The sequence below is a fragment of the Amphiprion ocellaris genome, chromosome 17, assembly GCF_022539595.1.
Source record: "Amphiprion ocellaris isolate individual 3 ecotype Okinawa chromosome 17, ASM2253959v1, whole genome shotgun sequence".
Taxonomy (NCBI): Eukaryota; Metazoa; Chordata; class Actinopteri; family Pomacentridae; genus Amphiprion; species Amphiprion ocellaris.
In genome coordinates, this window is record NC_072782.1 from 23,954,430 (window position 1) to 24,098,608 (window position 144,179).

At 39.0% G+C, this 144,179-nt stretch overlaps 4 protein-coding genes and 1 long non-coding RNA gene across 19 annotated transcripts in view; 1 reads left to right on the top strand and 4 right to left on the bottom strand.

The window, feature by feature from the left end:
* LOC111577880 (carnitine O-acetyltransferase-like) overlaps positions 1-7,676 on the bottom strand; it is a 22,440-nt gene extending 14,764 nt beyond the window's left edge. For 2 of the 4 annotated variants that reach the window (XM_023284366.3, XM_035954668.2), the window contains exons 1-7: positions 7,513-7,675; positions 7,311-7,381; positions 7,054-7,156; positions 6,456-6,752; positions 4,975-5,093; positions 3,879-3,932; positions 17-182 (exon numbers count right to left, since the gene is read on the bottom strand). In XM_023284366.3, the coding sequence (XP_023140134.2) occupies positions 17-182; positions 3,879-3,932; positions 4,975-5,093; positions 6,456-6,752; positions 7,054-7,080 (663 nt within the window). In that variant the 5' untranslated portion in view covers positions 7,081-7,156; positions 7,311-7,381; positions 7,513-7,675. Of the gene's footprint in view, positions 1-16; positions 183-3,878; positions 3,933-4,974; positions 5,094-6,455; positions 6,753-7,053; positions 7,157-7,310; positions 7,382-7,512 lie in introns of all 4 variants that reach the window. The other 2 variants (XM_055019282.1, XM_035954669.2) reach the window with 2 other exon arrangements.
* Positions 7,677-26,265: 18,589 nt separating this feature from the next.
* Positions 26,266-57,227, top strand: LOC111577881 (carnitine O-acetyltransferase-like). 11 transcript variants are annotated; one of them, XM_055019287.1, is made up of 18 exons: positions 26,266-26,522; positions 26,654-26,724; positions 26,879-26,981; positions 27,283-27,579; positions 28,730-28,833; positions 33,642-33,695; positions 37,103-37,268; positions 37,645-37,819; positions 38,329-38,507; positions 40,089-40,189; positions 40,610-40,735; positions 41,572-41,694; positions 44,063-44,198; positions 44,544-44,606; positions 46,311-46,448; positions 48,610-49,433; positions 50,064-50,222; positions 51,172-51,377. In XM_055019287.1, the coding sequence occupies exons 3-16, from the start codon at positions 26,955-26,957 to the stop codon at positions 48,820-48,822; spliced, it is 1,902 nt and encodes a 633-aa protein (XP_054875262.1). In that variant the 5' UTR covers positions 26,266-26,522; positions 26,654-26,724; positions 26,879-26,954; the 3' UTR covers positions 48,823-49,433; positions 50,064-50,222; positions 51,172-51,377. The 11 variants fall into 11 exon arrangements, with proteins under 11 accessions (XP_054875262.1, XP_054875258.1, XP_054875260.1 ...); XM_055019283.1 differs by having other exon boundaries at positions 26,267-26,522; positions 28,730-28,848; XM_055019286.1 differs by having other exon boundaries at positions 26,269-26,522; positions 28,730-28,848; positions 40,616-40,735.
* Positions 57,228-62,160: 4,933 nt separating this feature from the next.
* On the bottom strand, positions 62,161-82,939 carry mapkap1 (MAPK associated protein 1). Its single transcript, XM_023284363.3, has 12 exons — positions 82,799-82,939; positions 79,055-79,547; positions 75,142-75,231; positions 71,244-71,392; positions 69,567-69,739; positions 69,286-69,462; positions 68,173-68,282; positions 67,302-67,409; positions 66,147-66,287; positions 64,681-64,818; positions 63,842-63,939; positions 62,161-63,271 (listed from the first exon to the last, which is right to left on the bottom strand). The coding sequence occupies exons 2-12, from the start codon at positions 79,335-79,337 to the stop codon at positions 63,149-63,151; spliced, it is 1,590 nt and encodes a 529-aa protein (XP_023140131.1). The 5' UTR covers positions 79,338-79,547; positions 82,799-82,939; the 3' UTR covers positions 62,161-63,148.
* Positions 82,940-84,051: 1,112 nt separating this feature from the next.
* On the bottom strand, positions 84,052-90,118 carry LOC129351009 (uncharacterized). The gene is made up of 3 exons (XR_008604626.1): positions 89,988-90,118; positions 89,199-89,357; positions 84,052-86,711 (listed from the first exon to the last, which is right to left on the bottom strand). It is a non-coding gene; the product is annotated as an uncharacterized LOC129351009 (long non-coding RNA).
* A 5,528-nt stretch (positions 90,119-95,646) lies between these two features.
* Positions 95,647-144,179, bottom strand: part of megf10 (multiple EGF-like-domains 10) — a 61,873-nt gene continuing 13,340 nt past the window's right edge. Inside the window, exons 3-25 of one of the 2 annotated variants that reach the window (XM_023281951.3) lie at positions 141,206-141,307; positions 140,425-140,525; positions 137,611-137,703; positions 118,869-119,115; positions 118,102-118,222; positions 117,290-117,426; positions 112,115-112,327; positions 110,262-110,436; positions 109,705-109,825; positions 108,753-108,916; positions 107,478-107,580; positions 106,793-106,939; positions 106,120-106,254; positions 105,489-105,617; positions 105,172-105,300; positions 103,996-104,124; positions 102,080-102,208; positions 100,524-100,751; positions 99,238-99,353; positions 99,008-99,122; positions 98,330-98,374; positions 98,034-98,243; positions 95,647-97,684 (exon numbers count right to left, since the gene is read on the bottom strand). In XM_023281951.3, coding sequence (XP_023137719.2) covers positions 97,518-97,684; positions 98,034-98,243; positions 98,330-98,374; positions 99,008-99,122; positions 99,238-99,353; positions 100,524-100,751; positions 102,080-102,208; positions 103,996-104,124; positions 105,172-105,300; positions 105,489-105,617; positions 106,120-106,254; positions 106,793-106,939; positions 107,478-107,580; positions 108,753-108,916; positions 109,705-109,825; positions 110,262-110,436; positions 112,115-112,327; positions 117,290-117,426; positions 118,102-118,222; positions 118,869-119,115; positions 137,611-137,703; positions 140,425-140,525; positions 141,206-141,307 — 3,256 coding nt within the window. In that variant the 3' untranslated portion in view covers positions 95,647-97,517. The remainder of the gene's footprint in view (positions 97,685-98,033; positions 98,244-98,329; positions 98,375-99,007; positions 99,123-99,237; positions 99,354-100,523; positions 100,752-102,079; positions 102,209-103,995; positions 104,125-105,171; positions 105,301-105,488; positions 105,618-106,119; positions 106,255-106,792; positions 106,940-107,477; positions 107,581-108,752; positions 108,917-109,704; positions 109,826-110,261; positions 110,437-112,114; positions 112,328-117,289; positions 117,427-118,101; positions 118,223-118,868; positions 119,116-137,610; positions 137,704-140,424; positions 140,526-141,205; positions 141,308-144,179) is intronic. The other variant, XM_035953712.2, reaches the window with a different exon arrangement.

Genomic DNA, 144,179 nt, shown 5'->3' on the forward strand with positions numbered 1-144,179 from the left:
TAGCCAGGCTTCTTACCTGAGAGTTATGTACCACTGTGATGTGTTTGGGGGGATTGGAACTCTTGCCATGGAACACCAGAGAGTCTTTCTCCAGACCAGGGATACGACAGGATGATAGCATCTGGGAGTACTGCTTCATACACATGGGCTTCCCTCCCATATACTCAACTGGTAGTGTCTCACTGTAAAACATACAGGATCTGTCATTAAACACAAACCTAGCCATAAAAAACATTATTTTATCATTTATATCTGAAGCTATTACTGAATATGAACTTGAAGGGACTTTGACTGTGTCAACAATGCACAAACAAAATAGATTTGTACAAAGTTATTTTTTGCATAGTCTTAATAGCAGCTAAAGACCTAAAAAACGTTTCTGAAGTAGGTGTTTTGTTTGCTGAAAACTAATGATTGGCTTGAGCACGAGTGCCATCAGTGTCAGCTGGTGTTCTTGAGAGACATCTCATAAAAAATTTACAAAAAGTATTAAGCAGCATGACTGTATGACACCTGACCCAAGTTTGTCAAACTACCTTTGGTTGTCTAAAATTGCTATTCAAATAAAATTATAATTGCGGTCAGATGGAAACAGGCTAAAGTAAAGATATGTCAGAGTTAATATGCTAAATTTTTCTGTGGTACAACTTTACAATTTCATTGAGCAGACGCTTTTCTCCAAAGCGATGGACATCTGAGATAGATACAACATAAGCAAGGGTCTAGTCAGGAGAAACAACTTGGATAAGTGCCATAAAACAACTTCAAGTGTCATAATAGGACCGTGGTGTCTATAGGCAGTGCAGGAGGTCATAGGATGTTTCTTGTTTTCTTTTTGCAGTCTATCAAGTGTAAAGGTGTTGTGTGAAGAGGGTTTTTGGTCTTTTCATAAAGACTGAGAGAGGCTCTGCAGATCGAACAGAGTTTGGTAACTCGTTTCACCACCAGGGAACCACAAAGGAGAAGCGTCTGGTAATCGACCAGCCCTGTTGTGGTGGTTGTATCAGGAACCTTTTGTTGGCCAACTGTAGTGAGTGGGAAGGAGTGTAGACCTGAATGAGAGAGTTCAGGTAGGAGGGAGCTGTTTTCATTGCAGTTTTGTATGCAAGTGTCAGAGTTTTGAATTTTATGTGGGCAGCAACTGGAAGCCAGTGAAGCCATCTGAACGTGACGTGCTGTTTTTGGCTGCTTGAAAACCAGACGTGCTGCTGCATTCTGGATCATCTCCAGAGGTTTGATGGGTTGCATACAGGGTGACCTGCCAGAAAGGAGTTGTAGAAGTTGATGCATTATATTACGAGAGCATGTACCAGGAGTTGTGCTGCATGTTTCGACAGGCAGGATCTGATCTTCCTGATGTTGTACATGGCAAATCAACACAACCAAGCAACAGAGGCCACATGAGCCTTGAAGGTTAGCTGGTCATCCATCATGACACCAAAGTTTCTGGCAGACTTAGTGAATTTGAGTTGAGGCTGCTCAGTTGACGGATCATTTCTGACGGATGAAATCTTCAATAAAAAATTACCTTGCGCTGAGCACAGGCATGTGTTATGCATGTGCACGTTATTTATGAATACTGAATTGCATGTAAATTACTCTTATAAAGGTCTGTTGATTAGTTCATCACTTTTGGCAAGCCTTTGCTAGTGTTAAAATAACCATTCCCTCCATGCTTTTATTTTGAAGGCATATTTTTAATGTTACAGGCTTAAATTACGTCACCATGCCAGCGGCACAGGAAGTGTTTATCTAAGAAGCGGTTTCTTGACGAAGAAGCTGCCGAAAAGTCCGAAAATTCACATAAAGATGAAAGAAAATGGTTCCACGCTGTTGCTGTCTAGCAAAGGATGTGTATAAACTTAGAAGCACCTAGCTGCAATGGGGACAAGCTCTTACAGTGTTTTCTGAAGAAAGGAGTGAATGACAGAAAGGAGAATTTGTCTTCAAAATAAGGCTGACGGCTGAACTTAACGTGTCTGGCTGGGTTTGCTACATTATGTAACCTAAATATGTAGTGGGCGGCTGGAATTGATGGGACTCAGAAACCCCTCACAGTTCAATCATTTGTTCCTTGTATGATTTCCAACTGATAAATCACAGTCAATTTGTAGTAGGATCCCAATCATGTGATCGTCAGCAGGTAACTGACACAGTGTTCACGTCATGGTTACAGCGACGCCGTGTCGGTAGCTATATCTGGCAATGGGAAATCCCTTAACAAAGCCGTAGATCCAGACTATAAGCCGCATCAGTGCCAAAATCTAATCACTTGGCCCTTGTGTCATTTATGACCTTCTCTGAAAATTTCATCCAAATCCTTTGTCCGTTTTTGAGTAATGTTTCACACAGAGAGACAGACAGACAGATTCACATAACTCTGCCGTTCCTTGGCAGAGTAAAAATAGACTATGCAAAGTATACATTCTATATGTATGAAAATAAATAGATAAAATAACATATAAATAAATAAATATTGCACAAACCCACCCAGAACTGCGTGGCCCATGCTAAATGTACAGGTTCAAGAGTTATTGCACTTGCATTTATCGCACAGGTTCAGCTGCTTTATGGCACAGGGGTAAAAACTATTTAACAGTCTGGAGGTGGGGGTCTTGATGGACCTGTAGCGCCTCCCTGAGGGCAGCAGAGTAAACAGGTGGCTGCCTGGGTGGGAAGAGTCCCGGGTTTTGTTTGTGGCCTGGCGCAGGCAGCGGGCATTGTGTATGTCAGTGAGCGATGGTAGCTGTGTATTGATGATTTTATGTGCTGTTTTGATGACTGTGTGTAATGCTTTCTTGTCTGCCTGTGTGCAGCCTGTGAACCACACCAGAATGTCATGGCAGAGGATACTCTCCACAGAGCACCTGTAGAAGGTCAGCAGCAGCTGCTGGGACACATTTGCCCTCTTCAATGTTCTTAAAACATCGTCTTTGCCTTTTTCACAAGAGAGGTAGTATTAACTGTCCATGTGAGGTGCTGTGAGATGTGTGTGCCCAGGAATTTGAAGCTGCTCACTCTTTCTACCTTGTCTCCATTGATGTCGTGAGGAGCAGGCTCCACTCTCTTCCTCCTGAAATCCACAATTAGTTATTTTGTTTTGGTGGAGTTTAGTGCCAGGTTGTTGAGGGTTATTTATTTGTTGAGGAAATAATTGTAAAGATAATGATGAACTACTGAGTGACCGCTTCACTTTTTTGAGGGGACATGAAAAGAGTAACTAATGTTAGCATAGTTACCTTTCTGTGCCACTCAGTGTTTGACTCTGAGTTAATCAGGAATGACTCTAAAATAAAGTTAATTTTTATGCATAATTATGAACTGATCATTACCAAATAATTCACTAATATAGTATCTTACAGCTCCCCGGTTCTTTTGTCAATAATCATTATGGACTATATAGTTCTGGTTTAAAATGAAATGAAAGATAAATCAACTATCAGGTTATTCCTGTTTCTTCCTTACTTTACTACTGTAAAGTGATATCATGGGCTTGGTGAAAACACTGTTTACAGTCTGCATGTACATTAAATATCATTTTTATTTGTTTTGTGCACAAAGAGTGTCGTCATGAAAACAGAAAGCTAATGTCTTGATTAAACAACGGTATTTGGGAATAAAGCCAAATGATTTCATGTCCTTTTGTTAAAAAACAGAAAATCAGCCTTTCATTATTTTGACACAATGGGTTTTGATAATAATAACTAGAATTTGATAATTTGTCTGTTTCTTCTTGCATCTAGTGTTGGTGAATGAAGTGAACCAATACATATAGGAAGGCCAAATTCAAGAGATTTGGTGGACAGCAAAGTTTTGTTATGTAAGCTTTAAGATGATAAAGATGAAGGAAAGAGGAATATTTCCACCTCAGGACTTACTTGTCTATCATGGTCTTGAAGTCCAAAACAGCCGCTATCATTCTGGCAGCACACCTAAGTAGAGAAAATGGAGTTATTAATTTAAATGAAATTCATGTGACATAACATTACAAAAAGTTAGGAATTAGAGAAACAAATTCACTTTAAAAAGAGAAGATAGTAGCAATGTGGGGCTAGCAGGTCTTAGCTGTTGATAGCAAGAGAGCAAACTGTCTCAACTCAAAGCAAGCAGAGATGTTTTGACCCCCATACATTATTCATAAAGACACAGATTAGGATACAGAGCAACGTCTGCCTCCTCAGCTAGTTCACAGCCTGTTAGGCTGGTGGAATTGAAGTAATGAACTATTTTACTGATGCTCATGCAGATTTTGCAGCAATAAAATGACAACACTAACATCAGCAGTCCTTAATGATCTGCGATTTCACTAATTTTATTTCTGATACTAAAGGCAGTATCTCTGATTCTAATACCAATGCTGGTATTTGTTCTGTACAAAATTGTTAATGTTTTCAGAAAAGGGAAATTAAAAGCAGGTTGTATTAATATACACTATACAACTGGAGTGGGTACACCCCTGGGCAAAATCCATTAATGTCAAATTTTTCAAACTTAAACATGCCCCAAAGTAGAAACTGGCCCAGCACCAAGACAGACTGATTATATGTTATTTCCCTCCGTAATGTACGGTATGATTTACCGGTATTCCGACCCTTAGTATGGCTGCGCCAACAACCAAACACCTGTGCCAAAGTCACTGGTGCAAATCACTGAGCTATCCAGCTGCTGTTTACATTCATTTTGTAGGAATTCAGAAATGCGTCATTGAAAATTGTGTCAACTGTGTTACATAAAAACAGCAACATAGAGTGCATTGCTACAGCAAAAAAGCACATACTTTAAATTCCTGCATCTTCATAGTTATATTTCTGGACAAGGAAGTCAAAAGACTGACTGTGGTCTGCAAAGTCACTGCTGAAAGCACTGAAAGCATTATATATGTTTTAAAGCCTTTAGCAGCTTCTGTTTTTCAGAATTTAACTCTCTGATTCATTTTTTTTTTAAAGTTGAGTAAATGTTTGTTTGTGTGTTCACCTTGTTTGTCCGTCCTTATCTTTGAAGTCCATTTGAGGAAAGACCGCCCCAACATTTGAATGAACCACCAGAGGGACTCGGTTGCTGTCGTACAAAATGTGCTGCATGTAGCCTGTTGACTACAAACAATGACAAACAAGCTTCATTTACACTGCTGAGATTAATCTGTCCTACAAAAATGACCTATGCTGTTGTGACTAACTATACCTGTGCAATGGTATGTCTGCATTACTCTGCAATTACACTGCCAGAATAAGCAGGGGTGTTTCAATGCTACTGTATTCAATTTCTTTTTTGTACTTCAAACAATGGCAGCTGAAATGAAGTGGTTTGTGTTGACATGGAGCTAACAAATGTTGAACAACAACTGCCATATCAAACTTTTTGCAAAGCAGAAAAGAAAGTAGATATCAGAACCAACTACAGAGTCTCTACATGAATTTGTAAAGCTATGAAAAAAGGAAAGAGCATATGGCCAAACTGGCAGAATACTAGCTCTTGAGTTTGTATTAAAAGCAAGTCAGACACAATTACAGCCTCTCACACATTACAAGTTCTGTCACAAAAGCAAAATCTTTGCACACAACAATATGACATGTTTACACTGGAAGTGAAGTACTGCAAAGTGGACAAACCACAGTGGTAGTGATCTGCATTACAGTGTCAGGGACATGCATATAAGGTTATAGTATAAGTATATGGCTGCATCGTACCTATGGTGTAGATTCAATGTAAAAGTATAAATCAAACCAGTAACAGAAAATTCACAGATGAAGACAGTAATTAAAGTTCATTAGCATATAATAGGTCACTAAGTCATTTGAGTGTGTACAGCACTGTAGCTGTTTCATGCTGCCTTTAACTCCCATAATCTAAACTGTCTTCTCTTAAAATGAAACTTGGTCACCAACCAGGGGAAATTTGGTTCCAATTTACATGAAGCAAAATCATTAATATCCACTGAGTTTAGCTTTCAGGTTTGGCTTGCAGAAATTTGACCTGCAAAGCTGATATGCCAGAAAAAAGTCTTTGCAGTAAAATCTAATAATTATTGCAAAACCAGTTACTCATAACATACAATTTAGAACTGAATGAATTTTGCAGGAGGATTTTGACAAGACAATTACACAAGACACCTACAAGAAACAAATGTTTGGAATTACCCCTCACTTTGTCTCTGTCATAATGCTTCTTATAATTTCTAACAGATATCTCATCTGAATTTCACCTATGAGCTCTCCCTTACTGGCAGTAAATCTGGTGAAAACCACCTGATATCATATAAAGCCATTTCTTTCACATGCCAGGTCACTTGGTCTTCCCTTACCCTAATCTTAATCATCTCACGTTATTTTAATGTCATAAAATGACACACAGAAAAATGAAAAAGTGCAGAAATGACATGAGAAATCTTCCAGATGTGCCATAATGTTACGGAGGCCCAAACTGTCTACAGCTATTGATTTAGTTGTTGAGCTCACCCAGTTGTCAGTGTTGCGTGCTTTCATCTCCAGGCTCCTCTGCAGTCTCTCTCCTACACCTCCTGCTTTCTGAAACTCTTCTACTAGCTCCTTTGTGCGTTTCAGCTCTTCCATCTCTACGATGGGCTCCAGGAGGCTGAGGTAATACTCACAGGTCTGCTGCAGTGGGGGAACAGGCAGACTGGGCAATCCTGTCTGGTGGGTGAAGTATCTGCCAGTAACCAGAGATGCTGATACAGACTTCACCAAGTGACAGGATTTCACCAAGCCATAGGGATATAGCATCCCAACATTTACCTGGCAGATACAAGAATGTCATAATTACTGCATCAATTCTGTGAGAGAAGGAATTACAAAGAGAACCAAAAGAAACACATAAAAGAGGACAAAAACAAGAAAATAATAAAGTTTAAGAAGTGAGAAAGGTTTAGGTTGTTAACAGCCAATATTACAATATGTCAACAAAAGGTAAATCCAACCTAGTTATTAACACTACCTTTGTGCAAGCATACAGATATTGGTACCCATATAATGTTTTCTAGCTGATGTAGCTTCAGTGTGCTACATTATAAAGAGGTACACTTAAGTCGTTACTTACCATAGTTCTGGTGCAAATTCTCAACATTGTTTCCTAAGAGAAATGTCTATAGAGTGAGGGTTGACAGTATTTCACCTGCTCAAATGGCTCTGCAAAAGAAGAACTTCGAGCAAATAAGAGAAGATGGTAAATACTCTGTTCCTAACGCTCACACAAATAATTATAATAAATAAACAGGATTAAATGCTGTCAGTTGAAGTGTTTTGCATACTTCTTTGCTGCAGAACATACACTAACAGTCAAAAGTTTGGCTGCACCTTCTCATTAAATGGTTTTTCTTGATGTTCATGACTATTTACTTTGTAGATTCTCACTGAAGGCATCAAAACTATGAATGAACACATATGGAATTATGTAGAAAACAAAAAAAAGTGAAATAAGTCAAAACATGTTTTATATTTTAGATTCTTCAAAATAGCCCACACTCTAAATAAATAGGTAAGTAAGAAGTAAACTAACTTTAGAAAATGTTGCATTTGTCGGAGGAGATATTTTCTCCAAGAGTCTCATGGGTATGTGTCACAGCTGCTGTATCTAACTCCATGTAGCGGCAGTTTCTCTCTCTCTCTCTTTCTGTCTCTCTCCAGGTGGCATGAGTTGGTGTGTGTCGCTGCAAGCAGGTGCTGCCTACTGATAATCAGCAGAGCCGTAGCTTGCCATTAGGCAAGGCAGGCAATTGCTTGGGCCCCCTAGCTAGGAAGGGCCCCAAGTGGGCCAACAGAATTGACACAAACAGCGACAGAATACATTCACTAGACAGCTGCAGTTACAAGGTGCAATGACAACCGCCCGTCGCAGAACCCCTGAAGGGGTTGTGGTGTTTATAGTTTTTTTTTATAGTTTTTCTTTTCTAAAAGCATTTTGAAAACTGTGACACTTTACAAACAAACATATATTTATTTATCTTGTTCTTATTCTTGTTGAATTTGCCAGGGTACTAGATTTTCAATGTCATTGTCTTAATCACTTAATGTTTACACTCAATGTTTACATTTTTTGAGTACATGCTAAAATAAAAACTACATGCATATAACAACTTCTTTGACCTGTGGCAATTCCTTATAATGGCAAAGTATAATTTATTACACCCCATATTTCCATCAGTACTTCAGAGGGTCACCTGTTACTTTTTGCTTGGGGCCCCAGGGAACCCTTGCTACCACTGAAAAGCCCAGCCCACCACGCCCCTAACGGTTGTTTTTACCGGAAGTCCCTCCCTCTTTAACCGACAGAACCTTATCTCAACGGCGCAGACGTGCCCCTCCTACCCCAGCCCTTTCGTCCTATGACATAGCGTTTTAAACGGTCTTTGAGAGAAACCCACATGTCCCCACCCCTCCCTTTCGTCCTATGACAGAGCATTTTAACGGTCTTTGAGACATGCGGGAAATTTGAAGTATAAAAGTAGTGTTTAGCATTATCTGCAGCTTTTTCTCTTGCTTTTTCTCCTTTCTCTCCCCATTTGCATCCTCTGAACCAAAATGCTACTGTCCAGTATTTCTCCCCACACCTCTCACCGGTACCAGAGGCGTCCGTTTGAACACAAGAACCCTCTCCTCCCACCAGAAGTCCCTCCCTCTTTAACTGACAGAGACTTTATCTAAGCAGAACCAGAGGTGTCCATGTAAACAAAATGATGCTGTCCAGCTTTCCTCCCCTCCCTGCATCCAAAGACAGAGGTTTATCAGTCTAGACGGGAGAGGTGTCTGTCTGAACAAAAATGCTACTGTCTAGAGTGTCTCTCCCCCCATCCCCACACCTCTCATCAGTGCACCCAGGAAATTTGAACAAAAGGTACATTGGACAGCTTTTCTGTTGAGGGACAATATCTAACTGTGGCTGAAACTCTGAGGTGCTTTACAGGCCCTGAAGTAGGCCTCTTGTTTGTTTTTTTTTATAGCAACTTTATAATTCCTTGGGTGAGGCCCAACTTCAAGTACTCTGCTTCTCTTAAAACCAGTGTGACAGAGCAGCTTCAATAAGGACATTTCACTGACTACAAACTCATGTTTTATTACCAGACGTATGTCTCAGTAACGGAAACAGACAATAATGTGATGTTTGGTCTCATCTGACAATTTTCATGAGGAAGATAAGAAGTATGCAAGAATCAGCGAAAATATCCAAGAATTAACTAATGACAAATCTGAGGACAGGACTCAAAATAAAACAAAGCAAAAAAAAATGTAAAAAATAAAACAAACAGCACCGGTCTCTTGCTTTAGGATAAAAAACAGTGACTTGAATGCCTCTTGACTCATTATTCTCTAAAACTGGTCACAAATGATTCAATATGCAAGGCTTGAGCTAAACAACACGTTGGAGGAACGACAGAAAATACATGTAGCATCACATCATTGCTAGAAACTGCTGCAGTGGTTTTATATTAGTACATGGCACTTGGCACTGCCACGTATGGAGGGAAACAATGACACGAGGATACTGACAGCAAAGTAGTTTTTTTTTACTATACACAATAAATATTAAAATAAAGAATGCATACAAACTTTTTGAAAAATTCTGTAATAATTAAATGAGGAAGGAAAAGAAGGTTGTTGGATGGTACTGAATGATAAGAGTCTCCCCTTTGATGGCATAGAATGACATGAGCTTCCTCTTAGATAGCATGGAGTGATGTTCACACTCCTGCATGTAAGGACAGAAGAGAATATACGACTGATCAGTGATTCAACTAAAAGATGTTTCACCATCATATTCAATGGAATAAGCCGGGACATTTCGAGATCCTAAGAGCGCTCGTGTTTTTTAACCTTTCTTTTAGTTTGAACTTTTTAATGAACTTGTAAATGCAAGTTGGCTGATCGACTTAAGTCTCAGGTGTTTTTGAGGCAGATCAAAAATGTAAACTTCAACACACTTTTAGATGAGATGGTATATTTGCTTTAGAATCAGTATCTTCAAACATAACTGGATTTCATGTTTTTGTACTAATATACTAAGTTTCAACTTCAGTGCATATTCCAACCATTTTCAAACTTTTATATCTGATTAAACGCTATTTAGGAGCAAATGGAATAAATATTTTCTGAGGAAAAATGCAATAAAAAAAGCACAAAAAAGCATTACATTTTGCTAATGTTTTGTATTCTACCCAGCTCTGCTTATAATAGCAATAATTATCACATAACACCTGCCTAAAATCACAAATATAAAACTGTAAAAAACAAACACACTACAGGATGTTCAGTGAACTCAAGTCAATGCTTATTTAAAGTGAAGCTGAGTCCACATACACTCCTAAACTGAAGGTTTGTCACTGCTTTTGCTGCACTCCTGACAACAGTAATGTTGTTTTTTTCTACATAATAAACCATCAAGACAGTTCATCACATAAAAACACTCGTAAGGTCGCTAAAAGAGTTGAGAGATGTAAGTATTTTTCACAATCTGGTTTGCCAGGGATCTTCATTTCCTTGAGGTATCTCTTAAAATGACAATCAGTGATGACCCTTTCTTTCTTGGGGCAGAACCTTTTGGGTTTCCCTACAAAAAATGAATTAAGATTTTACTCAACTGAAAACACATTTTGTTATGAGACCACAATCGTTTCTTAAAAATAAATGTCGCAATGTTCCATGTCGTTAATATTTTTGTACTGTAAATATACGTTTTGGATTGAATGGCAATTTCTTGGTGTCTTCAATTTCAACTTCAACTCTTGAAAGAGTAGCCCTTTCTTCAGAATCCTCTGTGTCCAAGTTTTTTGAAACCGCTTGTGTAGAAACAAACAAAAAAAAGCACTTATTTAAAGCAACTGAATGAATGAAAGCCACAGATATTTTTTTTTTCTATTAAAATACTGCATGAAAAACTTACCATCCTCGTCTATGGAGGCAGCCTGGTCTTTAGACTGAATATCTTCTGTTTCTGAATCAGGGAAACCTGTGGTTCTATTTAATGAAATACAGAAAAAAGAGCAAGACAATGAGTGCTAAAAAATATCTCGCAACATTTTTATTGTAGTTTCTGCACATAGTTATAATGATTATTTACTAGCCCTGGCCAAAAAAAAACAAAAAAACAAAAAAGAATCCATAATTACCATTTCAATGACAGATATATCATCTTCAGTGTGAGAAGATGATTTTTCCCAGACTCCCTGGCTGATCACTGTCAGCACTGTGTTGATCTTTTTAAAAATAGTTTTTGTGTAGAATAGTTTTTATAAAATGTTTTCTATAAAAATGTTTTTTTTTTTTTTTTTTACAAAATGTTGTTTTCTAAAAAAATGTTTTTGTGTAGAATAGGTTTTTTAAAATTTTGTTTGATTAGGTTTTACCGCTTGTTGTTTTCAAAAAATTTTAAAATATTTTTGTGTAGAATAGTTTGTATAAAATGTTGTTTTCAAAAAAATTGTTTCTGTGTAGAAAAGTTTTTATAAAATGTTGTTAGTACTTGTTATCTAAAAAGAAATTAAAAATAAAAAAATGTTTTATTTTAAAACAAATAAATAAAATGTTTTTAGTACTTTTTCTTTACTTTAAGGATTTTCTTTAAACATGCAGCTGCATGTATTGTACAACATTCAGCGTACGACAAAACAGGTCATGCACATAAAGATGAGCAGGATGAAAAGTATCAAACGTCTCCCACTGATCTTTCAGAAAAAGCCACGACTGATCATTTTTACACAATCACACAGCCCATGGAGGAGACGAACGCACCCGATGCTACATTACACACTCGGTGTACAATTTATGTACAATTTACATTCACACTCTGGACATGTGCACTCGCGACATCATGTCCGAGTAAACACCACTGTGCCCTTTAACAATTTCACTTGAATAAAAACAAATTCTACTTTGTAAAGAGCTACTAACTTGTGGTGAGAAAAGGCAGAAAGAAGGGCTACTGAACAGAACCTGTGCTGAGTTCACAGCAGGGATTGTTTGGGCAGAGCAGGATTCAACAGGCCAGTTTACACATGGGGAGGGAGGACAACTCTTTGGAGTCACACTACACAACACACACCGAACACTGACATAAAAAAAGAAGAAAAGAAAGAAAAAATAGGGGAAGGTTGGGTGTCGTCATGTTTTTGTATCTGCAGAGCTTTGAGGTCTGATTGTCTCTTTCCATCTAAGCATTTTAAGGGTGACAGCATAGGAGACGTCGTAGGGAGGAACTAGTGCGGAGAGGAATCATAAGATAATCAACCATGACATAAAATGCACTTTCAAACAAGAACTGAAAAGAAAAGTTCAACAATGTATGCCACATTGTCACAGAGATTCAAATGAACTCTCGAGGGTTTGGGTGCTGACCAAAAACAGGCAATAGAGTGTTTTTCGCTTTACCTCCAGTGATTAGGCCTGTAAATTTGCCAACACAACATCTACACTTTTGCCTGCTGTGTCTCACCATCAAATAAATTAAGCTGAAACAACAGAGGAGGAAAATGTCGAGTTTGCCTTGAGAGTCCAGCCTGCAATTGGGCAACAACACATTCATAGAGTTACCATTCATGAAACACGATACCTTAAACTGTGATTCAAACAAAATGTTTAATAATTTTTTGAAAACAAGTAGTAAAATATTTTATAAACAAGTACTAAAAACTATTCTGCACCATACGTTTTATTTATTTACTTTTTAAAAATAAAACAAGTACTAAAAACATTTTTTATTTATTTTTTAAGAAAACGTACTAAAAACTATTCAGTGCAAAACATTTTTAAATTTTTTTGGAAAAAGTACTAAAAACATTTTATTTATTTGTTTTAAAATAAAACATTTTTTATTTTTAATTTCTTTTTAGATAACAAGTACTAACAACATTTTATAAAAACTTTTCTACACAGAAACAATTTTTTTGAAAACAAAATTTTATAAAAACTATTCTACACAAAAATATTTTATAATTTTTGAAAACAACAAGCGGTAAAACCTAATCAAACAAAATTTTAAAAAACCTATTCTACACAAAAACATTTTTTTTAGAAAACAACATTTCGTTAAAAAAAAAACATTTTTATAGAAAACATTTTATAAAAACTATTCTACACAAAAACTATTTTTAAAAAGATCAACACAGTGCTGACAGTGATCAGCCAGGGAGTCTGGGAAAAATCATCTTCTCACACTGAAGATGATATATCTGTCATTGAAATGGTAATTATGGATTCTTTTTTGTTTTTTTGTTTTTTTTTGGCCAGGGCTAGTAAATAATCATTATAACTATGTGCAGAAACTACAATAAAAATGTTGCGAGATATTTTTTAGCACTCATTGTCTTGCTCTTTTTTCTGTATTTCATTAAATAGAACCACAGGTTTCCCTGATTCAGAAACAGAAGATATTCAGTCTAAAGACCAGGCTGCCTCCATAGACGAGGATGGTAAGTTTTTCATGCAGTATTTTAATAGAAAAAAAAAATATCTGTGGCTTTCATTCATTCAGTTGCTTTAAATAAGTGCTTTTTTTTGTTTGTTTCTACACAAGCGGTTTCAAAAAACTTGGACACAGAGGATTCTGAAGAAAGGGCTACTCTTTCAAGAGTTGAAGTTGAAATTGAAGACACCAAGAAATTGCCATTCAATCCAAAACGTATATTTACAGTACAAAAATATTAACGACATGGAACATTGCGACATTTATTTTTAAGAAACGATTGTGGTCTCATAACAAAATGTGTTTTCAGTTGAGTAAAATCTTAATTCATTTTTTGTAGGGAAACCCAAAAGGTTCTGCCCCAAGAAAGAAAGGGTCATCACTGATTGTCATTTTAAGAGATACCTCAAGGAAATGAAGATCCCTGGCAAACCAGATTGTGAAAAATACTTACATCTCTCAACTCTTTTAGCGACCTTACCAGTGTTTTTATGTGATGAACTGTCTTGATGGTTTATTATGTAGAAAAAAACAACATTACTGTTGTCAGGAGTGCAGCAAAAGCAGTGACAAACCTTCAGTTTAGGAGTGTATGTGGACTCAGCTTCACTTTAAATAAGCATTGACTTGAGTTCACTGAACATCCTGTAGTGTGTTTGTTTTTTACAGTTTTATATTTGTGATTTTAGGCAGGTGTTATGTGATAATTATTGCTATTATAAGCAGAGCTGGGTAGAATACAAAACATTAGCAAAATGTAATGCTTTTTTGTGCTTTTTTTATTGCATTTTTCCTCAGAAAATATTTATTCCATTTGCTCCTAAATAGCGTTTAATCAGATATAAAAGTTTGAAAATGGTTGGAATATGCACTGAAGTTGAACCTTAGTATATTAGTACAAAAACATGAAATCCAGTTATGTTTGAAGATACTGATTCTAAAGCAAATATACCATCTCATCTAAAAGTGTGTTGAAGTTTACATTTTTGATCTGCCTCAAAAACACCTGAGACTTAAGTCGATCAGCCAACTTGCATTTACAAGTTCATTAAAAAGTTCAAACTAAAAGAAAGGTTAAAAAACACGAGCGCTCTTAGGATCTCGAAATGTCCCGGCTTATTCCATTGAATATGATGGTGAAACATCTTTTAGTTGAATCACTGATCAGTCGTATATTCTCTTCTGTCCTTACATGCAGGAGTGTGAACATCACTCCATGCTATCTATAAGAGGAAGCTCATGTCATTCTATGCCATCAAAGGGGAGACTCTTATCATTCAGTACCATCCAACAACCTTCTTTTCCTTCCTCATTTAATTATTACAGAATTTTTCAAAAAGTTTGTATGCATTCTTTATTTTAATATTTATTGTGTATAGTAAAAAAAAACTACTTTGCTGTCAGTATCCTCGTGTCATTGTTTCCCTCCATACGTGGCAGTGCCAAGTGCCATGTACTAATATAAAACCACTGCAGCAGTTTCTAGCAATGATGTGATGCTACATGTATTTTCTGTCGTTCCTCCAACGTGTTGTTTAGCTCAAGCCTTGCATATTGAATCATTTGTGACCAGTTTTAGAGAATAATGAGTCAAGAGGCATTCAAGTCACTGTTTTTTATCCTAAAGCAAGAGACCGGTGCTGTTTGTTTTATTTTTTACATTTTTTTTTTGCTTTGTTTTATTTTGAGTCCTGTCCTCAGATTTGTCATTAGTTAATTCTTGGATATTTTCGCTGATTCTTGCATACTTCTTATCTTCCTCATGAAAATTGTCAGATGAGACCAAACATCACATTATTGTCTGTTTCCGTTACTGAGACATACGTCTGGTAATAAAACATGAGTTTGTAGTCAGTGAAATGTCCTTATTGAAGCTGCTCTGTCACACTGGTTTTAAGAGAAGCAGAGTACTTGAAGTTGGGCCTCACCCAAGGAATTATAAAGTTGCTATAAAAAAAAACAAACAAGAGGCCTACTTCAGGGCCTGTAAAGCACCTCAGAGTTTCAGCCACAGTTAGATATTGTCCCTCAACAGAAAAGCTGTCCAATGTACCTTTTGTTCAAATTTCCTGGGTGCACTGATGAGAGGTGTGGGGATGGGGGGAGAGACACTCTAGACAGTAGCATTTTTGTTCAGACAGACACCTCTCCCATCTAGACTGATAAACCTCTGTCTTTGGATGCAGGGAGGGGAGGAAAGCTGGACAGCATCATTTTGTTTACATGGACATCTCTGGTTCTGCTTAGATAAAGTCTCTGTCAGTTAAAGAGGGAGGGACTTCCGGTGGGAGGAGAGGGTTCTTGTGTTCAAACGGACGCCTCTGGTACCGGTGAGAGGTGTGGGGAGAAATACTGGACAGTAGCATTTTGGTTCAGAGGATGCAAATGGGGAGAGAAAGGAGAAAAAGCAAGAGAAAAAGCTGCAGATAATGCTAAACACTACTTTTATACTTCAAATTTCCCGCATGTCTCAAAGACCGTTAAAATGCTCTGTCATAGGACGAAAGGGAGGGGTGGGGACATGTGGGTTTCTCTCAAAGACCGTTTAAAACGCTATGTCATAGGAGGAAAGGGCGGGGTAGGAGGGGCACGTCTGCGCCGTTGAGATAAGGTTCTGTCGGTTAAAGAGGGAAGGACTTCTGGTAAAAACAACCGTTGGGGGCGTGGAAAGGCGGGACTTCCGGTTAAAAACAGCCAATGGGGAGCGAGGGAAGGCGGGACTTTGTTTCTGCAGTTGGATGATTAGAAAAGTTTCCGTTATACATCTTTTCATAGAAGCACCAATGGAATCATGTAATTTAATAATTTAATGTAAGTTGCTGTATTAATAAACTTAAATATGTTGTGTTTGTTTTGTTCCACTTAACAAAACACATGAGAAACACACAAAATCCTATATCTATCATGTTAAGCTAAATGGCTGCTGATTTAATATTTAATGTCTAAATGTGTGGTTAGTATTGATGTTCTGATAGAACTCACGGCAAGAAGAAACTGATAAGTTTTGCTGCACTATTATAAAAATGCAAAGACTGTAATTCTTCTGCCTCACAATTAGTGTTACACCTTTTATCTAAATATTTAGAATGACAAGGTTTCAAAGTATTGTTGACAGTGTAACTGCTGAGCTATTTTCTGTTGGGTGTGCCTGGTATGCAGCAACACATGAGCACTTACTAAACTTATACTATTAATTTATTCTTATTTATTATCTGTTAATCAGGTTATGGAGTGAATTTTGCTTGAAGATAAAAATAAACTTGAAGGATGGTAGGGTAAATGTTCTTCTTGCACAGTATCTCTTCAATATACTTACAACTATTATGTCTTTATATATTGATAGGAAGATTCATAAATAAAATAAATATTCAGGTAGGTAAATCTCCAATGAAGGAAAAAATCGTGGAAATGCTAATCGGTGCAGCCAGACCAGACGTAGACACGCGAAGAGTTACACTTCAGTGGATGTGACTTGGACTAGCAATACAAGGACTTGGCTGAAGAAGAATCTACATACATACACACACACACACACACACACACACACACACACACACACACACACACACACACACGTTCAATTCATCTAGCAAATTTACAAAGACTGAAGAACATACAAACAGAGCTGTGATAGAAAGGAATCTGTTTAAAGAAGTTCTTGTCCAACAAGTATTGATCCGTTTTGTTTTTTGCAAAGAAATGTCCTGCTCTGCATTTCTGCAGCAAGTAGGAATAAAACTTAAAACAAACAAACAAAAAAACCCACCCACACTTAATTTGTGAAGTAAAGAAAGATGGGACCGTCTGAAGAGAATTTTTGTTGTATCTTGTAAAGGGATTTACCTAAAATAGGTGAAAAGTTTAACCTGAGGCTTACAGTAAGTCATCACTCAGCAATTGACTCTAAAGTAAGGGCCAACACAACTCTATCATCAATAGAGGTAAATATATTATGGCACATCATGTTTAATGGTTTTCTACATATTCATACATTTGCTGCTCCTTCATTTTTATAAGGGTAAATGGAGAAAATACTTGAAGTTATAAATTCAGGGGTGAGGGAGGGACTTCCGGTAAAAAACAACCGTTGGGGGCGTGGAAAGGCGGGACTTCCGGTTAAAAACAGCCAATGGGGAGCGAGGGAAGGCGGGACTTCCGGTTAAAAACGGCCATTGGGGCATGGTGGGCGGGGCTTTGTGACGTGGCAGCTTCTGATTGGGACCTGTCAAAATTTGACAAAAGGTGGTTTATAGTACTCTCTCACTGATAATCAGGCAGGTGGGAACAATCACAATCATCTACCTCACTTCTCCATATAAGCGGGGCTCTGTCATGCTCATCGCTGGATTGTTGAATGACTCAGTCAGTGCTTCATTCCTTGCTCTAAGTCTAACTACTCTGTCTGTTCATGACATTAACTCGCATTTGTTTCTGCAGTTGGATCCCGCCTGCCTGATGTTCCATTCAAACTCCTTGCTGCCTCCCGTTCTGAATCAAACCTGAAAACACCAAATCCTCCAATGGTTCCCCTGCTTCTGCTCACCCCGCCGCAGCATAGCGTCTCTGCCACAGGGTCTACCACTACACATTGCCTCCGCCACCTGGGTTCCCTTTCCTTCCGGCTCTGTTCACATACAGTCAGTTCTCTGCTCTGCTCCGGTACCCAGTCTTGGTTGTATTCGCAGCATAGCCTTTAGGCTTGCATTGTGTGTTCTGATCACCTTCTAGATTTTTTTCTATGTCCTGTTGAGCTTCTCACCAGAAAGGTTTATTGAGTGTTCTGCACTGTAGTCAAACTTTCAGATACTGGTTTCAAGTCTCAATTCTGAGTGACTGTTGTAGTTGAGATTCTAGTTTGATCATTTTGTTGTTTTGGTTTAGTCTGTTAAACCTGCGTGTTTTTCTTTTACCTCTCCTGCCACGCTGGTGCTGTGTCCGGGTTAGGATTTTGTATTCCCTTAGTTTTCTTATTTAGTTGTGAATCTTGATATTAACTTCCAGCCCATTAGTGGTCCTCTTTTAGTTCAGTTTTTTTTAGTGTCAATTCCCTCTTGGTTTCTAGTCTTAGTTCTAGTAGTTGTTTTCCTCAAGCCCTTAAGGAGTCCCTCTCAAATTTAATGGTTTTCAGTTTTGTCAGTTCTGTTTCTATTTAAATCCCTATTACTGTAATAAGTATCTAGTATTTAAATTCTGTCATCGAGTCTTCATTTAATGCACCCGAGTCTCTGCATCAAGGAATGTCACAGGTATGAACATAACACAAGAAAAGTAATAGGCTGTATAACTGAAATGCTGATTGCCCTGTGTTTATAGTAATGGTATGATGGAAAATTGTAGTCTCGGCAACATGAATGCCATTCTGCAATATTCATAAATATTAACATCTGTCAAACTGCAAGAGAAAAAAAAAACTAATAGAGAAATAATTAGCTACACAGAAACACAGCCAATGATATGAAAATATGTGTTTCTTCATCAGTGACCAGTTCTGCCAATTGTCCTCCAGCTGGCTGAAACGGAACCGGTCTCACAATCCACTGTGTAGTTCCAGCTGTGGAACTACAGTGTTCTAACTTTGATTACTGCTTTGCACACTCTTGGCATTCTCTCCATGAACTTCATGAGGTAGTCACCTGAAATGGTTTTCCAACCGTCTTGAAGGAGTCCCCAGAGATGCTGAGCACTTGTTGGGCCTTTTGCCTTCACTCTATTCAATTCAGTTTTATTAAAATAATGCCAATTACTGGTCAAATTGTCTCAAGACACTTTAAAGAACCCATATGCCTGAACCCTTCGAGCAAGCTCTAAGATGATTGCGGCAAGAAAAACACACTTAACGGGGCAGAACCCGGCTCTTTATGTGGGGGAACCCATCTGCCTGCTGGTCGGTGGGTTGAGAAGAACAGAAGAGGTAGATAGGTGGAGAGGGATGGAAGGAGGGGGACAAGGAACATATAACATACAGTTGGATACATGTACGATAAGCTAGATGATACGTACACAGTACAAGCTAACACTGAAATTGATTCATAGTTTACTGTTATGATGGACGGCGGTGGCATTAAATATACTACATATATAGCTGGTCATAAAATTCAAACAGTATGTAGATGAAAATATCAAATATAGTGAGGGCGATGCAGAGTAGACTGGTAGAAATGGGCAGCTGGAACCAGCGGGCTGGAGGAAGGTCAGCAGCAGCAGCATCCCACAGTGGACATGATGGAGACTAAGCCAGTTGGTGGGACAACAACCACAGATCTGAAGCATCCAGCTCTGGGACCAGGGACACTCGGAGAAAGGACACAGGGAGAAACAGAGTGAGTGCAATGCAACAATGGTATATATACTAAATATAAAGGTAAATAGAGAAGGGCTCAGTGCATCCAGAGAGGTCCCCCAGCAGCCTAGGCCTATAGCAGCATAACTTGGAGCAGAACTAAGGGATGTCGAAAGGGGAAGTGGTGCAAATGAAGACTCAGCTGACCCCCTCAGTGTCACCCAAGTCAGCCCTAACTATAAGATTTGTCAAAAAGGAAGGTTTTAAGCCTGGTCTTAAAAATAGAGAGGGTGTCCGCCTCCCGAACCCAAACTGGGAGCTGGTTCCACAGGAGAGGTGCCTGATAACTGAAGGCTCTGCCTCCCATTCTACTTTTAGAGATTCTAGGAACAACAAGTAAGCCTGCAGTCTGAGAGCGAAGAGTTCTGCTAGGATAATATGGTACTATCAGGTCTTTAAGATATGATGGAGATCGGTTGTTAACAGCTTTATATGTCAGAAGAAGAATTTTGAATTCTATTCTAGATTTAACAGGAAGCCAGTGAAGAGAAACCAGTATAGGAGAAATATGATCTCTCTTGCTAACTCCCGTCAGTACTCTGGCTGCAGCATTTTGGATCAGCTGTAGATGTTTCAGAGAGCTTTTGGGACAACCTGATAATAAGGAATTACAGTAGTCAAGCCTAGAAGTAACAAATGCATGGACTAGTTTTTCTGCATCACTCTGAGACAGGATGTTCCTGATTTTTACAATATTTCTCAGGTGGAAAAGGAAGTCCTACAAATTTGTTTTATGTGTGACTTAAAGGACATGTCCTGGTCAAAGATAACTCCTAGGTTCCTCACAGTAGTACTGGAAGCAAATGTAATGCCATCCAGAGTAACTATATGCTTTGAAAGTGAGTTTCTAAGATGTTTGGGGCCAAATACAATGACTTAAGTCTTGTCTGAATTTAGTAGTAGGAAATTACGGGTCATCCAGGTCTTTATGTCCTTAAGACAATCTTGCAGTCTGGCTGGCTGATTAGTTTCATCTGACTTCATAGATAAATGCAACTGAGTGTCATCAGCGTAACAATGGAAATTAATACAGTGCTTCCTAATAATATTGCCTAAAGGAAGCATGTATAATCTGAACGGTATTGGTCCTAAGGCAGAACCCTGAGGAACTCCATGATTAACCTTAGTATGCTCAGAAGAGTCATTGTCCATGTAGCAGGATAGTCCTGTCCAAAGCCAGTTTGTGACCTCCCAGGCAGTACTGCGCTATAAGCCAATCGGGGCACGCCCACCAGCTATAAAAGCTGGGCTACCTTACTCTCTCTTTCTCTCGCCAAGGCTAAAGCCACGCCCCTTCCAGTCACTCCCCCCGGTATGTCGCCGGTATCAAACATTTTGTGTGTCGTGAGTGTTGGCAGCTGCGTTTTGGTAGGTGTCATTCATTTGTTATGGTGTATCCTGGCCAGGGGCCGCATGCATTCATGCTCAACGCTAATTGTATTTGTAGGTAGCTGCAACTGCTAGGGCCTCCTGACCTGCTGTCCCTTTCCAGTGTGTGTGTGTCGCGCAGCCGCCACTAGTTACGTGTTGCTCTTTTGTGAGCATAATAAATTGCCACACTGTTAACACAGCCTTCTGCTTTCTCCCGTGCCGTTTAGTGGCGGCGCCAAGGACCCGCTGCTGTTTTGCCTTACCACGTGCTTCGTTTCGCGGGGCCGTGTATCTGTGACAAGCTCTGCTCTACGGCTAGCCGCGGCTAGCCTCCGCTTCCTCTCTGCCTCATCTGCTCGGTCCGCTTCCTCCCAGCGTTAGCCGGGTTAGACCAAGCAGCTTGGGAACTGGGTTTCTTTTTGATGGTGTGTTTATCTTGTTTTTAACATTAATTTGCTCTGTGCTCTTATCTGTGTCCACAGTGGGGACACAGCTTTATTTGTGGAATATTATTTGGGTTTTGTTTCTTTTGTTCGGCCCTGTGGCCTGTATTGGGTCATTGCTTAGTTAATGTTGATTTCTTATGTTTTGTTATTTTATTAGCTGTGTTTTAAGGATTTTTTTTCGTAATATAATTTTGAACTTTAATGTCCTTGGTTTTTGGTATTTTGTATTCTGGGTTTAAATGTTCCTTTTCTGATGTTTAGTTCATAGGATTTTGTTCTTGTTTATAGTTTAATTTCTTGTTTATTTAGTTTATTTTTCATTTTGTGTTCCCACTAATCCCCCTTTTGTTTCAGAAGCTGAGCACCTGGTGGACGTGGTGTCGTCGTGAATAAATCCCCAACAGTGTCACCAGCAAAGCACCCCCTCACCATCACACCTTCTCCATGCTTCATGGTGGGAACCATGGATGTAGAGACCATCCGTTCACCTTTTCTGTGTCGCACCAAGACATGGCAGGTGGAACTAAAGATCTCAAATTTGGACTCATCAGACCAAAGCACAGATTTCCACTGGTGTAATGTCCATTCTTTGTGTTTCTTGGACCAAACAAATCTCTTCTGCTTGTTGCTTTTCCTTAGTAGTGGTTTCTCAGCAGCTATTTGACCATAAAGGCCTGATTGGTTCAGTCTCCTCTGAACAGTTGATGTAGAGATGTGTCTGCTACTAGAACTCTGTGTGGCATTTATCTGGGCTCTAAACTGAGGTGCTGTTAACTTGCAATTTCTGAGGCTGGTGACTCAGATGACCTTTTCCTCAGCAGCAGAGATGACTCTTGGTCTTCCTTTCCTGGAGCGGTCCTTGTGAGCCAGTTTGGTCGTAACGCTTGATGATTTTTGCGACTGCACTTGGAGATGCATTAAAATTTTTTGCAATTTTTCGGACTGACTGACTTTTAGTTTTTAAAGTAATAATGGACTGTCGTTTCTCTTTACTTAACTGATTGGTTCTTGCCATAATGTGGATTCTAACAGTTGTAAAATAGGGCCGTCAACTGTGTACCAACCTGACTTTTGCACCACACAACTGATGGTCCCAACCCCATTAGGAAGGCAAGAAATTCCACAAATAAACCTTGACAAGGCACACCTGTGAAGTGAAACCATTTCAGATGACTACCTCATGAAGCTCATTGAGAGAAAGCCAAGGATTTGTAAAGCTGTCACCGAAGCAGAGTGGCTAGTTTGAAGAATCTAAAATATAAAACATATTTAGAGTTATTTCTCAATGGTTTGTTTGCTACATAATGCCATATATCTTGCCTCATAGTTTTGATGTCTTCAATACGTATCTACAATGCAGGAAGTAGCAAAAATAAAAAAAACATTGAATGAGAAGGTGTGTCCAAACTTTTGACTGGTAGTGTATACTAAGCAGTCATACAATTGTCAGACCTGCTGCTGCAGACTCTGGATAGGGCTCCTCCTTATCCTGCCTTTCCTGTTTCTTTCTAGGTGTGCTGGGCACAGAGGCTGTGGCGGCAGGTGATCTCAATCAGCAATCATCATCAGCAGAAGCACGAGCCGGGGGACCAGAGCCAGTCAAGATTCTCCCTTGCTACAATAAAACCAGACGCTACTCATCACTCTCTGCCAGACCGTGAATGATAACTAGTCAGTCTACGAACCATTCTCTCAAGCCTCTGTTTCCTGAAGAATCCTTGTAACCTCTATTTCTGTTTCTCCCTAATCTGGACTGCCACCCGCTCGTGCACAATCTGCTCCTGTTTCCGGGACTCACCTGGCTTCCTGGTCTTCACAACTCGTCAGTCAACCACCATCGCCTCCCAGCCCAGTTTACCCCTGGATACTGACCTGGTTCGTCTACCTCTCTCCGCCATCATATCTGACGATTCCCCCCTCCCTCACGCCTGTTGTCGCAGTCTCCGAACACCAGCTGCACACCGAGCCCTTCACAGCCACTCCACTCTTGACGGTCCCCCCTGGCCACCTGTTCTGTTCAGCTAAGTCTCAGTCTGTGCTTTCCAGACTAGCCTGAGTTTTTGTTCTGTAGTATGTAGATTAGTACAGCTCGAGTATCTTTTGTGAGTGTATCACTCTTTTGTCTTTTGCCTGGTACGCCAGCTTAGGTCTTAAAACTTTGTCTTCTAGTACAGGTTAGTCTTGTTGTCCTTGTATTCTGCAGGTAGTATATCTGAGTAATCCCAGTGAGTGTCGCCAGTCTTTCGTTGTGCCTGGCACAGTATAGATCTAGTTGTTCCAGTTGTAGTTATCCGTAAATTGTACTCCGAATTTCCTGTGTTTAGTTTCACTTTCCTGCTTAGGTGTTACCTGCAGTGGGTTAGTTTCCTGTATATATATTCTAGTATATGTAGTTCCACCTTCCTGCCAAGGTTTTACCTGCAGAGGGTTAGTTAGTAATAAACCTCTTTTACTAATTTTGAATCTGCTTGTGTTTAATGTCTGCACCTGAGTTTCCTGTGAAACCATGACAATAAGGTCACAAGATGACTATCAGACACACCAGACAATCTAGAAGACATTTTTAGAAGTACAGTATATAATCTTTGCTTACAATGCTCATACAAAAATCATTTGGTAAGTTGACAGTTGAGTTTCATACAGTTGCCCCAAAATGTCAGTAAGATTTGGAGATTTCTTGGTGCACATTTGCCCCATTTCATTATTTTAATATGATGATTTAATTCTTGCATCAAGACTCAATATCAGCTCTGCAAGATGTACCACTGATGTTGTCAATGGCAATATCCAGTAAGAGTGTTTCTGTCATTCAGAGATCTTTAGTTAATTACATGTCAGTTATGACTATATTTACAGTACCTGTTCTTCTGGATAATGACTTTCAGTGGCCACAGGGCTGCTGGAGCCCTCTTCCCCAGCAGCGTTCTTAAACAAATTGATTGTCAGATATGGTGTTCCAAAGAGTAACATAATTCCTCCAGGTATTTAAGAATGCAAATATAGAGCTTGCATACCCAAATTAGACCTGCTCAATATTAACATAACATTAAGTTTCGATTATACACAACACAGCGACCTGCAAAGTTAAATGCACTTGATTGGAACTGTATATGGACCAGTGCAATGCACAGAAGTAAAATTATTTCTTACTTTCTTTTCAAATGGCTTTACTCTTCATCCAGACAGACAGAAGTTCAGAACATCCATTCTGATCTTGAATTACTTAATTTTCTATCACATAATGTACACATCCAATATTATTGTACTTGAGTGTTACATGGTATGTGGTCTATTTAAATATCATTAACATGTTATGCTTTAATTCATTGAACAAACAGGAAATAATAAATATGTAATAATAATAAATATGGCAAGGAATGGATATTAGACCAGTGGACATCTGTGCTTTGGTCTGATGAGTCCAAATTTGAGATCTTTAGTTTCACCTGCTGTGTCTTTGTCCGATGCAGAAAAGGTGAATGGATGGTCTCTACATGTGTGGTTCCCACCATGAAGCATGGAGGAGGAGGTGTGATGGTGTGGGGGTGCTTTGCTGGTGACACTGTTGGGGACTTATTCAAAATTGAAGGCTCACTGAACCAGCATGACTACCACAGCATCCTGCAGCGACATGCCATCCCATCCGGTTTGTGTTTAGTTGGACCATCATTTGTTTTTCAACAGGACAATGACCCCAAACACACCTCCAGGCTAAAGGCTATTTGACCAAGAAGGAGAGTGATGGAGTGGTGTGTCAGATGACCTGGTCTCTACAGTCACCTGACCTAAACCCAATCCAGATGTTTGGAATGAGATGGACCACAGAGTGAAGGCAAAAGGGCCAACAAGTTCTCAGCATCTCTGGGAACTCCTTGAAGATGGTCGGAAAACCATTTCAGGTGACTACCTCATGAAGTTCATGGAGAGAATGCCAAGAGTGTGCAAAGCAGCAATCAAAGTTAGAACACTGCGTAGTTCCACAGTTGGAACTACGCAGTGGACTGGGCGACCGGTTCCACTTCAGCCAGCTGGAGGACAATTGGCAGAACTGGTCACTGATGAAGAAACACAGGAAAATGTTTAAAAATGAAATATTTTCATACCATTGGCTGTGTTTCTGTACAGCTAATTGTTTCTCTTAGTTTTTTTTTCTCTTGCAGTTTGACAGATGTTGTCCATATTTATAAATATTGCAGATTGGTCTTCATGCTGCCAAGACTACAATTTTCCATCATACCATTACTAAAAACACTGGGCAATCAGCATTTCAAATATACAGCCTATTACTTTTCTTGTGTTATATTCATACCCTTAAGACTCCTGGAGAAAATATCTCCTCCGAGAAATGCAAAATTTTCTAAAGTTAGTTTACTTCCTATTTACCTATTTATTTAGAGTGAAGCTCTCTTATGATGAAAAACTATAAAAAAAAAACTATAAACACCACAACAATAAAAGGAAACCACATAAATAAAATAAAAAAATGTTTTTATTTACTGAAGAGCACGCTGCACACGCTGTCGGCACCTCTCTCTCCCCCTCTCCCTCTGTCTGACAGAGAGAAGGAGGTGAGGGAGGGGCGAGTTTGACTCACGGCAGAGGGGGCCCCTTCAGGGGTTCTGCGATGGGCGGTTGTCATTGCACCTTGTAACTGCAGCTGTCTAGTGAATGTATTCTGTCGCTGTTTGTGTCAATTCTGTTGGCCCACTTGGGGCCCTTCCTAGCTAGGGGGCCCAAGCAATTGCCTGCCTTGCCTAATGGCAAGCTACGGCTCTGCTGATTATCAGTAGGCAGCACCTGCTTGCAGCGACACACACCAACTCACGCCACCTGGAGAGAGACAGAAAGAGAGAGAGAGAGAAACTGCCGCTACATGGAGTTAGATACAGCAGCTGTGACACATACCCATGAGACTCTTGGAGAAAATATCTCCTCCGACAAATGCAACATTTTCTAAAGTTAGTTTACTTCTTACTTACCTATTTATTTAGAGTGTGGGCTATTTTGAAGAATCTAAAATATAAAACATGTTTTGACTTATTTCACTTTTTTTTGTTTTCTACATAATTCCATATGTGTTCATTCATAGTTTTGATGCCTTCAGTGAGAATCTACAAAGTAAATAGTCATGAACATCAAGAAAAACCATTTAATGAGAAGGTGCAGCCAAACTTTTGACTGTTAGTGTATGTTCTGCAGCAAAGAAGTATGCAAAACACTTCAACTGACAGCATTTAATCCTGTTTATTTATTATAATTATTTGTGTGAGCGTTAGGAACAGAGTATTTACCATCTTCTCTTATTTGCTCGAAGTTCTTCTTTTGCAGAGCCATTTGAGCAGGTGAAATACTGTCAACCCTCACTCTATAGACATTTCTCTTAGGAAACAATGTTGAGAATTTGCACCAGAACTATGGTAAGTAACGACTTAAGTGTACCTCTTTATAATGTAGCACACTGAAGCTACATCAGCTAGAAAACATTATATGGGTACCAATATCTGTATGCTTGCACAAAGGTAGTGTTAATAACTAGGTTGGATTTACCTTTTGTTGACATATTGTAATATTGGCTGTTAACAACCTAAACCTTTCTCACTTCTTAAACTTTATTATTTTCTTGTTTTTGTCCTCTTTTATGTGTTTCTTTTGGTTCTCTTTGTAATTCCTTCTCTCACAGAATTGATGCAGTAACTATGACATTCTTGTATCTGCCAGGTAAATGTTGGGATGCTATATCCCTATGGCTTGGTGAAATCCTGTCACTTGGTGAAGTCTGTATCAGCATCTCTGGTTACTGGCAGATACTTCACCCACCAGACAGGATTGCCCAGTCTGCCTGTTCCCCCACTGCAGCAGACCTGTGAGTATTACCTCAGCCTCCTGGAGCCCATCGTAGAGATGGAAGAGCTGAAACGCACAAAGGAGCTAGTAGAAGAGTTTCAGAAAGCAGGAGGTGTAGGAGAGAGACTGCAGAGGAGCCTGGAGATGAAAGCACGCAACACTGACAACTGGGTGAGCTCAACAACTAAATCAATAGCTGTAGACAGTTTGGGCCTCCGTAACATTATGGCACATCTGGAAGATTTCTCATGTCATTTCTGCACTTTTTCAGTTTTCTGTGTGTCATTTTATGGCATTAAAATACCATGTGAGATGATTAAGATTAGGGTAAGGAAAGACCAAGTGACCTGGCAAAATTCCTTCAGTTCCAAATTGTATGTTATGAGTAACTGGTTTTGCAATAATTATTATTTTTTTTACTACAAAGACTTTTTCCTGGCACATCAACCTTGCAGGTCAAATTTCTGCATGTCATACCTGAAAGCCAAACTCAGTGGATTTTAATGATTTTGCTGCATGTAAATTGGAACCAAATTTCCCCTGGTTGGTGACCAAGTTTCATTTTAAGAGAAGACAGTTTAGATTATGGGAGTTAAAGGCAGCATGAAACAGCTACAGTGCTGTACACACTCAAATGACTTAGTGACCTATTATATGCTAATGAACTTTAATTACTGTCTTCATCTGTGAATTTTCTGTGTTACTTTTACATTGAATCTACACCATAGGTACGATGCAGCCATATACTTATACTATAACCTTATATGCATGTCCCTGACACTGTAATGCAGATCACTACCACTGTGGTTTGTCCACTTTGCAGTACTTCACTTCCAGTGTAAACATGTCATATTGTTGTGTGCAAAGATTTTGCTTTTGTGACAGAACTTGTAATATGTGAGAGGCTGTAATTGTGTCTGACTTGCTTTTAATGCAAACTCAAGAGCTCGTATTCTGCCAGTTTGGCCATATGCTGTTTCCTATTTTCATAGCTTTACAAATTCATGTAGAGACTCTGTAGTTGGTTCTGATATCTTCTTTCTTTTCTGCATTGCAAAAAGTTTGATAAGGCAGCTGTTGTTCAACATTTGTTAGCTCCATGTCAACACAAACCACTTCATTTCAGCTGCCATTGCTCGAAGTACAAAAAGAAACTGAATACAGTAGCATTGAAACACCCCTGCTTATTCTGGCAGTGTAATTGCAGAGTAATGCAGACATACCATTGCACAGGTATAGTTAGTCACAACAGCATAGGTCATTTTTGTAGGACAGATTAATCTCAGCAGTGTAAATGAAGCTTGTTTGTCATTGTTTGTAGTCAACAGGCTACGCACTGCACTATGACTATGATAGCAACCGAGTCCCTCTGGTGGTTCATTCAAATGTTGGGGCGGTCTTTCCTCAAATGGACTTCAAAGATAAGGACGGACAAACAAGGTGAACACACAAACAAACATTTACTCAACTTTAAAAAAAAAATGAATCAGAGAGTTAAATTCTGAAAAACAGAAGCTGCTAAAGGCTTTAAAACATATAATGCTTTCAGTGCTTTCAGCAGCAGCTTTGCTGACCACAGTCAGACAGGAGGACAGAGTCCAGTCTTTTAACTCCCTTGTTTAGAAACTAGGGCTGGCTGGGACTTTAACGGGTTAATTTCGATTAATTAATTACAGCGAAAATAACGCGTTAAGAATAATAATGCAATTAATTCCACCTTCCTCAGTTCCCTTACTTCTAGCACACCGGTAACGCTGATGAAGACTCCAGCCCAGTAGGTGGCGGTAATGAATGTAAAGTCTGTTTGTAGCCATGAAGAAGAAGCACAGGAAGTACTGAGTGAAGTCAGGCACTGGTGAACAGTGAAGGAAGACGAGATTGAGCTTGTTGGGCAGAAATTTTCCTTTTAAAAATCTTCCCGATGGCAGCTTGGATAAAAGCCTGGTTGTGTGCAAATTGTACAACAAAGAGTTTTCTGATCACTGCGTCACTTCAAGCCGACGGCTTCACCTCAATGTAAAACATGTTGCTGTTAGCACCAGAGCTAACGTTAGCTACGAGTCATGCTAACGGCTAACGGTGTAGCCATCCCATAACGGACCACTTTTCTAGACAGTGCTTCAGTTTACAGAAAGTCTTAAAATGTTGAATAAAATCGCTATAATTGCACTTAGATTTGCAGTAATCTGTGAATGTAGCAGACAGATGAAAAATGCAGATAAATAGAAATGAAACATTTTTGTGGTTTAAGTTTTTACTCCGTTGAGGCTCTGCCTCCTTGGAGGAGGAATAACCTAAACAACAAAAATATCTCTTTTAATAACTTAATTATAAACTTTTTGTTTATAAAAAAGTTACATAAATAAAAATTGATGTTCCTATAAAAAGAACCATCAAAATTACACCATTTATCAGACCCAGAAAAGATGAAAAGAAAATGAATCTCTGGATTTTCAACTTTCTGAACCTCCTTGAACTACTTATGCTGATTTTATGTGCCATACAGTGGAAAATACAACTAAATTCAGGCTTTAAGTCATCAAAATCACTTTTTTCTATATGTCCCATTTTCCTTTTTTAAAATAAATTTTAAATTATAAACACGTATGTATTCAGTGATTCAACTGTCAACCACAATTTTATTTGAATTGAAAAACTTCACTTATTGTGTCAAATATTGCTGTTTGACAAAACTGCAATTATTGCGATTAATTAATTACAACGCATGTAATTAATTAGATTAAATTTTTTAATCGCGTCCCACCACTATTAGAAACATAATTATCAACATGCAGAAGTTTAACATATGTACTTTGTTGCTGTTTTTTTTACATGGTTTGCACAATTTTCAGTGATGAATTTATGAATTGCTACAAAATGAGTGTAAATAGTGAAGTGTAAACTAAGTCACAAATCAAGGCCAGAGCCTATGACTTGACTGTGTTCAAATATCTAAAAAGCTTCTTTAAAGATCTTCAGAAAATCACCACAAGAAGCCAGCATTTGGAGGGCAGCAGGATTTATTTGTCGACAAAAAAAAATCCAGGAGCCGTTAATAGCAGTGATAACACCCCCAAGAAAAACTGAAGATACTGAACTGTGCACCATCTTTTATGCTGCGAGAGTTGGTCATTTTTCCACACCTATAGGGTGTATAGTGGAAGCGACAGTTCTGACACCATTATACTTTTCTCAATCTATTGGTCAGATTATGATGTCAGGTCATCATATTTCACCCCGAGATCACTTTACAGAAAACATGCGCATTAAGTTATCATTAGGTCGTTTTTTTGTTTTTTTTTTACAGAGAACATGCCCAGACAAGTTCAAACTTTTTGCTCCACATCTTACCCTTATTATTTTGTGATAGATTTCATGCATATTATGCCATTAGGTATTGTTATGTTTCTAATATATTTTAAAACTCATAATACCATAAGTTTCCACCATTGTGTTTTAAGTACACCATATATAATTTTCTAATAAGCATGCATCTTCACACCAAAGTTAACATACCATACTTTGTGATCTTCCAGCTGTGTGTGTGTGTGTGTGTGTGTGTGTGTGTGTGTGTGTGTGTGTGTGTGTGTGTGTGTGTCACCATGTCATCAAACATCAGCCATTACTAGAATATTCATCACTATGTATTTTATACATATGTTTTAACTGTGGCCTTAATATCATTTACCATAATTATATCATCTTTTCTTTTAGCATGTCGTACCCAAAAGTATTACACTACAATAGCAGCTGGATAGCTCAGTGATTTGCACCAGTGACTTTGGCACAGGTGTTTGGTGTTTCAAATCCCGGTCAGGGTGCAGTTGTCCAGTGAGGATCCTTAGGCAAGGTCCGTAGTGCTGCCCCACCCACCTACCTCGTGTTGTATCTACTTGCAGATGTATGTCACTTTGGATAAAAATGTCCGCTAAATAAAATTGGAAATATTTTCTGGTTGGGCAGAACTATGTATTTGAGGTTTTTCTCTGAAGGCACTTTACATCAGTTCAGCAAAAATATTTCTGAGTCATACTATTATTTATCTACTCTCTAACTAGCTGGTATATCCTGTAAAAAGCACAAATTCACAGGCTCAGAAATATCCATGGGAACCCTGTGTGTTTTTCTTTGTTTGCTATGAAAGGCAATGGGACTGTCGGTGCAGCAGACCAACGTGTACTAAGTGTGGTATGAATGGAACCATGTGAGGGTCAGCTTTTAAATTCTGCATTGGCCACACAAAAACCATGAAGTAAATGGTCAGCGCTTCATAGCACCTTTTTAACCTTAGCTAGGGTCTACAAAGCTCGTTACAGTGTGTTTTGCTATTCATCCATTTACACACACTGATAGTGGCAGAGCTACGTGGTCACAGGCCTTTGGGAGCAGCTCGGGGTGCAATGTCTTGTGCAAAGACACTTCAGGCCAGAAAGATTCAGAATGAAGTAATGACCACAGTCATCCGTTTCCTAAGGGAGATTAAATTGTATTTAGTAAGTATGGTGGAATTATCCCTGATCAATGAAACAACTGGAGCTTTGAGGCCGTAGATCAGGGGTACTCAACTTTAGAAGCCAGGAGGGCCACATTTAAATCACAGCAGGTGCAACTGACCACAAATTATTGTTAACATATATTTGTACCATTTTCTTCACTGTATTTACCACCGCTGTTTAATATGCTGCTGTCTTGCTAGTCATTTTTAATGCATTCCAAAGCATCATGGAATATTTAACGAATTCTCAGTTTCAGTAACAAATGTATTGTAGTGACTGCTGGTCAAGTGTCAGTCAAGCTGACGTTTTATTTGCACTATTCGTGTCACATTCAAGTCTATTGTCACTTTGAGCTCTCTGCCTCTATGTTTGCTGCTCTTTATGCAAAATGCAGTGATATGACAAGAAGTCCAATATTTCAGGATTGTTTCTGAGCAAAGCAATTAATCCTCTCCCTTTTTCTAGCATGGACAGAGCTCCATCAATAGTCAAAGAAACCAGGTTCTTTAAGTTCATGTTTTTACCTGGTCTGTGAGAGACCAGGCAGAATGAATGTCCTGTCCTTGTGTTTGCCTGATTCATAGTAGCAAAGTCAGCATTTCCTCAACAAATTTGTCCCGTTTGAGAAAGCACACCCAGACTTTAAGCTGTGATGTCTGTGCAGTCAGTGGATTCATTCTATGCTAGACTAAAGTACTCAGCTCTTTCAATGTCTTTTAGCAACTAGACAAGAAATCATCTGAAATCACCTCTGCTTTCCTGGTCGTTGAATAAGACAACTGCAGCTTTGAGATCTGTCTGATGATGTCGTCCTTGTTCTTAAATTCTGAAAATACTGATTCCACAAAGTCCACAAATGTATTTTTGAGAATTCTTGTCTTTCACAATATTCCAGGTGATTTTGATGGAGGCCTCTGTGACGTTGTCACTGCTTTTAACAACACCGCGGAACATGAATTGCTGGGCTTGAAACCCACCTAGCAAAGCTTGGTTTTTACACAGCCATAGTTTTTGACAGATGAGACACACTGGTTTCCCTTGTATCTCCACAAAAACAAATTCAATTTCCCATGCAGGGTTGAAAACCCTGTTTTCATGATCCACTTTCCTTTTGTGTTTCGGTCATTTCATCATTAATTAAGGTGCAAAATATTGTTCAGCCTTGACATTTGATCTCTCTAGGTTTTGTTTTCAGAGTAATGTGTTGGACAGTGCTATTGTGTGTTGTGCATCTCTTGTTTTTTCTCCATCTGATAGCTTTTGCAATACTAATTATTCATAACCAGGCGTGTCAGGGGCCACAAAGTCAGTACCGCTGGGCACAGCTAGTTCAGTAACTGTGCCATAGATGGACTATCAAAATGTTTTCTGAATGTTGGTTTTAAATACAGAGGCTTTGAGACAAAGAATGTTGAAGCAATGAAAATAAAACTCCCGACTGAGTGCAAGAAGCTCTACATTAGCACCTACTGCATTCAAAGGACTGTATATCAGCATGTACTTTCAAAAGATGCCATTTTTTTTTGTCATTCCCAGATTTTTACTGCTGAAGCTATAACAAAAATAACACAAATGGAGCATTTTGCCAATGTAAGCACATGCTGGTGATCTGTAAAGTTACATTAAGAGAACATTACCTACTTGGTGTGGCATTTTTCCTTATTATTGTTATTCAAGTAATATTTTAGTTGAATGAATGAATTTCATATAAATTAATACCCCATTTTCTCTGCTTAGGTGTGCTGCCAGAATGATAGCGGCTGTTTTGGACTTCAAGACCATGATAGACAAGTAAGTCCTGAGGTGGAAATATTCCTCTTTCCTTCATCTTTATCATCTTAAAACTTACATAACTTGTGCAGGACCCTCAATAGTTACTGTGCTATAACATTTCAGAGTAAATATTATTTCTTTAAATGAGTCATCCTATCCACCAAATCTCTTGAATTATGCCTTCCTATATGTATTGGTTCACTTCATTCACCAACACTAGATGCAAGAGGAATACCCGTTGTGTCAAAGTAATGAAATGTAGATTTTCTGTTTTTTAACAAGAGGACAGGAAATCATTTGGCTTCATTCTCAAATACTGTCGTTTAATCAAGATATTTGCTTTTTGTTTTCATGACAACACTCTTTGTGCACAACATGAAAATTATATTTAATGTACGTGCAGACTGCAAACAGTGTTTTCACCAAGCCCATGACATCGTTTTACAATATGGTACACTAAAATGTGCATAATAAATGAAGAAGAAAGTAAGGAAGAAACAGGAATGACCTGAGAGTTGATTTTCTTTCATAAGTGCTTCCTAATATCTTCTAAACCAGAACTATATTGTCCATAATAATTATTGACAAAAGAACCGGGGAGCTGTGAGATACTATATTAGTGGATTATTAGGTAATGATGAGTTCATAATTATGCATAAAAATTACCTTTATTTTAGAGTCATTCCTGACTAACTCAACACTGAGTGGCACAGAAAGATAACTATGCCAACATTAGTTACGGTTTTCATGTCCCCTCAAAAAAGTGAAGCATCATACTGAGCAGTCACTCAGTTGTTCATCATTATCTTTACTATTATTTCCTCAACAAATCAGTCTGTGAATCTCAACAAGCACTATACTAATTATATTCAAATCACATATACAGTAATATTCACATTCGTGTTGTTTTCTGTAACATTACAGATGAAGACGCCTTAAAATGTAATGACCAATTTGTATTGTAGTTTTGATTCAAGAGTTCCAGATTTCTGGAAATTTTTCCAGTAATTTTCCAGATTTCTGGAAACTCTGCAGTTGAATAGAATGTAAGGGAACTTCAGTGTTCTAATTTAAACTTTATTACAGGAAAAGAAAACTTAACTGCTTTCATTTCGCAGTTACACCTTGTTGTATTGACTCGCCTCATTCTACATGGACAATGTCTGTGCAATCAGTAATCAGTTCTCTGAGCGTGACCAACTCACCTTCCAACCACCAGCTAACCAAGCCACACTCTCCTCATTCTGCCCTCTGACTGAGGAGGAAGTCTCCAAACTGTTGCTGGAATCTCGTCCCACTACCTGTCTGCTGGACCCGATATCATCCAACCCCATACAAAGCATTTCCCCAGCACTTAACCCTGCAGTAACACACATCATCAACTCCTCACTTGCTACAGGTGTATTCCCCGCTACATTTTAGCAAAGGTTAGGCTCGAATCACTCCAATACTCAAACAACCTATACTTGACCCAGCCCAGGTTGAAAACTATAGACCAGTTTTGCTCTTGCCCTTCCAATATAAAATACTTGAAGAGAGCAAACTGTCTTCAATCAAGTCTCTGCTTTCCTCTTGAACAACAACCTGTATGACCCCAATCAGTCTGTTTTTAAACAGGGTCCCTCCACCAAGACTGTCCTCCTATCAGTAACAGAATCACTGCATTCTGCTGGAGATACTGGACAGTTTTCAACTCCATTGCTGTTAGATCTGTCAGCTGCTCTTGACACGGTTAACCACCAAATCCTCCTCTCCACACTCACTGAGCTTGGCATCTCAAGATCAGCTCTCCACTGGTTCATGTCCTACCTCAGAGTATCCTTCAGAGATACTTCAGAGTATGTTAGAGGGGAGAAGCGTCTGAACTGCACAGTCTATCCACAGGTGTTCCTCAAGGGTTAGTGCTTGGTCCCCTCCTCTTTTATATACACACAACCTCACTTAGCACAATAATCCTCTCCAATGGTTTCTCATACCATTGCTATGTTGATGATACCCAGCTCTTCCTGTCGTTCTGTTATCCTGATGACCACACTGTCTCTGCCTGGATCTCATTATGTCTTGCAAATTTCTCGGCATGGATGAAAACACGGCACCTTCAGCTCAATCCAAGACTGAGCTCCTTGTCATCCCAGCCAGTCCCTCTATACAACAAGAAATCAACATCCAGCTTGAATCAACTCAGCTTAAACCCACAAAGTCTGCCAGAAACTTTGGTGTCATGATGGATGACCAACTAACCTTCAAGGCTCATGTGGCCTCTGTTGCTTGGTCGTGTTGATTTGCCATGTACAACATCAGGAAGATCAGATCCTGCCTGTCTGAATATGCAGCACAACTCCTGGTACAGGCTCTTGGAATATCATGCATCAGCTTCTGCAACTCCTTACTGGCAGGTCGCCCTGTATGCAACCCGTCAAACCTCTGCAGATGATCCAGAATGCAGCAGCATGTCTGGTTTTCAAGCAGCCAAAAACAGCGCACGTCACGTTCAGATGGCTTCACTGGCTTCCAGTTGTTGCCCACATAAAATTCAAAACTTTGACACTTGCATACAAAACTGCAATGAAAACAGCTCCCCCCTACCTGAACTCTCTCATTCAGGTCTACACTCCTTCCCACTCACTACAGTTGGCCAACAAAAGGTTCCTGATACAACCACCACAACAGGGCTGGTCGATTACCAGACTCTTCTCCTCTGTGGTTCCCTGGTGGTAGAATGAGTTACCAAACTCTGTTCGATCTGCAGAGCCTCTCTCAGTCTTTTTGAAAAGACTAAAAATCCAGCTCTTCGCTAAACGCCTTTGCACTTGACAAACTGCAAATAAGAAAATAAAGAAAACAAGAAACATCCTATGACCTCCTGCACTGCCTATAGACACCACGGTCCTGTTATCACACTTGAACTTGTTTTATGGCACTTATCCAGGTTGATTCTTCTGACTAGACCCTTGCTTATGTTGTATCTACTCTCAGATGTACATTGCTTTAGTTTAAAGTCTCTGCTAAGTGAAATTGTAGAATTGTACAACAGAATAATTTAGCATATTAACTCTGACATACCCTTGCTTCAGCCTGTTTCCATCTGACCGCAATCATAATTTTATTTGAACAGCAATTTTAGACAACAAAAAGTAATTTGGCAAACTTGGGTCAGATGTCATACAGTCATGCTGCTTAATACTTTAGGTAATTTTTTTACTAGATGTCTCTCATATAAACATCAGCTGACACTGATGGCACTCGTGCTCAAGCCAATCATTAGTTTTCAGCAAACAAAACACCCAAATCTATTTTGTTTGTGCACTGTTGACACAGCCAAAGTCCCTTCAAGTTCATATTCAGTAATAGCTTCAGATATAAATGATAAAATAATGTTTTATGGCTCGGTTTGTGTTTAATGACAGATCCTGTATGTTTTATAGTGAGACACTACCAGTTGAGTATATGGGAGGGAAGCCCATGTGTATGAAGCAGTACTCCCAGATGCTATCATCCTGTCGTATCCCTGGTCTGGAGAAAGACTCTCTGGTGTTCCATGGCAAGAGTTCCAATCCCCCCAAACACATCACAGTGGTACATAACTCTCAGGTAAGAAGCCTGGCTAAAACTGAAGTGGAAGACATATTTGTCCAGTGACCTACTCCAACTTACAAGGAAAAGGCTACATAAAAGATTTGCTCTCTTGTGATTACATGATTTATTCCACTTATGATCAGAGAATACATCCGCCTATATTCTTTGAAATAATCGTTATCTTTTCTCAATGTTGTATTATTTTTGTACAAATACATTTTAGAAATTATTAACAATTAGACATGAAATAGATACGAAAATATTAAATGGTTTCATTATATTGTTTGATGTCTTTGCAGTCCACTAAGCTACTGGACTAGGGAACTCAGTTGACTCCTCAAAACATTCATGTTGAACCAAAATATTAACGTTTCCCCCCTCTTTGGATCAGTTCTTTGTGCTGGATGTCTACAACAGTGATGGGACTCCACTGACAGTTGATCAGCTTTACGTTCAGCTAGAGAGAATCTGCAACTCCTCACCAGAAATCAACGCGGAGCCTGTTGGCATCCTTACCACCCTGGACCGTAACTCCTGGAGCAAAGCTTACATCAGCTTGATCAAGGGTGAGCGCAACACTGCTGTCAAGCAGGTGAAACTGAAGAACATAACAACTAATGAAAAAGTCAAATCAAGCAACCTATAGTATAGATCGTTAGCTATAGGAAGACAGTATTAACAGAAGGGTAAACTGCTCTACCTACTGATGAAGTGTTGCCTTCTGAAGGTGACATTATTTTCATCTGCACTCTTTTTGAAAACCAGGAACCAAGTCAGAAATCTTGGTGTAATCTTGGACTCTAATAGTTTAATAGGACCTTAATAGCCACACCAGATCTGCTATAAAGTCTGTGTTTTAGCGTTTCAAAATCACAGCAGCAATGAGAGGATTCAAGTTCAGGCAGGATTTAGAGGAATGAATCTAGAATAAAACATGAAAGGATTCCCTGCTGAGTTCACATAAAGCAGAATAGATGAAAAAATGTCAGCCTGGCCTGCTAATTTGTCTTAGTCTAGTTACATAACATCATGCATATGTGTACTTTATGTGTTTGTACTTATGTAATGTGTTCAGATAAGATCAACAAAGACTCACTATCAACCATCGAAAGGAGCATCTGCACAGTGTGTTTGGACGGACCCATACCTCAAGCATCTGATGAAATGTACAACACATATGCTGGACTCCAGATAATGCATGGAGGTGGAAGCCAGTGGAACAGCGCCAACCGCTGGTTTGACAAAACCCTGCAGGTGATATAATGAATGAATGAGTATAGCAACAAGACAGGTGAAATGGAGTATCAATAGTGTCATGAAACAACAAACAATAACAATGTTAAAAAAAAAAAAAAGATTTGCATTTCATTTATTTGCAGAAAGAAATTTCAATGTCTCTTTTCGTCCAAACATCAAGTTGGGATTATCTTCTCCTTCTACTACTTGGTACTGGGATGATGACAGATCAAGTACTATTGGTATCAACAGATATCATCAGATGAACCTGATTTGAAAGATAGTGGATTTACCACTGACAAGAATGAAGAGGAGCACAAAGTCAGGGTGAAGTTTAAGAACTGAAAGAGGTACAGTTGCATCGTTCAAGTGATCTCCATCTGAGAATATCTTTTTGGCTCCAATAGTCTGTGTTCTGTCACCATTCCATCTCCAAGTACAATGAGGAGGGGAAGACGGTACAAACAGGTTTAACACAAACAATATTCCCAGTAAGGACCTATTTGTTGGCTTTCTTTTTTGCTAGAGTGGGCACAGATCATAACTCAGGCTCAACTTAGGCTATCCTGCTTTGCTCAGAAAAATGTATGATAATGGTCAGTGAATGTTTGAGCTGTGCAGTTACCAAAACCTATGCATCGCATAACTTGTGTTTTAAGACTAAACTCAACCACATGGTTTCCTGGAGACACCTGAGCCAATAGCACTGGCACCAGCAGATCTGTTCCTGGTCAGGCATGCTGCCATCAAGCTTGTTCTCCAAACAAAGTTCTACCACAGTCCAATTCATTAAAAATGTGTCCTCTACTAGAGCCGTTCAATCATTTGAAACTGCTGGAAACAAATTTGCCTATGTCCTTACCAAATTTCATGACTGAAGTAGTTTTATTTTCGGACATACTGAACCTTGAAAATGACTTCCGAGGTGAGATATTTTTGAGGGTAAAAGTACAAAATTTCCGAAGTATGAAAACACTGGGAATTTGCAAAATTAGGCCACTATTGTTTCACAGAACTTATAAGCAAGTGAGTAAATTCTGAATAAAATGTGAGACACTCCAGCTACATATTCTCTGAAATCTATCTGAATTTACATGGAAGAGTCTGCAAGTGTAACCAGCAAAATTTGGGGTTCTATTTATTTCTTGGGAATGCAGTTCAGCTCTTGGGATCTTTAAACATTTAACCTGTTGGAATTTATCTAGTAATTATTCCCACTTTTAACCAGTTTCTTTTCTCATATGTGTCTCATATGTTTTGTTGTTTACATTTTAACTGTGTTTTATATCAACTGGTCAGTCACTTCACTACTTACATGTACGACACTTGCTGTATTAATAAAGTATGATTGATTTTGAAGTTTTAGACACAGACAAACATCTTACAGGTGGTTTATTCATTGTGTGAGTTAGTTATTTAGCTAATTTATTCTTCAGAGGTATTTCAAGCATCCACCACTATTAATGACATTTGCTGTAAGATTTGCGAAGAAAGGCTCAATATAAGCTGAGCAATATAATCACACAGCGAGTAACAAACAGACTGATAAAGGTTTGGGATGTGATGCTAACACCTTTGCTGTGTTTCTGTTTCTTTTAGTTAATTATTGGAGAAGAAGGAGCACAAGGTTTTAACATGTCACATTCTGCCGCTGATGGTACAGTTTTTATGGTCTTAGCTGACTACGTTATAGCATCCATGTAAGTAGATCAAAAACAAATAAGGTTCTCTTGCTGTAGCCATTTGAAATTTGTTGTTGTCACATTGCAGGAAGTTCAGTGATGAGGCAAAATGGACACATAAGTAAAAATGACAACAGACTGCTCAGGCAAAGACAAGATGTTTGTCTTTCTTCAGTTACATGAATAGTTAGAAAACAGAGTTACTGAAAGCAGTTTTGTGAAGTTTTGTTGTAAACAAAATGTACACATAAAGTTACTCACCAAATCTGTTATTTAAGCCCAGACCCATTTAATCTTCTGATGGGTCTGGGTATCTAAGCTGTCACACATGTTGGCATTATCTCTGTGTATTTTTATTTTTTTTATTAAGCACACTTAATGGTGATGCTTTTGTTTGTTTTTTCACTTGTTTTGATTTTTCTTTGTTCTTTTGTGGAGAAACAGGAAGAAGCCTGAGAAGATACTGTCTCCTGTGGTGCCTTTGCCAAAGCCCCAGAAACTACACTTCAACATCACACCTGATATCAAGAAATACATTGAAGAGGCAAAGCAGAGCATGGACATGTGAGACTCTGTAGAAGTTGTAATAAAGTGTTTGATAATCTTTGAATTCCACCCAGACTCATTGTCCAGAAAAACTAATTAAAAGAAAAACCCAGATGAAAATAAAATCATTGCCATTTCCATTTGCTGCTATTGAAACAGCTGCAGTACATTTACCAGCAACACTGTTTTCACACTTTTACTGTTTAGACTATTAGGTTTCAAATGACACTTAAATTAACATATGGTAATTCTATCATTAGATAAGAATATTCATATTTTGTCCTATTTGTAAAGAGGAAATGTAAAAATGATCATTTGCATGTTGTACACAACCCCTCTGGTCTTGTTTTCCCATCACATGAGTCTAAAATATAATAGTATCCTTTAATTCCCTCCCATCTTTACTATTTATATCCAGTAATTGCACTGATGCCCAGTTTGTTGCACACTTTAAATCGCTGCAGTCTAATGGTAGGCTTGGTCAATTGCCCTCTTTTTGTCATAGTTTTATGCAAAACTTTTTGTCTAATATTTGAGCTACTAGCCTATTGCACTGTTTATTTGGGTATGTATATGTAGTAAAATAGATTGTAAATCATATCATCCCTCCATCCAATTGTCATCATTACATTTGTATTAAAACAGAGTGATACGCTACTAATACATCTGTAAACATCGAAAAAGCAGTTTAGGCAAATAATACAGAAATTGTGTAATGGAAATTTATAGGACAGGCATCGAAAATGAACATTATACATAATACATTTATACTTGTAATAAACCAAAGATATGTCACGATGTGCAAACATCTGTAAAGCTACTCAAGAAAATTTCTCCTCTCCCCACCCTCACAGAATTGCTCAAAACCTGGATCTGAGGGTCATGGTATTCAGCCACTATGGGAAAAAAGTTCTAAAGGATCACAAGATAAGCCCTGATGCTTTCATACAGATGGCAATACAATTGGCCTACTACAGGTAAGATGATGAAAACTTGTGGAGATGACTTGTCTTTGTATGCAGACTTTTCACTCACTGGAGCCAAGCTAACTAACTACAAAGCTTTCATGTAGAGAGAAAAACATGATCACACAGTTAAGCTACAACAGCAACAACAACAAAAATATGTACCTATTAACATTAACAAGTCTTGGTTGTTTTGTCAAAATGGCTACATTAAGAAATTACAGTAGTTCAGCCTAGAAGTAATCGTGAATACATTGAGTCAATGCTCATCATTATAAGTTGCATTGTAAATGTAAAATAAAGAAGCCCCAACTTTAAGTAAACCATTGAAAAAGAAGCCTGTGAAAGAAAGTCATTTAAAACCCATAAAAAAGCAAAACTTAAGTTCCCCATTCCAGTGACTTTCTTTGTAGAAAGAAAGTTCTTTGGAGCCAAATTCAAATCAGCACCTAACTAATCACGGATGTGATCTTCTTAAGTGGTGGTCCTGATACTTCTTGAAATACCTTTAATACAAAAGGGCCAACAAGTGCTCAGCATCTCTGGGAACACCTTCAAGACTGTTGGAAGACCATTTCAGGTGACTACCTCATGAAGTTCATGGACAGAATTCCAAGAGTATGTAAAGCAGTAATCAAAGCAAAGGGTGGCTATTTTGAAGAATCTAAAATAATTTTAAAAAACATGTTTTGACTTATTTCACACTTGTTTACTACATAATTCCATATGTGTTCATAATTTCGATGCATTCAATGAGAGTCTACACTGTAAATAGACATGGAAAGAAAAAAAGCCATTAAATGAAAAGGTGTGTCCCAACTTTTGACTGGTAATGTATATTAAACCCAATTGTTAAATATCCACTATTATAACACATCTGACATTCGACTGAACAGGTGATTAAAATGACATCAAACATAATATGTTTACCTCATGCGGTTCCTGAAATTGTAAAAAAAGATAAACATACAAACAAACTGTGGAATTTCAGGATACATGAAAGTAAACTTGTAAATATAGCTAAGAATACAAGCAAATACATTCAGCAATAAGACTTAAGAGTTGTATGTGCTTAGGATAAAGGTCTCTCTGTCTTTATGGCTGTGGCAGAGAGATGAGGGGTGTTTGTTTCTCATATGTGTGCATCCTCTTCAAATGTGAGATGCTCTTCTTCAGTACTGACCCTTATGACCTGGTATTGCAGACTTAGTGCAGATGCTGGGATCATAACTCCAGTGATGCTGAATTTCCTTAATTTTAGGATTTAAAACCGGTCAGTTAATTCTTGTATAGAAAGGTCAGGTAGTCACAGTAAAGTGCAATCTCCTCTTCTCCAGAGGTGTGGTTAACTTCCAGATTGACACTTTGTGGCTCAAACAGTCTGCTGCCAAATTTACAGCTGTGAGAAAAGGTCTCTGTATTTTCTGTGTGTGTTGCTTTGGAATATGCCTGGCAATAAACTATTTTTCTGCTCCTCAGTACGCTATACTATTATTCATATTTCTCCCATATTAGCTTCTCTTCATTAGCTTCGATATAGAATTTAATGTCCTTGTTGTTGTCATTGTTCAAAACTGGGACCTAACAGTACAGTGCAAAAACAAACTTGTGAAACCAAACACAATCTTTACTCAAAGTTAAACAATTTCTAACAATGTTATTAAACCAGGCAGGCAAACAAAACAAGAGGGAGCAGACAGAGGCAAAGTCCAGTTTTTCAGGAGAAGTTAAAACAACTAGAACAGAGACAGACAAACAGAAAACAATCTGGAAACTTAGATAAATACTGCATAAATACCGTAGAGGCTGCTGAGGGAAGAATATTCAATTCAGTTTTATTTATATAGCAACAATTTACAACATATGTTATCTCAAGGCACTTCACATAGTTAAAGACCTTACAATATTTATACAGAGAAACCCAACAGATCTTAAGTTTCCTTTGGAGTTCTCTTTAATAGCAGGGAAACCTCCACCAGAACTAGGCTCAGGCAGTTTGACCATTTGCCGCGACTAGTTGGGTGAGGATAAGGATGAGAGAGAACAGGATAGCACATAGAGAGCAGACAAACAATGTATAAGAGAACAATAAAAACATGAGTAAGGAGAAGTGACAGGGCAGATGACTCTGTTGGTAGAGGACGCAGGCACATGGGAATGAGAAGGTTCAAAATCCCAGAAGAAAAAGTCGATGAAAAGAAAACATCCAGAATGAATGAATGCAAGCCAAAATTGTAACATTCCAAAAAATTCAACTTCACAGTTTTAATGATACTGTTTTTTGCAGAGTTAAAGAATTTGTGTTCAGTCAGCAAGTTTCAGGACTTTCTAGTTGGAACAGGGAGTTTGTTGAAAATATTTCTGTGCCTTCACTTGGCAGGATGTATCAGAGATGCTGTCCATCATATGAAGCTGCTTCCCTACGTACGTTCAGAGATGGACGTGTAGCTGCAATCTACTCAACCACCAGTGCCTCAGCTGCATTTGTCAAGGCCTTTGATGATCCCAAGAAAAAGGTCTGAAAAGAGACAAATTCCAAATGTAACTTCTATATAAATAATTGTAAAGGCAGCTTTCCCCCCTTTTCAAAGTACCGAAAGTTCCTTTGAGATAGCATGTAACAGTGTTTAACTTACAGCTGATGATAATTCTACTTGCTCTCAGCTCAGTATTTGACAGAGTTGATCAGGCGAATTAGTGGAACCTGCTGACTCAGATGCTGCTGTAGATGCTTTAGATCCTCATATCAGGATCGCTGCTGCACAGCAGCACACTAACACTGATGCTAATATGCACAAATGTGTTACAAATTGATGACTTGTAACATTCTTGTCTGCTTTTCTTCTGTCTGTTTCACACAGAATACAGAGAAAGTTGATTTATTAGAGAAGGCTATGAAAGTACACAGATGGAACACTGGCATGGTGAGTATCATTCATAGAACCAATCAGGGCTTTAGTCTGGTGGAGGTATAGTACATCGTCAGTTTAAAGATGGAGCCTACTTTCACAAAGTGTAAAACAAAATATGGCAAGAGTGTATGAATACACAAACTGGCAAATCATAAGACTAGATATTATCTAAATATTTAGCATTCTATATAAGGCAGTATCGTTTGATGCCAAATGAGCTGCAGGGTGCGCATCACAAGGAACACAAAATTTGAATAATTCCTGAAAAAAGATTCTGGTCTGTGTTTCTGTGACCCAATATTAGCTACAACAGGAATAATATACATCAATCCCCACACCACAGACCTCTGATGGTGTCCTATATGGGGTCACACACCAAGACATGAGTAGCACACTCTTTAAGTCCTTTAAGTTGTGAGGTGGAGCCTCCACAGAACAGACTTGTTTTTTCCAGCATGCCCCACAGACTCTCAATCAGACTGAGATCTGCTGAGGACATTGGAGGCCAAGTCAAACCAGCAGTTTGTTTCAGTATGGCAGGGCACAGGACCTTATTCTGCTGAAAGAGAACACTGCCATCAAGGAATAGGATTGTCATGAATGAGTGTATCGAGCCTGCAACTATGTTTAGGTGCCCCAGAAACGCCATTAACTGCATTGCCCATCTCAAGGAGATGACTCCAATCAGAGCTCCTCTCTCCATTCTCCTTCTCTTCACTCAAACGAAGCCAAACCAATCAAACGGATAGTCCATGCCCATCATGAACTTCAGACTAGATTCCCACCTAAGCACACCATATACAAGTCAGCAAAATCTCAGGATGCTTTGCCTTCTGACCCTCAGTTTGCCACAGAGACCAGTCAAGTCACAATCTGATCCTGATTCTTCTTCTGCTTCGAGCAAGTCCTGACTGCATATTTACTACTATTACTATTTACTTACTGAATATTTGTATGATCTCTGGCCACTCCTTCCGTATTTATGCAGCTTCCAGCCGAGGGGTTCTGGGCCACATAATGAAGACCATGGGCCTCAAGTGTATCCATTTTTCATCCACTCAAACCCTCAAGATGTATGTTACGTCCACTATTCGTTTCTTTCTTATGGGATGCTTTCAGGGGTCCGCCAGGCCAGGAGAAGCTGCTGATCTCTGATTAAGCTTTTCCACACTGCATTAGTTCATCTCAGTCATCACCAACATAATAATCCTTTGCATCCAATAAACAATCAAGCTTCAAATCAATGGTGTGGTCCTTGCTAGTGAACATCCATTGCTCTGTGGTCCAGTTCTGATTCTCATGTGCCTATGGTAGGTGCTTTGAGCGGTGGACAGATATCAGCATGGACGATCTGACAAAGTAGCTATACGGATTATCCAACCAAATGCAGCAAGCTGCAATGTGCTGGGTGTGCTGACACCTTTCTATCAGTAATAGCAGAATTATGTGTTTCAGCAATTTAGGCTAGAGTATTTCCTGTCAAACTGGACCACACAGTCCAATCAAAGTCCCTCAGACCCTCAGAGTGACTCTGCGGTTTCTCTTTGTGGCATATTAATGAATTTCTGAGGAAATTTACAGCTTTTGTTAAAACTCAAGTATACAATGTACACTAGATGTGAGCAGGAAATTTGTGTTCAAGTCAAGCCAGGGTCCCTTTAATACTGCTTGTAGTTATTTATATGGAAAACAAATGTAATATTCTCAATCTATCAGGCAATAAGTGGACAGGAAGTGGAAGGACACCTCATTGGTCTGAGTATGCTCGCTGCTGAAGAAGAAATCTCCATGCCAGATGTTTTCACAGACATCTCGTTTCATAAATTTTTGGATTACAGACTTTCTACCAGTCAGGTAAGGAACAGCTGAAAAACTATACATTTTATTAGTCATATTTCAAATGACATGTATAATGCAATTAAACATAGTCAAATCTATTTCATAGTTAACAGTGTAAATCTTATCATACTCACGTCACTATTTGTGTTTGCTCCTCAATAATGCACTCTCATATTGTTGGATTTATATTTTCTTTGCTAGGTTCATGCAGTCACACCAAAGAGAGACTTTTTACATGCTCATCTACAGTGTTGAGGACTGTACTATGAAGAATTTGATGTTAGTGAGGTAACTTAAGGTTTAACTCAAGGTTTTCAGGACTATAACTTATGATGAACTCTGGAGCAGGTTATATTCTAGATAACAGATCAATGTACATTAAAGTGCCACCTACTGACCAATCAATTCTCTTGGATAATATTATCACCATTCCTTCAAGATCCAGTGGAACTCAGAGTGCAGATATTGAGAGAGGAATATAAGAATTTAGAACTTTTAGCTGCAAGGGATTTGAAGCCTTTTTAAAATGTGCCTACACTGATGTAATCATAAAACAGAAACAGATTGAAAACCAACGCCTTGCAGTCTGCATTTCCCCAATAAGATTTGCAGTAAATATTTGAGTTTGAATGACATTTTAATACTTGTTCTTTACTTGCTCCCATAACCGTTTAACACTGTCAGGTTGCAGCTGCAAGAAAAAGACTAAAACAGTCTGACACGCCATGAGAATGAGACTGAAAGTGAGATTGCTGAATTTATCCAGCACATGAAAATAGTTCTTGGAAAAATAAGTAGCCTTCTATGCCATATGAGAAGTTGGTCTTCTTACAGTTTTTGTATAATTTATTTACTTGGTCACAAGACTGTTTGATGCCACCAGGGTTTCTACTGAAAGAATAAGACTGTCTTACACATCAGAATAATACATTACATATATAATACATACAAGCTGTACATTCATTTAACAGAATATATATTTCTTTGCGTAGCACTTAAGTGAGTGTTGCCTCACTTTCAGATTTTCCAATTCATGTGAACATAGTGGGGCTGCACAGTGGCTTGGTGGTTATCACTGTCGCCTTGCAGCTAGAAGATCCCTGGGTCTTTCTGCATGGAGTTTGCATGTTCTCCGTGTGCCCCGTGGGTTTTCTCCAAGTACTCCAGCTTCCTCCCACAGTTCAAAAACATGCTGAGGTTAATTGGTGATTCTAAATTGTCCATAGGTGTGAATGTGAGTGTGCTTGGTTGTCTCTCTGTGTAGCCCTGTGATAGACTGTAGACCTGACCAAGGTGTCCCCTGTCTTCCCCCGAAGTGAGCTTTTTGGGTGATATACATAAGAATGGATCAGAGCTTCGATGGGGTTCAGTTGGAGTCCTTTTGTTTTGTTCCCAAATCCCATTTAACAACTAACATATAACGTATACACCGATCAGCCACAGCATTATGACCACAGGTGATTATGACAGGTAAAGTGAATGACATCGACCATCTTCGGCTAGGAAACCTTGAGTCATGACATTAATGTGGATGCTTGACACGTACCACCCACCTTAACATTGCAGGTCAAACAGACCCTCAACTCCCCACCCCCCATTGGCAACAGCAGTCCTTCATGCCCGGTTCCACCCTCAGCAGGACAATGCACTCCGACACACCGCAAAAACTGCTCAGGAGTGGCCTGGGGAACACAACAGAGCTAAGGTGTTCACCTGGGTTCCACATTCCCCCGATCCAAATTTTACTGAGCATCTGTGGGATGTGCCAGAATAAACCTGATCTATGTAGGTCCCACCCTGCAACCCACAGGACCCACAGAATTCACTGCCACCATCCTGGTGCCACAGGACATCCCCAGAGGTCCTGTGTCCATGAACCACTGGATCAGAGGAGTTTTAGCAGCATAAAGGGAACCAACACAATCTTAGGCAGGTGGTCATAATGTTTTGCCTGATCAGTGTATATATATTTTTATAATATCAAAATGTAATAGTAATTTACGAAATTAGAAATGTTTCACATCATAATGAAAATAATTTAGCATGGTGAAGGTTACATGCTGCTGAAAATGTTTGCCTTTTTCAAGATAAAGATTTACTCCCTCTTATAGCAACACACATCATCAGTATACAACAGTAACTAACCACTACATTCTCTTCTGTTCTTCTTCACAAGGTAACATCAAAGTCTGGCTGTCTGCCATGTGCTGGTCCTGCTCTATTGGAATCATATGATATGTGCTACAGTCTTACAAATGTTGACATCACCTTTGTAGTGACAGCCTACCACACCTGCAAAGAAAATAACGCAGCACAACTGATTCAAGTCTTAGAAAATGCACTGTTGGACATGAGGGCTCTGCTGGCCCAAAGTCCAAGAACCAACTGAAGCAAATACATATTAAAGCAAAACATTGAGAAAAATGCATTGTTTTATTCCATTTCTTGCTGATTCTGCATTAGCATTTTTAATTTATGTGACTGAAGAATATTTGTTGTCTCAACCACTGTTCCCTCTAAACTGCGCGTGTGCGCAATTGCGCACTGCTGACAGTCTCCGCGCACAGAAAATCTGCACTGCGCACAAAAAAAAAATCCAACCTAAATTGTAAATAAAATAAACACGTAACAATTCACTCTGTGCTATTTTTCAGTGTGAGTCAGTGAGTGACCGGTGACTGGCTGCTGCAGCCAATGATGCGATTCACATACGTATTTACCATAGACTGTATATAATGGTATTTACGCAGCTAATCAACGTCAGGCGTCCTTATGTACAGCCACCGTTGTTCTCATAGATATGAATGAGTAGATAGGACACGCCCCTTTGAGCTGCGTGCTACAGCGAGGCTAAGCTAGTGGGGGAGAAGTTTCAGTGCATTCCGTTGATGTAGACGGCGTGAAAACGGAAACAAGAAGTATGCCGTCTCACTGTACTGCATACAGTTACACACTACGTCGTACGATTGAGACAAGGAAACTTGGAATGACTTTTCATAGGTAAGAATAGTTTTTGGCTCTTTTTTCATTATGAAATCTTGTTGAGAGCTTCCAGTCTATGAGAGCTAACTAGTTAGCCACTAGCAAAATGGTAAGGCGAGCTAGCAGCTTGACAACCAAATACCAGACGATTAATAGTAGCTGTAGTATAGTTGTACAAGCAGTAGTAGTAATACTAAAAGTACAAGCAGCAGTAGTAGTATAAACAACTGTTAGAGTCGTAGAAGTAGTATCAGCATTTGTAATAATATTACAAGTTGTAGTAGCAGTGCCAGTATCAGCAGCAGTAGTGAGTGCAATACCACTACTACTAGTAGTAGTCACATTGCTATTACTACCACCAATACTACCAATAGTAGTTATAAAGCCTAACTCATGTATATCCAGATTACCATCTATGTTCTTCCTCCAAACCCATTTTATGATTGGGATTACAGGCAGTTCTTTACGACTGCTCTCAAATAATTGAAATGTTACTAAACAAGGTTATACTTATCAAATTAAATAGCTCTGGTCTCCAGTATATTGGCGAATTCGGTTCTTTGTACTTAATTTATTAGCATGATTTCTTTTTAATATGTTGTGTACAGACTTAATTACTTCTCTGTCTACTTTTCTTACTACATGTAGGTTTCCCAGAGACTATGGGTTGAGGAGGAATTGGAAGTTTGTCGGCTTAGACCTGGTGTCATTCCATCAGTGTTTAACTTCCCGGCTCATCTTGGAAGAGTACGTGCCAGAAAGACCACGACCAAGCAGCCTTGAGATCTTAGGCAGCGTCTCCCTCAGGTGGGTGTCAACGGTGTTCACGGTCAGGTCTGTGGTAATCCTGTCAAAAAACAAAACAGAAAAAAAATCTAGATTATAAATCAACATGTAACCAAAGCACTCTGTGTATAACGCCATAGTATAGGATGTAGTTCAGAAAATGTCAAAGTATAGTATACTTTACTCAAGAATAACATAGTATGGCCTGTAGTTCATAGTACAGCATGTTGGCAAGAAAAAAAAAAACAAAACATAGATTATTATGTGGTTCAAAAAGCACAAAATGATAGGATGTTGCCTAAAATTGTCATGTATGATATGTGGTTCAAAAAATGTCATAGTGCAGTATATTGTCAAAATAGTGTGTTATTCAAGAAAACATCAGAGTATAATATGTCATCTAAAAAATGCCATAGAATAATAATTTCATTGCACAAGTAAAAGTATAGTAACTTTTAAAACTGTTCAAATTCTTATATGTTGCTAAAAAAAACCAACAAAAAAAACAAAAACAAAAAAAAAAGGTCACAGTAATATGTCAATTAAAAAAGCCTATAGTATAGCGTGTCGCCCAACAAACATCATAGTATAGCATGTCGCTCTAAAAACGTCACAGTATAGCCTTTAGTCCACAGCTGTCAGTAGGTGAGGAGCAACACAAAAACAGTCCAAACGCTGGTTTCCAGAGGGTTAGACAAGAATTTATTTGAAAGAGTAAGTTTAAAACAACACAACATGTGAGGGGGTTAAAAACAAATGGGTATTAGTAAAATAAAAATAAATAAACGGAACTAAAAGTGAACTTCACGTTGACATTGATGGGCATTCCAACCAGGAACAAAGTAAAACATAATCAATACGAAAAAAAACTCTTTATGTTCACCTCTTAAAACCCAAAAACACACCGCAGTAGCAGCCTAAACTAAAACTACCAATGGGTTCCCTGTTTTCCTTTCTGAACAATTCAAAGGTCCCTCTCTGTCTCCCCACACATCCACCAACCACTGGAACACATCTCCAAAGTTCTGCAGGGCCAGCTCAGCTTCCCCTCAGAAGAAGTGCTGCCACCTGCCAGATGAAGGAGCCTTTTGAGAGGCAGCTGGCATCGTGATTGGACTGTACTTTGGTCTGTTCCAATCCAGCTTCAGCTCCAGAGACGGCAGGCGGGACGAGTCAACGGAGGCCGGGTGGACGAAGGCATGCAGCTGAGTACAATCCAGAAAACAACAGAGGAGGAGTGAAGCGGCCCAGAGCCAGAACAAGCAGAGTAGCATCGTATGTCTCTTAGATAACATCATAGTATAGCCTTTGGTATGAAAAACACCATCATATACATCGTATAGTGTACAAATAACAAGTCAAAGGAAAGAGACATACATTGTAGAATTGTAGTAATTGTGGGCTGACTGATTTACTGATTATCAGTATTTTATTTTTTACTAATTTATGGTAATAAATACGTTTAAAATGGTGCTACTTTGGCTCTGAACCTTTATCTACCTGTGGTCGCTCTGTCTTCTGGAGTGATTTGATTGGTTATACGTCACGAATAAAACTCCTTTAACTTAACATCTGTAAACAAAACAAAAACGTATCAACAAAGTTTTCTGTAAGAGTTTGTGTTCTTCTAAGTTTAACTCCAAGATTTTAAATACTTTCATTTACTGCAAATGAATATCTACTCCAAATGTCTCACTAAATCATTATCAGCCTTAAAAACCCACAAAACACCCCTCTATACTCGACCACACTTAGTACAGTCTGGTTCCCCCTTCTATAAATCTGCTTGGAATCTTCCACTTCCTGTTTGTCAAAGTGGCCTTCTACCTGGACAGGTTTTGTTGGAGCTCATGCAACAAACATTTCGGATAACTGCACTTTAATATGGATGGATGACACTGAATTAGAGTCTGTTTTAATGAGACTGAGTTAAGATGTGTAGCTCTGTCATTAAATAGGAAATTATTTCTCAGAATTCACAGAGAAAAGTCTGAAATGTTTGCTAGGTTAGCGTCCCACATGTTCTTTGGGTCAGCTAAAGCTAACTCTCTCCAACTTCTGGATCTCTTGAGTTGCTTGTTGTTAAAATATCTTGCTAGAGGTGCTGAAGCTCAGAAAGTCTGAGATGTTTGTTCAAAATAAGCTCATTCTCAAGTCTTCTCTGAACTGTCCTCTTTTGTTTTAACTTTCCCTAAACTTAGGAGTTAATGAAAGAGCAGCACATCCAGACTCAGTCTCATTTGTGTAGAGATTAAACTTCAGTGTCATTCATTGATGTTAAAGTGCAGTTTTTCAAATGTTTGTTGCACATGCTCCTGACCAAACCAGTCCAGGTGGAAGACGATGTGAAGAGAAAGCTCCAGAGGATGAATATCACACATTTACATTGGAAATAAATGTCCTTTAATGAGACATTGTCATGCAAAAGTTGGATTTCCCTTTAATGATGTTCAAATCTTTGAATGTTTTGCTGATGTTGGTTTCTAAATGTTTTCTGACACTCGGCCCCAAAGATTAAAACCTTCTACGGCTCACGGCTAATGGACAAAGAAAATGTGTTTTCCAACATATATGGCTGAATTACTCCATTACAAGATACATACAATTTTAATTCAATTTTATTTATATAATGCCAATTACAGGTCAAATTGTCTCAAGATGCTTTATTTTTATATTTTTTTCGTCATATTTAAAATATGACAAAGTAAGAAATTTAAACCTCTTGACTAATCCAATTTATTTAGTTTTTAAGAGACTAAATGACAATTAAAACTTTCTCCACTAAAACTAATAAACATGAGGTCAAATAGAAGGAAGAGTTTTAAACACTGCAGTGCTACGACGACAAGAATAAAGTTTCTCAACAAAAACTAAATCTGCTGGTGGATTCCATGAAAGTCCTAATTAAGGATAATAAAGTGTGATACTAAAGGTTTGTGGTGCTAAAAATGTCAAAGTAAAGATATCAAGTTGAACATCTGGATGGAGGTTGATAAAAGTTGACCTCCCTTCATTTCTCTGGAGCAACTCCATGGATTTTATGGATGGTGGTTAAAGACCTGCTCTTCTTGTGGTCTTCCTTCTAGTTGCTGTAAAAAGTCAGTCCATCCTGGCCGACATCAACACCTCTTCATGACAACTTGTTCTGCCTCCGACCTCGTGGAAACTCCAGAAACTCGGGAAAACCTGTGGAGACTCGAAGAACTCGTGGAGACTCGAAGAACTCGTCGGGTGGGGGAAGGTGTGGTGGGGAGGTGGGGGAGTAGAGGGGTGAGGCCGCCACCCACCTCCCCGCCTACTCTCCGCCCTGACTCCACCCAGGCTCCGCCTCAGCTCCACCCATGTGGTCACTTGGAAACTACGATGCCAAAGGGACGACGAATTTATTTCTTTTTATCTGATCTGTAGCTCAGTGAGTTAAGGATTTGCCTATGGAGCTGCAGGTCGCTGGTTCAAGACCAGACACTTCTTAAATTTTCTCAAAATCCTGACAAAGACAAACAAAGAAAAAGGCCGGTGGCGGGTCTTGAACCTGCGACCTTCCACTTGGTAGTCCTCTTCTTATCCCCCTGAGCTACTCGCTCAGATACTAAAACTTCTTTTTTTTGCGCATTTATCATCTATTTTTTGTCATTTTCGAGTTTTTTTTTAACTCGAGTCTCGTCTCGACCGTTTTTCTCAGGAGGTTGGACTTCAGCCTTTGTGCTGGAGGGTGGAACCCTCAGTTCCAAGACTTTCCAAAGCCTCCAGACCTCCCGAGTCCTCAGGACCTGAGCTTTCAGACAGTCTGAGGGCTGAAATTTTCTAAGTCCCACAGTAGTTCTCTGTTAGTTTGAACCTTCAGACAGTCTGAGGACTGAATTCTTAAAAGTTCTTGAGTAGTTCTCTGTTAGTTTGAACCTTCAGACAGTCTGAGGACTGAAATCTTAAAAGTTTCTCAGTACTTCTCTGTTAGTTTGAACTTTCTGGTTAACAGAAGCCTTAAAACTTGTGACCATGAGTCTTGATTTCACATTTAGACCATCCATCTGAGTTCTTCTCAGACCTTCACCTGTGGGTTTTTTAGAAATCCTGAACAAACTTTGATTCTCTTCACTGAACAGTAAAGTTTGTGGAGATCAGAAGGTAACGTTAGTTTGATCAATGCCTTCAACTACTAGTAGACTTTATCTGGAAATCAGTTTTCTGAAATGAGTTCTTAGTAAATCTGTCCACAATCAAACCAAGAACATAGAAAGAGGAAATGTTTGAAGAAACAACTTGATGTTTTCATTTCAGACTAGAAAACACTATCTGTTTTTGCTCTTTTTGATCCTTTTATTGTCTCTTCTGTTTAATTTGATCTTCTAAAGTTTAACTGGTGTCTTTTCAAAGGTTTTGTCTTTAGTTTGATTCTTCTTAAATGTTTAGTTTTGCTCTTTTCTTACCTTGTATTCTGTTCTAATGTCTGATCTGATTTCGAAATGTTTTGTCTTTTTAATGTTTAATTGTTGTATTTTCAAATGTTTTATCGGCTTGTTTGAAAAATTTCCTTTTCTTTCCCAATGTTTAATTTTTCGATTAAATCTTTAAGGTTTTTCTTTTTAAATGTTTTACCACCTTTTAATGTTTAATTTTCTTTTTTAATGCTTCATTGTATTTTCTGTTTAATTCCTATTTAAAGTTTTATTGTCTTTAAGATTTAATTTTCTAATTAAACATTTAATTTTTTAATTAAATGTTTTGACTTTTAAAGGTTTAATAATCTAATTAAATGTTTTGTATTTTTCTAAATGTGTAATATTCTTCTTGTTTAATTGTATTTTTGAAATGTTTAATTATCAAAAATATTTCATCTTTAATGTTTAATATTTTTGTTTAAAAATTTTTGTTTAATTTCATAATTACATGCTTTGTATCTTCCGTTTAATTATCTAATTAAATATTTTGTCTAATATAATTTAATTGTATTTAATGTTTAATTTTCTTTTTAAAAGTTTTATTAAATTAAATGTTTTTTTCCTTTGATTTAATTGCTTTTTTACTGTAGCTTATTTCTATAATCTTTTTTTTCTGTCAAGATTTTAACCCCAACCTTAAAAATGAAACAAACCCTTAAATCACAATTAAAATACTTCTGTTGTCACAATCATGAGTTAGTCAATTATTCAGTTTATCAATTCAACTTTATTTGTTTAGCACCTTTTACACAGACGACAAAACTAAACAAGCAAAGAGAAAAAACTATGCTAAAACTATGATTAAAACTCAAAAACAAAAAAAGATTTAACATGGTAATAAAATATGTGTCCAGGGGATGGAGGGAGTTTATTGAAGTCTTCTTGGGCTCACATGGGAAATCATTTAAAATATAAACTTGATATTCAGTCTAAGGAAACTGCAGAGAGACAGAAGAAGCAACAATATCTCCTGTTTTCTCCTTTAATGAGTCGACTTCTTGTGCTTTCAGACCAAAGAACTACAGATTCTTCACAACCTGCTCAAACTCTTGGTACAGGACCTCACCACACGGGTCAAGAAGGTTTCCATCTCATTTCTACTCTGAAGATCACCTTCTCCTGCTCAAACTGCTGACAAATGTCTCTGCTGCTCTAAAGTCTGGTCTCCAGAACTTCCTAAAAACTCTCAAAGTCTCTTCTGTTGCAGGTTGCTTTGGAGAACTGTTCCAGAAAACCTCACTAAAGCACATGGAGGAGCCTCAAGATAGTCATCCAAATGAAACCGTACAAAAACCAAACTAGCACAACCCAAACGCTAAAGTCTCCTGCAGCCTACCAGAGAACCTCTGAGAACAGAGAATCAGGACAGGAACTCTTACCTTCTGGACAACCAACGTTGTTTCACAAACAAGAATACAGAATGTGTCTGACCAAAAACCTCTGAAGACTCACTACAGCCAAGATAAAGACACAACTCAGCTGCACCAAATCCACTAATTACTGCACACATTAGCACCATGTGCTAACTGTGGCTAAAGAACCACATTTACCAAGACAGCTATCCAGTACAAAGCCCTAAAACACACCAAGAAACACATTAAAGACGATTTTACTGCTGGAAGCTGCAAGCCAACGCCTAAAGAACAAACTAAAGCAATGGAGCCTAACCCTGTTCAGTGGTGAAGAGAAGCAGAGGAAATGTTTGTCTGCAGCTAAATAAAGCAGGAAGACACTGAGCTGCTCAGGTGTTCCTGATAACACCAAGCAGCCACCTGGACAGCCAATAGGAACACAGCTTACTGGAAGTCCAGAGGGCTGGGTTAGTGAAGGAAATTTAGTTTAAAGTTGAAGCAGAAAGTTAACAAAGAAAGTTGAAAACCACCTTCTGATACCTGAAATCTCTGAGTTTTCACACAAAGAACACCTGAACATGTCAAACTGGTTCCATAGTAGAACCATCATTGTAAAAACGTCATAGTATGGTGTGTTGCTCAAAAAACATTAGGACCCGGCTGTCAGGGGACAAACATGTAAGAAACATGAGAACAGAGAGAACCCAACCAGTAGGTCACAGTTTATCATCATCTAATCATCTCCTGAAGTCCATATGGTGAGAGACATCAGTATCTGGTTGTTCATTTACCAGAGGATGCTTATAATCATGCTGATGTGGTGTGTACTCTACAATATTTTAGTGACTCAATAAATGCCTAAGTTGTTTTTTTAAAATGCTTTTTAGTTTTTAATAAACATTTAACAGCCTATATGTAATCAATAAATGGCCTTTGCCTATCTTAAGAAAAATTCACTCAGAACTCTGATATGTTAACAGTACTAAATAAATCAATAAATACATGCATACACACATAAATAAGTTAATACATTAACTGTGTTAAGATAAGATTTAGATTTTAAAAAAGTTGTTTATGTTTTTGCAGAATCCAGTATTGCTCACTGGTTGGTCATTACATTTTATTAGTTTGATTTCACTGTTTAAAATGATGCCACCTCTTTTCAGACAGAACTTGTGATAATAAAACAATACAAAATTTTTAGTTCCGTGTTAATAAAGCACTTAAAGCTTTAAGTATGGCTAAATGCTTTTTTCAAAATTAAATATATCACTCCTTAGGTGGTAGTGGCCCCAAGTTCAGTAAAGTTGGAAAGATATTCACAGATTCGGACTTCCAGCATCAATAACTCATTAGATATAGGTTGTCAAAACATAAACGGTGCCTCTTTCCCATTGTTGCAAGGCAGACAATGTGCTACAAGCCCAGTTTTATCAAAAGTAGCTGTCTTTCAAGCTACAGGAATAACATTGGTGTCTATGGAGTGAACAGGGTCCGTCTGCAATTTGCAAAACCACTGCAACAGTAAAGAGAGACAAATATTCAATAACTTCACTCTTATACATTGTAGTGTCACTAAAATCACTGCAGCCTTCAACTGGCTCCTGTTGACAAAGTGTTTTAACAGAAATGTAAATGCTGTAATTTGATTCTTTTAATGAACCATGTAACTTGAATGGATGTGATGCTGGTGTGACCACAGTGCACACGTCTGATGTTGCTCACAGTGGTCCAAGGGACGCTCAGGGAGTTTGTGTGTTTGCTCACACTCATGAAAAATTACAGGGAACATTGCTAACAACACATTTAAAGGTTGTGTATTGAAGGCTGTACTCAGGACAGTCCATGTGAAGGAGACTCACATTAGTTCTGGAGCATCCCAGGTTCAGAGCCACTTTCAAAACTCTAATGTGTTATTCTCATGATAAATAATCGGAAAGAAAATATTTATACTATAAATTCTAAAAATCACAGAAATACTACTGTACAGGACAAAAATGTTTCAGTACTGCTGCACATTAACACCTTCCTATGAAGTTCTTGAGGCAAACCCCAAGAAGAGTTTGCTTTTAATCTGCTGAGCACATTTCTGCTCCGAAGATATTTAACTCTTTCCTCTAGCACCACACTCATGACAAAGTTTAGCACCACCTCTCTAATTGCACATTGACATGTATAAGATAGACTGTAACTACAAGTTGAAGGATGAAAAAATACTTCATGAAAAACATCTTACCATAAAGTGTCAACAATAATAATTAAATGCATACCTAAGGTTATTAGCGGCCCTAGTGCTATACTACACATTGTGTAGTACAATTAATTTCACTGTGCCAAGGCTGTTTCACTAGTCACACTACAGAGATCTTTTAAACTCTTTATTAATCTTCTGACTTCAGTGCTATTTCCACATACTCTGAACTACAAATATCATTCAAACAACAAGACTTTGAGCTCTTTAAAGATATTTTTGCTTGTATTCAACTTGTAATTACTTTTATACTTCTTACTTTAATTACTTTTTTAAATTACATTTTTATAACTGGAGTGAATTGATGGAATGTTTAAATCCTCTTTGACTTTCAACTAATTCTGCATAGTTTCAGCTACAGCTATTAAACTTGTATTCAGCTACTTGAATTCTTTTACGGTTTTTGAATAATTACAGGTTTCGGCAAGGCAAGTTTATTTGTATAGCACCCTACATGTCCAAGACAATTCAACATGCTTTACATAAAAGAATAGGAGCATTACAGTGAGGTGCAGATAGTTAAACGATATTGTGCAGATTTCATGCATAGGTGCATGAGAAAAGAAATGTTTTCAACCTGGATTTAAAAGTGTGGCAGTTTGTTTCACTTGTTTGCAGCGTAACAGCTAAATGCTGCTTCTCCATGTTTAGTCCGGACTCTGGCCTGGACTATCTGACTGGAATCCTTGGATGTAAGAGCCCTGCTAGGTGTGTAATCTCTGAACATATCTCAGATGTATTCTGAGCCAAAACCGTTCTGGGATTTGTAAACGATCACTAAGGTTTTTAAAATCTATTCTGTGACTGACTGGAAGCCAGTGTAGAGATTTTAGAAGTGGTGTGATGTGTTCAGATCTCTTAGTCCTGGTTAAAACTCCAGCAGCAGCATTCTGGATGAGCTGAAGCTGTTTAATGCTCTTTTTGGGATGTTTTATGCCTCATTGTCAAGCTTGTTGCTGAGTATCATTTTGGGTGTGTTCAGCTGGTCTAATTTTATTTTTTTCCTCCCTTCAACTCTTGTCACTCCTACAACTTTTGGTCCTCAAACTCAATTTATACATCAAAACGTAGGCAAATTTGTACTTGTTATGCTTCTGCCTCCCATTCTACTTCTGGAAACTCTGGGAACCCCAAGTAAACATGCAGTCTGAGAGCAAAGTGTGCTGTTTAGATGGTGTTGTAGCATTTTGAGATTGAACAAACATTAAAGCTAGGAAAATAGGATTATTAAATCAGATTGAAGTACAAACAATGAAAAACATGACTTATAAACTGAATTCATGTATACACTGAACAATCCTGTGTAAACTGCAACCCGATGGAAACCCATATGAGATGACAGAGCCGGAAGTACAAGCCCTTTCTCTCCCATGGATATTTGTGGAAAGAGAGAAGGGAGAGGTTTTTCAGAAAGCGAGGTGGTACAGCTTTGATACAATTACATCATACACACCCTGAATAAATTCAAACATAATGATGATAGAAATATCCCGATTAGTTTTTTTTAAGATGGACGGGTTGTGGTTTTCCAGATCAGAAGAGGAATGTTTGGAAGCAGCTTGGATAAGAACATAAGACGATGTAACACTTTATCAGTTAAAATCTGGAGATTTTGCTCATGTTTGTTCTTACAGCCTCTGGATTGAATAAACATTATTTGCATCAGACTCTGACGAATGGTTGAAGACTCCTTCTTGAAAATGTTGATAAAGCTGCTTGATCATCGCTATCCTTTAGCAGCCAGGCTGAATCACAACAATAATATGGTTCAACAAGATCTTTAAGATGAGATGGAGCCTGGTCATTAGGAGTTTTGTATGTAGGGAGAGAGATTTTAAATTCTGTCCTGGATTTTTATTGGAATCCAATGAAAATAATCAAATATAGGACAAGTATGATCTTTCCTATTGCTTCCTATCAGATCTCTGGCAGCATTCTGAAACAACCTCAGGTTTTTAAAAGTGATTGACACATCCTGACAGTAAGGATTTACAATAGTGCAGTCTAGAAGTGAGGCTGTCACTTTGAATGACAATGGGACAGTCTTGAACCCCAGTGACTTTAACATCTCCCATCCATCCGCTCAACGGAGTCTTCAAGAGATAGAACCCTCACAAAGCAGTTGGCCGGATTTAGTCTTTTCAAGAACTTCAAGTGTGTTCACAGCAAATCCAGCTGTTCTAAATCCTACTACATACAACATCATCCACTGCTGCATTTTTCTGCAACACAGAAAAGGCCGTTACTCGTCTTTGTATTGCTAACAAGGAGAAATATGGCAGGTGTGGTCATGATCTTTTGCCATTGCACTTGTAGGCAATTCTGCTTCTCTAAAAAGTTGGTCCAGTCAATTTTATTGAACAGTCACCTACGTTAATAGCTAGCATTCCGTTAGGAGCAGAACTTGTCAACAGCACCATATGCAACGATATAGGAATGTACATTCTGCATCATTATTTAAAAAGATGTCAGAGTTTTAACCTTATAACCTTTCTGGTGGGTGGTGGGGACATCTGATTGTGACTGTATAGATGTTCTCGATTTGGACAGAAAATATGTAGTAGGAGTAACATTTTCCAAAGTATTAATACCTCCTTAAAATTATTTCACTATATATTACACTAATGAGCTAAATTTATCTTTATCTGAGGCTGTGGGCTGCAGATTAATTCACAAATCGGCCTGTCCTGCTAACATTACAATTTGAACACGTTTTACTTTACTTTTACTGACTAAAATAAGTCATAATTTGGCATAATAATGTATTGGCTATGAAGACATTAGGGGTGGGGAGCATCTGCATTACGCAAAGACAGACAAACTTTGGACATTGCAAACAGCCAATATGATGAGGCAAAGAGGAGACCGTCAAATAATTGTATCTAATTATTATGTGTATACCAAATAACAAAATCTGGAAAACTGCCAACCACATTTAAACAATACTGACTACATCACCTACCTCAGAGTCACAGAGGAGCCCATGTGGCCACCATCAAGAAGAGACAACAGGCAGCCATGATGCCACATGTGCTTTAAATACCCTCAATCACCTAAAGCTATGGTGCTGTGCTCAACACCTATCAGGAAATGTTGAATCCACCGGAGTATAAATATTTCGACTACAATCCCACCCCGTTTTTAAAATCATAGTCCTGATGATTATTTACTTAATGCCAATGATAGCAGCCATTCCCTTAGCTACAGGTACATTTGAATTCATAGCCCTAATCACCTTGATCATCGCTGGAAACCTGCCCGATGCATTCAATGACGGAAGCTGAGAAACGCTTCTTCCATTTCTCTCTGTTCTAACTTTTAATAGGCTAGTGGGACTTGTGAGAATACTTCGCTATGGAAACAAGCACTTTGTTGTGTGTCAGTACTGTGGTACTGTCAGAAAATGACTGGCCAATCAGAGCTGAATACACAAACTGTTTAAGCATGCAAAGGCACTTACCAATATCAGGGTGAGGAGTAACCTCCATATATTCCTCTGTAAGAGGTGCATTGAAAGTATTTTCCTCATAAAAATCTTTTCTTTTTTTTAAATTTCCAAACCTGCCCCTTGGTGGAGCAGTGTTGCATTTCTTAACCACCAGTTGATTACAAGAATAGCCTAAGCAGTGCTGTCTGTTGTGCCACCTCTGACATTCCAACTTCTTGGTAAAATAAATGTCACAGGTTACCATTAAGGCTTCATAAGACTTTTGTTTGAGGTTTTGAATGGCTGGTGGGTGGTGTTTCCACACGAGTGACCTCGGCTCCCATGCCTTATGTGGATTTTCTACCTTCACAGTAACAGCAAGATGTCATCCCAGGTTCAGAGCCTCAACTCACATTACAGCCATGTTTTCTACAGTCACTGTCAGCTCTGAGCAGGATTAAAGAAGAAAGACAACTTACATCCAAAGCTCTACTGTGCAATGGGTAATGATTTATCCACAAAAACACATTTTTATCATTTCTCTATACTCCTGCTGTCTCTTCAGTGCTTTCAAATGAAGCATATTTTTGCCTAAAATCCTAAAACAGTCTCATAATTCTGGAAAACTACTTAAAACAAAAACAATACATTAATACACAGGTGATTAGATACATGATGCTTAAACTCTCTGCTGACTTAAGCAACTTGATTCATTCCTGCAATGAGATTGCTTTATAACAGTTGCTTTAGATTGTTGAAGTTGACAAATTATACAGCTTTAGCAGAAGGACCTCCTGTCGTGATTCTCATCTTTAATCCCACTGTGTCTGATATGGTTCTGCTATACTGCACTCATTTAGGACATGCATATCTAATAGATTAACACCTGTGTATATAATTCGAGGCCAATGTATTTTTAGACTAACATAATTTTATTTGCTGAATATAAAATGAATATCCACAGTCTAAATATTAAAATGGTTAAAAAGATGTATAACAAGATTTTTGTTTTCAGATCATGTTAAATGTATTACATAGAGGAGGACAGAGGCAAAGAATTATTATGCAGCTTTTTGTTGGGTGTACATCACCAACTTGCTGAAGCTGTACAAATCCATCCAGAAGGATAGAGCTTAAATTCAGAGCCAGTGAATGAACAGAAAATTGACAGCTACACAACAGCTAAAACTCTTTTTCATTTGTAGAAAAAGAATGTGTTTACTTTTGCTTGAGAAATATTTTCTCTTGTGAAGCTTCAGAGACAGAGGCTGCCCTGCCAGCTGAAACAGAGACATGTCTTCCTTGTCCATTTTCTGCCTGTAACTCTCTTTCTCTGATCTTCTCTGATGGGACATTTCTGTCAGTCTCCACTTCTAGGAGTTTGAGTCCTAGCTTGGGTACAAGCTTGTTAGGCCTTGTACATGTGTCGCTGTGCAAGCATACAGAAACAGACAACTGGTGGAGCTGTTCTAGTCTGTCTATTGGCCAGTCTTCTTCTCCTTTTGGAAACTAAAGCTGGTCCGTCGGCTCAGTTTCCGTTGCTTCTGGGCAAAGTAATCGGCACGAGAGGTGCTGGCCCGGGACTCCAGGATGTAGTTTACCTGAAAATAAACAGAAAGGAAATGCCTGTTTAGTACATGACATGCATTCATTGGTTGCATTCACCTCTATCAGATATCCACAGGAAGATACAAAAACAAAACGTAATTAAATGGTAAACCACACTATCACACTGTGCAGTTCTAAGCAGATACAGGGACCTTTAAAAAGATTTAAAATAAACAAAATAACAACAGTAACTCTTTCTGCATACCACCTGCACGTGGTGTATTAACTAATAATGAATGATTGAGCAATATGCAATCACATGAGAGGGAGTACTGTTATATTGAACATTGGCACAGCTATAAAATCCATTGCTGAAGGTAATTTAAAAAGCATTATTTTTTAGTTAACACTACTAAATGACAATTGAATGCTTTATTTGTTTATTTAAATTTTTTTTAGCTCAGTATTCTATTCCATCTGTTGTAAAGCTGGCCTTTATAACAGATGGAAGGCAGAGCTATAAGCAGGAAGAGTTTTAAAGCACAGAGTACAATCTAAATTGGTAAACCTTTGTCCTTGGAAAAGAGACTAGGGCACAGCACAGACATTTAGTCCAAACTCACCTTTAGCACTATTTCATTGACAGTAGCAGCATCAGACTCAAAGTAGAGAGGCTTGTAGTCATGGTTGCTGAGATAAGTAAGCTTAAATATTGCATGACCTGCAAGCAAATGAGCAAAAACATGCTTAGTGAAACAAAAAATGGACACGTCACAGACACTTCCATCACTCCTTCTCTCCCCATTTACACATCTTCAGTAGATACTTTTACACCACAAAAAAAGGCAAAGTACATATTCTCACTATATTACTGTATTCAAGTTATTGATTTTTGTCTTTGCATGCAGCTCAAATATCATTTATGAAGGAAGAAGCTCCACTCTCCAACACCTTCAACGATTGGCCTGAATGTTTCCATAATTCAAAGAACTTCAGTAGTGGGACGTCTTTTTTTCTAGTACTATAAATTAAGAACTGACACAAAACACAGCAGAAAACTCTGCACATCATGATTTCTGCAGGATATGTTCAATGCAGGACGTTCCAGCTTGAGCCACTGTTCACTGCAATGTCTGTTAGGTGAACAAAATGAATAAAGGAATAATCTCAACTTGATACACATTAAATAAAGCAAGTTCAGTATCAATTCTACCACACCTCAGAGCAGGCCACTGGGAGAGCATCACTTAGGTTGATGTGGTGGGATACAGATCTGGTACCTCAGTAACCATTTTCCTAATGACTTTATGATCATAATCACTAGCTTCAAGAATTTCTGAATAAAGCATAATGTTCATTTGGAAATTATGATCCCATTTAGAGAAAAAAATATATGGTAAAGCATCAAGGAAGTTCTTTAAAGTGTATGTGAAAAGTGAGCTACTGTGTGAGGTCCACTTACTGGGGCTTCTCTCCTCTACAAGGTCACAGGCACAGAGGTGGTCTGAGTCGATAGAGATGGGTTTCTGCCGAATCCAAAATTTAGTGCTTGCCTTCTGATTGGTAACAGGATCAATCTCCACCTTTTCTCCTGAAATGCCTGATGAGACAGTCGTATGTCAGTTTATGCTAGAAAATAGATTTTATACTCATAACAACTTACTGTGGCACTTGAAGTTTGCTGTAAGTCATATAATTGCAACATAATAATAGGGTTTCTGCTTTAGACCGACAACCTCACAGAACCCCTACTATGGCTGTGGATTGCTGCTGACTGTTAATACAGTTTTTAAGGTTTTACTTGGCAATGTATTGTTCCACAGACACATGGAGAAGGAATTAATACTTAACCGTTGCTACATGAAACACACCAGATCCAGATGAGGCCTCCTCTACTCACACAACTCTGCGTTAGAATTTCTTTCCCCCCATATTCCTTGTTTTTTTTAAAACACAACCAATTTAAATGATACAATAAATGCAAAATTGTAAATTTGTTGTTTAATTTCTATTTATGATACTGTCTTATCTCTTATAAAAATGCCCTGATTGCTGCAAATTGTTTCTATGTAGTTTTTAATGTAAATGATCCTGTTTTTCTTCTGGTTTAAACTGAGAGCTTCTAAGCCCATTTGAATATCATTGGTAAAAATTATTTGAAGTATTAAAAGTCAAAAAAATTATTTTGTGGGGTATCTCTGCCTAATATTAAAAAAAATCAAAAAATTAGTTTGATGATCTTGAACATTTAAGTGTAAAATATATGCAAAAATAGAAGACATCAGTAAGGGGGGAAATACCACTTCACAGCACTGTATACGTCTCATACTGCATCTAACCCATTCTGTAAACTTATTCATGAGACTGGCTGAGAGAGGCCAGGGACCTAGGTCAGTACAGACTGAGGGATCTGTAGGGGAGGGAACCTATGCCCATGTTGACTTTAGTATATATATGATATATTCAGAATACAGAGATTACTCACTAAACTCACATGCACATGTGGCATTGCACCCATGCCACTGGCATGTCTGCATTAAAAAAAAAGACCAAGCTACTTCTTGTTCATTTTGTTTGGATTTTCTTTAACAGCTGTGTGGATGATTATTATACTACTTTTACTCTTATCACTTTGATTTCTAACCTTTTTAAAAAGTCAGATGAAGACTGAATTTTCAACCAACTTATCTGTTATTCACTAACTATAGATGATAAAAATCATCTTTCAACATGTCATTCAACAGCTTCAGATTAAAAATGAGATGTGTAATTTTCTGTCTGAAATCGGGGACCCATTGTGTCAAGTCTTCCCATAAATTTGGAATGGAAATTCTGTCAGTGAATTACTGTAAACTGCATACAATTATATAACATTTTCTACAAACTGGAAAAAGCACATGGTAATAGCTTGCAGCAAGCAGTATGTACCTAGCTGGACATCTGTGGTGAAACGCAGCTTGTGAATCATGCTGATCTTGAAGGACTTATAGTGGTGACTGCTCAACATGTCTTGAACTGTGGTGATGTCAATAGGAGGGTCCTCCTCAGAGCTCTCCTCACCTCTGGAGCCTGAAGAAAGAAGGAATACCAAACAAAACAAATACATTTCAGTCCTGATTCAATTCAATAATTTAGAATTTGGGAGTAGGGCTCCATGATTTATTCAAATTTCACATTTTTACGATAATTAGCACGTATTTGGGTTTTTCTTGCCGAGACTTTGCTTTCTTCAAAGTAACCTCCTCTGGCTTTAACAACAGCATGGCATATAGAAGGCATTTGTTCCACAAGTTTTCTAAGGTATGCGCCATCAATTGCATTCCAAGCTTCCTTAAGTTCGTCATTGAGAGACTGCCGATTTATCCCACACAAGCTCAACTGGAGAGAGGTCTGGAAACTGAGGGAGCCAAACCATCTTTCACTTTTCAAGAACGCCTTCCTCTTCTTTTTCTGTCTAGTAACCCTGACAGAGCTCAGAAGAATTCTTAGGGTCATTATTTTACTGTAAAACAAATTTTCAACCCACAAGTCTTAGTCCAGATGGAAGTGCATGATGCTGGAGGATGGAGTGGTACTGTTCCTTCTTCACGATACCCTTTACCTCAAGCAAATCTACTTTATCACCTGCAAAACATCCCCATACCATGGCACTACCACCTCCGTGCTTTATTATGGGTGTTACGCATGGTGCTTTAAGACGTTCGCCAGTTTGTCTGCGGACATAGACTTTGCAATTGAACCAAATACTTCAAATTTGCTTTCATTGGTCCAGAGAACTTGTTTCCAATCATTATAGGTCCAATTTTTGAGCACTTTGGCCCACTCATATCTCTTTTTCTTTTCTTGTTCCTTGGACAAACTTTTGAATGGCAGTGTATGTGTGGGCAGCTTTGAATCTACCAATGATCTATGTGAGGGAACCATGGCGGCTTTCTTTCTGAATATACCGGGAAAACTTCAGTGCAGTAGATTTATGGCTGAGATGAATAACAAAATCATACATGAGTCTGAGAGTTTGTTTTTAGTAGTAATGATCTGAACATGATCAAGTGCACATACAACTGACTTACTGTAATAACTTACTGTTTTCTCTGACCAGGCAAAACTCCAGGGTGCTCTGGCTCTCTAGCGTTGAATCCAGATCGACAGCAACATTCGGCTCTGTTTGCTTCTCTAAACGATACATTGGCCCTGTTGGAGAATGTAAGAACAATAATAGAAGACATCAATTCAGCACTTATGCTGCTGGTTAAAGGGAAGCTCTCAGTCTTGTTGATACTGCTGTTTACAGCTTCTTTTCAATATTTTTTCAGTTTTATTAGTAATAACTCTGTACTCAGTGTGCTTAATGTAAACTTGTGGGTAGTTCCAACCTGTCTGATTGATCATGGTTAATGATCTGTCAGATTCAATTATTGGAAATGTACTGATAACCTGCTTGAATCACTGGTATGAAAAAAACTCAAGCTGTAATAGTAAAACCCATGTTGTCAACGTTGATTACTCTGTCTGACACCGCAGCTCTACTCCACCTCAGTCCCAAAGCCCTTTTGATCCGAATATTCGGATCTCAAAATTAATATTTGGATACCATCGTAACAAACGAATATTCCCATATTTGGGTCCAGCCCTAGTACTCATACAGATGATGGTGAAAAAGTACCATCTGCTGAGCAGTGAAGTTCAGTGCCCATAGTATGGTTTGGGGGACTATGTAAGCTTCAGGTCTCTCAGAGCTGCACATTGCACCCCAACGCACCACTGTTAATGCACAAAATTATACCAACAACATTCTAGAAAATGTACTACTTCCAGTTTTGGCCAGGAGGAAAAAATCAGGGCCTGTGACTAAACAGAAAATCTTTAACAGATGTTCGGAATCAGTATTTATGCAAAGTGGTGCTTCTGTTCACGCTGTCCACAATACATTGAAGAATAATAAAAGTGTTTTTACCTGAGCCTTTCTGTGAGCCTTTTCTTTTCTTCAGTGCTTTCTGGAGAATTTCCTTCATTGTTACCTTCAGACTGTCCACAGGGATTAGAGAGAAACCATGAGCAGCATTTCTGTAAAGGAAAAAGGTAGAAAAGATTAAGGATGCAGTAACAAACACGTGGTGCTCTGCTTTCACAGCACTAAACCCAGCAGAAATGGAATCTCTCTTTTTTCTGGCACACAATGTGAAACTAGGCTCATGATAGTTGTGTTTGAAATATTCAGTCTGCTTGGTCAGCTTTGACTTCAATCAAAACAAACTCCTTTTATCTGGAGAGACCCTGGAACCAGTCATTTACTATAATAAGAATCTTAAGTTGTATGAAAAACATTGTAAACATATTATAAAGTAACTGTTAAGTAGCTTTATTGGAATCAATACACAGTACATTAGTATACAATGTAGTTGGAAGTACTACAAAGTATCTAAGTAGGAAATTATTGCAGTGTTCATTAGAGAAAAATATAAAAACACAGAACACATCTCTGTAGACAGCAAAAAATATATTATTCACTCTATCTTTAACCATTTTGCAGCATTAAACAGCAGCAATAATCATACACTAACATGAACATTCATCATGGATCCTATTAAAAGCCACCTTGTGAATATTTTGAATAGCTATTTGAAAAACATCCATGTCAGGTCTGGTATTTTTTTCCATTTCATACTGGGGAGTAGCAGATCAAATTCTGCTAAAGATTCCCATCCAATCCCTTGCATTGTATGTCATCATGAAAAATGCATAATATCCATACCTGATGGCAAATATACAACTATTTGTTTGGACAAAGCACAGACTATTCACAATCTGTCAAAGAACATTTGTTTCAAACCTGAAGTCGGTGCTTCTAAGTACAATTGGAGAAAATTAATATGCTTATCATCTTGGCAAACAACCTGAACAATAAGGTCTGAAATACCTATATTAACTAAACCAAGAAATTAGTCATAATGTTTGTCTGGATTCACAGACTTGTTTAAGTGGCTGGCATTTGACAGCACCATCATCAACTATCCACATCACCGATATGTTGATATATTAATGAATTTGTCACTTGTTTTGTACTTACATTCTGACAAACAGTGACTGTCTGGAGGCAAGGCCAGGCGAGGAATATTTCTCTACCAAGGCAAGAGTGCTAAACCCAAACTTGTGGATTGGTTCATTGGAGTCCAGAGGAGGGAAGTCAGTGTCCACCTCACCATCATCCTCAGCAATGTGGAGGCAGTAGGCATTCACATTCTCACTGTGGACAGATTTAACAGGCGATGCAAAGAGGAACAAAAGACAAGAGTGCTGCAAAAGAACAGAAATTCTATAAAACTGACCATGAGATGCATTTGTACTCACTTCAGTTTGGGTTCTCTTCCCTCGCTTGTGTACTGCCAACAGATGAGCCCAATAAGGTCATGGACGCGGGCGTTGGCAATGGTCACTACTGTCATAGGATGTACTTTCTCCTGTGCCATCTGCATTGAGAGGTAGACATCTATCTTTTTTGTAGCTGTTGTACCAATGTGGCCCTAAAGACGACGAGAGAAGATGGTATCATATCAGAAAAAACAGAGAAATTAAAGGCATAAAAAGGACTGCATAGGCTACCTGAAACTTCTGTCTTTACTTTGAAGAGGAGATTGCTTTCAAGGTAAATCATTTAATCACATGAAAGAAAATTCAAGCTGCCCACTGCTCCAGGTTTTAATGACGATGAAAGACAAAGCAAAGGGACTTAACAGAAATGACTCATTTCAGTTTTAAACCACCACGGGGACAACGTTTATTATTTGTGAGGACATTGTAGCCAGTCCTCAGGAATGGGCCGTCATAATGTTAGGAATTAAGATGTAGGTATGTAGAGTCACTCCTAATGCACATTTTTGCTTTATTTAGCATCAGTAAAGTGTCTATTCGTGGTGGGGTTTTTTTGGCAACCAAAGCCTTTACAGATTTATCAGAGTTCACCATGACAAACTTGACAAGGACAGAATAAGAACATCCTGTCACTCACACAAATACAATATTGTGCACGGTACAATCCAGCTCAGATGACTTTTCTTAACCATAAAGTATCACAATCAGATGGCAGTAAAAAGCACATTCAGGAGGTGTAATGGTTCTGTTATATGCAGTGTTGGAAAATAAAATATTCACGCTACATTCAGCTTATAGGGGCACTTCCACCAAAAACTGGACTGGTGTTGAGCAGCAAACAGATGAATCACTGGATGCAGACATCTTAATAATGCTTCATTGTCATGTTGGGAAAAGTGTGCATCATTTGCAAGTTAAGTGTACTGTACTTTTGCCTGCGACCTAGCCATGTGTAAAGATGCACCTAAAAGCTAATCCTGCTTTACTTTAACCTGGCATGTTTCCCAGTCATGTGATGGTTCAGGAAAAGGAGAAGTCATATAAAACAGCTTGTCAATAAGGTACATTGTGGCAGCAAACACCCTATAGCTTTACAAGCATGTGAATTTTATCATGAATCATTTGAAAAGTTTAATTTCAAGAGTGATTGAAAACTATATAAATAAGCCAACTGAAAGGGTAATTTTGCTTCTTTAAATGCTTATTATCTCAAGTGGGAAACACATTTGATTATGAAGGTTAGGATCAGAGTCGGGGGCAAAAGAATGCATTATATTAATGTGGGTCCTTGCAAATATGGAAAAACCCTCTATTAAAATTATAGTAAAGTACTCTCAAGATAAATGACAAAGTAAAGCCAAACAAACTATAGTTGGGATTATTCTGGTAGACACTATTTGGGAACAAAACTTTAATTTGGAAAAGGCAGAAAACTGGTCCTACTGTTAGAATAAATAGGACAACCTATGAAAAAAACTTCATTTCTTAGTGGACTAATTCCATCAAACATAAGAGAGTGATGAAGGCATTATTTATCAACCTGTCTTGTCCCTCTCGCTTACTTCACATTTTTGTTTTCATACAGGCTGATTTGACAGAATTTCTTTTTAACAGGATGCTATAAGGTACAAATAAACAGAACCCAGAAAAACTCACCTTGCCATCAAATTTGGAGTATTCATTGAAGGGGTTGTTGAGCTGCTGGGGACACTGCTCCAGCCGCAGCGAAAGGGTTGATTTTGTACCAGCTGTCCGTGGCCTGTCTTTAAAGTCACGTTTTTCAAACAGAGATCCAAGATCCTCCACTGGACAGAAAACATAGGAGAGAAAACCACATGCAGCAATCAGTGTTACATCAAGTACAGTGGTGCTTAAAGGTTTGTGGTATCTTCAGAATTTTCAATATGGAGATAATGAGAATCCAAATAAATAAATGTGACTAAATTATTATATTTGGACATTTTTTATTAAGAGAAACAATCCACTTTTATATATCTGTGGGTGGCAAAAGGATGGGAACCTCTCGAACAAGAAGTTAATTTGAAGCCAAAATAAGCGTCAGGTGTTTTCAATCAATGGGATAACAATCAGGTGGGAGTAGACACCCTATTCTATTTTATGGACATGAATCCATCCGATCTTCACCACACGTTTTTGTATGTGTATCATGGCATGAACAAAGAAGACTTCTGATCACCTCAGAAAATGAGTTCTTGAAGCTCATCAGGCTGGAAAAGGTTACAAAGCGATCTCTTAAATGTTGTAACACCACCAATTCCACAGTCAGAAAGATTGTTTACAAACAGTGGGAATCGACCAGTTGTTGGCCTGGCCGGTCGATTATCGAGGCCGATATATTTCCAGTTGTTGGTAACATTATTTTTATTGACTGATCATCGCTAAATAAATCAAATGCCTCACTCTGCCTCTGATGCAACCGGCTCTCTCTGTCTATAGTCACTCTTTGGTCTTTGCTTACAGCTTATAAAAGTCGTGAATCCGGTATCTCAAATTATTAGAATATTCCCTACGATTAATCGAAAAGGATTTATAATAGACATGCCCAACATCTGAAAAGCATGTTCATTTATACGTTGTGGTACAGCTGGGTCTCCTTTACCATGAATTACTGCGTCAATGCGGCTTGACATGGAGACCAAGGCCAGCAGAAACAAACAGCAGTCTCACAGTTACTCGGACCCCAAGATACCTCCTGAGGCTAATACCGAATGACAACTTTATAATTACTTATATGATGGGACATTGCACTGTATTCTGATTATATTTAATATCTGGCAGCATTCCTTGCAAATAAATTAATCACAAATCATACAAGAAACTGATTTTCCTTCACCAACAAAAGAAAAAAACCCAGCCTAATGACCCACTTTCCGTTTCTTGGGGCATTGACATTTGTTGCCATGTCTGAATGACAAAACCTTAACACCTATAATAGATAGCGCTACTGAGTATAAACTTGGACTTTAAGATCATTATCACAAGCTGGACTATGTGCAGAAAGTTGAAGTGTGAGAACATTTATATTTACATTAACTGCATAAGGGTTTACTTTCAGCATCTCTTTCAATAAGCATATGAATTTAGTGTAAGTACACAGACAATCAGCTTCTTCCACTGGGGCCTAAAATATGAAAAGTACACCCATGTTAAAAAAAACATTAATAGTTATATTTATTCAGTAGTTGTAGTTGCAATATTTAAGACAAATAATTATGTTTCTATGTTCTTCTGTTTTGCCAGTTCTCTCACTGTGTGTACGTCACAGATAATCATTGTACAATGTAAGGTTTTAATCTATTATAGTTAGACTGACAATATCTGTATATTAAGAAGACTATTTTTTACTAAATTGCTTGTACATAATAGAGAATTTAGATACTACAGACTGATGCATTTTCTAATTTTACTATTTCTGTTGTAATTTATATGACCACCAGTGGATGGCGCTGAACTTGCATCAAATACATGAAGTTGTATTTTTTATTTTTTTTTTATCAACTATGGATGCTGTATCTTGCAAATCTCAGAACACAGAGGTTTTTAGAAAAGCTTGCTAGTCTGTGAAATATATAGCTGTTTCTAAAACTAAACTGAGAGTTGATCAAAGTGTACAAATAACAGCCCAGTTCATCTCTGATTTCTTAAACAGTGAAGCTAAAAGCTCAGGACTCAACCTGAGGACCACGAAGATGTGACATAATATTGAACAGCAGCTTTGTGTGCGAGTTCACCTAACTGAGGTGAAGAAAATCACACAGGTGCGATTAAATCCTGACAGGCCGTTTCTCTATTTTTGGATGATTATTAGTGATTGCTGTTGCACCATGGGATAAAAAAAAGAAAAAGATTTGCAACAACAATTGGTAACATGTAACTTTTAATACACAGTGCTTAATATATTTTTTAGACCACCACACAGTGTAAGGTGTTTGTCACTGCTGCCATAAATTAACAGTATTGTTAATTACAAAATCTTTTTTTTTTTTAATGTTTCTGTAATGGTTAATCTGCCAGGATGTGCAAGCTCTTTAATCAATGATATCTTTAATGCGAAAATAGAATTATTGTTGTTATCCAGTAATTTTTAAATTTACTGTTTTACAAAAAAGCAGAAAAAAATAGTAAAGCACATCATTATTTTTTAATTGCGATCACAGTTATTTGCTTGCATTCCTGAACGGAAAAATTTGTTTTAGTGGTTGTATGTTATTCTTGATTAACTTCTGACTTGTCAGAGAATTCCAGTGTGCTGGCTCAAATATGGGTAAAAAACAAGAATTCAGTTTGAATTTCCTCAGTCTGTTTAAAATGGTGAAGTGCAGGGAACTCACTGAGAAAGAGAGTCCGATTTAAAGCACTTCATGATGCTGGATGGTCTTTGAGACAAGTAGGGAAGACATAAAGTGTTCTCACAGTGTGGTCAAGTATGACTTGGACTCGATTGCAGAGACTGGTACTTTCAACATGCACCAAGAAAGAAGCTGAAAACGAAAGCTAACTGAAGCAGATGTCACGCACCTCAAGATTTTAAAATACTAGCAACAGAAGGAAGACCACTGCTGAACTTCAGACAGAGATTAATGCTTCTAGATCAGAATCTGAGAAAGTCTCCAGAATGACCATAAGCACATGACTGAAGGAACAAGGCTTAAAGGGAGGAATAGCTGCTAAGAAGCCATTATTGAGGTCTGCAAACATACAAAAACAGCTCAAATTTGCCAGGAGCACAAACACTGGACTGTGGATGACTGGAAGAAGGTACTCTGGACGGAAGAGTCCAAGTTTGAATTCTTGAGTCAGCATCATCGTGTTTTTGTCTGCAGAAAAGCTGGAGAACGTTTTGATGCTAGATGTATTGCACCCTCAGTGAAACACAGTGGAGGTTCCATTATGGTATGTGGCTCCATTTATGGAAACGCCATGGGCAAATTATTTCAAATGGATGGTATCATGAACAAGAAGGTCTACCACAACACTGCATGATGGAATCCCTTCTGGATTGAACCTGATTGGTTGTAGGTTTATATACCAAGAAGACAATGACCCTAAGCATACTTCAAAGCTGTGCAGAGACTACTGGACCAAGAAAAAGGAATCTGGAGTACTGGAACTGATGGACTGGCCAAGTCAAAGTCCACACTTGAATCCTATTGAACAGATTTGGATTTACTGAATTCAAAAATAGATCGCACAAAGGTTTCATCCAAAGCAAGTCTCTGGAAACAGCTAGAAACTATTTGGAACTCAATAACAAAAGAAAAAAAAAAGCACATAAAAACAATGGCAGCAAGAATGCAAGCTGGTATCAGGGCCAAAGGAGGTCATACAAAATATTAACATTTTTTGTTAATATAGGCAAATAAGAACTATTTAGTTGTTCCAGTTTGATATTTGCATAATAAATAATACAATTTTAGTTTGAAACAAGTTTTTGACAGATTTCTAAAATATTTGTGTTTTCACATTTATATGACAGGTGGTCTAATAAATTTGTTAAGCACTGTATGTATTTAAATATTGCTAGAAACCGTACCTGACTGGGAGGATGTCCTCTCTTTCCACTGGATGTTTTTACATTTGAATTGGTTCTGCCGTTCTTTCCTTAGTCTTTCAAGCCTTTGAGCTGAAAAGAAAGAACACTGTTAAATTTCACACAAGCAAGTGAAAGTCACAAAAGTTCAGTGAATATAAAAATATATCATTTTGTAAACCACAGCGTGAGAAGAATAGTACACTGTACACTTTGGTTCAGATTTACAGTGGCAAAAAAAATTAATTAGCCCCATCTACATGCAAGTATAAATTTGTCCTAAAATATCGTTAGATATCCCCACACGTAGACAGACCTCCAGGCCAGCTGGAGTCTTTCTGTGTGGAGTTCTGATGTTCTCCCTGTGCCTGTGCGAGTTCTCTCTGGGTGCTCTAGCTTTCTAAACAGTTTATTACAGGCCTGTACTTTGAAACAACAGTGACATGTTTTTGCATTAGACACATCATCAATATCAATAAGAAAATGATACCATAGTTTCACCTAAATGCATTAGATGCAAAACACCACGAAAGCACACAAAGTTCACATGCATGAACAAATCCCAAGTGTGCTCCCTTTGTTTCTCACGAACAGTCTATTAGAACCCTGCAGAGCCTTCCTCTCTGCAGCGGAGCAGCTGCCATGCCACACAGTGATGCAGGAGCAGAGGACATTCTCCACCACACATCTGTGGAAATGGGTCAGGACTGAGCTCCTAAGTCCAATGTGCCTCAGCTTCCTGAGGAAGAACAGGCACTTGTGGGCCTTCTTGATCAGACAGGAAATGTTGTAGCTCCAGGCGAGGTCCTCAGTGAGGTGTACGCTCAGGTACCTCAAGCTGGAGACCACTTCCCCAGTCTTTCAAGTTCAGCATTGATGGGCAACAGTGCCTACTGCTCTGGACGCTTCCATAATAATCATACCCACCCCGAATTGAACTTGTCAAAGATGTTTGATATTATCAGGGCAGCCCAATAAGTAAACAAGCAGTTTGGGAGGTTTAAGACTGGTACTGTAAACAAGACCAAGATCCTGGTGAGCCAGGCCTAACACTCTGGCTCAGCTAAAGCAGTTCTGCAAAGAAGAATATTTTCTCCATGTTGTGCAGGTCTGTTCGGCAGCTACTAGATACACTTAACGTCTAAAGGTTGTGTTCACTAAAAATACACAAGATTAAAACAGTTTGTGGTATTGCTTCAGCTTATTGTGTTTGTCTATACTTAGAGAGAGAGAGAGAGAGAGAAAGAGAGAGAGAGAGAGAGAGAGAGAGAGAGAAATATCAAATAAAAGTGTACACTTCTTACGAAGATGTTTTTTCATCCTTCTTATCTTACCAGCAGCCCCAGGTTTCCCACAGCTAGCTTGTTGGAATCCTGATGAGATAGCCACCACAGGTCAGTATTCAATATCAAGTCTGAAAGTCTCAGAGGATGGCAGCCTTTGACCCACAACCCAGGACCATGCCCACTACAAAAGTCAAGGGAGCCAAAAGGAGACATGCTGTCTACCTTTGGATTCCCTCTTTCACCAAAACCATGTTTACCTTCCAAACAAAATGCCTGAATGCTTTAAGGCATTTTGAGATTCACACCATATTTATTTAATTCAAACTCACTATGCACAATTCCATTAAGACAGATCATACAGACAGATCCATAAATATTCAGACATTAACATATTTTTTTTTAGCATTCTGGCTCTGTGCACCACCACGATAGATTTGAAATGAAACAATCAAGATATGGTTTAAGTGCAGTCTTTCACCTTTAATTTGGGTGCAAATCCTTTGCAGTCAATGAGAGCCCGAAGTCTGGAACTCATAGACATCACCAGATGCTGGGTTTGGTCCCTGGTGATGCTCTGCAAGGCATCTACTGTTGCTGTCTTCAGTTACTGCTTGTTCATGGGGCATTTTCCCTCCAGGTCTGTCTTCAGCAAGTGAAATGAATGCTCAATTGCATTCAGGTCAAGCCTTAAAAAACTCTTTAGTGGCTTTCGCAGTATGCTTTGGGTCATTGTCCATCGGCACTGTGAAGCACCGTCGAACCAAAACATTTGAGAATTCTTCCTGCTGCTTTTGTCAGCAGTTATACCATCAATAAATATAAGAACCAGTTCCATTGATTGATACGTGATCTGGCTAACTGTTGTGAAGGGTTTTGTCTAGACCAGGGAAAGGATTCTTCTGTCATCCACCACACTTGTTTTCTGTGGTCTTCCAGGTCTTTGGCATTGCTGAGCTCACCAGTGCATTCTTTCTTTTTAAGAATGTACCAAACAGTTGATTTGGCCACACCTAATGTTTTTGCTATCTCTCTGATGGGTTTGTTTTTATTTTTCAGCTTATTGATGGCTTGCCTCACTGACAGTGACAGCTATTTGGACTTCATATTGAGAGTTGACCTCACCAGATTCCAAATGCAAATACCATACTTGAAATGAACTCTAGAGCTTTTACCTGCTCCATGTAAATGAAATAACGAGGGAATAACAAATATTTGGCCATGGAGCAGCTGAGCAGCCACCTGCTCAATTACTTTTGGACCCTTAAAAGGGTGGAGGACACATATATGTTGTAATTCCTACACTGTTGAGCTGATGTCGATGTAAATATCCTCAAATTAAAGCTGAAAGTCTGCACTTAAAGCACATCTTGACTGTTTCATTTTAGATCCATTGTGGTGGTGCACAGAGTTGAAATGCTAAAAATTGTGTCAATGTCCAAGCATATCTTACACCCACATCCCAACTTAAACACACTATACCTATTTGATGATTTTCTGTTGATTAGCAGGCCAAGATTTAACATAAGAACATCACATTACTGAGTTAGTATTTTGGCAAACACTATCCTTGAAAAAGAAACAAGGTCAATACTTGTTTCTCAGCATAAAAGGTGCCTCAGTTGCTGGATATTGTCTGAATTTCTTGTTTTTCACACAAAACGTGGTAAATTGCTTATTTGCACAATTTGATTTAGTCCAACTCGCATACAATTGTTGTCAAACATTCTGTTTAATCTGGCTGCCTTGATTGACAAGGACTCTCCCACTATTTGGGAAACAATCTCATCACTTTCCTCTGCTGTAATGTTGTGTGCAGAGGTAGTTTGTGGTGCTGCTGCTGCTAAACTGACGTCAAAAACATTTATAGACGCTGACACAAAATCTCAGCGATTGATTTGGTGAGTATGACAAAAGATGGCGTATTAACAGTCAGAGCAACACAGCTGAATCCCAAATTTAGAGATTTAATCAGTAGGTTTCTAATTTTTTTGTAATCTTGTGATCCTAAAGGAACTTGGGGTTGACCTTGCAGTGTGTGTGGAATATGGATTGAATCTAGGGGGGAAAGGGAATCAGGGGCCCTGTCACCTAGCAGTGTAAGAACATTGGATGGTATAGCAATATCCCATCTTGGATTTCAGCTAGACACCTTTGTTGCACTCCGCCTGTAAATCTTTGGCAATGTTACATGTCTTTATCTACTGCCAAACATTTCAACAAAAATAAAAATGCCTACTCACTTGTTACAGCTGATTTTTATATCATAATGTCACTTGTCGACTACACACATAATAAAAGGAACAGTCTGGCACTGCCCTCTTGCACACTGGCATAGAATAGGGGCTATAATCACTGTTAATATAATATGTGCTACTCATGTCATTGCAATTAATGAAATTCTCACAGTGAATTATCATGTAATCTCATGCTTTGCACCTGTGCGACAACAATTTTCAATGGCACACAATTTAGCTTAAGCCTTACTAAGCCACTGGTCCAGATTAGACACACAAACCCCCTTCAAACAACAGCAGAACAGCCTTTCCGACTACCCCTGCCATGACAGAACAGAGGCGTGCCTGACAGAAAGCCTGCCCTGTTATCAACCCAGAATCTAGAAATGAGCTTACCTGTGTTAGAGCGCCGACGGATACCAAAGTCCCAGCTGGAGGTGATGTCCATGGACTGGGAGAGGTCACAGGCATGATTATCTGTCACGCTGCTGCCCCCCTCACTCAGGGTGCCCGATCCAGTTGACCCACAGCTGCTTCCAGGCACCAGAGAAAGTTGGCACTTCTCCAAATCTACATCCTGGTCAATTAGTACCATCTCACACATTCCTGTATCATCACTGGTCACATGAGACTGTCGGATGTGAGCCAGAATAATGGCAGGATTGTCCAAGAAAGCCATTTCCTCTGCTTTACAAAGAATAGCTTACAGTTTGGGATGCTTTCTTGATGTCTCACCCCTTTCCTATAAGTCAGAGGAATCCCTTCCTTCCTTTGGAGTCTTTGTTTGAGAGTCTTACGCAGTGACGGACGACAAGTGAAAAGGGGTCACCCTTTTCATCTCCGTTTCTTGACTATACTCTCATCTCCATTGTAGGAAAGGTGCCAGTACCTGTTTAAAGTAAGGAAACTGTTAGAGAGCAGGCTTGAGTGATTTCAGTGAGAATTAAATTTAAATCTCCCATCCATCCATCCATTATCTATACACTGCTTAATCCTCACTAGGGTCGCGGGGGGTGCTGGAGTCTATCCCAGCTGACTCAGGTGAAGGTAGGGGACACCCTAGACAGGTCGCCAGTCTGTCACAGGGCTACATACAGAGACAAACAATCACTCTCACATTCACACCTACGGGCAATTTAGAATAATCAATTAACCTCAGCATATTTTTGGACTGTGGGAGGAAGCCGGAGTACCCGGAGAAAACCCACGCATGCACAGGGAGAACATGCAAACTCCATGCAGAAAGATCCCGGGAAAGCCGGGACGCGAACCAGGGACCTTCTCGTTGCAAGGCGAAAGTGCTAACCACTACACCACTGTGCAGCCCACATTTAAATCTGTTTGATGAAAATTTAAGTACTGGCATTTATCAACCGGTGTTTCTTAGTTAGTAAGGCACAACATCCTAGATCAGTCTAGATATCTGTATTCCAAACGTTGGTCACATGAGACTGTTTCAAATGCACCAAGCAAAGGAAGGAATGTGCAACTGTCTTGTTATTGGCTTAAAATGTTCCTCCAGTCAACAAACACTGCCCAAGTGCCTGGCAAAACAGGTAAATAAATAGATAATAATAAACTAAAAACAGTTTGAAAAACCAGTGCCACAAGGCTAGTAGGTGCATCGGCAAAGTAAGACATCCCTCACAATTTGTCCAAAAGTTTTCCTGGATCTGCAACTACCAGGTGAGGACATTATGTTTTGTTTACATATAAACATTACATGAACAATTCTAAACCAGCCATACTACAGAACCATAAATGCTGAGCGGCAGCAAGTCTACACCTTACCACTATTATCACAACAGTCAGTTTCTCAGTGAATTTTGAAAGGCTACTAATGACAAAACATTCAAATGCAATGAAAAAAAGACCACAAAGGCAAACAGATCCTTTCCACAACAGTGTGTCTACAAGTGCATGGCATAAGTAATGTAAAGTTGGTAATTACTTTAAAGATGGAAGATGATCATTATGACAGTATAGTTTGAATATTAAGAAAACTGAGAATAAACCTTTTTTTTTTTTATTTTAAAGCAGCGCTATGTCAGTGGTAGTATCCAGCCATAAAGTTATATCAGATATCATCCTTGGATGGATGAGCACCCCAAAACTGTAATGGAAATTGAATCGCATTTCAGCTTACACATCTGCTTTCCTTGGGAACTCTCAGAAGGTGAAACAAAACCCAAGAACTTTTTGAACAAACTATACTGGACATTCTACTTTGCTGTTGCACTTAGTAGCCTTGTGGCACTGGTTTTTCAACATCCTTGATTTTCCTTTCATTTTATTACCTATTTTGCCAGGCACTTGGACAGTGTTCACTGGCAAGGCAAACATTTTGAGCCAAAAACAAGGCAGCTGAACATACACAAACCAGAGATATGACACAGTCAGATGCACAACCTCTAATTGGTTAACAGACTTGGCCCAAGAATCCATGGAAGGGAGTAGATGGCTAACAGCAACAACAACAACAGCAAAAAAAATTGATCCCAACTCAAAAAATGGATATCCATTACACTTATTTTCCACTTGCCCAGTCAGACAACTCCATGAGGCATTTCACTTGCACGAACACAGTCTATTTGCCCCAGGCAAGCATGGATGCCGAGCCTAGAGCCATAATTGAAGCCCAACAGAAAGTCTGCCATTTTGAATTTACTGTGTCATTTTTGCAAAGTGTTTGTAGTTTCTACGCACCCTCCCTCTGGTAAATTCTCTAGGAAGATTTTAACAAAGATTTCAAATTTGGTCATATTTTATTTGTATATTCTTATCAGTATTATTTATTTTCCCTGGTAGAAGGATTTGTGTACCAAAATCATAAAATTTAGAAACATGCTTCCAATTTTCCCCCACAACTCAGGGCTTAAAATATGACGCACTGTACCAATAGGTGGCAGAGTAATAATCAAACCTGTATTTTGGCTCTGTAAAACATGGTGGCGTGATGTAGATATTCTGTTATTTTTTCATGTTGATCATACAATTTATCTGCATCTTGGCTCCATTGTCTTTGCTCTAAAATTGTCCTTTACATTTCAACTATCATGTCGATAAACATAATAGTTTATAATATAGTATATTACATATAATATAGTCTATAAAAAATAATTTGTTCAAAATAATGCTATTGCAGTTTTCTTCTAAAGAACTATTGCCATTCAACATGTTACATCCCACATTAGATATCACTGACCAGTGCCATGTGAGTTATTTGGACAGGCTTGAGGGGACTCAACTGTCACAACAATGATGCAACTTTTTGTAAACAAAATTGACACTTTGTGTGTGACTTCAAGTTACCTGTGAGTGGAAACTTGCATTGGGCAACAACCAAATGACTACTCACACAAACAGAAATGTGACTGTTTACACATTGAACAAAATGCTGTTGATAATCTCAACAAGCAGCTGAGAGCCATGAGTCAGGGCAAAATAATCACCCCACGGTGTTACAGAAGTCAAATAAATACTTAAGTCATCACGTCAAATACAGGATGCTAGAACACTACAGCGCTGCAAATTAATTGAACGCTTGAAAAAATAAACAAAAAACACTAGACTACCAACATCATAGTGTTACAGTCATATGTAACAGTTTTCATTGCATTAGAAAGCCAGATCATAAAAAAAGAGTCTCTGCAGCTGATGCTAGTTATAGATAATAATACGCTGCGGTGTGTTGCTAAGTTTGTTTTGTCATTCGAGACAAACATTTCGTACTGATAGTTCGTGTTCAGCTTCTCCCAAGGACAATGTGCGCTATATTTAATATCAATATCTCGTGATACTTCTAAATACTTCCAGACAACCTGGTTAATGACTCCAGGCAGCTCGTTTGCCTTTGGCTGATGTAGTTATTGTGCTTCCTAGCTATTCATAACCTTGCTAACTGGCTAACCTACAACAATTATTAGCAAAGTGGGCGTTCGCCTACTAAAAGTGGAATTGAGTTATACACTCGGCATTCAGACCGTAATCGTAAAAACATTAACTACCAATTACTGCAAACTGCATTATTCTGTTAGCTAGTAAGCTCATTTAAGCTAACATAACTAAAGCTTTCTTCAGTTAGCTGGATGCCAGCAGCCAACAGCCACTAAGAACAGTTAGTTAATGACGATGTCCCACCTTTAGTAGTTACATCCGATGAAGTAAACCATTAAACAGAATTCTCTATACCAAAGTCATAGTGTAGCTGCAAGCCAATTCAATCTGCTGTGCTCAGCCAAGCAGCTGTTTTACTTCCGGTTCCTGTCTTCATCTTCTTCTTCTTCTTCTTCTTCTTCTTCTTCTTCTTCTAATTTTACGCCAGGCTGTACAATCAGAGCCCTTGAATAGGAACTGTATGTCGTCCAATCACAGTCGGTGATAGGACGACATACAGTCTATGAAATAGTCAGGAATACATGAAGAAATTCGACATATTCACCCCAAAATTGACAAACTAGACAGCAATGACAAGAAACTGATTCATCAGAAGAGCGACACACAGCGCCGAGCTGCAAAAATATGGAACTGCATGTTCCAGTTACATATTACAATTACAGCGTCACTGAATATGACAATTACCCTCATAATACGTTAGACAAATGGTACATATTTATTGTTTTTTCTTCTTCTTTCTGTCCTACTCTTGCGCTTGTTGTCTTGTTCTGCATTTTGAATTATAATCAATCGCATTTTCCCTTTTTCTCAACTCCACTGCGTTATTTTAACGTATATTTAAAAAAAGTAAGAGAGAAAGTGTTGTTAATTTTAAATTCCAAAACCGAATTGAGTCACGACAGCGGAAGTTCAAAATGCTCGACGGTCACGTGGGTCACATTCGTACACGCGCACACACACGTAGTGATGGTCCTCTGATACCCGAGGATTCGACACATGCGCTGTAGCTCATGAAGCAAACGTATCGAGCCACTGTGCCGAGGCGTGGTTTGGTCACGTGACTCGTGACGTTTGAATCACTTCAGTGACGTTTGAAGCACTCAACTGCTTCGAATCACCTGATTGGTTCGGTTTGTTATGTGAATCACTCAGCGGGATCGAGTGTTCCGGGATAGGAGATCCCTATTTAGTGTTGTTCATTTGAATTGTTTTTCGCAGAATAGATAGTTTTTTTTGCTGTTGTTTTTGCTTTGAGAGTTAGTAGTATGTCAGATTTCGTATTTCGTAGAGAATAGATAGATAGATAGATAGATAGATTATATATATATATATATATATATATATATATATATATATATATATATATATATATATATATATATTCCCAACTCACCACCCCCATGACACAACACCTGGCACAGAACCTTGTCAGGTGCTTAGCTGACAGACTACAAACCAAAGAAAAGAACAGTTCACTGACTGTTACTACACTTGTGGCTCTGCAGTTCAAAACTTTTGGATTCACCAATCAGAGTGGCAGCCAGTGTGAAAGAACGTTTAATAACAGAATGCACAACAATTAACATAAAGAATACCAAGCAGCAGTCATCTACGTCACAAGCACCACCACAGCCTCGTCCTCCACCACCAGCAGCACCTTCCACAGATATTTTTTTTTCTCTTCTGAATAGGGAATGACTGACATTTCTGGTGATGATGATGATGATCTACAATATTTTTCAGTTCAACTGTGGAGCCTATTAGACGAAGACGCAAGTAGAGCCTGGCAAATGCAAAGCGCCGCAGCGAATGCAATTGTAGAAAGAACGGCAGACCCACTGGCTTACTGGGCAACCCACAAAACCGTTTACCCAAACTTGTACAATGGAGCCAAACATTTCCTGTGTACCTCAGCCTCATCTGTGCCGTGTGAACAGGTTTTTTTTTCTAAGGCTGGGGAGATAGTGAGTAAAAGAAGGAACTGCTTGAGTCCCAAACAATGTTCCCTGTAATTTTTCATGAGTCTGAGCAAACACACAAACTCCCTGAGCGTCCCTTGGACCACTGTGAGCAACATCAGACGTGTGCACTGTGGTCACACCAGCATCGCATCCATTCAAGTTACATGGTTCATTAAAAGAATCAAATTACAGCATTTACATTTCTGTTAAAACACTTTGTCAACAGGAGCCAGTTGAAGGCTGCAGTGATTTTAGTGACACTACAATGTATAAGAGTGAAGTTATTGAATATTTGTCTCTCTTTACTGTTGCAGTGGTTTTGCAAATTGCAGACGGACCCTGTTCACTCCATAGACACCAATGTTATTCCTGTAGCTTGAAAGACAGCTACTTTTGATAAAACTGGGCTTGTAGCACATTGTCTGCCTTGCAACAATGGGAAAGAGGCACCGTTTATGTTTTGACAACCTATATCTAATGCGTTATTGATGCTGGAAGCCCGAATCTGTGAATATCTTTCCAACTTTACTGAACTTGGGGCCACTACCACCTAAGGAGTGATATATTTAATTTTGAAAAAAGCATTTAGCCATACTTAAAGCTTTAAGTGCTTTATTAACACGGAACTAAAAATTTTGTATTGTTTTATTATCACAGGTTCTGTCTGAAAAGAGGTGGCATCATTTTAAACAGTGAAATCAAACTAATAAAATGTAATGACCAACCAGTGAGCAATACTGGATTCTGCAAAAACATAAACAACTTTTTTAAAATCTAAATCTTATCTTAACACAGTTAATGTATTAACTTATTTATGTGTGTATGCATGTATTTATTGATTTATTTAGTACTGTTAACATATCAGAGTTCTGAGTGAATTTTTCTTAAGATAGGCAAAGGCCATTTATTGATTACATATAGGCTCTTAAATGTTTATTAAAAACTAAAAAGCATTTAAAAAAAAACAACTTAGGCATTTATTGAGTCACTAAAATACTGTAGAGTACAGACCACATCAGCATGATTATAAGCATCCTCTGGTAAATGAACAACCAGATACTGATGTCTCTCACCATATGGACTTCAGGAGATGACTGGGGGATGATAAACTGTGACCTACTGGTTGGGTTCTCTCTGTTCTCATGTTTCTTACATGTTTGTCCCCTGACAGCCGGGTCCTAATGTTTTTTGAGCAACACACCATACTATGACGTTTTTACAATGATGGTTCTACTATGGAACTAGTTTGACATGTTCAGGTGTTCTTTGTGTGAAAACTCAGAGATTTCAGGTATCAGAAGGTGGTTTTCAACTTTATTAACTTTCTGCTTCAACTTTAAATTAAATTTGCTTCACTAAGCCAGCCCTCTGGACTTCCAGTAAGCTGTGTTCCTATTGGCTGTCCAGGTGGCTGTGTTCCTATTGGCTGTCCAGGTGGCTGCTTGGTGTTATCAGGAACACCTGAGCAGCTCAGTGTCTTCCTGCTTTATTTGGCTCAGTCAAACATTTCCTCTGCTTCTGTTCACCAGTGAACTGGGTTTGGCTCCATTGCTTTAGTTTGTTCTTTAGGCGTTGGCTTGCAGCTTCCAGCAGTAAAATCGTCTTTAATGTGTTTCTTGGTGTGTTTTAGGGCTTTGTACTGGATAGTTGTCTTGGTAAATGTGGTTCTTTAGCCACAGTTAGCACATGGTGCTAATGTGTGCAGTGATTAGTGGATTTGGTACAGTTGAGTTGTGTCTTTATCTTGGCTGTAGTGAGTCTTTAGAGGTTTCTGGTCAGACACATTCTGTGTTCTTGTTTGAGAACCGATGTTGATTGTCCAGAAGGTAAGAGTTCCTGTCCTGATTCTCTGTTTAAAGAGGTTCTCTGGTAGGCTGCAGGAGACTTTAGCGTTTGGGTTGTACTAGTTTGGTTTTTGTATGGTTTCATTTGGACGACTATCTTGAGGCCCCTCCATGTGGTTTAGTGAGGTTTTCTGGAACAGTTGTACAAAGCAACCTGCAGCAGAAGAGCCATTGAGAGTTTTTAGGAAGTTCGGGAGACCAGACTTTAGAGCAGCAGAAACATTTGTCAGCAGTTTGAGCAGGAGAAGGTGAGCTTCAGAGTAGAAATGAGAAGGAAACCTTCTTGACCCGTGTGGTGAGGTCCTGTACCAAGAGTTTGAGCAGGTTGTGAAGAGTCTGTAGTTCTTTGGTCTGAAAGCACAAGAAGATTCGACTCATTAAAGGAGAAAACAGGAGATATTGTTGGTTCTTCTGTCGCTCTGCAGTTTCCTTAGACTGAATATCAAGTTTATATTTTAAATGATTTCCCATGTGAGCCCAAGAAGACTTCAATAAACTCCCTCCATCCCCTGGACACAACATATTTTATTACCATGTTAAATGTTTTTTTTTTTTTTTTTTTTTTTTTTTTTATGTTTTTGAGTTTTAATCATAGTTTTTTCTCTTTGCTTGTTTAGTTTTGTCATCTGTGTAAAAGGTGCTAAACAAATAAAGTTGAATTGATAAACTGAATAATTGACTAACTCATGTTTGTGACAACAGAAGTATTTTCATTGTGATATAAGGGTTTATTTCATTTTTAAGGTTTGGGTTAAAATCTTGACAGAAAAAGAAGATTAAAGAAATAAACTACATAACAAAAAGCAATTAAATCAAACAAAAAAAAATAATACAATAAAACTTTTAAAAAGTTTTATTATTAAAAAGATTTAAGAAATTTAAGATGTAATTTTCTAATTAAACGTTTAATTTTTTTATTAAATGTTTTGTCTTTTTAAAGGTTTAATAATCTAATTAAATTTTTGCATTTTTTAAAATGTTTAATATTCTTTAATTTTATTTTTTAAATGTTTAATTATGGAAAATATTTTATCTGTAATTTTTAATATTTGTATTTTAAAAATTTTGTTTAATTTCATAATGACATGTATGTTGTTGAATTATCTAATTCAATATTTTGTCTGTTTAATAGAGTTAAACATTAAATACAATTAAATTATATGTACATATACCACCTTTAATTTTTAGTTTTCTTTTTAAATGCTTCATTGTATTTTCTGTTTAATTCCTATTTGAAGTTTTATTGTCTTTAAGATGTAATTTTCTATTTAAACATTTAATTTTTTAATTAAATGTTTTGTCTTTTTAAGGGTTTAATAATCTGATTAAATGTTTTGCATTTTTAAAAATGTTTAACATTCTTCTTGTTTAATTGTATTTTTTAAATGTTTAATGATGGAAAATACTTTATCTGTAATTTCTAATATTTGTATTTTAAAAATTTTGTTTAATTTCATACTGACATGTATTGTATGTTGTTGAATGATCTCATTCAATATTTTGTCTGTTTAATATAATTTAATGTAATTTAATGTTTAACTCTATTAAACAGACAAAATATTGAATGAGATCATTCAACAACATACAATACATGTCAGTATGAAATTAAACAAAATTTTTAAAATACAAATATTAGAAATTACAGATAAAGTATTTTCCATCATTAAACATTTAAAAAATACAATTAAACAAGAAGAATGTTAAACATTTTTAAAAATGCAAAACATTTAATCAGATTATTAAACCCTTAAAAAAATAAAACATGGGTGCCCATATAGCTCAACGGGTTAAGCGGGTGACACATGTACAGGTGCTGGTCCCTGACGCAGCGTCCCGGGTTCGAGTCCCGCTAGTGGCGCTTTGCTGAAAGTCTTCCCCCGACTCTTCTCCCCTGTTTCCTGTCTGTCTCTCACTACACCTATCCAATAAAAAGACAAAACATTTAATTAAAAAATTAAATGTTTAATTAGAAAATTATATCTTAAAGACAATAAAAGTTCAAATAGGAATTACACTGAAAATACAATGAAGGATTTAAAAAGAAAATTAAACATTAAAAGGTGGTAAAACATTTAAAAAGAAAAACCTTAAAGATTTAATCGAAACATTAACAGACTGTCTGAAGGTTCAAACTAACAGAGAACTACTCAAGAACTTTTAAGATTTCAGTCCTCAGACTGTGTGAAGGTTCAAACAAACAGAGAAGTACTCAGGAACTTAGAAGATATCAGTCCTTGGACTGTCTGGAAGTTCAATCTAACTACTGTGGGACTTAGAAAATTTCAGCCCTCAGACTGTGTGAAAGCTCAGGTCCTGAGGACTCGGGAGGTCTGGAGGCTTTGAAAGTCTTGGAACTGAGGGTTCAACCCTCCAGCACAAAGGCTAAAGTCCAACCTCCTGAGAAAAACGATCGAGTCGAGACTCAAGTTAAAAAAACTCGAAAATGGCAAAAAAATAGATGATAAATGCGCAAAAAAAAAAAAAACAAACTAATTATCTGAGTGAGTAGCTCAGGGAGTAGGAAGAGAGATTACCAAGTGGAAGGTAGTAGGTTCAAGACCCACCACTGGCATTTTTCTTTGTCTTTGTCAGGATTTTGATAAAATTTAAGAAGGGTCTGGTCTTGAACCAGCGACCTGCAGCTCTACAGATAAACCCTTAACTCACTGAGCTACAGATCAGAGGAAAAGAAGTAATTTCGTCGTCCCTTTGGCATCGTAGTTAATAAAGTGACCACATGGGTGGAGCCAAGGCGGAGTCTGGGTAGAGAGTAGGCGGGGAGGTGGGTGGCAGCCTCCCCCCTCTACAGACCTGACCGTGAACACTGTCGACACCCACCTGAGGGAGACGCTGCCTAAGATCTCAAGGCTGTTTGGTCGTGGTCTTTCTGGCACGTACTCTTCCAAGATGAGCCGGGAAGTTTAACACTGATGGAATGACACCAGGTCTAAGCCGACAAACTTCCAATTCCTCCTCAGCCCATAGTCTCTGGGAAACCTACATGGAGTAAGAAAAGTAGACAGAGAAGTAATTAAGTCTGTAGACAACATATTAAAAAGAAATCATGCTAATAAATTAAGTACAAATAACCGAATTCGCCAATATACTGGAGACCAGAGCTATTTAATTTGATAAGTATAACCTTGTTTAGTAACATTTCTATTATTTGAGAGCAGTCCTAAGGAACTGCCTGTAATCCCAATCATAAAATGGGTTTGGAGGGAGAACATAGATGGTAATCTGGATATACATGAGTTAGGCTTTATAACTACTATTGGTAGTATTGGTGGTAGTAATAGCAATGTGACCACTACTAGTAGTAGTGGTATTGCACTCACTACTGCTGCTGATACTGGCACTGCTACTACAACTTGTAATACTATTACAAATGCTGATACTACTTCTACGACTCTAACAGCTGTTTATACTACTACTGCTGCTTGTACTTTTAGTATCACTACTACTGCTTGTACAACTATACTACAGCTACTATTAATCGTCTGGTATTTGCTTGTCAAGCTGCTAGCTCGCCTTAGCGTTTTGCTAGTGGCTAACTAGTTAGCTCTCATAGACTGGAAGCTCTCAACAAGATTTCATAATGAAAAAAGAGCCAAAAACTATTCTTACCTATGAAAAGTCATTCCAAGTTTCCTTGTCTCAATCGTAGGACGCAGTGTGTAATTGTATGCAGCACAGTGAGCCAGCATACTTGTTTCCGTTTTCACGCCGTCTACATCAACGGAATGCACTGAAACTTTGCCTCCACTAGCTTAGCCTCGCTGTAGCACGTAGCTCAAAGGGGCGTGTCCTATCTACTCATTCGTATCTATGACAACAACGATGGCTGTACATAAGGACGCCTGACGTTAATTAGCTGCGTAAATACCATTATATACAGTCTATGGTAAATACGTATGTGAATCGCATCATTGGCTGCAGCAGCCAGTCACCGGTCACTCACTGACTCACACTGAAAAATAGCACAGAATGAATTGTTACGTGTTTATTTTATTTACAATTTAGGTTGGATTTTTTTTTTTGTGCGCAGCGCAGATTTTCTGTGCGCGGAGACCGTGTCAGCAGTGCGCAATTGCGCACGCGCGCAGCTTAGAGGGAACAGTGGTCCCAAAACTGTTGATAAATTATTTCTCAATAAAACCTCATAACCAGTTACATAAGCACACCCTCTTTACTGACCTCTTTACCAATAAACCCCAAGACATACTTTGCCAAAATCCATAATAATCCACAAAATCTTTATTTGCACCAGCCCCATGTGAAAATGACATCAGTCTGTATTTGTAGAGCATCTCATGAATGTAGCAGCACCGTTTAAATGTTTCATAACACAGAATATAAGCAAAGAGTATATAGGGATACAGACAAACATGGGAAATAAGAAACGTGCTCTTCAATAGTTATTGTCATTATTATTAATAGTAATATTATTTTTGTGTCCACTACAACCCATACAATCATCTAGTGTAGTCAAACAGGAATGTGTGCATGGCGAATCAAATCCAAAACAATCCATGAACCGACGACCACGTCTTGATTGCACTTCATTTTATTGACCACTAGATGTCCTACTCGAGCACTGTGTGTCATTGAGGCCTCGAGTAATGAACCATGTTTTGAATGAAGTGTCGAAGCTTCAACAAAGCCTCGATCAGCCATCACTACACACACGCACTGTGAACTGAGACACGGCTGCGCCGTTTCAGAAAGCTGGGGCAGCGGAGGTCTAAAGTGCTTGATGGTCAGAGATTTATTTCCGATATTTGCCCGGAACACTCAGCGGGCAATTACAATCTGTAAATACAGAGAGAGAGACGTCTGGAATTTCTGGTAGTTAGTGTTCAATTTATGAATTGATTTACAATATTTATATAACACACGGATATTTGCATGTGGCAGATTATTTGTAATATGTGAATTTCGATAGTGGTAGATGATTAGTGAGAACAGCATGTGTTGCCTGCCTTGTTGACTTAATTTAGGTTAACATTAACATGGTTAAAGAGCAAACTGCGGTCGTTTCAATAATCCTGAAGTAAGTTAAGGCCTAACTAATGTCAATGATTTGAAGACTGATGTATATTTAAGGACTTTCAGAAAGAAAAGAGGGAGACTGAGAGCTCTCAGTGGCTCAGTGGACTAGCAGAAGCAGTATGACAGTATGACACGTGATATCTCAGGAAACTCATTGCAAATAAGTGGAATTAAATTTAATTGGACATTTAGAGTTCTTATACCCCTATATACTTACTAATATAAACATTGATACATAATTATTCAAATTCATTGCAATTTTATTGTCCACTTTTTGCATTAAATAGGAAGACATCTCTCTTGCATGTGCAGAAATCTGATCTTTAAAATGGTGCATTAAAACATTTTATATCCAGACAGGACAGGACACAGAACGTGTGTGTATACATACATATATACACGTGGACAAAATTGTTGGTACCCCTCAGTTAATGAAAGAAAAACCCACAACTGTCACAGAAATAATTTGAATCTGACAAAAGTAATCATGAATAAAAATTCTATGAAAATTAACCAATGAAAATCAGACATTGCTTTTGAACTGTGGTTCAATAGAATTATTTTAAAAAATAAACTCATGAAACAGGCCTGGACAAAAATGATGCTACCCTTAAGTTAATATTTTGTTGCAGAACCTTTTGAGGCAATCACTGCAATCAGACGATTTCTGTAACTGTTAATGAGACTTCTGCACCTCTCAGCAGGTATTCTGGTCCACTCCTCATGAGCAGACTGCTCCAGTTGTCTCAGGTTTGAAGGGTTCCTCCTCCAGACGGCATGTTTCAGCTCCTTCCACAGATGTTCAATAGGATTTAGATCAGGGCTCACAGAAGGCCACTTCAGAATAGTCCAATGTTTTCCTCTTAGCCATTCTTGGCTGTTTTTAGCTGTGTGTTTTGGCTCATTATCCTGTTGCAAGACCCATGACCTGCGACTGAGACCAAGCTTTCTGACACTGGGCAGCACATTTCTCTCTAGAATACCTTGATAATCATGAGATTTCATTGTACCCTGCACAGATTCAAGACACCCTGTACCAGATGCAGCAAAGCAGCCCCAGAACATAACAGAGCCTCCTTCATGTTTCACAGTAGGGACAGTGTTCTTTTCTTGATATGCTTCATTATTGCATCTGTGAACATAGAGCTGATGTGCCTTGCCAAAAAATTCCAGTTTTGTCTCGTCTGTCCAGAGGACATTCTCCCAGAAGCTTTGTGGCTTGTCAACATGCAGTTTGGCAATTTCCAGTCTGGCTTTTTAATGATTTGTTTTCAACAATGGTGTCCTCCTCGGTCGTCTCCCATTAAGTCCACTTTGGCTCAAACAATGACAGATGGTGCGATCTGACACTGATGTACCTTGGCCTTGGAGTTCACCTTTAATGTCTTTACAGGTTGTTCTGGCCTCTTTTGTTACCATTCGTATTATCCGTCTCTTCCATTTGTCATCAATTTTCCTCCTGCAGCCACATCCAGGGAGGTTGGCTACAGTCCCATGGATCTTAAATTTCTGAATAATATGTGCAACTGTAGTCACAGGAACATCAAGCTGCTTGGAGATGGTCTTCTAGCCTTTACCTTTAACATGCTTGTCTATAATTTTCTTTCTAATCTTCTGAGACAACTCTCTCCTTCACTTCCTCTGGTCCATGTTTAGTGTGGTACACACCTTGTCACCAAACAGCACAGTGACTACTGTAACCCTATAAATAGGCTGACTGACTGATTACAAGTTTGTAGACACCTGTGATGCTAATTAGAGGACACACTTTGATTGAACATGTCCCTATGGTCACATTATTTTCAGTCTTTTCTAGGGGTACCATCATTTTTGTCCAGGCCTGTTTCAGTACAAAAATACATATTAAAAATTGTTTATTAATAACCACCTCTTGTGCTCTGCTGTGCAATAAAATGGGCACCATTGGGTACTTACTTCCTAACACTCCCTCATCAAAGAATAAATATTTTACTCAACTAAGGAAATTTAACAAGAAATCTGATATTTAACCATCCTTAGTTTGCTTACAACAGCCAAGTATCAGTAGCAACACTTTCACATCCAAAACATTATTTTTTTTAAATTCACTTTTGCTACATTTACACCTTACTACTCCATTAAGCCTCTTGAAGCAAAACCTGGCACAGTGGTGTACTGTTGTCTCACAGCTAGAAGGCCTGTGTTTCAATCTGGACCTGGGGTCTTTTGGTGTGGCGTTTGCATGTTCTCCCTGTGACTGCGTGGGTTGTCACCAGGTGCACCGGCTTCCATCCTTTGAGTTTAAACCAGATGCACTCCTTTACCTCTCTAATATTTGTTTCAGTTATTGTCACAGATAGGCTACATATCAAGATTGCCACCTGAATGTAATGTTAACTGAAAAGCAAGATTACCCCAAAATTACTCATTAGTAGTACAATGCTCAAATACTCTTTTCTAAATGTCACTGTGCTGGCATGTCTGCATTGTTGTTGCTTTTACTGTCAGTATGAGACTCTCATTTTTGGTAGCATCCTCTAGTATTTCTGTCATATCTGTCAGTTATATTTAGAATTCAACATTATCATAAATGTAAAATGACAGTTGTGAAAAAGATGTCTTACAGAGAGAAGGTGTGCATAAAGATGTCACAAATTCAACAAGATGCCCAATTTAAAAAAAAAAAAATCATATTATGTAATTTATTTCAAAGCATTTACACACATAAAAAAACTACAATGAAAAACTAAAGCCCCCAAAAATACAACAGATAAATTCCAATGGTTGTGGTGTCTAAAGTGTTGTCACCCTATTGGGGAACAAATGGGCAGAGATTATTCCAACAGGAGGATAAAAATACCATTCAAGAATCGAGATGGATTTGGTGTATTCAAGCCACCACAAAACGTATTACTTTCACATTAAAGCTGTGGAATTATGAGTTGCATACATTTTTTAGCGGCTGTTGCTGCTAGCAATGTGGAAATCAATCAAAGCTTTGTGGTTAGCATTTGCCTGCGTGCATTTTAACTATGGTTCATTTGGCTAATTGTTCTGTTTGTCCATTAAGAGCCACTTTAAATGCATGTGTTTGTGGACTAGTTAGTTTTGGACATGTGTAGTAGTTTTTCCCATGTCAAGTATGATCACCTCCTTATCAAGTTCCTGTCCATTTAGTCATACAGACAAATGAACTAGCTTCTACACAAACCATGATAATTTCTTAAACCTAGCCACCTAGTTTTGGTGTCCAAACTTAACTATGAACTTTTGTAGCCTAAACAAATGCCAATATTAATTCAAAAAAAAAAAAATTAAAATTACAATGCAACTGAAAAAGCCACTACACAATGGTCCCAGGTAGGACTCGTATGTGAAAGGTCTGTGATTTATACCTCCTCCATTCCTCCAGCCTCATTATATGTACTGTTGCTGTTTGTGTAGACTGTACAGAACTCACTAGTCATGGCATGAAACTTGTGAGCTGGAAGATGTAGACGCAAGCAGATAGAGGAAAAAAAAGGCCTAAATAAGAAGGTAGCTCATAATTTTACGGCCTTTTACTGTGAAACTAATACATTTTTGCACAGTGGACCAATGTAGCCATGACACATTTTGGTGTAAGACTGTATTAGTATATTTGTTAATCTTAGGAACACATCTAAAGCATTACTTTTAGAGAATGATTACTAAATATCTTTAGCAATCATTTAAATGCACAATTCCAGTCATCAGGCAGATTAGCTAGGGAAGGAATTACAAAGAAATGTAGCAGAGAAGAAGGGTTGTAGGTTTTTTGATCATTCAATTCTAAACCAAATGCCACATTTGTCTCTCTTTTAAGTTTTGATCATAAGACGCTAGGTGGTGTTGTCACTAATTAGAACAGATACAACTATGTTACAAACAGTTCACACAGGCTCAGAATAGCTTAAGACTGTGCTATTTTAGGCCATTCAGAATACTGGAAAAATTCTTCAAAAACATTTGATTTTGTAGCAATATCTGACAATTTTTGTTTATTTATTTATTTTTACAGATTAGTTATGCCAACTTTTCCTGTTAGAATTAGTCATTCCAAAGCCAGAGTCCAGCTTAAGCTTGCATGTCATTAGATATGTTGAGACCTTTAAATTGCACAGTAATAGAGTCTTACAAATGTCTTATTGACTAGGTACTATTGATGCTAAAGTCATTTAGTGAAGTGGTACTGTGGAACAAGATAGTGATATAATGATAAACGGTAAACAGTCCATATTGTATAGGGCATTTTTAATCTCAGCTCGGCTCTACAAAGGGCTTCACAATGTGTTTCTCATTCGCTCATTCCTACAAACACTCACACACTAATGGTGGCACAGTTGCCATGCATGGTGTTCACTTACCATTGAAAGCAGTCTGGGGAGCAGCGTCTTGCCCAAAGACACTTTAGCATATGGAGGGGCCCCAGATCAAACCATCAACCTTTTGATTAGTGGACAAACCAATTTCCCACCTTAACCATGGCTGCCACCTGTTGATGTTGAATTGCTATAACACTTAGAACACATATTTTGTTGGATTCTTCAGTCTATAAACTGTCACTTGTAAAACCTCTCCACATAGGTCACAAATCCTAATGACAGAATGAAATCACATCAGCAAGCACCATTTTACCCCTGTCTATCTGAATGGTACAGGACCCAATACATTAGAGAGAAAGTTATTTTTTTCAGTTGTTTGGTCAGACAAAACAACATGATATCATATATAAGAAGAGATGATTGGTGAAGCACCTGTGCCCTACTTTGCTGCCATTTTACTACTGATGGAGCTGAACAGCCAAAATGAAGAACTAGACACACAGCTGAATACAATACAGTATGTTGGGCAGCAGCTGGTATACAAAACAGGCCCAGATAAACTCTTGCATATTTCCTAAAGGCTTTGAAGGGACAAGAGGAGGGATACCTTTGCTGAACAGTTAAAATAGAGAGGAATGACTTAGCAAGACAGATGAAGTAGTCATCAAGACACATTGCAAAGTACATTTGTACAGCAAACGGGGATCAAGTTCCCTTTGTGAAATACAGTGTATGGATAAACATCCTGCTCAGAGGAGCTACTGTGAAGGACAGAAGGTGTCACAGAGAAGTGATAGTGATCACCGAACAGAATGTATGATGGATATTTATGAAATACAAAGTTTATTCTACATTTAGTGGGAAATTGCTGACAATCAATGGAAATATTATAACAGTAGAAAGGGCTCAGCTTGGAACCTCACAGACAATGCTGATAAAAGCAATAAATGGGACTTGTACCTTTGGTTAACTTAAATACTATCCAAAACCGACTGACTACATTTGATATCATTACTAAGTGTACACCAAAAGGATTGTCAGCAGCTTGACATGAAAAAAAAATAGATTTTTGATAGAATTGCTACCACTCATCCTGTTAACCATTTTCTAAAACTGCTGTTACAAAAATAGAGATGTAAAGTGCTAAGATCATTTAACAGAATCTTAAACCATCTCTCAGACAGTGGAACTGGCTATGCACGTCAGATTTTAAAACTTTTTGAATCAGACAACATCCATGGCAATTTTACCAATGTTAGGTCACTTTTCATGTGTACAATAAGTACAGCCGCCCTTTGAAGACATGTTTTAGTGCTATTTGAACAATTTGTCTTGCTGAGATCAAAAGATGCAAAAGCACACTGAGTACTTCAGGAGAGATCGGGCAGGCAGTCAAAAGGTGACAGCAAGCATTTCAGGTCACTTTTGAGAGTGATCATTTGGAAATGGCAGGAACACTGCCTTTAGCAGCGGTTGTACAACACATTATTAGAATTGTTTCATTCAAAGCACACTGAGAACTTAACTGTCAGACATGTGGAATGACCTACGAAGACTTCACTGGAGTTACAGCAACTGTTGAAAAAAATACACCAGTCTAAAAACTAACCTCCAAACATATATACTTACTTTAAATGATGATACATAATTATAGTGATAGCGTCAAAGATAACAAAAAAACAAGTATGTCATGGGTATAAAGTGTGCCTGTTTGTAGAAGACCCGGTGCTGGAGCCACAGACTGGAAGTAAGACCTCGTCTCGGTTTTGAGTCTCTCCCCCCATTATTCACTGTCCAGCTCTTTGAGCTCTGAAGAAGGACTCTCTCGGGCTGGCAGGAGGTCGTAGTGACAGGGGATGCAGCTGTTTTTTGGTAGATCATATGGATCCTGTCCAAACTGGGCATCGCTGATGCCTTCTCCAGTGTGATGGATGGTACTTACAGTTGGTTCTGAAATCGAAGACAAATGAGTTGGCATTTGCAGGAAGGATAGTAAAGCATAAATCTGTAAACCTAAAGGAACAGTCCAATAGTTTGGAAAATTTTAAAGACCCCTTTAATTTGTAGCTTATTGGAGTAAATTTTACAAAAGTAATTTTACTGTCATTACTCTTTCCACTTCTGATAAAGAGACAGCCTTAATCTGCAGAACTGTGCCAAATTCTCCACGATGCTGTATTAGTTGTTTTTCCTTTTCTGTATGAGCAAGTGTGTACTACTGCAGACATTTGTACAATGTGCATCTCTGCACAAACTGTACAGAAGAAAAAACAATAAAAATATATATTAAGCTCCGTACCAACTTCATAGACATTCCGGTTATTAGTCGGGCTGCTGTTGCTAATCTCGGCATATGGTGAATCCCGTCTGGCGGGTGATTTCATTTCCACATAGCCACATTCTGTGTTTTTTGCTGTCAGCAGGGGAGGGTCCTTTATTGTAGCATATGGATTTTCAGAGCTGTTGAGGGAACAGGAGCTGGCATGATGGGGTGTGCTCTTCACCAGATCTGGGTAACAGTAACAGACAGCAGAGCCAGTGAGACATGAATAACAGTATTAAACAGAGTAATTTAGTATTTATGCCAGAACTTACCACCCAAAGATCTTCCCATGTATCTCCTGTCAACTCCAAAGGCTCCTAACATAAAGTTAAATGGAAAAAAAGAAATGTTTCAGTGAATAATAGAGGCAAAAATAATACATGAGACTATTTAGACTAGATTAAGCTACAACATTAACATTGTCCCCTCCCATGTGAAGAGTTATATTTATCTCATCCACTCTTGTTTGTAGGTCAACTAGACTCTGAAGCCATGGAGTGCACAAGAGGCCTTATCTTGGGGTATAAGAGACAAACCTTGCTTTAAGATGATGTGTCACTTTATACTTTTGTTCTTGTCTTGTGGAGGCATGGGCCTCCATACAGTCAACTGGTGACAACATTTTGAAAGACAACTGCTTCTTGGGAACTAATTTGTTCACATAAATTTTCACTGGGTGTTGATTACAGCCTGGCATTGAGTGCAAATTCCCTGTTTAATTTATATTTACAACATTTATTTTAGAGACAACATGCAGAGGTATTGTTCCATTTAAATACAATGCAACCAATATGATGTGCATAGGACTTTTACTTGTCTTTGGTTGGGCTTTTAAAGATAACATTACAATACAGACGCTCAACAAAGACACATCGAGAAACAACTACTACAAACAGTGATTAAAACCACTCAATGATTATACAAGGCAGGTTTCTGAATACAGGGCTTACCCAGTTCATTGAAGCAGTCCTCTTGTTTCCAGTCTGCAGGAAGTGTGCCAGTATGAGGATCCCGATTCCTTGGAGCCACATTCTTAATGTTCACAAACAGCTGGTTGTTGTTGGCCTAAAGATAATGTGGGGAAAAACAAAGAATGGTTATTTGTGAATATTTATTAATGAACATACCTAATTTTTTTTTGGGGGGGGGGGACTTTTCTCCGCCATCTTTTTGACCATACCTTTCCATACAGGCCATTGTTAACATGCTGGGGGCTGAGGCACTGGGTTAGAGTATGATAGCTGGGGTTGGAGAAGTAGTTGCTAGGTTGGGGGTCACATGTTGGTTGGTGAGCGTCTGAAAATTCAAAAGTAACAGGCACTATTAGTATAATGCACGAAATGAGTCATTCCATCAGTGCTTTCAGAATGAAATGCAAGAATATCACGCAGACTACGAATCAAGTGGAAAAATTGATAGTTTACGCCTAATTCAACCTCTAGTACTTGGTCTATGGTATATGTTAAAGGCTTTTTTTTCTTTGTATTTTGTCTCCACCTTTGGTCCAAAAGTGAGAACTGCAGCAGAGAATTTGATCTTTTTTGTCTTTAATGTTCAAATGCCAGTGCTAAGTGCTATTCATTGCTTAAAAAGTATTCAGACCCCCTTTTTTTTCCACACTTTGTGTTAAATATATAAAAATGGGATCTTCTCTTTGATTTACACTCAGTAATCATAATGATAAACTGAAGGCTTGTTTTTGGACCTTTTCACAGTATTAAAAATCAAAAACAAATGTTTCATTCACAAAAGTTCTCAGACGCTCTTTGGTGGCACTCTGAATTATAGTACTATAATGATTTTCCTGTTTGCTTCAGTTACTACTAAAATCTATGTAGAGCTTGAATTGAGTCCACGTGGTAAATTGAAGGTCCCACAATTCACACTGTATGTCAGCAAAACAAACACTGTAATGAAATATAAGAACTCTCTGGAGACATCTGTGATAAAACTGTGGTGAAGCAAAGATCTGGGTGAGGGTAATAAACCAATTCTAAAGCTTTAAGGTTTCCCAGGAGGAGGGTGACCTCAAATGTGAATTACAAGTAGTTTGGAACAATCAGGACTCTCAGGAGAAGTGAGAGAGACTTTCGGACCTAACAGCATCATTTACAGGACTGAGGTTTTCATAGCAAAGTGAGATATACAACTACAGTGCGCTGAAAAAGTAACTTCTACTTCATGCAAATATGACATGTGAATTAAATTATTCAGACTTTCCATTCACTTTCAGAGTTGTAATAGGAAAAGTAGCATTAACAAAATGTTCTACTTTATTACCAGGGACATGGACTGCATTTATCATGTACAAGTCCTGTTTAAAAAAATAGTGTTTTACTGTTGAAAAGCAATACAACCTTCAAGGGAAACAAGAAACATGTTAGAAGAAACAACTGTTGGCACAACATGACCTGTCTAACATGTGTGGGACAGTGTATGTCACTGTGCTATTGCAATGTAATGTACCTGCCATGGTGTAATCAGCAGTGACCCTCAGAGCAGGAGTGTAGGTCACAGCTGGCATGGCGGGTTCTTTGCCTTTCTGCTTCTTCCTGTAAATAATGAGGATGAGCAAAAGAAAGAGCACCAGCAGCACGAGGATGATGATTCCTGTGATGGCTCCAATCTGGTAGGTGTCCACATGCATGACGGCACTTGTCAAACTGTTGAGGCTGCCCACCACCATAACACCAGCTGCAGACAGGAGGATGAGGAAATGTAGAAGTGGAGTTATATGTTTTGATTATACTACCTTGCAGATGCACACATAGACAGCTACAGACACCATGGTAGTGTAGTTTTCCCATCATACTACTATTGTTCTTAGAGTCTCTAGTTCTCTAGAGTCAGATTCATGGTTTTAGAATGCCCATCTGCGAACTGAAGCAGACTTGTAATCTGGACAGTCATTGTGCACTAAGTTTGATTCATACTGCAGTATACATATGAAAAGCTCTACAACATAGACAGTCTTATTGCCCCTCATAGTGGACACAGGGCTCCAGTGAATGTTTCTGAAAGGCGGTGTCTTTGCACTTTTATATAGCAGCTATTTGCAGATTGGTCTGTAGTATGGTGTCAGTGTGATTATTCTGGAGGTGTGCTGAACATAAAGAAAAGGATATCTGAGAAATTTAGAGCTTCTCACTGTGTTAGGGCATCGTCAATGGAAAGCATTTACAAATCAAAATACCTCCCAAGGCTGGCAGCAATGCTTCATTTACAACTCTTTATATGATGAATTACAAATATGTGGCTGACAGAAACTCCTTGAACAGTCTCCTCAGTCATTTATTTGTTGCTGCCCTTAGAGGGCTGAGAAACTGTTTGGTGTAAATAAACCTTATATTACTTATTTTTTTATATGCATTATTAGTAAATAATTAGAGGATCAATGGAATCTGATTACAGTAACTATTCTCAAAACCAGATTCTGCATTAACAGCATCAGTTTTTGAAGAGAGTGGAAACAGTTGCAGAGGAGGCTTACTCAACTGTTACTCGTTACCCTCCTCTGAAATAAAAAGCCAGCTCAGGTCTCCACTTGTCACCAGATTGCAGACTAACACAATCAGTCTCACTCCAGCCAGCACACACTCTGTTATTGCCATGCTAACTTCTTATGGCTCTGCCTGTAGTGTACCTGAACAATGCCCTGCCTCCATCTCATTTCGACTGCCTTGGATACATTAACTGCTAATCTTCCCTCTGTAAAGCCCAGTCGACTTTAGCCCAGCTTCAGGGTCCAGCTTCTACCTTCTCTGCCTTCTGCTTCAGCTTGCTCTGCTATACTTCCTAGTCCAGTACTTAGCCAAGTTACCTGCCTTCTCCCACTTCTGTCTACTCAGCACTGGTCTATGATCCAAGGTGCAGCTAAGCTTCCCAGCCAGCCTTGGCTTCTCTTAGCTCACAGTGGCTCATCCAGTAAACTCTTAAGACTACAGGTCTGACTTACTGTCTGGCTTGAGTCAGTGACTATATTTGGGTTCCCAGCCTAGCCTTACCATGAGCTGTGTCCTCACCTTGGTCACATCGAGCTCCCTTCCAGCCTGGCGTACAGTAACATGTACCAGTCATGTGATCACAGGTGGAGTTGTTTAGACAGTCACAGACCTGACGACAGCCATAACCATAAGAACCAGAAGGACACTCTAGAAATAAGAATAAAAGCAAATGGGTAATTATTTAGGTCCACCTAGAGCCGATGTCCATTACCCAAAAGTATTTGTATGAGAGTGCCTGCTAAAGTCGAAGTGCTGAAAGTAACTTGAGTGACAAATTAAATTGAAGCACAAAAGTTAAGTTTAAGACAGTGCTAAAAGTTAAACAGACATTTAAGAAGAGTTGGGGAAAAGAGATAAATATGGAAGTGTATACACTCACTGGCCACTTTATTAGGTACATCTGTTCAATTGCATTTTAACACAAATAGCTAATCAGCCAATCACATGGCCACAACTCAAAGCATTTAGGCATGTAGATGTGGCCAAGAGAACCTGCTGAAGGTCAAAGCAAACATCAGAATGGGGAAGAAAGGGGATTTAAGTGACTTTGAACATGGCATGGTTGTTGGCCAGATGGGCTGATCTGGGTATTTCAGAAACTGCTGATCTACTGGGATTTTCACGCAAAATGCCTTGTTGATGTGAGAGATCAGAGGAGAATGTGCAGACTGGTTGGAGATGATAGAAAGGCAACAGTAACTCCAATAACCACTCGTTACATCTAAGGAATGTAGAATACCATCTCTGAATGCACAACGCGTGGAACCTTGAAGAAGATGGGCTACAGGAGCAGATGACCACACCTGGTGCCACTTCTGTCAGCTAAGAACAGGAAACTGAGGCTACAGTTCACACAGGCTCACCAAAATGGACAACAGAAGATTGGAAAAACACTGCCTGGTCTGATGAGTCTCTGTTTCAGCTGCAACATTCAGATGGTCAGAATTTGGCATAAACAACATGGATCCATCCAGCCTTGTGTCAACGGTTCAGGCTGGTGGTGGTGTAATGGTGTGGGGGATATTTTCTTGGTACATTTTGCACCCCTTAGTACCAATTGAGCATCGTTTAAACACCACAGCCAACCTTGATATTGTTGCTAACCATGTTCATCCCTTTATAACCACAGTGTACCATCTTCTGATGGCTACTTCCAGCAGGATAATGCACCATGTCACAAAGCTCATATAATCTCAAACTGGTTTCTTGAACATGACAATGAGTTCACTGCACTCCAATGGTATCCAGTCACCAGATCTCAATCCAACAGAGCACCTTTTGTTCCCCACCCTCCTCTTCTCCCATCCCTCCCCCTCTCCACCTCTCTAACTCTCTACCCCTCCACCTGTTTACCTCTCAACCCCTCTACCGCTACCGCTCTACCTCTTCTGTCCCTCTCAACCCACCGGCCAGCAGGTAGATGGGTCCCCCCACATAAAGAGCTGGGTTCTGCTCAAGGTTTCTTCCCTGTTAAAAGGGTGTTTGTCTTGCCACTGTCGCCTTAGGGCTTGCTCTAGGGGGTCAGGCATGTGGGTTCTGTAAAGCGTCTTGAGACAATCTGACCTGTAATTGGCACTATATAAATAAAAGTGAATTGAATTGAATTGAACCTTTGGGGTGTTGTGGAACGGGAGATTGGCATCATGGATGTGCAGCCAACAAATCTGCAGCAATTGCATGATGCTATCATGTCAATATGGACCAAAATATCTGAAGAATGTTTCAAACACCTGGTTGAAAGGTGTTGGAAACAGAATAAAGGCCATTCTGAAGACAAAAGGCAGTCCAACCTTTAACTAGCAAGATGTACCTAATAAAGTGGCCAGTGAGTGTATATTAATCTGAACAGAAACAGGCATGGAAATAAAGTGTGCAAATAGAACAAATGGCTATGTCTGTAGAAACAAAACAGGATGTAAGATGGTGTGTCATACTTTGTTCACAGTGGTGCCCCATGAAGCCAGTACGACATGTACACTGTCCAGAGACGTGGTCACAGTCAGCTCCATTCTTACACTGGCAGGTCTGAGAACAATCTTTTCCATAGAAACCTAATGGGCAGCCTGCAAGCAAGTAATCCTCATTACATGCTATATTTTAAGAATGCTCTTTTTCCAAAATGAACAACAATTGCTGTGTGACAAGTATGATTCTAAAGATTTTTTGTAAATTACAACGTCCCTAAGTTGTATCTAAGTCGTAAGAGTGTTTATGTAGGAAGTATTTTATTTATGATACATGGTAAGTCAGCCACACTTTTTGTTCCTTAGCATCTTTGCTTTAGCACATTTAATTTGAAATAAACAAATGTAAACCACATACATGTCTCAGCATTATTTTGAGTACATGTACGTTAAAATTTAAACAATTGTGTGGGAAATGCAGACCTTGTAATACACAACTTAACAGTTGGCAACTAAATATTTTTTAGGCAGGACTGTATGGCTTCTACATTAATTCCTTCACAGAAGAGCCCACATGTGGCTCAGATCTGATTAAAAGTTGCCATTTAAAATGAGGTAGGGTTGTCCATCAGTTCGAACAGGGCACGAAGAAGTGACTCCACAAGTAAAGAAGATGATGCTCAAAAATGCACCAATTTATTCCAGGTATCAAAGGTTCCAAAATCAAAAGCTCATTTCTAAAAAGCAGGTGCTCACAGGAAATCTAAAAAAAAAAAATGGTGAAGAGGTAGTAGATCAAGGACACTGAGTCTTTTGGATGAGTAGAAAATCTTCTGAATGATGATGAAAAACCTCTTTATGACCACACATCAAGTCAAAATCCTCTCCAAGATATACATGTTCACTTGTCAATGATCAAGACAATACTTCATGACTAGAAGCTAGGGGACTTGGCACAAGATGCAAACCCATGACCAGAACAGAAAGAGCAGACTGCAGGTCACAAAACAAATTTCTCTGATCTATGAAAAATGATAAGGGGAAGTGTGGAGAAAAAATGAACATGAAACAAAGCAATCTGACTGTCCAACTGTGCCAAAAACACTTAAGCTCTGAACTGTGTGCGTGCGTGCGTGCGTGCGTGTGTGCGTGCGTGTGTGCGTGCGTGCGTGCGTGTGCGTGTGTGTGTGTGTGTGTGACACTGACGTTGTGTGCAGTAGAGGCCCGTCCATCCTGGGGTGCACTTGCATTCTCCATCATAAGCACTGCAGTAGGCTCCGTTGTGACAGTTACATGTGTGGATGCAGTTGGGTCCCCACTGGCCAGGTGGACACACTGCAGGACAGCAACAACAAACTGTTAGCATCAGTACCAGTTCATAGTTCCATATCCTTTCTAAAGATCTTTTCTTTACACTATGGTTTAAAATGATTTCAAAACAAGGACTTTACAGGACAGTAGCAATAAGAAGCACGTCCGACTTGTTATGTGTCTTATTTATCCATTTTACTAAATGAACGCACACTGAGAGCAGTCGCTGCCGATCCATCCTGGATAACACTGGCAGGAGCCATCGATGGGGTTACAGGTGCCGTTGTTGGTACAGCTGCAGCTCCAGGCACAGTTCTTCCCAAAACGACCACTAGGACACACTGCACAGACATATGCACTTCATTCAGGACCCTAAACCTCATTTTATTGATCAGAGTATTTTGGATTGTTGTGTCAATGCTTCGTAGATGCTGAACAGGTTCACCGTTTCCTTTTTTGTTTTTATCATATCTAAATGATCAACAGTGTTTTCATGTGTTAAGCTACTGAACTTAGCTGAGCTGTATATCTTATGACAAAGTGTTCTCGAAAATTTCACAATTTATAATTTTACAATTTGCAGTGAAATATAATTTGTGATAAACAAGTCTACCATCAAAGAGATATTAAGGCTAGCAGCTGTCTTCACTCTTTGATCTTTTGAAGAGGGAAATTCTAACAGAGTGTCATAAACCTGAAAAGTTTCTCAGAACATCACTTCCAGGACTAACACCAACAGGAAGCTGTGAACACTCTTAGCCTTTATCCATACTGGTTGAACCCTGGAACCTTTCTATCCTAGTAGAAACTCTGTGCTGCGGGGCAACATGACTGCATGCTCACCCTCATTACACAGTGTTCCCTTGAAGCCGGGCAGACAGTCACACTGTCCTGTGACGTGGTGACATGGGCCATTGCTGTGGACACACTGTGGACAGGTCTGACTGCAGCGGTGACCAAAGTAACCTGGCGAGCAGACTGCAGACAAACCATTGCAAACACAAAAATGAATTCATTAAACCTGTATCCTAAAGTGACAGCAAATTATTTTAATTTCCTGAGAGTGATAGAGGACTTAAGTTTAGGGTAGGCTTTAACATTAGCTTAATGAACTACTGTAACTATGCAATAACGTAGTAAAACAGTGGTAAAAACTGACTGAATGACAAAACAGAATTGAATAGAGGGCAGCCCAAAGTGCCATAGCAATACATTTCCTTTGAAGGGGTGCCATGGCCTAAAGATATTTGAGAGGCACTGGTTTAAAGACTCTCAGCTGCAGGTTGATCTAATGTGTAATGTGGATTTACAAACTGTGATAGATATTTACGAAAGAAAAAAATCTGGTTAAGAATTTTACTGTTCATCTTCACTGTCACCCAGATCTCAGATATTAACATATCATCAGTAATCAGAATACTGTAAGACAAAATGTTGAAATCAAAATCAGAGTCAAGTTGAGCACAAGCTGTGTAACGATCTAGTGAACAATATGCAGTGCTGATAGAGGACTTACTCCTCTGACAGCTGGTGCCTCTGTATCCTGGAGCACATTCACAGGTTCCTTCATCCGGAGAGCAGGATGCCCCATTCTTACAGTTACAGGGGAGGGAGCAGTTTGGGCCCCAGCGACCCTCTGCACACACACTATCACAGTGAATACCTGCTCACACACAGAGAGTTGTTTCCGTCACTTCAGAGGACATTGGCTTACAGTTATTTTCTGGAGATTTATCCGAAATTTAACCATATGCTCTGCTTGCCTTGACCTAAAGTTAAACCAAGTCTGGAACCTCAGCTAATAATATACAGTTGCTTCATAAAGTGTTCAGACCAGTTCCCTTTTTGCACGTTTTTTTTTTTTTTTTTTTTTGACTGTGTTGTAGATTTACTCCCCAAATCCATTATCTCAAAATCTGTACAGACTTACCTGAAACTAACTAACTAACTACAGGGTGGTGTCTACAAAGTACTGGAGTAGGATTCATTGTATTTTTGTATAGGTACATTTATAATTTTTAAAAAATCTGCAAAACATATTTTCATTTTGTGACGATAGGGTACTGAGTGTAGCATGAGAGGAAAAATGTCAGTTTCATTCATTTAAAATTGAATATATAACAAATCTGGATACTTTCTAAAGCAACGGCACACACCTATCAGCCACAACAAATCATGAGGACATTGTTATTACGTCTTACCAGTCCATCCAGCTAGACAGCGACAGTGACCAGAAGAGTGGTGACATCCATCAGCATGACTACAGTCACAGCGTTCTCTACAATCCAGACCATATGTACCATCCTGAGGAGAATAAACAGAATCAACAAAGGAATGAACAGCAGAAATGTGGCAAAATACACAAAATGTAGCCAAAGTCTTAAATCTTGAACATTTTTATTAAAAAAAACAAACAAACAAACAAACAAAAAAACTCCATACTATAGCCAGTACTACACAAATAAAACTTGAATGAAATTTTAAACAAGCCGTCACTGGATCTGATATGTTCACACAAAAACAACTTCAAAAATACATTAAGAGAGTGACTTTGTGGAGAATATTCAAATAAGTAGTCAAGAGTAATAATAGCATATTATATATGGTCCTATAACAATATGCACTGCATTCACTTTGTGTCCCTCTGTGTCCTTTCTCTGAGTGTCCCTGGTCCCCAGAGCTGGATGCTTCTGATCTGTGGTTGCTGTCCCACCAACTGGCTTAGTCTCCATCATGTCCACTGACTTACAGTGTGATTCACACTCGAAGGCCAAATTTGCCTCAATGTGCTTGGACACCTTTTATCATTATCTCTTGCCAAGGTACCCCAAGTTGACAGTCCTTGCTGCAGATGTTTTGTGCATGTCCACTTTCCTCCAGTCCACTGCTTCCAGCTGCCCATTTCCACCAATCTACTCTGTATCGCCCTTAATATACATGATATGCTCATCTACACACTGTTTGCATCTTACTACCAGCTATACATGCAGTATATATATGTGCTTCCTTGTCCCCCACCCCCCTCTTCTCCTCTCCCTCCCCCTACCTCACCCCTTCTACCTCTTCTGATTTTGTACCTCTCAACCCGGCCGATACTGGCATCACCAATACCTTTGGTCTCAGAAGAAGTATGATGCAAAAAATGTTGGCTCCTTTGATGGGAGTGTAGTCCAGATTTATACATGAAGTAAGAACTGATGTAGACTAATATACCAAGCTGTTTTAATTTTATGTACTTGTTTTAGTTACCATGTTATAGGAGAATATTTAGCTTATAATTGCCAGTGCAAAATTAAATCAAAAACACTGCATACTCAAATGCAGACAAAGTTGAAAATATGTGACATGTAGTGGTAAAAACAGCAAAAAAAACCCCAACATTTTTGTCAATTGTGTCCGTTAACACAAATAATACTGGACATGTTTTAAAAAGCACACACATTTACTCACACTTGGGGGCATCTTAACCCTCTCACCTGGCAGGGGAGTTCACATCTCTCTCCTCTCCAGCCTGGAGAACAGGTACAGTGACCGTTCAAGGCGCTACATGCTCCTCCATTCCCACACATGCAGGTGAGATTACAGCCCAGACCCCATGTGCCACTGGCACAGTTGATGGAGCAGTCAACCCCATGCCATCCTACGCAGACAAGGACAATAAGATGGAAAACTCACAATACTCATACCTTACTTCATTATCAGTAGCATCGTTAGCATCATTTTTATTGTGACACAATTATGGAATTACCTCTCTGTTAAGATACGAATTAACTTGATTATCAAGTTATATCAAATGGTGCTCAAATGCAGTGTTTTTAATCAGCTTCAGAGCTTCATGGTATCTTGTCTGTTTTATGTAGAAATATAAAGATCGATTGAACAAATGTTATCGTGAACAGAAGCAGAAAAATATTTTCATAATATAAATTTTACATAATTTGGAAAGTATAAACTTTTTATTTACTGCTATAATATTTTTATAGACTAAAACATGCTTGTATTTTGTCCTTTTCTCAAATTAGAGATTTTTTATAACATTCAATTCAATTCAAGAGGTTTATCGTCATGTGCACAGAAACTAGCAATTACACTGGATAATGAAATTCCTATTTTTCTGATTCTCCTCAACCAAATGACACAATGTATAAATGTGTTTAAAAATATAATAATATAAATGTGTATAAATGTGTCTAGAGCAGTGACTAAATAAATAAGCAGACTTAAATATATACATATAACTTTCAAGTCAAATTTACTTTAAAAGATTTGCTGGAAAATAAATTAAAATAAAATAATAGCTAAAATGAACTCCTCCTTCTCTCTCTTCTCATTCATTAATTCATCTCCACCTTTCTCCGTCCCCTAATTCACCCTTTCCCCTCTCTTCCTCTCCTTCTGTCATTCTTCCCCCTCTCCTCCTCAGCTTACCTGCTTCACAGAGGCAGGACCCATCCACAGGTGAACACTGAGCCCTGTTCTTACAATTACAGCTGGATGAGCAGTTAACACCATGTTTTCCAGCTGGGCAGGGGACTGAACAGTGGGGACCCTGAGAAGGTCAATAGATAAACATTTAAAGGTGGCTGTGAGGACAACACAATTTAATTTGTTAAGTTCACTGGCTTTTTCCAGTGGCACTGTATGTAATGGTATGTAGGGTCTGGTAATGACATTTAAATAAAATGAGTGATTCATGCATTTATGTTAGAAAACCACAAAAAAGATGAGGAATGTAAAAGATAATTTTCCGCATTTTGCAGTAGCTTCAGACAATTGCCACTACGTATATATTTATTGACGCTCATTTGATTTCATGTGAAAAACACAGGCACATCAATACTTAAAAAACTGCATACGTTTTTGGCAGTCAAGTTAGGGGATGAGTCCACATCTAATTATATATATAATGTATGGCACATTCTGTGTAAGCCTCATTAAGATAGCTGTATGACGGCAAGCTTTTATTGACACAAACACGAACTTACCATGAAGCCTGGAGCACAGAAACACTCTCCGGTCACGCTGTGGCAGTCAGCTCCATTCTGGCACCGGCACACCTGCTGGCAGGACTCGCCAAAAAAACCTGGGGTGCACGTCTCATTACAGTAGAGACCTGACCAACCTGGCTGACATGTACATTCTCCTGACATTGGGTGGCAACTGGTGACATAAGACAAACATATCATAGTTACAAATTGCAAGATATGGCATGTACTGCAGGTTGATTGTCTTCTAATATTAGTATTCCTCCTAGTGAGTACATGTTTATTGGCCAGTGCCAGGGCCCAATGGGTTTAGAATACTTCAGAAGAAAAAACACAAAACAGAAGTGACCATCTATCCTCTTGTGTTATAGCAAGCAGGGGACTAAAGTTAAATCTGTAAAGTTTCTTTTTTGAATTTATCTGTTACCTGGACCCCCAGATATGTAAAAAAAAAAGACCAGAGATTGTGCTAAATGACTTAAATATACAAAGCACAGCTGGTGTGTCCAAATGTATTAGGCCTGGAAATATAAAGAGGTTGATCTAGAAGTAGGGATTTGATCAGGGCCCAGTAGGAAGAGGTTCAACAGCAATGGAAAAAACCAAGGGGGATAGTTAATATCCATTTCTCATGCCTATGAAAAGAGAAAAGTCATCTGCAGCTGGATAGCTCAGTGATTAACACCCCTGAATTTTTCACGGTAGATTGGTGGTTCAAATCGTCCAGGATGCATTGTCCAGTCTAGTGAGGACCCTTAGGTAAGGTCTGCAGTGCTGCCCCTGAGCGCCCTTGGAGGGTGTAAACATATTGTTTAGGAGAGAGGCTATCATATTCATGAACCCTCTATAAAACTTGATAGGAACTACATCTAGGCCAGGACATTCATAAGACTGCATCAAACCCGCACCCTGTGAAATCTCCTCTACTGTTATAGGCTCCTCTAACTGAAGCTCAGTAGTGGGGTAAATGGTAGGGATAGTGAGGGTGTTGAAAAAAGTTATAAACTGAAAGTTCTGTTTATTGTTCTGAAGTGTAGAAAGGCACAGTAGCTCTTAAATTGCTCATTAATTTGCAGAGGGTCAGTTATTACCTGTGTAGGGGGTTTGAATTTGAGGAATTTGGTGTGGCAAGGCTGTCTGCTGTAGTTGTTACTTTGCTTGCGTTATCCCTGTAGTCATAGTAAATATGTTGTGATTTTAAGAGTACATCTTCAGCTTGGGCTGTTGACAGATTATCAAACTCTGTACGCATTAGGAAATAGTGAGGCTGCATACAGGTAAAGGTAGTTCTGGGTAACAGTATTATAATAATGGCTTTATAAATCAAAATCCCTTAAAACAATGGAGAAAAAGTAGAGTTGTGTTTGTCTAGGCACGGGATCCGACTGAATGAGGCTGAACTTGACAGAGTCTCCACGATGTTTTATATGCCATGCCAGCAGGGTGGAGATTATCTGCAGTAACACAGGTGGAATCTGCCTGTCTTTGTTAGTAACTGCATTTGACTGACAGCTGGCCCACCTGACATAGCAGTCCAATTGAGGAGAAGCAGAACAGCTGTTGTTCGCAACAGCAGATGCATTCCACCAGCTGTGACAGTCTAACAAATAACTGACCACAGTCAGCTGTCTGCAGGGACAGCGGTTGCACTGACAAACAGACAGACAACATAAGAACACTTCTTCCCCTTTCATAACTGTCAATGGTTAAACTTGAGCCCTGAGAGTAATATTTTTAAATCTTAGGAAATGAGGGGCAAAATTTTTCCTTCTCAGAGAGCATTCAAATTCAAGAATCACTGCAGATCACGGTTTGTTGCTGATAACATTGCCATTTAATGATTTACTACATACCTGTTGGTGTTCTGGATGTAGCAGGGACACTTCCTATCACATTGTAGACCGTACTGTCCTTCATGACACAGTCGGACATCACATGTCTTCCCTGTGTATCCTGGCTCACATAGACAAATTCCATAGATGTGGTCGCACTTGCTGTTGTTTTTACAGCGACATGTCTTTGCACAGCTGGCACCATAAGTACCAACTGGACACTCGTCCTGACACCTGTTTAGAGACAGAGACACAGTCATCCATGGTGAGTGATTTGGAGAGGTGAAATCGATCAATTATTATTTTCTGTGTGACTGTAAAGTCACCTAATGTGTTCAAAAATAAAAAAAGGACAACAAAACCATATATATATATATATATATATATATATATATATAAATAAATAAAAAATTATTTATTTCCCCCCCCCAAGTGGCTGATGGTCATCTATTATCTTATCTTACTCCACAGGTCCATATTGGAAATCTATTAGAGGAGTGGGAAGGACAGAAACCTCAAATTTTGTACTTTGATCTGTCAGTCACACTCTCCCAGTTTGGAATCACAGGCTTTAATGCTCCAAATATCAGTGGGACCACTCTGGACTTTATCCTCCACTCACCATATGTTCCAATTCTTCCCTAGCTGTTGATACTTCTCGATCTTCTCATGCTCCTTCTCTCCTTCTTTCTGATGTTACTGTCAGTACTGTCTGTTTAGTTCAACGAAGACTAGTCTAGTCGTTTTACAAAAGTTTCACGAGGCATGGGACCTCCGCTCCCTGTACCAAATTTGCATACGGTAAAAGTCAAGTCTACTTCATGCAAGTGAGCTGCAGGCAACTCCGGAGCGACACACCGCAATGGAGCTCAAAACGCATTGCAACACAACCAGCATGCAAGGCAGTGTGTTTCACATTGGCAATGAAAGGGATGTGAGAAATTGACGGACCCTGTGGACACGTACCATCAGTCTTCAATGATGTTTGACCTTTCTCATCATCACCCTTTGACTTCTGCAGTTTATTCCAGGAGGCCATCTTTCCTGATGTATTCATAGATGTTTTTGTCTAATCCTGGAGAGTGGCTCTGGCACCCAATAATCCTTGTCCACCCTCTTTTTGGTGTTCATAGAGCCTTGGGGCGCTGGACTTTGGGCTTGTGTATTGCAAGGAGTTTTCATGTCATTACATCAGTGGCATCCATCTCCTTCTGTGGCCAGCTTATTATCCCATCTTAGTATCAGAAGACTGGTAGGGCGTATATGATCATGGTTTGGATCTGATCTCCACCTTTTAACTGTGTTTTTTCAGCACCCGTCTTATAGTCTTGAGGTACTGGGCTGTTGCTGATCTCTTTAAATCCTTATCATGGCTCCCATTGGAATGTAGGATACCCAGGTACTTGTAACTGTTCTGTATATCTACTATCCTGCCTTCTGGGAACTCCACCCCCTCACAATCATCTTCCCCCTCTTTGCCACCATGCAACCACAGCTATTCAGTCCAAATTACATTGCGATGTCCTCGCTGTAAATCCTAGTGAGATGGATCAGTGAGTGGATGTCAAGGTTCACTCCAAGCATATAGCTTGATGTCATCCTTGTATAGGTGGTGGCTGGTGGTCACTTGACTTTTGAATCTTCATAAAACTTCTCCCATATGCTCTTCTAGTATTACTCAGTCCCAGCACTGCATGGATCTATGCTTGCAGCTAGTAGTACACTCTCAATGGATCATTTATTCTTCTGACCTCTGTTTCTCTGGTATAGCTCTTCAGAATTGCAGCCAGACCCATGAATCTTTTTTGGCAGTCCCTAGTCTGACTCACTGGTTGTACGTTCCAGATATAAGTCTCCTATTGGCCAGTTATCTCATTTGGTGTTCTTCTCTACCTCCATTAGCTGATTGTCATTGTTTTATTTACCACAGGAAACAACAACAGCAACCTATGGACAGTAAACTACTGCAATGAAACTGAAATGAAAGTTTTGCAGAGAATTTAGATCATGCAATCAGGCAGCTCTGTTTGTTTTTTGAGGTGGATTATCGATTCTATTCACAGTGCTTGTCTCCCTGCATGCAAATATTCCACCACAAAAGAATTCCAGCTGTCACTATTTTAAGTGAACACCGACGCCACATCCTTCACTTTGCCCTGCCCACAATGACTGGGATTGGTCTGAAGATATAGAAAAAAGCCAGAGCATTTTTTCCCTTAAAGTAGAATGATAGGTTCAACAGCAAAGCAAGACTAGGCAGTCTCTAGTCTCTTATGGACATTTTGTTGTATTTCTTATCAAATCAGGATGTGTTTCGCCAGGACTACTATTGTAGTGGCATATTCAACTTCACTGGTTTCCATTATGGTGGTAGTTGGGATAATGAGTAGTGCTGTATTAACTGCTATAGTCCTCTCTGTCTAACCCTAATTTTGTCAGTGAGCCACAGGAGTCACAACTGGGTTGACAGTGTTTAGTCTGGCCATAATTTTTCTCCTTGGCACATGGGATGCAGTTGTTATCACTGGCGGTGGGGTGGCATCTAGTTCCTTAACAAAGCTCTCCTGTGATGGAGCCAACATATTATGCCCTTACTGCTCAGTAATGTTCCTATGTTCTATTGTGGCCCCTCCAGTTTCAGCTGTGATTGTAGTTTCCTTCTATATTAATAGAAGGAATATTAATTAATAGAGTGGCTTGGTCAGTATCAAGGTTTATGTACTGCTCTTTCATAGTTAACACATACACTCACTGGCCACACCAGATTTTCACGCACAACCATCTCTGTGGTTTGCAGAGATTGGTCACAAAAAGCGAAAATATCCAATGAGCGGCAGTTTTGTGGATGAAAACGCCTTGTGGATGTGAGAGGTCAGAGGAGAATGGGCTGACTGGTTGGAGATGATAGAAAGGCAACAGTAACTTAAATGACCACTCGTTACAACCAAGGAATGCAGAATACCACCTCTGAATGCACAACACATCAATTATTGAAGAAGATGGGCTATAGAAGCAGAATATCACATTCAGTGCCACTCCTGTCAGCTAAGAACAGGAAACTGAAGCTACAGTTCACACAGGCTCACCAAAATTGGATTCAATTCAATTTTCAATTTAGTTCCATTTTATTGATATAGCACCAATTACAATTCAAATGGTCTTGAGACTCTTTACAGAACCCATATATCTGAACCAAAACTGGACAACAGAAGATTGGAAAAATGTTTCCTGGTCTGATGAGTCTCCATTTCAGCTGCAACATTCAGATGGTAGGGTCAGGATTTGCAACCAGGTCCAAGCCGATATGGTGGTAGTTATATTTCTCTTGCTCATCTTTCAAGGTGGGGTTGTACAGCATTAGGAGTCAAAACCTGGACCAGCTACATTCAAGCTGATTTAATGTTAAAGCACTTTGAACTACATGTGTGGCATAAAAGTCAACACACTGCTCCAAAGAGTATCACAGTCATTGTTGGAACACAGAGTTTCAGCAAAACAAACAGTATTGGTCCTCAACATCTCATTTAATACCAGATTCCAGCTGACAGCATCACTAAATTTTGTAAATCCCCATTCCATATACTAAAATTTTGCAATGCATTTCAAGAAAGCTGTATAATTGATTCCCCAGTTGCTCGTGGTCTTTCTTCCCAAAGGGCAAATAATGCCCCCACTTCTGAGCCCACTGTCCTGTTAATTTTTGTCTCATGGGTTAGGGTGTGGCATGACCGGCCCAGTTCCAAACAGTGCTATACTGTGATGTTTGGTTTCTCTCAACCCTTATTTATTCATAAAAGTGCACTTGGAAGGTCTATTCTTGTCTCGTCACTGGTCTGCTTAAGTACATGGTGCATGCTCTCTGATATTGGTAATTATATGGGCTCAAAGCCCTGCGCGGCATTCTGCTGAGAGTAGTCTATGAATACACAGACTGGGCCTCCTGGTTGTGTCCTCTCTTCTCTGTGGAGGATGTGAAAGAGTTACAGATGTGTTGATTTCGTATGCATGTCGTTATCAGGCTCAGTGAAGCCAACAAGGTCATGTCCTCTGTATTTTTTGGGGATGTTTCATAGCTCCAGTGTCCCTCAGTAACAGACCACATCAATTGTTAATATCAGTATCTTCCTTTAGATTTACAGAAATCTAGGCTGGGCCAACTCTATGTTATTGCTATTGTCAACAAATGCCACAAAATGACCAATTAAACATCCATCCACTATCTGTGCACCGCTTTAAGGGGTTCTCCCTATGTTCCACCTCTCACACATGTTTCATAAATTTTGCCCAGGTTTTGGTATGATCCAGCTGACATGCAGACAAACATACCAAAAAACAGTAATGACGATGAAGAAGATCCCGAAGGTGTTTGGTGCAAAAATACCACTGCACATCACTAAAAGAACATCATACCCACAAGCATGGTGGTGGCAGCATCATGCTTTGGGGCTGTTTTTGTTCAGCTGGAGCTGGGGCCTTAGTCAAGATGGAGGAAATTAAGAACAATTCCAAATACCAGTGAATGTTGGCACAAAACCTTCAGGCTTCTGCTAGAAAGATGAAGAGGAACTTCATCTTTCAGCATGACAATGACTCAAAACATACATCCAAATCAACAAAAGAATGGCTTCACCAGAAGAAGATTAAAGTTTTGGAATGGCACAGCCAGAGCCCAGACCAAATCTGACAGCTATGGGTCATTTTTGCAAAGAAGACTGGGCAAATATTGCCAAGCCAAAATGTGCCGTGCTGATAGACTCCTACCCAAAAAGGGTAATGCACATGGGTGTGCATATTTATGCAACCACATTATTTTAGTTACTTTAAATGTGGAAAAACTGCAGAAATGATTTATCTCGATCTCATTTTTTTTACATCACAAAAACCTGGTATTTTAACAGGGGTGTGTAGAGTTTTTATATCCACTGTATGTCTGAATTTTCTAATCTGTCACAACACTGCCAAAAGGAATGCTTCTAATTATCCCATATTCAATTTGCATTAGGACAATGAGCCCAAACATCCAGCCTGATTCATTAAAATCTATCGTTATTCACACATAGAATAAGGAAGGAATTCTGCAACATGTGCTTTGACCTCCAGGTAATCCCTATTCTTGAGGATTTAGCACCTTAAAAGGAGGCTTTATTAATACAAACTGCTGAACAATGTATGTTATAGTGTAAAAGTTTCTCTTACCGTTCTCCTGTGTATCCAGGGCTGCAGAGACACTGTCCAGTGGATGACACACACATGCCATTATTGTGACAGTGGCATTCCTGGAAACAGTTTTGTCCAAATCTCCCTTTTGGACATGGCTGGCCACACACAGTACCCTGCAGCAACAGCAGGAAAATGCACACATTATCAGAGCTGCTGATCATGTGTGCAGCTTTTACACCACAAATCTTTGTACATGTATTTTTTATAGTCCGTGGCATTTTTTTTAAAAATGTTGTGTTTGATTTGCAAGACAAGTAAGAAATCTTCTGCCCCAAAATTGATACTTACATTAACTCTGTGTTGTAGTCTATAACTTCAAAAACAAACTGTTCCTTAGCAAGAACTGACAACGCTGCTGCCACATGACCTCAAGATACTGATTATAGGAGACTTAATTTGCATGTCTACAATGTTCCAGATAGTCTATATAGTTGACCCCTTTTAACATATATAATTCTATATCTTAAACGAGCTGCTCACTCCTTGTATCATATCATGACTTTCTCTCTGGTTCAGCTCTTGGAGACACGTTATCAGCGTTTACTAGGATGTCTAACAATCATGTCATAACTGTAATTAAATTGTCTGCTTTTTTTTGATGCTTCTTCCAGGTCTGGTCTGCTGCTAAATACTGTTAAATCCATAGCACCTCACAGTATTTATCAACAACTCCATATTTTAGTTCATTTTGCTCTTTTGCTGTATGTACTGTGTCTCAGCACATTTTAGAGCGGGAGTAACAAAACGCAATTCTTTAAAAAGGTTTTAAAAACATTTGGGGTGTGTACCATCCATCCTGCAGGACAGGAGCACTCTCCTGTTACAGGGTGGCACATTCCTCCATTCTGACAGGGGCATCGCTCTTCACACTCCTGCCCATGTTTGCCTGGAGGACACAGGTCTTCACAGCTATGAAGAAAAAGAAAACAGCATATTTTGTCTGCTTTTAAAGATCTAATAGTCTGTTTAAGTTTATTTTGTTGAATGACTGCAAAATTTCAATATTTTTGCCATCAAACTGTGTTTTGTCTGGCCAACAGTTAAACTCAACATATGTAATTAGAAAATATCAGAAAAGTGCTTATATTTAAAAGTAAATGTTTGGAATTTGAGTTTAATATGATTTATTAATCAGCTTTAGCAGTAATTGCAATGAAGGTTAAAAAAATTACATAAAGGTACAGTGCAACCGTTTTCTATTGAACATAGATGAGTTCCTTAGTAAATAAAATAATGAGTTATGAGATTATTTTTTAAAATTAAACAATCCCATATGTGAAATACATATATACCAACTATCCTTTAAGGTCATATTGTTTGGTCACGAGTCACTGAGAATCCCTGTTTCAATTCAGTTCCACTGAAACAGATGTGCTCGAGCTCTGTTTTCAAACAAAGGTAATTGAGGCATTGCAATTGAGCAATACAGAGTACAAAATTGATAGCTACCCAAACATTAAATGTGGTTCTCTATAGATACTAAGCTTTTGCTTTATGTCACCGTTGGGATCAGAAACAGTAAACAGATTCCAACACATTCCCTCCTTGGACTTACAAAGGTCCTGTGTATCCTGGCAAACACTTGCATTTTCCGGTTACATGGTGACAGGCAGCTCCATTCTGGCACTGGCATTTCTGTTGGCATCCGTTGCCATAGGTGTCCAGTTCACACTGAGCCTCACAGCGCCAGCCTCTATATCCAGGAGTGCAGATACAGGCTCCAGTGATGGGGTTGCACAGCGCTTCGTTCTGGCACTGACATCTGTTAGAGCAGTGTGGACCCCAGTGGTTACTGTCACAAGCTGAGGGGAGAAGGAAAGAGAATAATCAAGATATTGTTTATCTTTGAGGTATTACAGAACAGGTCACATGTTGTCATTTGACAATTTGAACTGGTTGCCAAACTCCAGGAGGGCTTATTCTTACACTCACTTTGAAACAGAATGCAGGCAAAACCTAATGGACCTGCTATGCATTGGTTTATTGTGAAGTGATTTGTGGATTTAAAATACTCAAAACATTTGAAACAGATTCCCACATATTGTCTAACTTGCACAGTGGAGCAGCGGTTAGCACTGTAAAGGTCCTGGGTTTGAATCTTGAATCTCGTCCCCGAGTCTTTCTGTGCGGAGTTCTCACCGGCTGTTCCGGCTTTCTCCCACCGCCCAACAATATGTTGAGGTTTTTGGTGATTCTATTTTGTCCGTCGGTGTAAATGTAAGTGTGCGTCGTTGTCTGTGTCTCTGTGTAGCTTTGTGCTAAACTGGTGACCTGTCCAGGGTGTCCCCTGCCTTCACCCTAAGACAGCTGGGATAGACTCCAGCCCCCGTCCCTACAGAGGATGAGGTGTTGTATAGATAATGGATGGATGGATTATGGTGCTAGACCTTCATCATTTTGCCTGATGAAAGTGTCATACTGACACTTTGAGAATAATGTGATTTTGCAAGTTTGACTGTGTGTGGGAGTCTATTTAAAACTTTTGGAAATGCTCAGTCACCTCCTCTGCATCTGTTCCATGAAATAGATGTGCAGGAGTCTGTTTGTCTTGGGTTTTAAATACTAACAATTCTAACTTGCAGATTGAGCAGTGCTCAAAGTTTATTTTTGATGCTGGCATAATATGTAAAGTAAGTAGAAAGTATTCTCACTTCTGACTCCTTTTTTAACAAAAAAAAAAAAAAAGATTGTTTTACACCAAATCTAAATGCACGTAATTCAATATCCCCATGTCAATTTGTTTACACAAGATACAGGTTTAGGACTGAGAACATCGTTGCTGTCTGTTTAGTTATCATCCAGGGAAACACTGGTCCTGGACTGATTCTTAATCACATAGTGACCCTAATCTTTAAGTGGGACCAAGACAATGGGAAAACCAATTACACCAGGTTTCAAAAGACTCTGTCACTAGTGTTTAAATGCTGGTGATACGTGAGCTATACTTTGATGAGGCTATAGGTGTTTTTCCAAGCTGATATTTTATATTTGTCAACTATTGATAAACACTGATTGCTTATCAATCAATGTTTATCAATAGCACACAAACAATAAAATAAATAATACACAAAAACAATTTGTTATTCCAACTGTCACAGTTTTCTGACTGCCCCATCTTGTTGTTTTTAAAAAAAAAAAAAAATAGATACACAATTGTATGTCTTCCTTAAACCTGGTGATGCTGCTGCAATAGTCAGTCTCAAGACTTGTCTTTCTGATGTTAAGACCGGGATGGTACAGTTTCCATTTTCTGTAAGAAAAATCAATCCAAAATTCTCTTATTCTAAACTTGCTAACACTCAAGTATCCATGGTAGTCCAACAGTCAAACTTAAGTATCAGTTTCTGATCTTCCTAAAGAAATTCATGCTTTCATTATCCCTTTACGTGGATGACTGGAACTCTTGACTGCATCCTAAGTCCATAAATAAACTTTTTTTTAAGCTAATTTAAATGCTTGCATTTTTACCTCTTCACATTAGCTATCAGTCACTCAAAATTTTACTGATCGCTCTGAACTGAAGATACTGCTTTGTAAAAGTTCCATGTTTCATTATTTATATGTTATGAAACACAGTTCGGCCTTAACCAAGTAAAAAATATGACAGTGAGCTGAATCCCACCACATCATCAATTTAAGTAACAGATTTGAACTAACTCTTGAGGCTGAAACCAAAGCTTGTACCTCATCACCAGCATGAAAACCATTTGAATCTATAAGCAACCAGAGGCTCAATTACTATGTGGCCAGGCAAGCTACAAAGTGAACCCACCTCATTAACCTTTGGCTGTTGGACTTCAGCTGTAATCAGCCCACAACTAGTGAGCTTTGCCATGTAACTGGCCTTTCCATCAGCACTTGCAATGAGAACTTTATGATGTGTAGCCAAAGTAAACTGGTAAATCTGAGAATGGGTGGGACCACATGTTTATTGTAGAGGTCTTTCATCTTGTAGCGAACACATCAGGTTAGCAATGCCCTCTGGCACTGTAGAAATAGCAGGGAGTTGGGAAGGTTGCCTGCAAGACCTATCATTACAGGATTTTACATCACGGACGTCTATATTAAGTTCAAGGGAAAGTGAGATTTTTGACTTGAGAGTTTCAGACGAGGACTTTATAAACTACAGTGTTTACTTGTAGTCAGCTGTTTCCAGTTCATTATTACTTGGGCGTATTTTCATTTTTGCTATGACAACACATTGACCAAAGTAATTCAATGGTTTAATTCATGAAATTAAAAGGACCAAGTGAGGAAAATCAAGTCAAATCTTTGCTCTAATGCTAGATTTACACTGTATGCTACAAACTGAAAAAAACAATCAGTTTTGTAATCCTTACAATATAAATTCATTACATACTCATTTAAAGCCCTTTCCTTCAGCTCAGTCATGAGACCTGGCCAAGAGGGCAGCAGCATAGTCACATTAAAAAAACAGTAAACAACAGACAAAATTAACAACATTAAAAGTTGCTCACATACAACACTTGCACACAGACAAGGTAGACTGTAAGGATTTCACCAGAATTTTACACTCGTTCAGTTTAACAGGGGCTTGAAGTTGACGTTTAGATTGTAATTCATTCCAAGCATTACGTGCAGAAAACCTAAATGTTTCTTGCCTAGTTCAGACTGTACTTTGGGGACGACAAATTGCAGAGTATCCATAGATCGGAGACTGTGACTTCCATGTTTCCTTGTTAAAAGACAAGACAAAAAGGAAGGAACAGTACCCAGAATGGTTCTGTAAATAAACAAGTACCAATGACTGAGACGTAAGGCACTTAAAGATGTCCAGCTAACTTTAGAAGAATAGAGTACACAATGGTGAGTAAGGAGACCATATCTGATAATGAATCTCAGTGCCCCATGTTAGATGTGCTGAAGTAAAAAAAGTGCTCAATACATTTCACTGCATATTATACTGCGTATAACTGTTTGTGACATAAAGGTCTTGAATCTTGAAATTTCTGTACACTAAAAGTAAATAAATCAAACAAAAACATAGCAAAGTAGAACAAAAAGGCATGGTCTTCATCAAGTTTATCTCATAATTGAAAAATGTTCAAGGTTTTTGAGACCTCTTCAAGGTCCAGGTCAGGGGTGTCACTTTAGGCCCATGGGTCAAAACTGGTCTGCCAGAGGGTCCAATCTGGCCTGTGGGATGACTTTGCATAGTTTGAAAATTACAGAGGAGAAAATAAACTGCAAGTTTTCTATAAAAGTAATTGCTATTTTAAATTTGTCCACTAGGGGTCACACATATCACTGTCAAGCAAGCAAACGCTTCATGCTGAAGCTGACAGTAAAAAACGTCTGGATATGGGGGGTTCCAAAAAGGGCAAGTGTACCTTATCCTTATTATAATTTATTCTACGTGTGGCACCCTCATTACACAAAATGTCTGTCTAAAAGAAGAAAAGTGGACAGGGGTGTATAGTTAAAAAAAAAAATGGATCGACAAGATTACGGGATTGCTGCGGAAGTTTGAGTTTCAGGTCTTGGGTGAATGTGAGACAGAATTTGCAGTTTTTCGTTGGCCATTCATAGTCAAGGCATCTCATCTGCTGGTTGAAATCCAACCTGAAAACTGACTTGATTCACAATTGAAGGACAAATTTGCCTCAATGTGCTTGGACGCCTTTTATCTGTATCTCTTGCCAAGATACTCCAAATTGACAGTCCTTGCTGCAAAAGTTTTGAGCATGTCCACTTTCCTCCTGCCCACTGCTTCCAGCTGCCCATTTCCACCATTCTACTCTGCATTGTCCTTACTATACATGATATGCTCATCTACACACTGTTTGCATCTTACTACCAGCTACACATGCAGTGCATTTAATGCCAGAACCTTACATCATAACAGTAAACTATGAATCAGTTTCAATGTGGGCTTGTTCTGTATATCCCCAGTCACTCTGCTTTCATTATGCATCACTTCGTATGTATGATCTATGTTTCTCATACCATGTATGTATGCCAATGTGTGTTATATGTTTCCTTGTCCCCCACCCCCTCTACCTCCTCTATCCCTCTCACCCCAGCCGGCCAGCGGCAGATGGGTCCCTCCATATGAGCCGGGTTCTGCTCAAGGTTTCTTCCTGTTAAAAGGGAGTTTTTTCTTGCCACTGTTGCCTTAGGGCTGCTCTGGAGGTTCAGGCATATGGGTTCTGGCACTATATAAATAAAATTGAATTTAATTGAATTGCATGTTTGGGACTACATACCTACATTTATGAACAACTTTTCTCTGTAATGAGCACCAATAAAACAAAACTGTGTTCAAGGCTCATAAACAAGGGGGTAACTTAACCTTCTTTCTTAATAGTTCCCACTTTAGTTTGTATAAAGTGGTGTGTCAGTTCAGGTGGCCAGGATTACTACACAGATGTGGAAATGAATGTAAATTTAAAATATTTTCTAGATCAACCCTCCACCAGGAAGCTAGATGTCATTTTTTCTGTTGCAGAGGTGAAGTAGAGGGTCATCAGCTGATCGAACCACACTTGGGCCTGGTGGCTCAGCTACACAAGGCCTCCCCCTTTCTCACAGTCACTCTGCACTTCTACAGAAAACAGCATTGGGGTTTTTGTTGATTCTGTTGTTTAATGCACATTTTGGTTGTTTTTGTTCAAATAAATACTTTTTAGTCACCACACGGTTTGTTGTCTCTGTTTTTGCTGCAGTCTTTGAGCCAGGCTGGAACAAACGGGGGCTCGTCCACGTCGTAGTGGTTTCCAGTTTAAACTTCTGTAGCAGGGAGCTCTGCTGGGTGATGACTGTCGTGGACGGAGACTGATTTCTTTTGAATGAGAACAGGTGGTTGCGGTGTCAGTGAGTGACGCTGTGTGTGGCCTCGTTTAAAGCAGCGTTTTGGGAAAAACTGTGCACTCTGGTTACTCGGAGACAGCAACATGTGTGGCAAGTGTTTTCTGGAGTGAAAGTAAGCAGCTGTTGGGTATAAAATAATTCTGTAATTTGTTCAGAAGACAAAGTTTATGTTGCCAGGCTGTGATGCTGGTGATTATGTGTCTGAGTTCTGTTGCATCTGTAGCTACACAGTTGCTGTTGTTCTGTCCCTGGTTAGGCTTCAGGATGGATTCCCTTGGAGTCCTTTGGGAGGTTCGGTAGTGTGGTGAAAAAGTGATTGGAGCAGTTGTCTTAGGGACACGTCCAAGGCTGTAGGTGGAGTCGCTGATCCTCGGTTGCTCTGCCGGGCCTGCTGGATCTGGGTGCATAAATACCCACCACAGGTATCACCTGAAGACTAGGGGGAGTTCAGTCAAGTTCTGGTGAGGCAACTAGAGGGACGGAGATACAATGATGATTTCAGCTGTGTTTGAGCTACAGGGTTCTAACGGTTAGAGAGTGTTGTGGGTCAGATCCCTGTGGATTCTCCTGGTCCTACACATTCTTTTATTGTGTCCACTAACCTGTGTTTGGTTCCTCAGTTTAGTGAACGAGATCCAAATAGTTTTTTTCTGTCTTTGAGGAGGTGGCTGAGACCAGAAGCTGGTCTTGATGCTAACAGTACATTACTCCAGCAGTGTGTTTTACCAGGTAAGGCTCAGGAAGCGTATTCTGCTCTCAGGCAGACAGCCTTGGTCAAAGCTGCTGTACTAGAAGCATATGAGTTGGTGCTTGAGCATACTGATCGGAGTGTAGATCTTGGGAGATTTCTGGTCGACAGACACACATGGAGTTTGCCAGAGAGTTGACCACTCACTTCAACCATTGGTGTTCTTCACTGAGTGTTGATACTTATCAGCCTTTGTGCAATTTGATGATTCTGGAGCAGTTTATAGGGACCATACAGTGGCTCGGTGGTTAGCATTTTCACCTTGCAGCTAGAAGATCCTCAGTTAGCGTCCTGGCCTGGGCCTGGATCTTTCTGCATGGAGTTTGCATGTTCTCCCTGTACATGTGTGGGTTTTCTCTGGGTACTCCAGCTTCCTCCCACATTCCAAAAACATGCTCAGGTAATTTGTTTATTCTAAATTGTCCATCGGTGTGACTGTGAGTGAACTTGTTTGTCTCCATGTGTAGCCCTGCGATAGTCCAGAGTGTCCCCTGCCTTCACCCTAAATCAGCTGGGATAGACTCCACCCCCCCGCGACCCTAATGAGGGTTGAGTGGTACATAGATGATATGATGTACAATTATGTCCTAAAGTACTTCTCTTGGGCCGTCGGCCTACTTCCTGGCTCTTTGAAGGGCTCCATCTCTGTTGCTGTGCTCAGAAGTGGCCCCTCCTGCCAGACCAGCCTAGATGTCGTCCTTCAGAGCGGCCCTGTCCACCCTTTTAGTTTAGTTCCCCCCGTTCTGAGAGTATCCCCGTTTTGTTAGGTATCTTTAGTTTATTCAGATTAGTTTTCATTTGATCCCATCCTGTTTTTCAGTTAGAGTATGTCGTAGGGTTTTGTTATTTCACCCTTTTTGTAGTTCAGACAGGTCACTTAATCAGATTTTAACCATATATTTCAGACTGACATGCATTTGTGTTTGGCAATGACTCTGCTTGAGTGATGCTCTGGAACGATCTGCGCAAGCATGACTGTAGAGTAGCCTGGCCAAAATGATCAAGAAAGGTGGTAGGCAGGCAGACTCAGCAGACTTCTTGAGTGCAAAAGAGGTGCAGATTTTATTTTACAGTGCTTCTCCAATGATGTGAAATTTAACTTAGAAAAGAATACAAAATAATAACCAAAGAAAAATAATTTCAATATTAACTTGTAGCTACTGAAAAAGAAGAAATATCACATTGTGGCAGCACAGCCTCACCTCTCTCTGGAGACAGCAAAATCTCTACCCTTTATATAGGACATTCAATTGACACTTACTTCACCTCTACCATCATACAGGATGGTGACCTATTCTTTAACCAACGCAAACAAATCTGTAAACAGCATCATTGTATACACTACAAACTTGTAGGTGTTTACAAATATCTCCCTGAAAGCTAAACACGTAACAGCAAAACTGACTGATGCCTTTAAATACAAAAGAAACATTAATCGAAAGGAAAAAACCCTCCATTTGGTCTGGTTCAGTGATGTCACTCTGACATCACAACACCCAAACCTCCCCAAACACTAGTCCTGCATGGTGAGCCAGAACAAAGGAACAAAGAAAGGTCAGTATTAACCTTTGAAACAAACAATTCAACCGCATCTGACCTGTAACTTAATAAAAGATAACTGATACTAATTATGGCTGTGTGGTTTCCTATAATCCTCCATATGTTGGATGTAAACTGTAACATTATATTAACACAAACAAATCCGGGATAGTATGTGCTGCAATGGTACATTAGCATGGTTAAATTAAAGCAATAATACACAGAAGGATGTTGCGTATTGTATAATGTATAACATTAAAGTACTAAGGGACAAGTGCCGAGGAGAAATGAGAGTTCTCACCCACTTTGTCACAATGACACACTGTGACTGTCCCTGAGATCACAAATCCCAAAACAACGCTTGCAACTGGAGTAGATGAGCAGAGTCGCTGTCTGTGAAATGAATAAACTGGCTATGTGGTGGGACAAGCATTGACGCATGTCCTTTGAATTCATGCAAGCATGCATGTCCTTCACATCTGGATGCAGGGGATCAGTGGCGTACAGAATGCACACAGATGAACATCTGACAAAGCAGTATTATATTGACTTGATACAAAGGACATATACTATGTGCAATATATGACTATGAGTGGTGTCAAGCTTGATGCATATCTTTTGAATCTTCATGAACTAACACAAAACGGCAGCCCAGTTACATGCAGTCATCACAGATCATGTATTATTTGAACTTTTCGTGTCCTTTGAGCAATATTGATTGCATTCAGGCAGAGGAAATGTTCATTTGATGCAGAGGATGAGCAGAAGGAATAGGTTGTGTAGCTTATTGGGGAGTCCACATTGTTGGCATGAAATGTGGAGAAGAGCAAACCAAGGCCCGGACAAGGCTTTCCTAGGATTTAGATGGTCAGATCTGGATATTACCAGAGGAGGTGGTGCCAGTGAATCGACATGATTGGCAGAACTGGGACACCCAACATTTTCTGATGTGGATTTGAAATTATGCACTGAAGTAGCCAAAACAAATCAAAATTTTTGATGGTTGACACCATGTGAAGGTTGGATTTGTCTGCTTGAAGCTTGTACTGGATGTTGAAATTGTCTGAGGAGGATGAAGGGATTTTCCCAAGTGATGACGCTCCAGACAACGCTCGAGATTTAGGACGTCATCAACATCTGCAAGGCTGGCCTGCTTTGACAATGCTGCAATCCTACATGAAAGGGGGATGAGCCAGCCTGGGAATGATCACAGTCAGAAGTTAAGAACAAATGTCCAAACACTGAGTTTTATAACCTGTACGAGGGATGTATGGAGATGAGATGAACGTCAGCAATGATTTTCCTATCTGTAGAAGGCTGATGACCGGTGAAGGCTGAAGCAGCAGTGATATGGAAATTACAGAGTGGGCAAAATGAATGAACGCTGCCTAAGTTATAAGGTGTACTAATAGGGAGGAGTAAACTGACTACGAGCACGATTGGACAGCATAGAACCTTATGACTGGCCTGACTTCGTGCCTGCATGAGCTAGAACGAAGCTGCATTAAGTTTGATTAGCCTCAGTTCTGTCTCTCCCCTCACCAGTAATCACGTTTGTGCTTGTAATTTCCCGCTTAATTATATCCTGCCATTTTGTTAATATAGATAATGTCTATCCTTGAGTTTAAAGTTGTTAGACAGTCAGCTTGGTTATTGTCCCCTCAGTTTAGTTTCCTCATTCTATTTTGGTTTCAGTTTCATCCTCTTATTAAATAAAGTCTTTTTAAGCCCTCACCTGTCTCTGCGCCTGGGTTCCCAGACTCCCGTTACAGACACGGTAGACCATAAAATACTGAAGGCTCAAGAACTGGGTCTGCATCTGTGGAACTGCTTTAGCTTTCATCATACTAAACTGAGTTTCAAAGTCACAGTGAACAATTACTCATCTTCATCCGCCCTTATATCTCAGGGCTCAGTCCTTGGACCAATTTTATCCAGTCTGTATCTGTTGCTCCTTCGTCAAATCATTCACAATTTCACCCGTTTCCTACCACTGCTATGCTGATGACTGCCAGTTATACATATAATTTACCTCAGGTAATCTACACTCTCTGCAATACTGCCTCACTGCAATTAATGACTGGATGGCAGCTGACTTCCTACAACTAAACACAGATAAAACTGAAGTCTTACCTATTGGTCCCAACCACATTTCCCACAATATTACCCCCCACCTCGGACCACTTACAACCAATATAACACATGCAGCAAGGAATCTTCAAAATTCTTCAATCGCTACCTCATGTCCAATCATGCCACATACAACTTAGAAATATGTAACCAATTCTCCCCAGAAACATAACTGAGCAGCTTACACACACCCTCATTTTCTCCCACCTGGGCTACTAATGGCCTGTGGCTCCTCCCAGTGTGGACGATCCCAATTGGAGGCGTTTTCCACAATCGTTAGTGCCATGCCATGTCTCCCTACTGTCAGTGGTGGGAGTGTGTGTCTGTGGGCGTGTGTGTGTCTGTGTATGTATGTGTGTGTGTGTGTATGTATGTGTGTGTGGACGTATGGACGTGTGTACGTGTGCGTGCTCCTGCAGTTGTGTGCATATATGTATATATGGAGGGAGGGAGGGAGGGAGGGACGGGTTTTCTTGTTTTTAATGTTTTTAATGTTGTAAAGCACTTTGCGTTGCATTTTTAACTGTATGAAAAGTGCTATATAAATAAAGTTTGATTTGATTTGATTTGATAATGGACATCTTTATTCACCCGCCTCAAAAACGAAACAGTCACTTGGCTACAGCTGATTCAAAACTCCACAGTAAGAGTTCTTACAAATACTTGGTGCAGGGGACATATGATCTCAGTTTTGGTGCGACTACACTGGCTTCCCATTCAGTACAGACTTCAATTAAAAATTCTGTTGATCATTTTTATATCTCCACACGGTCTGGCACCTCTCTATATATTGGAAGTTTTAACACCATATTCTACACTTGACTCCTGAGATCTGAAACCCAGCTAATCTTTGACATCCCATGATCCAGACTTAAAACTTAGGGGGACTGTGCTTTCACTGTTTTTGCCCCAACACTCAGTTAGAGTCAGTTCCTCAGTTTAAAGAGCTATATATATATAAAAAAAAACACCTGTACAGACAAAAAATTATTTAACCTTAATTCAAACTTTAATGCTTGGGTGTTGGTCTTTTTATGGTTTATTTTTAATTTTTATTTTATCTAATGCTTTGTGTATTTGAGTGCTTTGCGAAGCACTTTGTAACCCCAGTTTTGAAAGACGCTAAAGAAATAGAGTCTATTATTATTATTATTATTATTATTATTATTATTATTATTATTATTATTATTATTATTATTATTATTATTATTGTTAACAATATTGTTTTTGTTTTTATAATTGTTATTGTTATTATTATTATCTTCATTACTGGCTGCACAGTGGGTCGGTGGTTAGCACTGTCACCCAGGTCCAGGCCGGTTCGCATACAAGAATCATATGCTAGTCATGGGGCTCAGTGGTCAGCATTGTCCCCTCACAGCTAGAAGACCCCTGTTCTCCCTGCGCATGTTTTCTCTGAGTACTCCGGTTTCCTCCCACAGACAGAATTATAATAGACTAACACAGCCATCACCAACTATTCCACCATTCAGTAGCTCAAGTAATTAATAGCTCCTTTTATTCCTCCTGCATTAGCACTCTTCACTCTGACCTGGTAAAAAGTGCATCTTTCCTTTCCTCATGCAGTCTGGCCCTGTATGAGAAACAGTGCTGAGGACTGAAGGGGGAGGGGAAAGCAACAAAGAGGAGGCGGAGATTAGAGACACTAAGATGCACATGTAAAAAAACAGGATGGCATTCAAGTCTGCCATCCTGGCACCTTTGTGAAACCTGACCTAGATTGAAGAAAGGCCAAACTCCAGCAGCTTGGGGCTCCTCATCCGCTTCCCTGAGAACAGATTGTTCCCTTTCTTCGGCCTATTCAAGACAGCCATGAAAAAAAAGACTGCACTGTGCCAGGGTTTGGTCACAAGGCTGGATGCAGGATCTCATGTTTTTTTTCTACTGTACAGTACGTTTATGGAGAAAAAAAAACCCTAAAACCTCATGATTTTATCCAGAGTTCTCATCCTCAACTGTAGTCAGTAAAACTAGAAATAAATGTATGATTTGGATTCATTAAAATCGTAAAAATGTAAAACCCCCATTAACAGTTCACACCAACAGAGATTCCAAGGGAAAAGAGTTGGTAGAGTAGAGAAAAAGCTGTGAGTCAGTAACTTGAGCTTCCAGTTGTTGAGAGCTGGCTCAGCTCTGACTCTCAACACTGTGATGGGATTGAGACCACAGTGTTTTTCCATCTTTTTAGTGATTATTCAGTGTAACAGGAATGGCCTACCCATGGGAACAGAAAGCGCCTTTCACACTAATGTGGAGGATTCCCACTGAGAAAAAACATCTGCAGCATTCCTCCAGTTCCCATATTGAGCAAGAATATGTGCCCTCACCCCAAAGTTTTCAATTGTCAATTTACAATAGCGTGTTCTAATCATTAGGCAGTGTCTGTACATAGGGGATACTGCCTTTAAAAGAAGAGAAAGCACCACAAATAAGCTGCTCGTCAAGCTGCACTTTCAAGTAGTTATAGTACTCAGTAGACACTGCAAAATGTCCTCCTTAGTGTCAGCAAAAAGAAAAATGATTTTTTAAAATCATTATAGGAAACCTCTGCCAGCTGTACATTTTAAGATCAGTTTACTTGTCATGTTTAGAACTATTTAGTTGTGTAATGTTTTCTGTTGCTCAATATCTTTGCCAAATCTGATAATTATGTCATAGTGATGTCATCAGGGTGATCTTAGCTTGGGCTTCAGACAACAAATTTGTCACTGAAAATCTGAGCTACAAGGTGTGACATTTAAACAGGTATTTATAGAAAGGGAATGACTAATGAGGTGTTGTGAAGCTGCACCATTTTCCATGATGCAACTTAATAGCATCTTATTACTAGCATGCAGCGGGTTTTGAGCTTGACCCATAAGGACCAGTGACTGCCATGTAAAGCCTCCTAACAGGTCACAAAAGTTTAACAAAGTTAAATGAAGGCTACTAAAATACAAAAAAGAGGTTATTACCTATAGACTTTGTACATGATGTTGTTGTTGCTCTATTCTCACAGTTGAACTTGAATCCTTCTGAGAGTCTTGCGGTGTTATCATGTGTACTAAATCACAAGCTTCAGTGCCCCAGGTCATTTCCTACCACATGATTTTCTCCTCCTATTGTCCCTCTTTCCCCTCAACACAGCCTTCCCCTATTTTCTGCTCTTGGTCCCCAAATTCATCCTCAGACATATTGTTGGGGCCAACTGACCTGTTTAATGCAGTCAACACATTAGAGTCTTCTGTGACTGTTGGGGAAATTAAATACATCTTACTGAAGGGGTTATGAATGAAGAGTGGGTGAATGCTGTAGTCACTGGCTCCATACATCTATGTTTGTTGCTTTCTCACAGAAACACTTAGACGGAGTTGAAGTGGTGGAGGGCACATCTAAAATGTGTTGTAATTCCTACACCCGATTTGGATGTAAATACCCTCAAATTAAAGCTGAAAGTCTGCACTTCAAGCACACCTTGATTGTTTAATTTTAAATCCACTGTGGTGGTTCACAGAGTGGAAATGTTGAAAATTGTGTCAATGTCCAAATATTTATGGACCTGACTGTATGAACAATGTCTTTCAGCTGCTCTGTCACACACAGATAATAACTGCTCAGGAATCTGTCTAGCGTTCAGCCTGCTAGTGAGCTGTAAGGTAACTGGGCTGGTCTCAACACAGCCGGCCAGCAGCAGATGGGTCCCCCCATATGAGCCGGGTTCTGCTCAAGGTTCCATCCTGTTAAATGGGAGTTTTTTTCTCGCCGCTGTCGCCTTTGGGCTTGCTGTGGAGGTTCAGGCATATGGGTTCTGTAAAGCGTCTTGAAACAATCTGAATTGTAATTGGTGCTATATAAATAAAATTGAATTGAACTGAATATTGTTCCAGAGGGTCAGATCAGTGATAACAGAGAAGGGAGACATTAAGGTTACAAAACAATTCAAAAAATATGTACTTGTCATCAGATAGGATTGTTGAAAATAGATCCAACAAACTTTTTTTTTTTTTTTACTTTGTAGCTCAAGTAACATTTTTGTAAATTTATGGGAACCTGATTAAGTCACAATAGCAGGAAAAGTTTTAATAGGCTCAACATTACCTTACTAAGACCATAAAGGACATACTTTATTATCAACAAACCTGATGTGTAGAGCTAAACTAATAATGAATGAAAAAAAAAAAATGATCTTGCTACTACTCAGAAAGTTAACCTGCGATCCTGGTCGAGGGCTGGGTTCATTATAATGCATCCTACCAGTGTCATTTTGGAAACGTGGCTTTCCATGTCCAGATGGCTGACAAGGAGATGCTGCCTGGCACTACTCAAACTAAAATAGATGTAGCATTATTGTGTTTCATGCCGTCATCTGAAGTTAAAATGTAAATTGTAGCAAGACTTTTTCCAATTGCTATTCTGCCCTGGTAAATGGGACAAAGACACTTACTGTATTTCAACATTCTCACAAATAGCCCCTATCCATTATCCTTATGAGGGTACTCCTTTTGGATTTAATTTCATCGTGTCTGGGGCGGTGATTAGCACTTTCACCTCACAGCTAGAGGGTCCTGCTAGGTGGCCCAGAGCTTTTCTGTGTGCCGTTTGCATGTTCTCCCTGTGCCTGCGTGGGTTTTGTCTGGGGGCTCTGGCTTCTTCCCACAGTTCAAACGCATGTATCCTCGGCTAGTTGCTGATTCAAAATTGGCTGTAGGTGTGAGAGTAAGTGCACATGACTGTCTGTCTCTTTGTGTTAGTGCTGTGATGTACTGGCAGCCTGTCCTGGCCCAGTGGTAACTAGGATAAATTCCAGTCCCCAGTAACCCTCCATATGTTGAAGCAGGTATAGCTATAGGATGGATGGATGGATGGATGGATGGATGGATGGATGGGTGGATGGATGGGTGTTTTGCCTGGTCGAAAATTCCAAAAAATAGAGTCCTGGGCTTGTTGTGAGTACACAGCAGAAAACTGAAAGTGGCATATAAATATATCAATATCTTCATCATCTAAACCAAGTCTGATCTGGATTATGAGAGCTGGACAGTATAAGGACACTGTTCAGAGATATTCTAGAAGTCAATATTCAACACTAAAACTGGAAAACAATTTGGGGGCATCACATGTGCACAGTAAGAAATTAGTACAACTCAGTAAGTTAAAGCTTACAATTGTTTTAAAGGTTTCTAAACTGAAACAGATGCATGAATGAGATTTTAATTTGAAAACGGACAACGCAGACTTCCTGTGGCGCAACTCAGCCAATGTACACTGATAGTCAAAACACCATGGCAATACTGCACATAACCCACCACATTATTTCAGCATAGTCATTTTAAACTTCCAGGCCCATTTTTGACACTTTTTTTTCCATGACTCAAGATCACATGTCCAAGTCATTCAAACTTTCATTAAGCTCCTATTTAAAAGCAAAAGTTCCTAATATAGATTAGTGCTATGTGGCACAGTTAGGCCCTGTAGAGCTCTTGGACCCTGACACAATAATAAGCTCCTTCATTAAAGCTGAAACAAAGGACAGCAGGGCACACCCTATGGGTCTCCTGCTTGGAGATACATTCACAGCCTTATAAGCAGAAATAAAAAAACCTTCTACAGACACCGAGTGGACACTGAAAATTTGCTGAAAACAAACTAGCTGACATTTTAACGGGTAGTTATTAAAGGCACAAAACACAAACAGCAGTTTAAATGTGCTGATGAGTTCAGGCTACATCTGTGGCAGATATGAAGCACTTGACCATGAAGGTTAATGCATATCTACAGTTTTGTGTAGAGAGGACTGTAGGAGGAAATATTCATAGGTAAGGGAAGAGAAATGTCCTGCACACTGTCCTTTTAGGTGCGTTAAACAATTCAGTCCTTAGATCTTCATCAGATATAACTCTAAACCTAAAAACAAGATTATTTTCTGATGAATGTCTACAGACCAAAACATTGTATTTCCAATAAAGTTTACTGAAAAGTAAAAGGGCAGTGTGTGGGGCTTCTCTCTCCTCTTAGAAACGCAGCACTAACATTGAAGCCTCAAGACATTTGTTGGTCTGACGTCTGGCGCCTTTGAAGTGTCAACTGATGAAGTGAAACTAAATGTAGGCTTACATGAAACAAAGGCTGAACTTCCAGAGCTTTGTGTCTAACCATTTGTGCACATCAAAGAGACGCCACAAAGTACAAACAGGCAGAGAGTACACACATTTTAGTGTTGATTCTAACCATTCTATCAGTTTAAAATTTGGTGTGGCAGCAACACACAAGTAGCAAAATGTTTGTGTAAATTAAACACTAATCCCTGTTTGGTTATCTTCTCTACTTTGCAAATAACTACAAGGAATAACTTTTATTAAAAAGAAAGATAAAGAAAAGACACAGGCTTTCACAGACTAAAGGGTAAAGGCTCAAACGAAGATGCTGCCTGGCACTACTCAGGCATTACTGCCTTTCACATCATCAGCTGAAGTTAAAATGTAAATCGTTGCTGGACTTTTTCCAGTTGCTGTTCTGTCTTGGTAAAGTGGACAGAGAGATTTACTGTATTTCAACATTCTCACAAATATCCCTTAAGCGCTATCCTTATCATTATTCATTGCCTTGTCTGTAAAGCCAAAGGGTGTTCCTTCTGGCTTTAATTTTGTCTGGAGTGGTGAATACCACTTCCACCTCACAGCTATAGGTTCCTGCTGATTGGCTGAGGGCTTTTCTGCATGCAGTTCGCATGTTCTCCTTGTGCGTGATTGAAAATGACTAATCATAGCCACTAAACTGTATATAATCTGTAGCACACTCCTTTGAAGCCTCTATGGCATGTAAAGTCCAATGCATATTCAGTCACAATTTCTTTAACAATCCATATTAGTCTCCCTGAAATTGTATGTATACTACAGGTTTATGTCATGACTGTAAGTCTTACGAACACCCATGAGGCTCAGCAACATTGGAAAGAAGCAACTGTCTGTAAACTGTAGTTGATATTAAACACCTCAAAAACCAGGTTCTTCAATTCTTGTGTTCGACTATTTTGTGAACTACAAATAAAGTTCAGCAATGAAAATACTGTACTGTTTTAACTAAAACAAACAAACAAAAACATTGTTCACTCCAGCCTCGGACAGTTTGTGAACTTGTACATGAGACAATTTCCTACGCTGGTACAGAAAGTCGGTTCTAAGCATAGATCGTTCAATATTGTCAGAATTCCTCGTTGTCGCAAATAAGACCAAAATACAGATAAAGTCACTGAATGTGTTAGAAAGGTAAAGAGAAGGAAGAAGTGAAAGATTTAAACTGCTGAGCATTTATTTTTGTCTTTCAGGGTAAGTTTCAGTGACACACAAAACAGAATATATGCTTGGTGATGGGGACTTCTCTCTTTATATTTTCACTCTGAATTCAACTGAAGGGAAGACCTAAATATTTTAAGTCCTGATTCTGTTTAACCACTTAGCTAACACTGTCTAAACATAAGAAAAAACTTCTAGAACTGAAGACGGCTAAAACCTCTGCCCACTTAATGGTTTGAAAGTTGTGTTCTTAATATTTTTCATTGCTAATTTCTCACTGTTCCCTCTTAACATCATGTTTAAAAAATCAATACATCACATTAAGAATGTAATGACACTTTTTCATGGGATATTTGACAAATATGGCCCCACCCAGTCAAAAGATATGAAAAAAATATCTGCGCATGAATCACTAGAGATGTTTTTACTAACTACCTTTTTATAATTCTGAGCCTCTTTAAGAGAACTGACAGCTGCTTTTGCATCATTCCATTCAGTGTGATCTCTAAAATTAAAATCAAACCAAAGACAAGAAATACCTCTGAAAACTCCATAATGAACAGGCTGCATGCCAAAAAACACTTTCTACCAGGCACTGTGTGGAAGAAACACACCTAAAAAGGTCTGGTCCTTGAGATGGCAGTTGATTTCTTGGGTAAAACTTACTTCAACCAAGTAATGAAGTTAGCTTACTGAAGATAAATAATAACACAAGTCATAAAATAAAATGAGAGCTAGTGTTGGTAGACCAGGGTCTCTGACAATAAACATTATAACCGGCCTTTAAAAGCTTATGTTAATATATTTATGATGAACATATAGAAACCAGGATGGAATGATAGTAGAAGGTTACCATTAGGTTTCATCACAGGTCATCCTGGAGAGAACAGAAACTTCTACAGTACATTCTACAGCAATCTGACCACTAGTTGTAGGAAATACCTCTTGACTGGATACATGAGATAGATATCTGACTTCTCATGTCATTCTAAAAAAAAAAACACCTATTGCACAAGGGATTAACAGAAAATGCACTTTTTGAAGTTTTCTCTTCTGAAATATCAGAAAAGATAACACACCCACGGTACCAATGTTTGCCACATTAAACTGATGCAGTTTCACTATTGAAATTATGATTAATCGCCCAATATTGATGGCTCAAACTTGGTTCTAGAAATAATCGGTCTGAGCAAAAATGAGATTTTGACTTTAGATTATCACACCTGGAGTGGCTTCAGTTTATAAAGCCTGAAAATTTCACGTCTTTCTACTTTACTAATGAAGTTGTGAGGAAATTTTGATCCATCCCTTTATACTTCAAAAGGCCTGTAACTTGAAAAACATTTATAGTATGAGGGTAAAATTTTCTGTGGCTTAATTAAATATAGTAAATTTATTGTACAAAAAATCGGCTTATTCTGAGGGATCCAGGTGGGAACTTTTCTCAGCTTCCTTGGCTGATTTTGTATGGACTAAACCAGAGCTGAAATAGTTGGCAAAGTATGAGTAACGAAGTTTTGTACTACTACTTTTAACTGCACTTGAGGAGAAATATGTATAAAAAACCCCTAGCCAGAGTGTTTTGCTTTTGTGGTGTGTGACTGTGAGTCTGGTGTGGCACAGTGTAGCAGTCAGTAAGACGATACCAGTCTGTTTTTTCTCTTGTGAGTTCTGAGTGCTTTCACAGAAAACCCGCCACACACACACACACACAAAGACATGGTTTGCGTACAGACAGCAGCAGCTGGAAGACTTACCACTGGAGCAGTTGGAACCTCCCCAGCCCGGCTCACACTGGCAGGTGTTGGGTGCCATACAACGGCCATGAATACAGCTCTCTTCACAGTGAGCTGGATATGAAGGAGAAAGGAAGACCATAAAATAACAGCAAACATATCTACATTACACGTAGTCATGCATGGCTAAATAACTACAAGTTAATTTCTACTTTTCCTTTAACAGAGCTGTAGAAATAATAAAACATGAATCTGATCTGTGACATGAAAATTGGGACTTGCCACTATATTTGGACTGTTGTGAGACAAGGTGTACTAAACACTTCCAAGTCTGACGAATTGACTTGACTTCATATTCGAAAGCCTTAATTGAGCCCATAATAAGATTAGACTTAAAAGTATTTTGCTCCAGTTCCCTCATCCCTCGTCCTGTTCAAAGTATCTTCTGGCACTTGCAAGGCTGTCATTGTAAATAAGAAGTTGTTCTCAATATTTTGTCTTGTAAAATAAAAGTTAAATGAAAAAAGTCATAATCACTGTCTTCTGATCCAAACACATTTGTTTAGAAAAAAAAAAGCTACATTGTTTCCAAAAAGCAAGTTGTTGAGGGGATTTTTAGCCTGCTTGTTCTTACGTCTACAAATGTTTTTACTGCAAGATGTCAAATTTAATTAATTGAAATGAAGTCCATGTGGAAGCTAAAAAAGATCAGAAAAATGCAGTGAGTGCCTATTCTACATTGTGGTCCAGGTGGTAGAGCGGGTTGTCCACTATTTGCAAGGCTGGCAGTTTGATTCTGACTTTGACAAGGATCACACTGTGATGGCTGGATGACTGGATTAGATCAGAAATAAATGGCAGGTTTTGTGGGGTGCTGCAGGTTACTGGTATGTAGTGGTTAGTACCTACCAAAAGCAGTTCAAGGAAGGACAACCGCTAAACCGATAAACCAGGGACAGGGTCAAGGGCACCCAGTGGCAACTTTTGTGCATCTCACGGAAGAGCTACTGTCGCACAAATGGTTGAAATCCTGAATGCCAGCGGTGATAGAAAGGTGTCAGAACACACAGAGCATTGCAGCTTGCTGCTTATGAGCTGCATGGCTGCTGTACCTGCAATATATGATTCTAGCAACAAAGAAACAGCTGAGGCCATCATGAGTCTCCAGTCAATCAAAGCCACCATTTATTTTCACTGCTACCACCAGATGTTAAATTGGGTCTGGAGTGCACCCCTCCACAGTGACTAAAATATGCTATCACTATCAAAAATAATACCACTTTCGCCATCTGCTAAACCAGTATAAAATGTAGCAGCTTGTAAATTCTTAAAAGTTCCCCAAAAGTCATCTGGCAGATCAACACCCTTTTGTCAGTCAGACAGTGTAGATGGTTTGGACATCAAGGTAGGGAGAAAACGGGTCAAAAACTGACATGGATACCTTATTCTGCTTATGGTAGCAATGATACCACTGAGCCTCCCACATTATTACACAAATGTTCTTTGTGCAGTTTTTTTTTTTTTTGCCAGTAACACTAACAAGGAGTGACAATAACATCCTGGCAAGGAAGAAGAAGTTGCTCCCTTTTTCACTGTCAGACATTAGTTGCATTGAGTTGAATCCACACAGATAACAAGGACTAAATTTAACCTTAATCAATTTGATTTCCTTTCCTATCTGACTACTGTCTTGAAAGGCCACGTTGCCTGGAGTGTTTGGCAAATCCCGCTTCGTGCAGCGTGCTGTCTAGCTGCTCAGTGATTCAGAGCAGCATGTGATGGTTGCTTATACAACGGAGCTTTTTCTCATCACAACAAATTCCCCTCTGAACTCCCCGGGCACATTAACTGTGGTCTCCATCTTAACCAAAGCACACAGATATTGAGCCTTCGACATCACCAGCTACTTCCACCATTAACAGCAGGCTGTGTTAACATAATGCTTTACTGTCTCTGCTGACCAACAGTTGTTGTTTTTGCCAGTGGGCAACGTGGCTCCACACCTGTTACTGCCTGTTGGCTGCTGACAGAGAGAGATGTCAGGGACCAGCAGCTAGCTGGAAAGTGAGACCAGTCATTGTAATGACGACACGTGTAGACGACACAATTTTGTCTTTCCAACTAGTAACAGTTATTCGATTTAGGGAGGGGGTGTGGGGGGGTGTGGGGTGGGGGGTGTGGGGGGTGGGGGGGTCTCAAGCCAAAGGTAGGGGACACCCTGGACAGGTCAGCAGTCTATTACAGGACTACATATTGAGACAAACAAGTAAACTCACATTCACACTTAGGGACAATTTAGAATCACCAATTAAGCTCTTTTTGGACTGTGGGAGGAAGCAGGAGAACCCGGTGAAAAGCCACCCGAGCACAGGGAGAACATGTGGGCTCCATACAAAAAGGTCCCAGGCTTTTAGCTGTGAAGCGACAGCGTTAACCAGTGAGCCCCATGACTTGCATATGATTCCTGTAATTTTCATCGTCATCAAACCTATTACTCATTTGTATTGTGTATTTTTTTTCCCCCTTTCACTCTGCTTTACATGCAGCCAGACTCTTGGTATGTATAAAGCAAAAATTTTAATTACATCTTTGTTTTTACAGTGAACCCTGTCTGAGTGTGGTGTTTACCCACAGTTAGATTGGCATATTTGACTGTAAGTGAAAAGAGACAAATGAAGCTTTCAAATGATGTCTACCTGTCTGCCTTAAGGTTAGAATAAGGTTAGATTTAAAGAAAATAATTTGTCAAAGCAAACATTTTCTTTTGCTGGAGACATAACAGTTTGCATGTATGCTTCTGAGTGTATCTGTGTGTCTCTGTGTGAAGATACTTACGAGCACAGATCTCTCCATTCTCGTCGAAGCCTGGACAGCACTGGGTCTTTCTGCGGTACATGGTCTTTTCTCCTCTACGATATGCTGTCCGGTAACTCACCCTGCATTCAGACAGCAAGTAAACATTCAGAATCTAATCTTGTGTCATATTCTGTATGCATGTACAAAGGATGAGGCAGGTAGAAGTGTGGTAATAAGCATTAGTTTGTGGTTTATAGAATAACTGTGCCATTGCCAATTGTGTTGGTATAAAGGATTCTTCTTTCTAATTTCGCTGCATTTGAATTCATAGTAAAACTTGGATGAATATCTGGCTTTGTGTCTCTTGGCAACAAACTTGCGTTGTTATTCTCAGCTGCAAGAGTTTGTCATTGCTATATTATAAACGACTGTATACAGTTTGCGGCTTGAAAACTACAGAAAGTTGACCACATAAAAGATTTTTTTTTTTGTCCAACAGCTATTTTAGGTTGAAAGTTGAAGTTGAAAAAAATGTTTGCTTTTATTTTTGGCATGTAGTTGCTTGGAGAGAGTGATCTGTCTGTACAGCAGTAGCATGTCACAATAACTGAACTTTACAAGAGTCATACAAGATCTTCAGTGTGACACCTTCACGGACTCAAGCATATTTCATGTGTGGGAAGTGGCGAAAACAGTGTGGTATGGTTTGGAACATGGCTGGTACTACCACTCCTACTGGTACAGCACTGGCTAAAACAGTAAACCCCCATGTACTCCACACAGTTTTGTCTGTATGACGCCTCAGTGGTGTGATCCTCACCTGTGTCTGGTGCACTTGAACCAGTTGAGGATGTCGGTGCAGCTGGTGTAATAAATCTGATCAAAAGGATGGGCGTACGACTCCTGCACTGTCACAGAGTAACTGAAACCACAGAAAGAGGAAGAAGAGAGGCATCAGACGTGGAGGGATTTGTGTGTGTGCATCCGTTTCATGACATACTATCATCATATTTATCCACCAGGATTCTCCAGAGTACCTGTTAGTAGGTACAGTGCTGTGAAAAAGAATTTGCCAAAATTCAAAGTCTTATTTTTTTTTGCATATTTTCCCCATTTTAATGTTTCAGATTATCAAACAAATGTAAATATCAGACAAAGATAACCCAAGTAAACACAACATGCAGTTTTTAAATGATAATTTTATTTATTAAGGAAAAAACTATTCAATGCTATCTGGGCCTGTGTGAAAAAGTAATTGCCCCCTAAACCCAATAACTGGTTAGGCCACCTTCAGCAGCAACAACTGAAATCAAATGCTTTCTATAAATGGCAGTGAGTCTTTCACATTTCTGTGGAGATATTTTGCTCACTCTTCTTTGCAGAATTGTTTTAATTCGGCAACACTGGAGGGTTTTCAAGCATGAATGGCCTTGTTAAGGTCAATGCCACAGCATTTCAATCGGATTCAAGTCCGGACTTTGACTAGGCCACTCCAAAATATTTGTGCACTTTAGCTTCATGACCAAACATTCTCCTTCCGGATTTTCTGGTCGAGAGCAGAATTCATGGTTCCATCAATCACAGCAAGTCGTCCAGGTCCTGAAGCAGCAAAGCAGCCCTAGACCATCACACTACCACCACCATGTTTGACTGTTGCTATGATGTTCTTTTTCTGAAATGCTGTGCTACTTTTAGGTCAGATGTAACAAGACACACACTTTCTAAAAAGTTCAATTTTTGTCTCGTCAGTCCATAGAATATTCTCCCAAAAGTCTTGGGGATCATTCAGATGTTTGTTTGCAAATGTAAGACGAGCCTTTATGTTCTTTTTGGTCAGCAGAAGTTTTTGCCTTGGAACTCTTCCATTGATGCCATTTTTGCCCAGTCTCTTCCTTATTGCTGAGTCATGAACCCTGACTTTAACTGGGCAAGGGATGCCTGCAGTTCTTTAGATGTTGTCAAGTTCCTTTCTTACCTCCTAGATGAGTCGTCACTGTGCTCTTGGGGTAATTTTGGTTGGCCAGACACTCCTGGGAAGGTTCACCACTGTTCCAGGTTTTCTCTATTTGTGAATAATGGCTCTCATCGTGGTTCACTGGAGTACTAATGCTTTAGAAATTGCTTTGTAACCTTTCCAGGCTGATAGATGTCAATTACTTTATTTCTCATCCGTTCTTGAATTTCTTTGGATCACAGTATTTTGTTGCAGCTTTTTGAGAGCTTGTGGCCGACTTTTTTGTCAGAAGGGTTCTATTTCAGTGATTTCTTGATTGAACAGGTCTGGAGGTAATCAGGCTTGGGTGTGGCCAGTGAAATTGAACTCGCTTTCCAAAAAATGTGATTAGCCACAGTTAATTCATGATTTAATAAGGGGGGCGATTACTTTTCCACATAGGGCCAGGTAGTTTTGGATAACTTTTTTCCCTTAAAACATTAAATCATCATTTAAAAATTGCATTTTGTGTTTACTTTGGTTATCTATCTAATATTTAAATTTGTTTGATGGTCTTAAACATTTAAGTGGGGGAAATATAAAAAAAAATCAGAATACTTTTCACAGCACTGTAGATACCACTGCTCCACCTCCACTTACCACTGACAGTTTTAATGAGATCATGACATTATTAAGCTGCTAATTTGTGTGTGTGTGCGTGTGTGTGTGTGTGTGTGTGTGTGCGTGCGTGCGTGCGTGCGTGTGTCTAGCACAAAAGTATGAACGCCGTGGGACCATGCAGATGTGATACTATTCAGGAGGGAGACGTATTCTGTCTCCTAGAAACTAACTTACTTTAGTGCAAATCTTTCAACGATCAAAAACAAAGAACTTTGTGAAGATGCAGGAAGAAACACGTAAAGAAGTATATCCACAATGTAGGAACAAGGAGACCATCAAACCTGACTGAATTTGTTCTAAATTTGTTTGTTCAACATAGTCTACAATTTCTCGTCAGAGTACTTTCCCAAAAATTCCCAAAGTCAGGACTTTGGGAAGGCCAGTCTAAAATCCTAATTCTAGCTTTCTTTAGCCTTTTCTTTGCTACTTTTGATGTGTGTTTGGGGATCATTGTCTTGTTGGAACATCCAGCTGCATCCAAGAACCAGCTTTGGGTTACTATCCAGGAGGTTGTTGTTGACATTTTCTATAGTGACATGGATTTTGAAATCATTAACACATAAATAGTGAGGATAAAGATTTGTGAAAGGTGTGGCTAATGGCTGACTTTGGTGAGTCAGACAATAAAAACAGTGAATAAAAACATACCATCAGGTCCTCCAGCAGGATCATCTGTCTCACTGTCTTCATCAGTTTCTTAATCACTTCCTGATCTTTCTGATTTTGTTTGATGGTCATCTTTCTCCCTCACATTCATTTCTTTATTGTCCTTCTCTCGAGCCCTCATTTCTCCCCTTTTTAGTTTTGTCATTCTGTCTCTCTTGCTTTCTCTTTTCACCCCTTCTATTCCTACATATGTTCCTCCCGTGGAGTTGTCAGTCTTCTCTGAAAAAGCCAGAAAGATCAAACCTGGTGAAAGCCTTTGATTTTAATTGTAGGCCAGTCAAACTTAAAATAGTTAGCATGTGAAAGGATCTGGTTTAAATTCATGGACTGTTTTTGAAGGAGTGTGTAGTTAATGAGTTACAATAAAACTGGATCAAGAAAGTAATAACACAGGATATTAATATTAATTCCCATCATTGCTGATATACTTCCAGTTTGACAGTCAGAATGCAACCCGCTTTAGTACAGAATCTGTGCGGAACTATGTTAAAGTAAGTAAAGTGTTAATTATATT

Coding starts and splice junctions, on each gene's coding strand:
- mapkap1 (XM_023284363.3), bottom strand. CDS start 79,337: ATGGCTTTCTTGGACAATCCTGCCATTATTCTGGCTCACATCCGACAG. Junction 75,232..79,054: donor CCGTCGGCGCTCTAACACAG/GTAAGCTCATTT, acceptor CTTTCTTTTCAG/CTCAAAGGCTTGAAAGACTA. Junction 71,393..75,141: donor GAGGACATCCTCCCAGTCAG/GTACGGTTTCTA, acceptor TTTTCTGTCCAG/TGGAGGATCTTGGATCTCTG.
- LOC111577881 (XM_055019283.1), top strand. CDS start 26,955: ATGTTGAGAATTTGCACCAGAACTATG. Junction 33,696..37,102: donor TTCAAGACCATGATAGACAA/GTAAGTCCTGAG, acceptor TATGTTTTATAG/TGAGACACTACCAGTTGAGT. Junction 37,820..38,328: donor TTACATCAGCTTGATCAAGG/GTGAGCGCAACA, acceptor TAATGTGTTCAG/ATAAGATCAACAAAGACTCA.